The sequence below is a fragment of the Canis lupus genome, chromosome 15 (assembly GCF_011100685.1).
Source record: "Canis lupus familiaris isolate Mischka breed German Shepherd chromosome 15, alternate assembly UU_Cfam_GSD_1.0, whole genome shotgun sequence".
In the NCBI taxonomy this organism is placed as follows: Eukaryota; Metazoa; Chordata; class Mammalia; order Carnivora; family Canidae; genus Canis; species Canis lupus.
The window spans coordinates 5,884,349-6,010,484 of record NC_049236.1 but is presented as its reverse complement, the minus strand read 5'-3'; the positions used below and the strand labels follow the sequence as shown (position 1 = coordinate 6,010,484).

General features: G+C 55.8%; 5 protein-coding genes and 2 long non-coding RNA genes across 15 annotated transcripts; 2 read left to right on the top strand and 5 right to left on the bottom strand.

The window, feature by feature from the left end:
• Positions 1–4,523: 4,523 nt before the first annotated feature.
• Positions 4,524–44,525, bottom strand: STK40 (serine/threonine kinase 40). 5 transcript variants are annotated; one of them, XM_038557903.1, is made up of 11 exons: positions 44,103–44,525; positions 22,444–22,563; positions 20,827–20,912; positions 20,310–20,453; positions 18,065–18,292; positions 17,216–17,268; positions 11,624–11,739; positions 8,140–8,284; positions 7,920–8,039; positions 7,478–7,562; positions 4,524–6,557 (listed from the first exon to the last, which is right to left on the bottom strand). In XM_038557903.1, exons 2-11 carry the CDS (start codon positions 22,553–22,555, stop codon positions 6,339–6,341), a joined length of 1,308 nt encoding a protein of 435 aa, XP_038413831.1. In that variant the 5' UTR covers positions 22,556–22,563; positions 44,103–44,525; the 3' UTR covers positions 4,524–6,338. The 5 variants fall into 5 exon arrangements, with proteins under 5 accessions (XP_038413831.1, XP_038413828.1, XP_038413830.1 ...); XM_038557900.1 differs by lacking the exon at positions 44,103–44,525 and adding an exon at positions 43,555–43,948; XM_038557902.1 differs by lacking the exon at positions 44,103–44,525 and adding an exon at positions 43,123–43,275.
• On the top strand, positions 27,533–29,665 carry LOC119869319. The gene is made up of 2 exons (XR_005370171.1): positions 27,533–29,157; positions 29,504–29,665. It is a non-coding gene; the product is annotated as an uncharacterized LOC119869319 (long non-coding RNA).
• Positions 44,526–49,779: 5,254 nt separating the features above from the next.
• Positions 49,780–52,429, bottom strand: LSM10 (LSM10, U7 small nuclear RNA associated). Its single transcript, XM_038557556.1, has 2 exons — positions 52,249–52,429; positions 49,780–50,715 (listed from the first exon to the last, which is right to left on the bottom strand). Exon 2 carries the CDS (start codon positions 50,689–50,691, stop codon positions 50,320–50,322), a length of 372 nt encoding a protein of 123 aa, XP_038413484.1. The 5' UTR covers positions 50,692–50,715; positions 52,249–52,429; the 3' UTR covers positions 49,780–50,319.
• Positions 52,430–61,994: 9,565 nt separating this feature from the next.
• On the bottom strand, positions 61,995–92,579 carry OSCP1 (organic solute carrier partner 1). 2 transcript variants are annotated; one of them, XM_038557882.1, is made up of 11 exons: positions 92,365–92,579; positions 81,122–81,276; positions 76,209–76,376; positions 75,708–75,807; positions 69,889–70,055; positions 66,968–67,071; positions 66,378–66,506; positions 65,310–65,379; positions 63,578–63,717; positions 62,552–62,615; positions 61,995–62,331 (listed from the first exon to the last, which is right to left on the bottom strand). In XM_038557882.1, exons 1-11 carry the CDS (start codon positions 92,474–92,476, stop codon positions 62,215–62,217), a joined length of 1,326 nt encoding a protein of 441 aa, XP_038413810.1. In that variant the 5' UTR covers positions 92,477–92,579; the 3' UTR covers positions 61,995–62,214. The 2 variants fall into 2 exon arrangements, with proteins under 2 accessions (XP_038413810.1, XP_038413811.1); XM_038557883.1 differs by lacking the exon at positions 69,889–70,055 and having other exon boundaries at positions 75,708–75,788; positions 92,365–92,575.
• A 5,362-nt stretch (positions 92,580–97,941) lies between these two features.
• Positions 97,942–104,690, bottom strand: MRPS15 (mitochondrial ribosomal protein S15). The gene is made up of 8 exons (XM_038557881.1): positions 104,528–104,690; positions 104,348–104,392; positions 102,421–102,493; positions 101,594–101,642; positions 101,029–101,113; positions 99,812–99,870; positions 98,345–98,536; positions 97,942–98,094 (listed from the first exon to the last, which is right to left on the bottom strand). Exons 1-8 carry the CDS (start codon positions 104,655–104,657, stop codon positions 97,960–97,962), a joined length of 768 nt encoding a protein of 255 aa, XP_038413809.1. The 5' UTR covers positions 104,658–104,690; the 3' UTR covers positions 97,942–97,959.
• A 1,646-nt stretch (positions 104,691–106,336) lies between these two features.
• CSF3R (colony stimulating factor 3 receptor) lies at positions 106,337–119,833 on the bottom strand. 4 transcript variants are annotated; one of them, XM_038557878.1, is made up of 17 exons: positions 119,571–119,833; positions 118,470–118,524; positions 116,548–116,754; positions 114,226–114,522; positions 113,194–113,317; positions 112,844–113,031; positions 112,009–112,178; positions 111,743–111,896; positions 111,572–111,651; positions 110,958–111,165; positions 110,069–110,257; positions 109,569–109,709; positions 108,833–108,982; positions 108,578–108,718; positions 108,248–108,341; positions 107,900–107,981; positions 106,337–107,478 (listed from the first exon to the last, which is right to left on the bottom strand). In XM_038557878.1, the coding sequence occupies exons 3-17, from the start codon at positions 116,609–116,611 to the stop codon at positions 106,999–107,001; spliced, it is 2,562 nt and encodes an 853-aa protein (XP_038413806.1). In that variant the 5' UTR covers positions 116,612–116,754; positions 118,470–118,524; positions 119,571–119,833; the 3' UTR covers positions 106,337–106,998. The 4 variants fall into 4 exon arrangements, with proteins under 4 accessions (XP_038413806.1, XP_038413804.1, XP_038413807.1 ...); XM_038557876.1 differs by having other exon boundaries at positions 116,548–116,631; positions 119,571–119,832; XM_038557879.1 differs by having other exon boundaries at positions 109,569–109,670; positions 116,548–116,631; positions 119,571–119,830.
• Positions 107,009–120,349, top strand: LOC111098957. Its single transcript, XR_005370169.1, has 3 exons — positions 107,009–107,663; positions 108,057–108,188; positions 116,880–120,349. It is a non-coding gene; the product is annotated as an uncharacterized LOC111098957 (long non-coding RNA).
• The last annotated feature ends 5,787 nt before the right edge of the window (positions 120,350–126,136 follow it).

The following is a 126,136-nucleotide window of genomic DNA, read 5'->3' as shown; positions in this document are numbered from 1 at the left end:
GGGTGTGCGTGCGGGTGAGGGTGCGGGTGAGGGTGCGGGTGAGGGTGCGGGTGTGGGTGAGGGTGCGCGTGAGGGTGCGGGTGCCGGTGAGGGTGCGCGTGCGAGTGAGGGTGCGGGTGCGCATGCGGGGGAGGGTGCGGGTGCCGGTGAGGGTGCGCGTGTGGGTGCGGGTGCGAGTGCGTGCCCTTTGAATATTCTTTCCTTTAACTCTAACACCCCTGCGACGCGGGCACTGTTGTTGCCACTTGGCAGAGAAGTAAACTGAGTCAGGGAGAGGAGGAGGGGCCCAAGGTGGGCGACACGCTTGACCAAAGGGTCAAGATTTGAACCCACTGCCCTCTGCCCCTAGAGCCCGTCTACACCTTGCTTTCCTCCCAGGGGCGCCTCCCTTGGACCCTCAATTCACAAGGGAGGGAACTCCCCTCCCGGGGCATCCAGCTGGCAGAGCTCTGTCACACGGGGTGACTGAATGTTAGAGCCCTGCAGGCCTCCCCCCCCAGCTGCCCCCAGCTTCTGCGGCCCCTGTGCACCCCACACCGCCCTGCACCCGCACCCCAGCCACGGCAGACGTGCACTTTGCTCCAGGCTAAACGTGCCCAGCCCTTGCATCCACCTCCCCCCAGGCTCAGGGCTCACGTGTGCAGTGTGTCACAGGGTCCACGCGTCTTCCTGCCCGACTCTCAGCCCCCACCCCTCCCGGGCCCCCCTTCCTGCGGGGGCCCTGGGTGAGGGGGAGGCCCTCTTGGCGGGAGCCTCAGAGAGGAGGAGGGAAGGAAGGGGGAGAGGAAATTGCAGGCATAGCTGAAGGCGCGGCCTGAGGCCTGTGGGCCCGTGACCCCCCCTGTGTCCACGCCGGAGACCCCCACTCCCAGGGCTGAGCCTGGGTTCAAGCAGAGGGCAGATCTGGAAGGAGAAAGGCAGACTGGCCCGGGGACAAGCAGGGACTCCCAGTGTCTTGGGGATTGTTGGGTCTGTTTTGTGCATGCGTGTGCAGGCGTCCCTGCCCCTCCGGGTACTCGTGTGTCCACTTCCATGTCGCATGGGCCGCAGCAGGGGTGTGGCGGGTGCACCAGGACAAGCCGCTGCGCATCGGGTGCTACCCCAGGGCCTGGCCTGGGCCCCCGGGCATGGGCGCCCCTGGTCCGAGCGGGCCGAGCGACAACCCTGCAGGGGGAAGGGCCGGGTGCTAAGCGGGGTGTACGCAGCGGGCTTGATCCGTGTGTCCCGGGCTGTCGGCTCGTGTATGCAGCACACTTGTGTCTGCCGGACTGTGTCCCGGGACCCATGTGCCCCGGCTGTGGGCCTCCCCCCGCAGCACGCCCGTGTGCCCTGGGACCCGCGAGCCCTCCGTCCTTCTGAGGGCGGGCAGGAGTTTGGATGTTTGGCTTCTGGTACCGCCGCCTGCTGACACGGGTGTCCGTCTACGTTGCTGTGTCACGCGTGCTTGGAGAGGGCCAGGTGTGACTCGGCCCCGGTGAAGCTGGTGGCCGCGCTGAGCCACGTGGGGGTCGACGTGCTTACGTCCCTTCAGAGAGGGGGACACATGGTGGCCGGCGCGTTGCCTTCCCCTAGGGGCTGCGTGTGGCCAAGCCCTGGACGGTTGCAGAGAGGCGGGGGGCGACTCCTGGAGGCCCTGGGTGTGTCCCTCTGGCCCACCAGGGCGGCCGCCACGGGCCTCGTGACCGCCTGGCCACCTGTTGCCTGTGGATGTCCCCGCTGCCGGCCAGCAACGGGCCTGCTGCCCGTCCAGCTCCCTGCCCCCTGGCTGGCCGCCTCTCCGCTCTCCTGGCCTGTGAGACTAGACATCTGTCATCTGGGAGGCACAGAGAGCGACGCTAAGACAGGAAAGACGGGTCTTTGTTCATGAGAGAAGTTAGGACACGTCTCGCTGGGAGGTCGGGGCGAGGGGCCCAGCGCCCCTGGGAGGCTCGGGGGGTTAGGCTCCGGGCCCAACGCGGAGCCAGCTGTGCTCCCCATGGGGGCTTCGGTGCCGCCTAGGTCTCCGATGGAGGGAAGAAGGCGACACTCGTGGCCTCCGTGGACCTGCCGCCACGTCGTCTGAACGCTCCCAGCCCGGGCCGGCCGGCGACACTCCTGGACGTGGAGGGCCTGCTGGCGCTGGTGCCAAGCGTGCTTCCCCCGCAGCCCCTGCCCGTAACCACGGCGTTTGTAGCGGGACTCCCACCTCACGGGGGAAACTGAGGCTCAGGCTGGGCATGTGCGCGCTGTCTCGTGGAGGTCAGGGGCGCGGCCCGGATGTGACCTGAGACCGGAGTCCCCAGCTGTCTCCCGGCGGCGCCAGGCCCGGGGCTCCTGCCGCTGGGCCCAGAGCTGCCCGGCGGGACACTGTCGTCTCCTCGGGGACTGACGCCGGCAGCGCCCTCCGCAGCTGAGAGTGGGGGCGCCTCCAGCCCAGCCGTGACCCCGGTCCCCGCAGGGAGCCGCCTCTCCTGCCGCTGTCTCCGCCTCCCTCTGTGTCTCATGAATAAATAAACACAATCTTGACAAACACGTATATAAAGGCAGGAAGGGCCAGGGCGCCGCTGCAGGCGGCAGGCGGTGGCGGCTCCGAGGGTCCTGGATGCCCGGGGTCTGCGTTGATGCCCAGGTCGGAGCTGGATCCCGGCTCCGAGGCCACAGGCTCCTCGGACAGCGCCCCCGTTCTGATGGGCTCCCCCCCCCCGCTCCCCCCCCCCCCCCCATCCCCGCCCGGCGCCCGGGTCCTGCCCCGCGGACTCGTGGGAGGGGGGGTGCGCCCAGGCCAGAGGAGCGCAGAGCTGGCGGGAGGCGAGGCCAAGGGTTCAGGGCCGGCCGGGAGGTCACAGAGGTCACGGAGGTCACAGAGCCCCAACACCAAGGAGCCTTCCAGAAGGCCTGGAGGCAGGCGGCCCGCGGGACTTCCTCTGGTGAGCAAGGTCCCCCGCGGCGGGGCTGGGGCGCCTGCGTGTGGACATCGGAGGGGCACCAGCAGGGGACGCACGGGGCCCATCCTGCTGCCCTGTGGCTGTTTGTGGGGGGGGGCCCACAGGCAGGGGAGCAGGGGGGTGAGAGGGGGCAGCGGGGGCTCAGGCAGGGTGGGAGTGGGGAGGGGGGCTCAGGCGGGGTGGGGGCGGGGAGACGGTGGGGGACTTGGGGGGGTGGGGAGGGGGTGCTCAGGTGGGGGGGAGACGGTGGAGGGGGGCTTAGGCGGGGTGGGAGTGGGAGCTGCCGGGTTTGCACGTGAGGTGGCAAGAAGTCAGGCCCCGAGACTCGGTCCCCCGACCCCCACCCCTCCCGCCCCCACACCCCCCGCCGAGAGCCGGGCAACTCCAGGGTGCTTCTCTCCCTGAGGCTGCGGGGCTGGTGGAACCGTCTCAGTTCATGTTTGACTGCTCAGGAGCGGAGGACAGAGGACACTGTTGATCATCCCCTCCCCCCACCTTTCTGAAATGTTCCCCTTCCGTGGCTCATAATAGAAACTAAAGAGCAGGGATGCCTGGGTGGCTCCGTGGCTGAGCGCCTGCCTTTGGCCCAGGTCGTGACCCGGGGTCCCGGGGCCGTCCCCCATTGGCTCCCTGATGCTTCTCCCTCTCCTGGGTCCCTGCCTCTCTCTCTCTCTGTCTCATGAATAAAATAAAATCTTTAAAACCAAAGCTGAAGAGCCGTCTAGTAAGTTGAGCTCAATAACCCCCGTTCGGTGGGCGAGCTGCGTGCCCCGCAGGCCCAGGGGTGGAGACGCGCCAGCCAAGCGGGTGGCCGGGCAGGGAACAGAGGGAGCAGAGGCTGCTGGGCGGTGGGGGTACCATGGGGGGTACAGTGGGGGTAGGGAAGGAGGTGCCGCCACTGGCAGGTGGCAGTGCCGGGGCCCAGTGGTGGTGCCCTGGGGGTGAGGGCGCCTTCTGGCTGGGGATCCGGGGGGCTCCCATATCAGGGGTGGGTCAGTGAGGTGTGACACGCGAGTGTAGACTTGGGGGGGCAGGGAGGCAGGGCCCACCCGGCTGCTGGGTCGTGAGGAGGTGGGACCGGGCAGCTCTAGGGCCCGTGCAGCCTGGGCTCCCTGTGATCCGCGCGTGGGTCCCCGCACAGGGGCGGGGTCCGCGGGGCTCCGTGCTGCACCCAGGGGTGCCCGCCCACCTGCAGCGCCGCCAGCGTCTATATTTAGGCGAAGGAAGGAAGGGAAGGCAGGCGGCTGGCAGGCTTCCCAGGGGGCGCGGGCGCGTGGGCACGGGGGCAGTCGGGGGGAGCCCAGGGCCCCGACCCCAGGTTCGGCTTGCAGGGAGAGGGGGGCGACACGCTGGCGGCTCCGGTGCCTCCCATGGGCAGGGCTGGCTCAGCGGCCACGTGGGAGGCCCCCTGGGGGTGCGGGGTGTGGGGAGGGAGGTGCGCTAACGGGTTAGGGGCCTGCTGGGTAGGTGTGGTCCCTCCCCCGGGTGGGGGGCTGGGGGGCTCCCAGGGGGCAGAGGCTGAGCTGCAGGAAGCCTGTCCTGCGGGCAGGGGCAGGACGGGGACACACAGAGAGAAGGGCAGGAAGAGGCCACACGGGCTCCAGGTCAGGAGTTTTATTGCTGACATGCAGGAAGAGTCCCCATGTAGTACAAAAATAGGTCTTTATACAAACTTTTTTGTGACTTTTTGTTTCGTTTTGTTTCTTTACAACAGGACCTCTCAGTGTGACACCCGGTGAGGACAGGCCCGACCTCCTTTTTTGCTTTGCCGCAGGCGTAGGGTCAGAGCGGGCCGATGTGGGGCGCAGTGCCTGAGCCCACAGACCCCCCGCGCGGACCCCCGAGGGTATTGCTCTGAGAAGGAGGGGGAAGGCCGCCCATGGCCGCGGGGCGGGCACAGCTGAGACCTCAGGGAGGACAGCGGGCTGAGCCCCGGCCACACTGTGCTTTACTCCCTCGGGAGACTTCTTTTTGAAATAAATATAGAAAAGAGGACACCCCGGCCCCCGCGGCCCGGCACCCCGGCTCCCCGCGGCCGCCACTGCTGCCAGGCCGCGTGTGGTGCTCCGGACAGTGAGCGCTGGGCTCAGGCGGGCTCCCGCGGCCCCACTGAGGCAGAGGCATGAGGCGCCCACGTGCTGGGATGGGGGCACGGGGAGGAAGGGGCATGGGCGGCCCTGCTACTGCTGGCAAGAGGTGGCCCCATTTTTTCAGATGGGGAAACTGAGGCACAAGGAGGTTTGGGAACTTGCCCAAGTCACTCACAGTGAGTCAGCTTTTGGGGAGGGGGCAGCTCGCACTCTGGGAAACTAGGTCACACAGGCCTCGGTCGCCTCCCCACCGGGGAGCAAGGACAGACGGGAAGGGGCTGAGGGCCCAGGGCTGCCTGGAGGGGAACACAGCCTCTCCAGGGGGGCCGGGGGGTCTGCTCGGCACCGGGTAAGGCCAAGTCCAGTGAGGGAGGGGGGCGGGGAGCGCATTCTGGTGAGAACAGTGTTTCTGGCAAGACCGGCATCCACTTCAAAATCTCGGCTCGAAAAGGGCAGCGGGGCTGTTCTCAAGCCAGGAGTCCTCCCCGCCAGCCCCGCGGCCCCGAGGAAGGGCCCTGGCCGGGCTCTGGCGGTGGGGACCCCACATCCACGAGGCGGCAAGAATGGGGGGGGTGGCCCAGCCTTCGGTGAAACCGGGGCGCCCCGCAGCCTCCACCCCCGCCGCCCCTCAGGCACCCCTTTCACATCTTTGTCAACATCACCTCGGTACCGCGGCGTGGGGTGCAGAAAGAAACCAGGGTTAATGCGAGGGGACAGCACCTCAGAGAAGCCCCTGAGATGGGAGAAGGAGAGCCAGGTCTAGGAGGGCCTCCCCATCACCAGAGGCAGGGGGGCCTGGTGCTCTGGAGCTGGGGGGCCCGATGTGGGCGCTGGGGGCAGGGGGTGGCCGCGGGCCCAGCCACCTGGAGATGGGGAGAAGTTGGCTTCAGTACAAAAATAAATATATTTGAATTCTGCTTAAGATGAGGTGAAGTCTTCCAAAGCTCAGACTGCGGGGGGCGCGAGGAGGCCCCTGGGGCTGGGGGCGGGGCAGGGTCCTTCGGGGCCAGCAGGCGGCCGGTCAGCTTATCGGTGAGCGCCCCAGCGGCCGGGCCCTCCTCCCGCTTGGGCCAGAGACCGCGGGGTAAAGCCGGAGGTAGATTAAAACGTCATGATTAAAAGCAGATTAGTTATCTAGGCTTCTCAGATTAAAAAACCAAACAATCAAGCAATCATTACCCAAGTAGCTTCGTGGTACGTCCGCTGACCCCGCGTGTGACCTGCGCTGTCCCTGCGCTGTCCCTGCCCCGGCCGTCGGGGGTGAGGGGGGTGGGGGCCGCTACCTGGGGGCTGGAGGAGGTGGCGGGCGGCCCGGGCGATGGGGCTACTTGCGCAGGTAGCGCTGCGCCAGGATGGCCGCATCCAAGGGGTTCATGGGCTGCGCGTCATGGCCGAGCCGCCGCACGGGGGGCACGCTGCCCAACTGCCGCTTGGGCCCCCAGCTCCGGGCCTCGTGCACTGAGCTCTTCTCCTCGGCCAGCAGCAGCTGCTGCCGCATGTAGTTCTCAAACTCGTACTGGGAGCACTCCTCCGTCACCTTCGCCTGGGGGGGAGGGGGGAGGACACAGAGGGGGAGGGGAGGAGGGAGAGAAGAGGGGAAGGGGGAAGGGAAGGAGAGGAGAAGGAAAGGAGGGAGGGGGAGGGGAAGGAGGAGAGGAAGGAGGGTGGGGGAAGGAGAGACAAGAGGGGGAGGGGAGGGAAGAGCAGGGAACCAGTGTTAGGTGATAGGTGGGTGGGCGGGCTCTAGAGGCCAGTGGCCCAGAGCGAGGACCCCAGCCCCCCAGCCCCCCAGCCAGCAGGGACCTAGTGCGGGCTGCTCTGCTGACCACAGGCCTGGGATGGCGCGCACCCCCCTCCTGAGCACTGGCTCCGAGGGTGTTCGCAGGACCTGGAAGCCTTGGCTCCCTGGGCAGGGAGGGGGGGCAGTCATCTCCCCTGGGCCGGGGCAGGGTGGAGGCTGTGGCAAGCAGACCAGGGAGCTGGCGCAGGCGTGCTCACCGTGGGGCAGCAGGCCTGGGTGCTGACCTGGGAACGTGGGGGCACCTCCCTGAACCTGTCTCCTAGCGAATGGAGGCTGCGAGCTGTGGGGTGGTGGGGGCCCCCCCGGGGGCCTCCTGCTCCCACCTGCCCCGGGCTGGGGAGGCGGTCCCTCCAGCCTCCTCCCAGTCGCAGAAGCCCTGCCCTCCAGGGGGCGCCCTGAGATCACCTGCCAGCGGCTGCCCCCACCCTAGGCCGGCACTTTCTCCCGGGCAGGGAGCAAGAAACGAGAGAAAACTGGGAGAAAATGAATCATCTGGAAAAGGACGAGCAGAAAGGCTGAAAGCGCCCCAGTGAGTCAGAGGCAGGGCGAGGTGGCTGTTAAGAGGCCAGGCCAAGGCAGGAAGCGGCAGCTGGGAGGGGGCCCCCCAGCACCCCCAGGCCCCCTCAGCACCCCAAGCCCCCAGTCCAGCCGCCCCTACTCACCTCCTGGGAGCTGTCGGCGCTGCTCATCTGGTCGTCGATGTCGGGAACCACCTGCAGAGGCCCGCTCAGTGACGACAAGGACTGCCTGCGGGGAGGCGGAGAGTCAGGCCACCCCAGGCCCCGGACAGGAGCCCCAGGACAGGAGCCCCGCGCCGCCCTGGGGTCCAGCAAGCCCCCTCCTGACAGGAATGACTTAGTTTTCTCATCTGATGATGGGGACGTTTCTACCTCGCGGGCTATGGTGAGAGAATGCCAGCCCCACCGTGGGCATTGACTGGCATGCGCGGTGCGCGACCCTGAGTTCTCACCATCTCGCCCGTGGAGAAACCTGGGAATTGGAGTCTGTCTGGCAAAGGAAGAGCCGAACCCCAGACCGCTTCCTGGGTGGGATGGGCGCGGGCGGGACCCAGCCTTCCACCCAGCCCGGCACCCGCCCACTCACCACGACGCGATGATGGCGCTGAGGGCCTCCAGGACGTCGGCGGCGGCCAGGCGCTGCTGGGGGTCGAGGACCAGCAGTTTCCGGATGAGACACACGGTGTTCTCGGAAACCCGGCCGTCCCTGAGGCGGGAGAGGCACGGGCTCAGGGGCTGCGGGCTCTCCCTGGCCCCCCTGCCCGCCCCCCTCTGCTGCGTCCGTCCCTGCGGGGAGCGGGACTCACTCGGGGATGGTGTACTCGGCCGCCTTGATCTTGCGGAAGAGCTCCTGCGGGATGCTGTCGTAGAAAGGGAACTGGCCGTAGAGCATGGTGAAGAGCACCACGCCCAGGGCCCACATGTCGCTTGGCTTGCCCCGGTACGGCCGGCCTGTGGGGCGCATGGACACACACACTCAGCGGGCCGGGAAGAGCGAGGCCCCGGGGTCCCCTCGGCTGCCTGCCCACGGGACCCCGTGCCTTGTCCCCCTGCCCCACTTCCGCCCAGGATGACGCCCCACCACGGAGGGACCTTGGCCCCTGGAGGACCCATGGAGGATCCATGAAGGAGAAGGGTCCTTGGCCTCGTGCAGGTCGGCCACCCGCACACCAGCCCTGCTCCGCCACACGTGAGCCCTGCGCACTGGGCCTATGCTTGTGGCCCCAGCGGCTGGCAGGCAGCTCGTGGAGCCGGTGCCAGGAGCGTGTACGGAACTGAAGAGCTAACCGGCTCTGGAACACTCAGCCACCCCTGCCCCTGTCACTGTCCCCTTGCCCCCAGGGCCTCAGCCCAGTCTCTGCTGCCTCGCGTCTCCCCTACTGGAGGGAAGTTCTCAGAAGCAGGTGCCTCTCTGCTGGGCACCCTGCCGGGCTGGGGCGGCCTGGCCTCAGTATTTGCAGCAGGAAGGACCACCCATGGCCGACACCCTGCGCTAGTTTCCTCCCCTGCAGATCGGAGGGCAGCGTGCATGTAGCCAGGCGGCCGCGCTGGGACAGCACCCATGTCGTTACGTGCCCACCCAACTCCAATTAGATCCTTTCTGTTTTTCTGAAATGAGGCACAGGGATGGGAGTTGTCCAGGGCCGCATGGCTGAGTGGGGCAGCCCCGCTCCTCCCACCCCCAGGGCACCGTCCCTCTATCCATTTGTACTAGGGCTCCTCGGGCACGCCAGCCCCTGCCCAACCCATTCCCACAAGCAAAGTGGAGCAGCTCAGCCCCTTCGAAGTTGCCCGCCCGGCCGGCCCCCGAGCCACAGGTGTCTGGCCTGGCAGCAGACGCAGCAGCGGCCAGGTCCCAGGATGTGACCCATGCGTGTGGGGCAGATGCTGCTGGGCACCAGGCAGGGCCTGGACACCAGGATCCCTCCTGTGGGCCCCAAAGCCGCCTGGGTGACCCCAAAGCCCTTGGGGTGGGGGTGCCTGTTCTAAAGGGCTCTCCAGGCCCACTGGAGGTCAAGCTGCTTGACCAGTGGGTGTGCACAGCACACGGGCGTGGACGTTTTGCTACAGGCCTTAGCCGGTGCTTCCAAAAGGTGTCTCGGGCCGCCTTCACCTAGCCTACGACGTCCTCTGTGACATGGGGCCGGGACGTTGACCTCACAGGGCTGCTTGGGGCGAGAGCTGCCTTTTGCCCCGGCTGGTACAACAGGCCATGTTGTGCAGCTGACCCCACGGGCAGCCCTGCTCTCCTGGACCCTGCTCTACCACGTGGGGTCATCAACAGAGCCCAGGGGGTTCCTGCCGAGATGCCCGGGACAGACCAGGGGCCACGTCCTGCAGCCTGAGCCCCAGGACGCCTGCCCCGACCTGGATGGGGGATGAACAGCCCCCTCTAGCAGATAAGCCCCCCGGGACCTCAGCCTGCGCAGGCCATCCCGCCTGAGTGCTTCGAGCCTTCCTTTCCGCACCAGTAATGCCAGCTAGCTAATTAGCCAGACAGCAGGTCAAAGGCCTTTCCAACCCACAGGACCTCATGAAGCGGAGGCTGTTACCATCCCTGTTTTATAGATGTGAAACTGCAGGCCCAGAGAAGTCACTAACTTTTTCGAGGACACGGTTATTAAGCAGACTATAAACTCTATGCGGGCAAGGTCCTGTTTGCCTTTCACGGCTCCACCCCGACACCTGAGGCTGTGCTTGGCGCATAGGATGACCAAAGTGGCAGACCTTGGCTCAGAGCCCACACAGCGGGACTTGTCATTAATCATCCCGCTGCAACCTCGTAACCATGTGGGGAGGCAGCCACGCGTCTGCTGTTAACCCGTGAGGCAGTGGGTTCCTCTGTTTCAGCCTCTAAGACTGGCCTGAGTCTGGAGGAGCCAGAGACAGGCCACAGGCAGCAGCAGGAAGAGCACAGGGAGGCTCCCCGAGCCTGGCGTCCCGAGGCGCCTGACCAGAGCCAGCCTGGGCAACCCCAGCTCGCACAGTCATGGGCCCCACCCACAGGCCTGGGCTGGGGGAGGAGCCTCTGTCACCCACAGGGATGCTTTGGGGAGTATGTGGAGGGGTTCCTGGCTGGGCTGGTCCCTGGGGAGCTGGGGTGCAGCCCTGGCACCTGGATCCCTCTCGCAGAGGCCACAGTGACTCCAGTCCTGGGGAGTGGCCCCACCTCAAGGGGTGGCAAAGGCGCTGGTGAGTGACCGCAGCCTGCTCCCCCCGGGGCTGTGCTGCCTCTGTGCGCAGGGGTGCAGAAGTACATGCTGGGGATGGTGGCAGATGTAAAGCCCTCGGCCCCCTAAGGATCAGGACAGAAATACCCAATTTGGCAAAAGACACAGGGAGAGGAAAAAGCATCCTGGGGAACTGCCGGAACATGGGCTTGGGCGGGAGGCGGCCTGGGCTGAGCCTTTGTTCTCAGGTTTACTATCAGTTAGGACTTTGGGGTTTTGTTGTTATTTTATAAAAGATTTTATTTATTTATTTGAGAGAGAGTGAGCAAGTGTGGGGAGGGGGTCGGGAGAGAGGGAGAGGGAGAAGCAGGCCTATGCGGGACTCGATCCCAGGACCCTGGGATCATGACCTGGGCCGAAGGCAGATGCTTAACCACTGAGCCACCCCGGTGTCCTCACCTATGGTGAGAGATTTGATCTGTCCCAGCCTTGCTTTGCTCACTTGCACCCAAGGGACTTCAGGTCTACCTCAAGGGTGTCCCGCGCTCTGTCCAGAGCGGGGACTCGGCATGAGCATCCCTGGGTGAGCTGTACAGCTGCTCCCCCCACCTCACCGTCAGCCCGCCGCCTGTGGAGGTGGCTACGTCTGTCTGCCTGTTCACTGCTGTATTCGAAGCGCCTAGAACAGGGCCTTCTACACGGTAGCCCTTGATAAATCCAGGCAGGAGGGAGGGAAGAGACGTTCTCAACGGCGCTTCCCTGGGCCTTGCTGGCCTGGCCGCTGCCCACCCTGTGGCTCCCCTGCACCAGGCTCCCTCCTCCAGCGCCCAGCCTGGCCACACCCTTGTCCAGGCCTTATCTGTCCTGCCAATCACAGCTCAAATGTCACTTCCTCAGGAAAGTCCTTCAAGTGCCCATTGTTCACACTCACAGAAATACTGTCAGAGAGGCCCAGCCCGCACCGGTGTGAGGAGGACCTCCGTTCCCCAAAAGACCCCAGATTCTGCACACAGAGGGACGGCGCTGGTCTGGACCAGCCCTGCAGCCCCGTACCCAGGCCAGGCCTGCCCCGGACACGCTCCGCCCAGCAAGTGAACTGCTGGGGGCCCGCCGCACCTACCGCTCAGCACGTCTGGGCTGATGTAGGCGGGGCTCCCCCTCTGGTCCTTCAGAAGGTCCCCCTCGCTCACGAGATGCTTCCCGAGGCAGAAGTTGGTGATGGTTATCCGATGCGTCCTGGGGGGGGGTTGGGGAGAGAATGAACAAACCGCGCGTCTGCACCCGCGGGCGCCCAGCTGCCCCCCATCTTGCCCAGGGAGCAAAGGGATCACCCCCACTTCCCTTTCTGCTCCCCGGCTCCCGTTGCCTGCCCCGTGGCTGATGCTGGCCACCCTCGGCTGCCACCACCCTTGGTTGCTGCCTGCTGAGCTGTCCCCTCAGCACCTGGGGTCGGAGGAACCTCAGTCACTCAAGAGGGGCTCCCGGAACCTGCCGTCCTGGCTGAGCCTCGGGGCCACGGCTTAGAACGCAGAACAACGTGCAGAGATTTCCCAAAACCACCTCGCAGAACACCTATGTTTGGAATGACCAGAGACCTAGCTCGGCCCCTCCCTGACCTACAAGGAAAGTCAGCCCAGCAGGGCTCCAGGGCCCACACGTGGGAGTCGCTTTTGTCCCCCTCGGCCGATGGCTTTGGCCATCACCCTCGTTGCTGGTAGGCAGCGCCCTGGACTAGAAACGAACGCTTAGGGCACCTAGCGGGTGCGGACCCTGCCCTCCGTGTCTGATGCAGGCTGTCCGCATTCGAGGGCGGCTTTCTGACGGCCCTGTTTTCACAGTGATGGGTTCAGGGACAGAGAAATGGAGGGACTCGCTCAGGGCCCCACAGCCAGTGAGCAGGATCTAGGCTCGGTCAGTGCCCAGCCCCTGAAGGTCCCTTCGGCTCCAGCGAGGCCAACTCCACCCTGCGCTTCAGACTCTCCTGGCCCAGGAGGCCAGAGACTCCCCCATCTGAGAGTCACAGTGCACGTGGCTTAGGGATCCGATCCTTTCATGCAGCTCACAACGTGCACAAGAGGAAGCAGCCCAGGGTGGATGCCTTACTCCACACCGGACGGGGTGGGCGGCAGGGGGCAAGGCCCCCTGGGGAGGGCGGGGGCCACCCACCAGGCTGTGTGTCATGTCGGCTGGTGTCAGCTGGCCAGGCAGAGAAGCAGGAGGATGGCGGGAAGGCAGCCCCTCGAAGAGCCTCCCACCGCCTCCCCTGGCTGAGGCGCAGGGTGAAGAGGGGGTCGGCTCGGCGGCGTGGGCTGCGGGGCCAAGCGTGGAATTCCCCAGGAGCCGTGACCAACGGGCTCCGCGAGCCCGTCAGCTATGTCGGGGAATTCTGCTGGCAGAGGGCTTGGTGCGAAACAAAGGTTAGTCTGTCCTGTGCACTCCGAACGGAAACTCGACTGGCTCTGCACACAGGCCTGCCCTGTCAGATGCCAGTCTGCCCGGTGGCCCCAGGGCAGTGGGGGCCTGAGCGGGCAGGCAAGGGGCCTGGCCGAGGACAGCATGGCGAGAAGCCACGCTCCGGCTCCGAGCCGCCCGGATCACCACCCTGAGTGTGGGACTGCGCATCTGCAAGGCCCCACCGGGTGGAGGCACGGCACCCTCGGCGCCCTCCCCATCTCCCCACCTCGGACGGCTGCCACAGCTGGCAGGGTGTCCCGCGGCACTTCCCGGGGCGCAGGACGCTGGCAGGGGACGGTCACGGCGGGGTCCCGTGGGCTGGGGACTTGGATCCAGCCCACGGGATCCAAGTTCCAGACCCAGCTTGGCCATCCCTTGGCCTGTGACCGCGGGCACCTTTTTAAATCTCTTATTAAACCTGTTTCCCCATCTGTCAGACAGAGAATATCAGCACTCAACTCCTGGGACTGTGTGAGGACGTGACAGGAAGATGACCCCAGGGAAGGCAGGGCCGGGTCCTGGCGACTGGTGACTGATGGCTAACCCCACACCAGGGGGCGGGGAGTGGGAGTCCCCAGGAAACCCCATTGAGGGTGGTGGCCACAGGCCCCAGAGCATGCAGCGTGGGCTCTGCTTCCCTCCCGTCAGCTGTACTGCCGGCCTTGTGGTCCAGGGCACTGTGTGTGGCCAGGCGGTGGGGCCTGGGTGGTGGGGCCTGGATGGTGGGGCTTGGGCGGCAGGGCCTGGGCGGCAGGGCCTGGGCGGCAGGGCCTGGGTGGCAGGGCCAGGGCAGTGGGGCCTGGGTGGCGGGGCCGGGGGAGCAGGGCTGGGGCAGTAGGGCCTGGGCAGTAGGGTCTGGGCGGCAGGGCCTAGGCAGTGGGGCCTGGACAGTGGGGCCTGGGCGGCGGGGCCGGGGGAGCGGGACTGGGGCAGTAGGGCCTGGGTGGCGGGGCCGGGGCAGTGGGGCCTGGGTGGCAGGGCCTGGGCGCCGGGGCCAAGGACCCTGGATGCTGTCCCACAGGAAACCCACACGGTCAGCTCCAACACCTCCCAAAGCTTGGCTCCACTCCCCTGCCCAGCCACTACCCCCCAAGTCGGTGGTGGCGCCCAGAGCCCCGGGAGCCCCAGACCCCCCGGGCTGGTCCTGGCGGCAGGGGGCAAGGGCAGCGGGGGTGAAGGGAGGTGGCTCTGTGTCAGCACGATCCGCTCCGCATGAGTCACTGGTTAGTTATGGCCCTTTGGGCGACCAGCATTTTTCTCCTTTTCTAGGAACTTGGTATGCAACTTGCTTACCCAAAAAGAAAGAAGGAAGGAGAAAGAACCCACAGGAGACCTCACATAACCCCAACAGGGTATTTCACATTTTAACCCTTGCCATTTCTCCCCAGCAGGGCGAACTCCAGGAGAGCGGCCTTGCAGACACACCTCCGTGTGTCCTCCCGGGCCGCTCCGTTCCCCAAGGGGCAGAGGCAGCCCTGCAGCTGGACTCGGGCCGGCCCGGTGGGCAGGCGGGGGCTGGAGTGCCGCCAGGCAGGCCTCCACCTCTGCAGGGGTGCAAGCGCGGAGGGAGGGGGTGTGACGCGGTGTGACGTGGGCAGCGGGGCCTGTGCCCCCACCTGGAGCACCTGGGAGTCATGCGAAAGGAGTCAGAACCTCCGTCTATCCCAAGACCCAAGAGAGGGGATCATCCAATGAGAGGCCATGCAGCGAGACACGGGGGTTGAGTGGGGTTCTGGTGTTCCTCAATCCGAGAAACACCTCCGTGGGCACACCCGCAGACACACGGAAATGCACAGGCAGACCCCGGAGCTGCGGGAGAGACACTGTCGTTATTCAAGAGCCGTCTGACTTCCCGACTCTACTACCAGAGCAGGGTGGCCTGCAGGAGTGAGGGGAGCAGCCCCGCCACGGGCACCCGGAGGCCTGGGGTCCTTCTGGGGTCAGCGGCGCACAGGTGCGCTCCCACAGCCACCGTCAGGCTGCTCCGCGCGGAAGGCTGGAGAGGACCTGGGCTCCGCAGCCAGATGAGCTGAGGTGGTCCAAAAATAGGCCCTGCCGACCAGAGCAGGATGGTCCCGGGCCAACGTCCCACAGGAGGCCAGGGAAGACGGCAGGCTCTCAGAGCAGGCAGGGGCACAGAGCTGTAGCTCGGAGCTGCAGCCGAGGCCCTCTGCACCCCTGGGTGCACCCCTGGGGCCCTCACCTGCCACCCAACCCCCACAGGCCTCGTCTCCCAGGAAGCGGGCCACGGGCCTAGCAGCACGGGGCACACGTGGGTGGGCCCAGCCTCGGGGGCGGTTCCACATCTCAGGCCACTGTCTGCAGGGAGGCTTAATCGCCTCCACTGCCCCGAGGAGACGCAATCTCGGGGAAGCCCTGGCTTCTGCAGCAGTCCCTCAATATGCTGCAGCCCCTCGATTCGCAGCAGCCCCTCAATACGCGGCAGCCCCTCAATACGCGGAGGAGCCAGCCAACCAGCACACGCTCTAGTCAATTCCCCCAGCCTCCAGGGAAATGAGGGTGCTGGGCTCTGAGCCGGGTCTAACCCCAACTCCTGCTCCTGCCCGGCCTCCCCAGCTCCCTCCCTTGGCCTCAAGGGTTGACAGCCCTGAACTCTGGCTTCCTTCCCTCCTCCCCGTGGAGCAGGACAGGGTCAGGTTTTCAGGGCTTCACTTTCTCCAGCTGGCAAATCTTGACTCACCCTTCAGGGAACTGACTCAGACGGCCAGTCTCTGCCCTCACCCGCGGGCCCCCAGCCAGGGCTTTCTGGTCGGCACCCCGTCGCACAGGGGCTCTGGGAGACTGTGTCCACGGCACGGGTGCCAGGTGGTGTTGGCAGGAGGGCGGGGATGGGCTGAGCTGCTGGGTGGGGTGGCACCCTCCCCCTGGCATCTCAGGCTGGCCCCCCACACCCTCCCCAGGGCCTAGCTCCCTGCAGCTGCTTCTCCTCCCAGGCCCCTCTTGAGCTGGTGCCACATCATGGAGCAAGTCACTACCATGCCACTTCTACCGTGAGATGGGGGCCTGCCCTCCGCGAGGCCTCGGAGCCACTTCTACACCTGGAGGCGAGGGGCTGGCAAGGGTGAGCTGGCCAGGGACGGGGGTTGGCGGCGAGCCCGTCCCAGCTCTGTATCCTAGGGTCGTGGGGGTGCCTGCTGGCTGTCCTGGGCCCTCTCCCCTGAGGGGGGTGACCTGACTGTCCGAGGGTGCTAGGGTGAGCCGCCCAGAGCCCCTCCAAGATCGATGCACTGTCTCCCTCGTGTCACACTAATGGCTTCTGACCCCTCGTAGCTGCACCCTTTTCCAGGAAGCCCCCTTAGCCACAGGAAGCTGCCCTGGCCAAGACTACCCCACCCTGGCCCGGGCACAGCCTGCAGTCTGAGGCTGGTTGCAGTGGGGGGCCAGGGCCATGCACCCCGTTTGCCTCAATCTGGGACATGTGAAGGGCCCTCTGGCTCTCAGGTTTCCAGACCGAGGCCCCACTGTGGCTGCCCCACAGCCGCACTTCTCCCTTGGCCCGATCCCACCCTTCTCCCTGACAGCATTTCCTGGTCAACCTTTTCTTTCTTTTTTTCTTTTTTTAAAGATTTTATGTATTTATTTATGAGAGACAGAGAGAGAGAGAGAGAGGCAGAGACACAGGCAGAGGGAGAAGGAGGCTCCATGCAGGGAGCCCGACGTGGGACTTGATCCCAGGACCCTGGGGTCACGCCCTGAGCCCAAGGCAGACGCTCAACCACGGAGCCACCCAGGTGCCCGCCTTGGTCAACCTTCTGCACACACACCTCAGAGTCTGGTTCCTGGAACCCGACCTCTGACGAGGCCTCATTTTGCTCACCCATCATTCCTTCACTCACTGAGCCCCCACCAGACACATCAAATGAGTGGCCCAAGGAGGGTCTCTGGAATCCTTCCCAGAGCTCCCTTTCTGCGGCCTGCGACCTTTAGGAATCCCCTTCTCCTTCTTCTTTTTCTAAGTAGGCTCCTCACCCAGCATGGCACCCGACGTGGAGCATGAACTCATGGCCCTGAGATCACACGCAAGCCGAGCTCAAGAGTCAGACACTCAACTGACAGAGCCACTCAGAAGGCCCTAAGATGCCCCTTGTAAGCAAGCACCTTATTCCCATGCGGCAAAGGGCAGAGGCAGGCATCCCATCCCCCACCCCTGGGATTTCCGGGGGACCTGGGGGCGCTGGGTAGTTGTGGCAGGTAGCCTGTGCCAGCTCCGAGGTTACATCGTTGAAGAGACTCTTACCTTTTATTGAGCACCATGTTTCCAAGCTTCAGGTCCCTGTGCACGATGTTTTTCTGGAAGAGCAACAGGCACATGGTTCGGACCGGGGACGACAGAGCCCGGGTGGGGCCCAACCTGTCACACGTGGGCTCTCCGGGTGTTTGGGAAGGCAGGGAAGACTCTGTCTCGTCGGCTCAGGCCTGGACTGCTCAGCCACCCGAGGCCTCCCCAACCACGGCTAGGGATGGGGCAATAGGTGAGCCCAGGCGGTCTCCGCCCCTCTCGGGGTGGCTTCCCCAGCTTTCTCCCCTCAGGGCAGCAGCTGGTGGGGAAAACCAGTCCTCACTCCCCCTCCAGCAAACATCCTGACAAAGCCACTAGCATCTGCCTGGATCTGCTGTCAGAGAGGAACCGTCACAGCTCTGGTGCTCGAAGAGTACAGGTTCTGCCCAAGGAGTTGCGTGCCCAGAAGAGGCCCTGGCTCTCCTCCCCTGTACCTCGGGGTGCCTGACACCCCAACCCTAGGAGGAGCTCAGAGACAGGCGGGGGCTGCCCCGAGGCCTCACTGTCATCCCCTCTGCTGGGAGGCTACGGGGCAGCCTCTAGACAGCCGGGCAGCTGCCTCCTGGGCCCTGCTGGGCCGCCCGGGCAGCCCTGTGCCTCTGTGGGTGCTCAGGTCACCCAGCCACTTTCCTGCAGGCTGCTGTGGCTGTGCAGCACACCAGGGGAGGTTGCGGGGCCGGAGCTGCTTGCACTGAGCAGCAGCACGAGGGTGGCCTTCCACGGCTGCAGGGCCTGGAGGCCCCTCCGTCACCGGGAGCCAGGATAGGCCAGCCAGCGGCGGAGGACGTGCAGAAGGGCAGACGTCACCTGGTGCAGGGCCTCCACGACGCGCACCACGTCGTAAAAGATGACCACGGTCTCCCGCTCACTGAGCCGCTTCTCCTTGATGACGTAGTGCTGTAGGTTGATCAGGTCGGCAGTCTTGTCGCTGAAGTCGTGGGCACAGAGGCAGTCGAGGACAAGGCAGATGCGCTTCTTCATCTTCTTAACCATCCGGCTGGATTCCGTGTCCTCAACGATTTCACAGGTGCGGTCCTGCGAGGCAGGGGCAGACCAAGGCTTGGCTGGGGCCAGCGGCGCTGGGGGCTCGGGACGCCCCCCCCCACCCAGAGTTGGAGGCCTGGGGCCTGGACCTGGGGTCCACTGCGGAACACCCGGCTTCCTCCGTGCCAGGGCCCAGCCCAGCTGAGGCCTCAGATTAAATGCCTCGTGATCTGGTCCTGATGCACGGGGTTTGGATCGGGGCTGAGCATGAAATGCCAAAGGGACGCCTGAGCCCAGGGTGCGGGTGGCAAGCCCAGGGCTTCCAGTCGTGACCCAGGTCCCGAGATAATAGAAGTCAGGTGTCCCATGGGCCCAAGACAAGTGCTTTCACACAGATGCAGGACCCCTGGGCAGCCGCGAACCGTGGGTCTGTTGGGGTTCAGGCTCCGGCTTGTTCCAGCTGTGGGACAGGGGGCAGTTCACCTCACTTCTCTAAGTCTTTGGTCCCTTGTCCGTCAAAGGGAGCTAGCACCCTCCCTCACAGGCTGTCCAGAGCAGACAGCAACCCGTGCCTGTGCTCAGGATGTGGGTCCTGCCACCAGCATGTGTTGGGCCCATTTTCCTTGCCAAAAAGATATTTCTTTTTCTTTTCTTTCTTTCATTCTTTTTTTTTTCTTTCTTTCTTTCTTTTTTAAGATTTTATTTATTTATTCATGAGAGACACAGAGAGAGAGAGGCAGAGACACAGGCAGAGGGAGGAATAGGCTCAATGCAGGGAGCCTGATGTGGGACTTGATCCCCGGGACTCCAGGATCACGCCCTGGGCCGAAGGCAGGCACTAAACCACTGAGCCACCCAGGGATCCCCATCTTTTTTTTTTTTTTTTTTTTAAGATTTTTAAGAAAGTAATCTCTACACCAAATGTAGGGCCTAAACCTACAACCCCTACTGATGAGCCAGCTCAGGGAGACGCTCAGTGTCATCCCCAGCAGACCGATGCTTGGCTCTGGGGGACTGCGGGGGGCTCTAATCACCCACGTTCTGTTATCCAAGATGATACGGGGGGCGGGGGGCAAGCTCTGGCAGGCATCAGAGATCATGCACTGTGGACTCCCCATCACCCTCGGTGTGGTTTCACGTGGAAGGGAAACACTGATTCTCAGAGTTGGCTCTAATCGCACACCTAACAATAAAGCCCTCGGTAGGGCGTGTGGGGTCGGGGTGGGTTGGGTTGCATTTTGCCTCGATTTTACCCAAGAACTCAAGCTGATGGGCAAGTAAGTGCAATGAGCACGTAGGGACAGCTCGGGCCGCGCACAGGCATGCTCACCCTCCCGAGCCCCCTGCGAGCGAGCAAGGCAGGCATCCGTCACTGCCTCCATTCTACGGATGAGGAACCTAGGGACTGGACGTGACTTGCCCCAGGTCACACAGCCTGAATCTGGGGCCGCCGGCGCTGAACCTCTGTGCCTCCTGAGTGCGGGTCCATCTGGCGAGAGTGGCCCTGGCCAGCGAGTCTAGCTGGGGGCCCCGCGGAAGCTCTGCTGGGGGCCTGAGCGGGAGGCCTCCCGGGCGCCCTGATGCGGGCCTTCCTCATTTCTGGAGACACCAAGTCGGTTCAGCCCCGAGGAGGGCTCTTCGGGCTGGGAGTTATTCACTAGTGCCTTCCCTATGGGACCTGGGAATCCGGGCACACTGGGCAGGAGGCTCGGGGATACTTCTCAACAGCTGGTATACCTGGGCAGGCCGGAGGATGGCTGGCACCCAAACCAGGGATCCACGGGTGGCCCTCAGGGCACGTCCCTCCTCGTCGCCCCTCCCACCCTGGCCTGGCCCACTCCTGACACGGCAGGAAAGGGCCCGGGATTGACATAACGTCATGCTTTCCCCCTTTCTGAGGAAAGTGACCCTGCCAAGAAAGGGGCACTCCCAGCAGGCCGCGAGTGCTACCGCAGGAGAGGCCAGGCCTGACCTCCAGCCCCCCACCCAGGAGGTCCTGGTGCACCCGGCGTGCCGGGCGGGCTGCTGGAGGGACCCACCCCCCGGGGATGGCCCCTCTGCCACTCACCTGGAAGAGCCCGTGGTGGTGAACCACGCCGTCCTGCGTGTGGAGGAGGGAGAGCAGAGAGTACTCGGTGTGTAACAGCATCTTGCCTTGCCTCTCCTCCTGGCTCTCTATTCCTTGGTCCCCCCTCTCCTCAAGGGTGAGGATCTTTAGGGAGGCACACACGCAAAAAGGCCAAAAATCCAAAAAAAAAAAAAAAAAATCCTGACTTTACAAAGCTGACTAGAACAGGATGAGCCGGGGCGGCGGGGGTGGGGTTGGGGGGGTGCTCAGGTCTGGTACATGACACCTGCACGCACACTCGCACGGGCACGCACAATGTGCAGGGCTTTTCTCAACGTGACAGCAGTGTGACTCTCGCTCATCGAGCTCTCGAAATCAGGCGTGTTCGCAGCGAGACTGCGTGAGCCCGAGTGAGCACTTCCCGGGAAGAAATGCTGCTACTTTGGTTTGCAGGTGGTGTGGGTGTGAAGCTGGGGAGGGGAGAGCAGCCAGCGGCCACCCAGGGCGCCTCACTCACCTTCAGCTGATAGAAGTCATCCGTGCCGTCCTTCCTCGCCAAACACTGCACGATGCTGGGCACCGGGGAGTTGCCCAGGCGAGGGCCTACGGCACACAGAGCTGGGCTCACTTCTACCCCCCCGCGTCTCGTGGACCACGTGGTCTTTCTGCACCCCCCACAGCAGCTCACGGCCACCAAGCTGCCCCCGCCCCCAGGTCTCCCGGGAGATCCCCACAGTCTCCCCTCCAAACATGGAGGAGTGTGTGCGACCCCCCGAGGTCCACCTGGCTTCTACGGGCATGTTTCTCAAACATGGGGGTCTCCGACAGGGGTGTGCACCAGCACCTGAGGAGCACGTGTTCACAGAAGGGGGCCCAGCGGCCACCTGGAGCCTGAGTCGGCACCTCCAGGGCGGGGCGGGGGGGCGGGGCGGGGGCGCTACAGCTTTGGTGAGACCCCTCGCAGCGTGGGGTGGCCGCCGGGCCCCCCTTGGACAGGCCGGGGAGCTTCTGTACTTCAGAGATGTCCATGCTCCTTTTCCCTTGCCAGCGTCCCACCCAGGGCTCAGAGCAGAAGTCACGTGAGGTCACTGTGTCACTTCACCGTGCGTCACTGCTCTTAACATACAGCCAAGGGCCGGTAGGACTTGGTTCCTGCCCACCTCCCTGGTTACGTGTCGTGTCCCCCCCCCCCCCCCCCGCCCCGTGGCCATGCTCCAGCCACACAGGGCACCTGCGTACTAACTTGGGAAGCGCTTTCCTGCCTCTGGGCCTTCGCCTTTGCACTTCCTTCTGTGTGGAATGCTTTTCCCCTGCATTCCCCACGGCTGGCTGCTCTGCAGCTGTCAGCCCAAACCTCCGTCCTCGGACAGGCCTTCCTGGTCTCACATGGTCTTGTTTACCTCCTTCAAGGCCCTTACGGCCCTGTTGGTGACCGTGTGCGTTGTTTACCCTGTTCCTTTCCCCCAATAGCCTCTTAAGTTCTCTGCGGGCAGTTCTGGTCTTTCTTGTCCACGGCTGCGCCCCTAGCGAACAGCCTAGGCCCGGCGCATGGCCGATGCCACCCTGTGTCCCTGAGTCTGAGACGCCGCCTCAGGGCGAAATTCACACTGGGTCTCCGGCTGATGGAAGGGTCAGGGTCCTCAGAGCCCACTTCACCCCTGCACCCTGAGCACAGCAACCCTGGTTCCTGGGGCCTCCAAGGCCTACGGCTCTTGTGGACCACAGGGCACACCCAACTCCACAGGACTTCTGTGCCTTATATAAGAAGTCTGGAGGGCCGCACCAGATGCCGGGTGGAATGAACTGTGCCCTCCAAGGATGGCCAGAGGAGTGCCTTGGATGATGGGCCGTGGGTTCTGATGCAGCTCGTGTGCCTCCCCTGTGCGCCATGGGGGGCGGGTGCAAACGGGGTGCTCTGGGGGAAGAAACAGCCTAGCTCTTGGCTGGAGCTGGTCGGGACTGGGGAGGCTACAGCAACAACGGCAACTCGGGCGCAGCAGGACCTTGAGGCTCCAGGTCCCCCACGGGCACAGCGGGACCACACTCAGAGCAGCAGGGCTCGGGCCGCCCCACGCTGGGGGCTGTGGCACTCCCCCTGCACCTGCCCCCCGCGCCCCAGCCCCCCGAGGCTTACCCAGGATGAACGGTCCAGCTCTCTTTGCATTATTTCCGGAAATGCCACCTCCTAGAGCCTTGGCCCTGGCCGACGTTTCCCCAGCTCCTCTGTCCGATGCTCTCCGCTTCATTCTCAGCTCTAGACAAGAAGAGGAGGCCTCCTCACTAAGCAAGGCAGCGAGTTTCCCCACGCGAACCCAGCCTGCGAGCCTCTGACTTGGGGATGCGTCACACAGCTGCGGCTGCTGTTCTCCGCCTGCCCCCCTCCCAGAGGAGCATCAAAGGTTCCCAGTGACAAAGAGCCACAGCTCCTTTCCTGGCATTAATCAGGGGCTCGGGGTGGGGGGGGCGTCCTTCCAGGCAGCATATACTGGCTACCGAGGTGGGCAGCCAGCCTGCGTTAATGGGGCCAGTCAAAGGCAGAGGGGACGACGCTGCTTTGTGCAGAAGCAAACTGGGGTCCCCAACGGACCACCCCAGAGACAGAGGAGACATGGCCCGGAAGCTGTTCCCAACACGAGGCCTTCCCCCGAAGTACCTGCAGCTGCGTGGCCTGAAGTAGTGAATCCTGGGCCCTGTATGCCCCCACTGATCCCTGGGGCGCTGCGGGGAGGGGGCCGGGGACTTGCCTGCCCCCCGAGTGGGAGCGGATGGCTGCCTGAGGGTCTTCTCCCTCAAACTCCCCTAATGAACACCCATAAAGTGTCAGTGGGGTGGCGGATTTACTTTCTCTTCCCTTTCTCCTATTTTCAACTTTTTCTTTAATTACTTTGAAAGAAGACACATTGTACATTTAAGAGCCGGTGAAAGGATGCTGATGGAGGTCACTGAGTGCCTGGGTCTCCCCGGAAATCCCTGTCCCCTCCAGGGTTAAGATAAAAGATGGACACAGAAGCCAGATTCTAGAACATAACCTCTGGATGTGGAGTAAATACGACAAGAGAGTTGCTCCTTTCAGCTGCCTACAATTCAGGGCTCGCGGAGGCTGTGTCCTGGATGTGGGGCAGGGACACGGAGGGACACAGAGGAGATCCACACAGGGAAGGCAGAGGGCCACGGGCTGCCAGGGGAAGGCCAGCTGCCCAGCCCTGAGGAGGGCCCTTGGGCTTCAGGCAGCTCAAGGAAAACTTCCCCGAGGAGGGGATGGTGGTGTGGGCCGGGGGAGGGGCAGGCCACTCCAGGCAGGAGGACCTGCTGAGCGAACCCGTCACAGGGAAGCAAAGGCACGTCACAGGGAAGCAAAGGCACGTAAGCAACAATCTCCAAGGACTTTGTGTTGCTGGTGGGAACAGCACGAAGCAGGGAGGGGTGGCAAGACGTGACCCAGAGGGAGGGACAAGGGTGGGATCTAGGGGACCTGATGGCCAAGTTAGGAGTGTAGCTTGGGGACACTGAACCATAAACTTCTATAATTCTTTTTCTTTGTACAGAAGTAACTAGCATTCCCTGCAGTAACATTAGAAAATGCAGATAAGCAAAAATAAGAACACAAGGTACCCATAATCTCAGCATCCAGATGTAGTCACTGTTAACATTCGGGCAGGCTTTCCTGTATGTTTACGTGTGCACGCTTCTAGTGTTCATTATTACAAACATTTGGACCACACTGTGATACCATTTTGTAAGCTTCCTTTTCTCCCACCTAAAATACATGATGAGGGTGAATTTTACGGTAGGGGAAATATATCTCAGTAAGGCTGTAAAAAAAAAAAATCATTAACATCCCATCCCTACATAACAGTATCCTGCAACATCACCTGAAATACCTACGCAGTCTCCCTGGTAAGAACAGATCATGATTTAATGGTCCACACACCTATCAGGGACACCCGGATTTTTTCTTTTTTTCATCCATCCATCCATTCTTTTTTTTTTTTTTAAGTAGGTTCCATGCCCAGTGTGGGGCCCAATATGGGGCTTGAACTCACAGCCCTGAGATCAAGGCCTGAGCTGAGATCAAGAGTTGGATGTTTAACTGACTGAGCCCCCAGGCACCCCTTTTCTATTCTTTATTAACTGTTACTCACAGACATCTTGACATACTTGTCTCCCTTCCTCAGGACAGATTCCAAGAAGGGAACCACCAGGTCAAACAGAACCCACACTTCCAAAGGTATCTGACATACACTGTGAAGCTGCGCTCAGAGAAGCTGTGCCCATTTATAACCCCTCTTCCTCATTTCTAGAAACTGCCAATTGATGGGTAATAAAAAGAATTATTGTGGTTTAAATACTCAATTCCTTCACTATTCATGATGCTGAACTTGTTTCACAGACTTACTGGTTGTATATATTATTTCTCTATGAATTTCCAGTTTATTTATTATTTAAAAAAGATTTTATATATTCATGACACAGAGAGAGGCAGAGACACAGGCAGAGGGAGAAGCAGGCTCCATGCAGGGAGCCCGACGTGGGACTCGATCCCGGATCTCCAGGATCACGCCCTGGGCTGCAGGCGGCGCCAAACCACTGCGCCACCAGGGCTGCCCTCTTTTTCCATTTCTTTACTGCTTTGTATTAGGTCTTACTGATTTTTAGGAACTCTTTACATACTAAAGTTACATAGATAACATAGGATGAAGATTTTCTTAATGTTTTAATATTTTGCTAATTTATTATTATTATTAAATATATTATTATTATTTGGGGGGGGATGGAGGGGCATAGGGAGAGAGAGAGAATTTTAAGCAGGTTCCACACCCAGGATGGAGCCTAACACAGGGCTCCATACAACCCTGAGATCATGACCTGAGCCAGAATCAAGAGTTGGATGCTGAGCAGCCCGGGTGGCTCAGTGGTTTAGTGCTGCCTTCAGCCCAGGGCCTGAGCCTGGAGACCTGGGATCGAGTCCCACATCAGGATCCCTGCATGGACCCTGCTTCTCCCTCTGCCTGTGTCTCTGCCTCTCTCTCTCTCTGTGTCTCTCATGAATAAATGAATAAAATCTTTAAAAAAATAAAATAAAAAAATTAAGAGTTGGATGCTCAACCGACTGAGCCACTGAGATATCCCCCTAATTTTTATTTTTATTTATTTTTTTAAAAATTTTTATTTATTTATTTATGATAGTCACACAGAGAGAGAGAGAGGCAGAGACACATAGGCAGAGGGAGAAGCAGGCTCCATGCACCGGGAGCCTGACGTGGGATTCGATCCCGGATCTCCAGGATCGCGCCCTGGGCCAAAGGCAGGAGCCAAACCGCTGCGCCACCCAGGGATCCCTCCCCCTAATTTTTAAAAAAAATTATTTTTAAAAATAATGTCTACCCCCAAAGTGAGGCTTGAACCCATGACCCCGAGATCAAGAGTCACATGCTCTACTGACTGAGCCAGCCAGACACCCCAACATTTTGCTAATTAAAAAAAGGCTTAAGTGTTTACGTCGTCAAATAGTTCTCTTTTCCTTTAGTTTTGCTGTTATTCCTGGAAGGTCTCCCCTTCCTACTCTGAGACAGGTGCATATTCGCTAGTTAGCTGAAGTCCCCACGGGCTGCCATCCTGGTGCTCATCCTCAGGCCAGGAGATGGGCTCCGGCGGTGACACGGCAAGCAGGAGAGCCGGCCTGGCACACCTCCGTCCCATCTCCCAGGCTCGCCTCTTGTCGAGACCCCATGCGTTCTCAGAGTCGTGGCCCCAAGTTCACCTGAGAGTAACGAGGACCTAGTCCCTCAGTCGGCGTGACAGGCCCCATGACTTCTGCCAAAGGGGCTTACGGCGGAAGCAGTTCAAAGTCATTCATATAAAAGCAGGGAAGAATGAAACTGCTTCTAGACAAATCTTAAGAAGCTGGGCAGCAATGTGTCCAGAACAGCGTTCCCTCCCTTTGCCTGCTTAGCTTCTACTCATCCTTCTCGATTTAAACATCCCCTCCTCAGAGCAGCCTGCCTTGATACCTCTCCCAGCGCTGGGTCCCAGTTACCCTCACTATCATGGAATTTCCACTCATAGCCCTTTCCGTGTTTTGTGACCATGTATTTGTGTGTTCACACGCTTAATGTCTTTCCCCACCACTAGACTAGAAGTCTCACGAGGAAAAAATATCATGTGTCTGAAGCCCCTGCACCCCCAGCTCCTGGCCCAGCAGGTGCTCCAGGAGCGGCTGGACGCCCCCACTCCGGATGGCGGTGTTTCTCACTGGATCGGCAGGCCTGGGCCCCTCCCGACACAGAAGCCAGTTTCTGACCCTGCTCGCCATCTTCCCTGGAGCACTACGCCCCCCTCGTGCTGGTTCCCTGGAGAGCACCACGGAGCCTCCTGCGTGTCTGTGTAGACGCTGCCTGGACGCCTCCGCACAGGCATGGTCTAGACAACAGTTTGTCGGGAGCAGCTGCAGCACAGACAATGAGTGGGCTCGGCCTGACCCCACCCACCCCACTCAGGATTCAGCTCAAGCAAATGGCTCGGGAACTGCTCCAAAATGTAGGCTGACAGAAGGATGGGAGCAGACGGGCAGGGAGAGGGAGAGATGCTGGCAGGGGAAGCGGTAGCGAGGCTGTCTCCCTTCCTGAACACGCAGGGCTGGGGGAGAAAAGGAAGCAGAATGAAGAGGCAGGCCTGGCAAGTGGAAGCTGCTACAGGCTCGCCAGAGGTGTGAGCAGAGACAAATCCCCAGGGGACAGGCCCTCCTGCCCCCCACCCCCTGCTGACGCACACGGAGGGGATGACCCACCCTCAAACCATCCTGGTGGGTCCTCTTCCAGAGACACACCTGCAAGTGGTCCTCTAGTGCTCCCACAGGGGAGGCTGCTTGGAGGGATCCCGGCCTCATGGTGAGACCTGCCAAGGAGAAGGTCTAGGCTACCCTGGTCTAGGAGGCCTTGGGGCCAGGCCCCTCCAGAGACACTGGTCCTCAGGCTGAGGTGGAGGGCCCTGGCCCAGTCTGGCTACAGGGCAGCCGTGTGCCTGGGTGTTTCCTGGGCCTCCGGCTCAGCTCTGCAGGAACTCAGCCATCCTGGCTTGGAAGTCTCTGGAGCTTTAGTCTGTCAACTACTCCGTGTGCTACCCTCCTAAGTCAGCACCAGCTCCCTTAGAACCTGCACTCAAAAAAAAAAAAAAGAACCTGCACTCACCAGGAAGCTCAGTGAGGCAACAATAGGGGTGAAGGGAGGAGGCTAGAACCAGCCTGGCACCCCCCTCCTGCCCCCCCCATCTGCCAGCTGTGGGCCTCCATCCTCAAAGCTGAGGGTTCACTTGCTGGACCCAGCTGGGGAGTGAGTCGGCCTGGGTGCTGGAGGGCCGAAGCTCTGTGACAGCCACCGTGCCTGCCCAGAGGAGGGGGATGCCTACTGTACTGTCAATTTGGGGTTAAGGTCACTTCAACCCAAAGCTGCTGGGCGATAGGAGCCCAGCTTTGCCAGAAGGCAATGAAGGCTGGGCTGTTAGCAACACATAAGTTTCCAAGGCCTGTGATGCCTAATCGCAGGGGTGCAGCGTGGCACGTACAGCACAGCTGGGCAGGAGAGGGCCAGGCAGGACATGGTTCAACATGGTGGACGTACGTCAACCACGGAAGGAGGTGGGCAGCAAAGAGAGATGGTGCTGGGCCCCCAGCCCCACCCCGCCCAGCTCGGCCTTCCCTCCGATCCACCCCCTACAAAGCAGCTGGACCCTGGCCGGACCAAGGAGAGGCTCATAGCTGGCACCCAGGAGTATATCCTCCACAGAGGTACCCGACGCCCCGGGCAAGGACACACATGCGGAGCCAGAGCGAGCCTCCCACCTCCACAGGCACGAGGGGCCGCGATGGAACCAGCCCTCTGTGCAGAAAGTTCTGTACTCAACCCCATCTGGGCTTCCTGCTGCAACCTCCGGGGTCCTGGAGAGGTGGGTGACCCTGCACACGGAACCAGGGAAGGCAGGGGGCAAGGTCAGTCTGCGCAAGGAGCCAGCAGCAGACCCCAGCTCGGTGCGCTGCTTGCTGTGTGTGTCTGCATGCGTACGATGACAGTGGCAGCTGGTAGCCACAACGCGTCAGCAGCTTCCAATGGAGCCAAAGGACTGTGTCTACACTGCAGGGTCAGGCTGAGCCGATAGGGTCAAGATTCAAGCTGGCCCTGTCAGCAGCCCCTGCGCCCACCCCCATGTTTCCTGGCTCTGTCAAGACAAAATAAAACCAACCAACCAACCAACAAAAAGTCCCCAAGTGGTGCAGACTCTGTCTTGTGGACTTTACCTCTGGCCGGGCCTACTGAAGGCAGGGACCCTGCACCTCTGCTCAGCTCACATGCACCTGGAAGTGAGCACGGAGCTCCCCCCATCTCTGGCCTCGACATGAGGGGCCACACGAGTGTTAAGGGTCTGTGTGCCCAGACCCACACCAGACCCCAGGAGGGAGCAAAGAGTCTCGGCTGAGAGGACACTAAGGGAGCACAATGATATGGTTAGAAGAACCGGCCTCGGGCTTCTTCACAGCGCAACACAGACACAACCGTTTGTACGACACTTGGGAGTACAGGAGCAGGGGCCCCCGGCCATCCTGCGCTGGCCCTGTCACCTTCAACCTGAAGGGATCACCATCTTGATCCACATAACCCACGGAAACCTCTGAGTCAGAGCAAGCGTTCTGGAGCAAGCCAGTCCCCGGTTCCAAGGCCAGCACCGTCACTTGGTGGTGATAAGATCTCGGGCAAGTTCCTTGTTCAGCATCTACAGAATACAGAGCACAACACCTACCTTCCGAGGCTGGGCCAAGGATGAAGTAATGACCCACGCAGAGCACCTACCGGCACACGTAAGCACTTGGTAGCTCATGCTACTACCAGCTTAAACACAGCAGCTATTTCTCCTGCCCACAGGGAAGGGGACTGTTACTCACTAGGCACTAACGGGGGGGGGGGGGGGGGGCAGACCAAAGAGGGCACCTGAACTTGCCACTGGGCTCTGGGCCTGGAGGCCAGGGGTCTCTGATGGCCAGCTTCAGCGACAAGCTCGACAAGCTCGGCTCAGTGTGGGGAGGGGAGGCGGCCCAGAGGGCTAGCCAGCCGAGCTGGGGAGGAGGGGAGGAAGGGAGGAGGGGGTGCGGGGCGGCAGGAGAGGGCAGACGCACCCAGCATCTCACGCTCTTGCTCTGCTCACAGGTCTGGGGGAAAGCAGAGGCTGGAGCACCAGCTGGCAGCTACTGACCTGGGCCACAGCGAGGGACTGCCCGGGAGCCCAAGATAAAGACCTGGTGCCTCTAGGCCGGGATGTGCACTTGACAAAATGACTGAATTGTCTAATTAAAGGATCTGTGGAACTCACCGTATCGATAGCTCAATTTTTTTTTTTTTTTAAAAAGCACATTTGGCCTTAACCAAATGGTCCAAGTTACTATCACCAATAACAGAACTGACATCATATTACGCCGGATAGAACACTGACTTACGTTATTTGGCCCCAAGTACAGCCCGACTGTGGTCCTGAGACGAACACAAACTGAGGAACACAAAACAGGCCTGTACCCTTCAAACCAATAGTGACGGATGAAGACTGAGGAGCCAGTCCAGATTAATAGAGATCAAAGACATAAGACAAGCAAATGCCACGTGTGATCGTGGGGTGGGGGAGGCATAACGGATATGGCTGGGCAGCTGACAAAATCTAGATACGGACCATACGGATGTTACACTTCCTGGGTTTGAAAACTGCACTGTGGCTACGTGGGGAGCAGCTGCTTGCTCTTAGGTGACAGGTGCCGAAGGGTTTGGGGGTGAAGGGTCACGATACCTGCAATGGACTCTGAGGTCAGACGGGAGAAAGTGTAAGCTGCTGGGGAGAGCAGCTCCAAGGCCCTGGAGGAGTCACGGATTCAAAGGGACTCCTTGCGGGCGTCAGTGCACAGTGGCAGGATGGGGGGGGCTCATCCTTGTTGGGCGGAGCCAGGCCCGCAGGAACAGCAGTTGGGTCCTGAATGCCACCCCCCACCCCACAGGCGGGCTGAAGAGCATCCATGCCAATGACCAGGTCTGCCACCTGGTGGCGTCTTTCTGCAGCTCCCGTTCCAAGGGTTCTCCCTGCCCCAGGTGTGTGGGGGCGACCTAGCTCTCCCTGGTTGATGGGGAAGGATGCAGGGCCACAGGGCCACTCCGTAGAAGCCCCCAGCTCAGCTACCTTGGTAACTGGGGCCTGGACCTTGCACTTTCTCCTCTGTTCCGGGACCTGGGCCTGCAGTGGCTCTGTCTGTCTCCGCGGTGGGGGTGCCTTTCTGGTCTGCAGGGGGAAGCCCTAACCCCTCCGGGAGCCAGGCCAGACCCAGGCTACCTGTCCAGCCTCACCAAGTGACTCACACAGTTCCCGGAGTGTGCCGGGAACACGCTTGCCCTGCCCCCGCTCCTGGCTGGCTCATCCTCTTCCTCAGTCCTCACTCCAGCAGCCAGGGCACCTGCGTGTACCTCTGTCCCCTCCCGTTGTCCCTGTCCGGGAACCACTGCTTTATCTGACTTCCCCAACACCGAGGGAGCAACTCCAATTCACAGCTGCTTCCCTGCACCCTGCCCAGGGCCTGGCACACTGCTGAAGGGAAGACCGAGTGTAGAACTGTTTGTTAGGCACCCAGAATGCATTAAAGCCATACCGCGGGGTGCCTGGATGGCTCAGTAAGTGTCTGCCTTCAGCTCGGGCGCTTGGGTCATGATGTCACAGTCCTGGGAACCAGCCTGCTTCTCCCTCTCCCTCTGCGCACCCCACCCCCTCGGATGCACAGTCTCTCTCCCCTTGTCAACTAAATAAAATCTTAAAAAAAAAAAAAGCCATATTGGGGCAGGGGACGGAGATCACCCAAGTAGAGGCCAGGGTTGGAGTGGGGTCCAGAAGGAAGGAGGGATGGACCACCACCAGCTCATGGCAGGAGACACAGTCCGGGATCAAAGAGACAGGGGATCACAGCTATAGGTCACTGGGCTGCAAGAACGCTGGGAATCATATGTCCAGGCAAAGTCCCATGTCAGAAATGCTGGGATGCCTGGGGCAGGGAGGGTTCCAGGCTGGCTGATCGCCAGGTGTTGTGCTTAGACAGTGTCTGCTGCCAGAGAGCAGCCTCCACCGAGGAGTGACTCTCATTCACAGCGCGCCTGAGGCTTGGGCCCAACCTCTCACTGGCAAAGGGGCAGGCTGGCCCCCTTTTGGCTGAATCCGGCAAAAAGATCTGCTTTCCTGCAGCAAGATGTGGGCACATGTGAATGATGGCGTGGCCTGCCCCCTCACGCCAGCGACGGGTCCTCTGGGTCACTCCAGGCTCATAGTGGGAAGGTCCTTCTACTGGTCAGATATAGTCCCAGCACTCCTGCTGCCCCCAGAGAAGAGCGGCTCTGGCTCAACTCCGAACGCTGACTACCCCTGGAAAGAAGCGCCAAGGCCTGAAGTGAGCAGTGTGAAATCTGAACACATGACCCAACTGAGATCCGCTTTGTAGACCAGACCCCTCCACACTAGAGGTCTGCCAATTCCCCCGAAGATTCCCCAGGCTCATTCCTGGACGGTGAATTTTGGACTCAGAGCCCTCAGAGGAGGCCCACACCCTCACCGGAACTCCCACAACAACTAACTTTTGCACACAGCTCTCTCGCTTACAAGGCACTTTCCAGGGGCACCTGGGTGGCTCAGTCGGCTGGGCGTCTGCCTTTGGCTCAGGTCATGATCTCGGGGTCCTGGGATGGAGCCTCAGCATCAGGCTCCTGGCTCAGCACGGAGTCTCCTTCTCCCTCCCCCTCTGCCATTCCCCCTGCTTGAGCTCATCGGCTTGATCTCTCTGTCAAATAAACAAATAAAATCTTAAAACAAAGCACTTTCCAAGACATAATTGTAACTGATCCCCCTACCCTCACCCCGCCGCTACCACTACCAAACATAGCATTTTCTAGAAAAAGAAACTGAGACTCAGAGATACTGAGAACTGCCTAAAGTTACCTGACCAGTTGCACAAAGAGGGGGGATGTGGACACAGGTTTCCCTTATTTTTTCTACTTGACCACACTGCTTCCTCGACTGATCCTTCCCCACCTGATGATGGCTACGGTCCTAGGAAAGTCAACCGCAGAGAGGACCCTCTGAATTTCCTTATAAGCAATCATTCTCCTGGAACCGAGGAGCTGCTTCAGCCCCCAAGCAGGTCTCTTTGGAGAGAGGGGCCGACTTGAGGCGGGGTCACTGACATATCCTGCCACCACCCAAGTTAGTGACCCAGTGACTCACATGCAGGTGTTTCTGACAGTGCTCCCACCTTCTCTATAGACCTGCTCTCCAACCACAAAGTCAAGTCAGGGAGCCAAGAGGGATTAGCAGCCCAGGGAACCAAGTGTTTCAGACCACAGACCAGTGACCCAGATGCCAGTTGGAAGAGCAGGATGGATTTGGAGGTCGAGGAGGTCTGGGTTCAAAGTCCAGCTTCTATCACTCACTTGCTCTGCTTCCCTGAACGAGTCACCTACCCTCTGTGAGAGCGAAGCCTAGGCACCCCGGCCAGTTTACCAGGCCCAGAGGAGGCTGCCTGAGGCCCATTCTCTTCTACTCCTGCCAGCTGGAGGGAAGGGGGCTGTTTGTCAGCTTTTCCTTTGAGTTTTCATGACAGCCACCCCCAAAGTAGGCCTGAACCCTGTCCCTGGGAGCCTGAAGGCTATAAGGAGCCTCTCCAGGAGCCCACTGGAAGCCATTTGCTTCTGAGCTCAGGATGGAGCTGGGGGATGGGGAGGCGGATTAGTAATCCCTTGGCTTCAGCCAGGACTCCCTGATGACAAAGATTCATGCATGCGCTGTCATCTTCACTGTTCCAAAACAGTGTGATGATTTTGCTCATTTTTAAAATGCAGGATATGTATAGCTCCAATTTGTCAAGAATACATAACATCACATCATTCCCTAAACGTCGTGCTTTACTGCCTCGAGGGTACCGAGTGAAGCGGCTTCTAACCGAGCCAGCGTTGCCCAGGGTGAACCCCACCCCCTGGAGCCGTTCTGCGCTCAGGCATGTGGGAGAGTACCTGCAGCAGCCAGAGAGGAAGTGACTCAGCCCAGTGGGAAGTGGGAGGGGCGGTCAGAGAGAGGGCCCTGGGCCCAGCCTGCTCCCCCTCAGCACATCCGCCCCAGACCCGTCCTCCGTCCTCGTCTCTCCCCAGTAGGCCTACAGTGTGGCCAGCACAGCAGTCCTGGGGGCCCCAGGGGCTCCGTGACCCCATGGCTCGTGGGAAGCCCAGGGCGTCTGCAGTTCGGAGGTCTAGCTCTGGTCTCCTTTAGGAGGCAAGATTCACATACAAGGAGATTACGTAATCAGTGATGTCCTTCTTCACCCAGCTGCCCTGAGGAAGTCCCCACCAGGCTCCTCTGTGGCCTCCATGTGGCCTGTGGGGGAGGGGTAGGGGAGGGGGGGAGAGCCTGGAGGCCAGAGGCCCCTGGCCAGAACCATGTGTTCCCCAGTGGCTCTGGGAGAGAGGGCTCTAGGGCTGTGCACAGAGGTGGGCCCGGGGCCCCTCTGGGGAAAAGACAAGTGGAAGAGAAACCAGTCCCTGCAGATGGGACGAAGGGCTTCACCAGCAGCTCCTCTGAAAGCCACCAGAGCAGAATCCAGGGCAGCAGCGCCAGCCCCGCCACCAGCTCACCCCTCCCAAGGGCCTCCGGAAGCAGCTGATGTGACAACAAATAATCCGTCACTGTGTGTGGGTGTCAGAGGAGGAAGGGACAGACTTAATAGCTCTTTCTTGGGCCATGCTGCTCTGGTATCTCCTATCCAGAGAAGGAGCCTGGGGACGCAGCCAAGCACCCTGGCCTGGGAGAGATTCCTGGTGGCTCCGCAGCTCTGTGGGGGTGGGGGGGTGGGGGGCCTCTGCCTTGTGCAGTGAGCCCAGACCAAGTCACCAACAGCCCTCCCCGGTCATGCCAGCCTGCCCTGCTCTAAGGGGACCCCCCCCCCAATCAAACCATCAGTGACTGCCTCGCACAGTGACTCAGCCAGGGAACCAGGCCTGCTGCAGAGTCCCACATGGGGATTGGGTTCTTGCCGCCCACGATGGCCCAAATCACGCAAGGAGAAAAGAGCAAGTGACTGAAGAAAGACTGGCTGAGTGTGAGAGCCGCGTTTGTGTCCACCGTGCAACCTGAACACATGTTTCTCCGGCCGCTCACCTAGCGGGGAGGGACTGCGCGGCCCCACGTGGGGTTCCTTGAGGACTGCTGGGAGCCTGCGAGGGGGAGGCGCTAGACAAATGCTGGGTTTCCTTCCTTCCACCCCAGATTTCCAGAGCGACAGACAGGAAAGCCTGGGCCAGGCCCAGGTACATGTGATTCCTCTCGCTTTATACTGTTGTTGTTGTCGTTGTTGCTTTGCAGGGGGCGGGTGTGCAGAGGGAGATGGAGAATCTTAAGCAGGCCCCATGCCCAGCCCGGACCTCAATTTCATGACCCTTGAGACCACGACCTGAGCCGAAGTCAAGAGTTGGATGCTTAACCAAGTGAGCCACCCAGGCACCCCTCTCTTTTTATACTGTTTTTAACAGCAAAAATCACTATACCACCATCCCGTAAGAAAGGTACTTTTTTAAAAATATTTTATTAAAAAAAAAAGATTTTATTTATACACGAGAGACACAGAGAGATAGAGGCAGAGACACAGGCAGAGGGAGAAGCAGGCTCCATGCAGGGAGCCTGACGTGGGACTCGATCCCGGGTCTCCAGGACCATGCCCTGGGCTGAAGGCAGGGGCTCAACCGTGGAGCCACCCAGGAATCCCAAGAAAGGTAATTTGGACTGGGGTCAGCAAACTGCCTTTCCTTAACTGCCTCTATAAGAAATTAAATTCAATTAAATTTCACAATTTTGACAATGAACAATACAGTTTACAAAGGCTGCTGGCTGGGGCTGCTCGGAGAGGCAGGACTGCAGACGCTGATGGCAGGCACAGCCAGCACAGAGCCCCTCAGGGAGCCATTCAGAGGGTAGGCCTACACCAGGATCTCACCTGTTCTGAGCCTCTGAGAGGCCAGTCAGGGCCAATCCTGAGGTCCATGAGCCACCAACGACAGACACTCGGGGCACGCATGGGCAAGAGCATGCTCATCACATGCCTGTGTCTCTTGAGAGGGTTAGCTCCTAGGAGCAAGGCCTGGGCCTGGGCCATTTCAGAATTCCCTGCACAGGCCCGGCAGGTATACGGAAAGTATCTGTTGAGAGCTACCAAAAGCCAATAAAGTAAAAGAAAATGCAGGCCTCGAGCCCAGCCCTTCATTTCTAGGGACTTACCCGACACATATACCCACACAAGTTCACAAAGATAAATGTGCTCAACAAGGGTCCCCGTAGAACCATGTGTAGCCAAAAAAAGAAACACAAAAGATAAAACCTCAAAAATCAAAACTCTCTCTCTCTCTCTCACACACACACACACACACACACACACACACACACACACACAGATATCCAGACAGGAAACATTCTAAATGTCCACCAAGAAAGGACTGGTTCACTACATCATGTTCCATCCCATGGAATACTGTGCAGCCTAGAATTTGAGGTCAACACCTGTGACAAAGATGCCTAGGATATATTACGGTTAAAAAAAAAAAAAAAGCAAACCAGTACTATTTGTATAATATGATCCCATTTGGGTAAAGGAAAAAAGACAGGGGATCCCTGGGTGGCGCAGCGGTTTGGCGCCTGCCTTTGGCCCAGGGCACGATCCTGGAGACCCGGGATCGAATCCCACATCAGGCTCCCGGTGCATGGAGCCTGCTTCTCCCTCTGCCTGTGTCTCTGCCTCTCTCTCTCTCTCTCTGTGACTATCATAAATAAATAAAAAAATTAAAAAAAAAAAAAAAGGAAAAAAGACAATACACACCCTCAAATAGGCAAAGGAAATTTCTAGAAGAAACTCAACGGTGGATACCTCCAGGCAGGATGCGGGGCCCAAGGAGGGGAGGGAGAGTTTTATTTTATATTCTTCTATATGCTTAACTATCTTACCATACACTACTATAACAATACACTTTTTTTTTTATCTAAATTTTTTTTTTAACCCACTAGAATCGTTAAGAGTAGTAACGGGCTCAAGGGAAGACTCAGGTGAGGGAGCACGACACGAGACACGTGTGGAAGTGGAGGTGTCCCGAGCGTCCCAGCCTGGCCACCTCTGCGAGGCTGCGTCAGCAGAGTCTGGCGAAGGGACAAGACCACCACTCCTGGTCCTCCTAGGCTGTCTCAGGGAGCTCGCAGACATTCCTATAAGGAACCTCCTGCTTGCCAGCAGGTACCCACATAGGCTGGGGGGACCACCAAAACGTTCGCCCTGGAGACCTGGAAGCTGGCTCTGGATGCCTCTTTCAGAACACGCACAGACCTGCTAGCAAAGAGGTTACAGGACCTGGGTCCTGACAGTACACCAGGCACTAGGCTGGACCTGCCACAGACAATAGCACCTGCTGTCTCACCCCCATTACTATCTGAGGGGCAAGGAGCATTGTGTTCATTTTACAGAGGTGACGAGATGAAGACAGGCAGTGACTTGCTCAAGGTCACTCAGCTAGCGAGCGGCGGACGCGGGTTTTGAAGCCAGGTATGATAGGAGCTTAGGCCCTTCACTTCTAGGTCTTATGGCTGAAGGTCTCCTTCCCCACTACCCACAGGGCAGGAGGGCGGGGGACCTGCCTCCCAGAAGCGGCAGTTCCATTCTTCTGGCAACAAAGGGACTGCTTCAGCTTTGCCAAAGACCCTTCCAGCTCCACAACTCCATGAGTCCAAGATTCCGTGTGGGCTGGACTCCTCGGGGCCAGAGCTGGCCCGGCATGAACGGCATGGCCCGGACTCCAGAGTGACACAAGTGTAGGTTGGAAGTCTGGCTCTGCTCCTGCTTGTTGTGAAGCAGCAGGCAGGTTACGTAGCCCCTCTGGGCCTGGGGGTCCTCCTCTATAAAACAGAGGCAGCCCTGAGAACTCCTTCAATTCTGAGAAATAGTCAGCATGTACTGCGCAGTACTTAGCAAAGGACCTGGAAGGTGGTGGTAATCTGCCTTTTCTGGCTGGTTTCCTTCCTGTTCCTTCAGGAGGGACGTCGGGAGAGCGGTCAGGAGAGAAAGCACCCTGTAGAACTCACTCCCTACACGTAACTCCAGGAGCTCCAAACCTACTGCAAAAAGTAGCTGGACTCTTCCTCTCTGGAGCTGGAAGATGCCAGAAACGGGGTTCCAAAAGCTCCACAGGATTTTGGGCTAGCTGGCCAGTCCTAAGGTCTCCCAAGGACCCAAGCTTTTCCTAGAAGTACCTGCTGTTCCCTCATCACACCCCAAACTAGCTCTGGCCCAAATCCAAAGACAAATGACAGGCCCATCAGTCCTGCTCTTGCCAATCTCCGCTACAATGTCGAGGCCCCCTTTCCTGGATGCCTGGGTCACAGACTCCTCAAAAGCTAAACATCTTCTCTTTTGCCAAGTAGGTGGCAGTCTGTAAACACAGAGGGGATGGCTTCATTCTGAATGACAAGAGCCCTTCTCAGTTTTCTCTGGGGCTTTCCAACAAACAGTTCCTCTGAAATCAGGTTTGTGTATTACTGGGCTGTGTGAGCTCTGGGGAGCCTGAACTCATTCCCAGGGCAGACTGCCATGAAGAGGATGCCCACCACGGGGCTGTGGCCTCTTAAGGGTCAGGGGTCCTCAGTGCCCCCTCAGGAAGGGGCACCTCAACCCAAAAGGATACCTTTGTTTGCTGGAGCAAAATCAGAGTGCTCCAGGTTATTAAAAGGGGACTTATAAATTCTTTAACAAATAAAAATAATAAAAGGTACTCTCTTTGAAGCAGCAGCCTCTCTTCTAGAATCCAGCAGATTCCCAAAGATCCTTAAGGTGGGCAAAATCATATGCACGCAGATGGTCACTACAGCTCTGTTTGGAGAGCAAAAGACAGAATGACCGAAGTTCATCAGTACAGAGCTTGCTGAATAAATCATACACGCTCATAATGAAAAATGACCCAAACATCCACAGGCCAGAATGGAATCACCTCTAGGGCAGTAAGTAAATCAGAGCAAGCAGTACCATCCTCTCCCCTCCCAGATCTTATTACTGATCCTGGGAGGATATGCAGGGTTGCTGTGGGTCCTGGGCCACCCACAAGGCCCCAGTCTCACCTGAGCAGGTGCAGGAGGAAGAAATGCTCTTGTTTCAGGCCACTTTCTCTTCTGCCTTCTTTACCCCACAAACCCAAGGACAAATCCTGTGAAAATCTCCGCAAGTTCTAAAGGGCTTGTTTGGAACCCCGTCCCCCAGCACATCCTCTCCACAGCAAGTCAGATTCCGGTCTAGCTCTGCACTCCCACTGGGCTCGAGGGGACAAGGGCATGGGGGCAGCTCCTTCTCACCTCTCTGGTGGCTCTGAGTCCTAGCTGGCCTCTGGCAGACACCTCTCCTTGAGAAGAGGGATGAAGTGCCAACCCAGCTTAGGAAGTCAGCTCAATCTCAAGTTCTCCTCTCAGATAAGATCTCCAGGGAGCACTGGGACAGCCCTCTCTCCCCTGAGGGTGAGCTGCCCTCCAGGACCCCATCAGCTGCAGCAGCGTGGAGGAGAGCCGCTCTGTAGGGCCATCTGAAGGCTGCAGAAATCATAGGAGCTTTGCAGTTGAGTTTCTGAAGCAGTGCACAAGGTCACCTTCCTGGGCAAATCTGGCCAGAGGACAGGTGAGGGAAGGGAAGCTGCCTTTCCCCCAGATGCTGACTCAGGCATCTGGGAAGGAAGCCTGGCCCGAAGCTGGACAGGGTGCCACAGACTCAGTAACTGATCCTCTCCCGTGAGACGCGCTCAGGTCTTACTGAATGGAGCCGGCAGATGTGACCGGCCACTGTCTTCTAAGCCACCCTACCTCTGCACTGTCATTCGCTGTCACCCAAACCAGGAACTTCCCGGTCACCTGCCATCGCTGCTCCTCCATCAACCATCGCTTCCAAACATTGCCGGAGTCCAGCTGATTCCTCCCCAAGCAGCTCCGATCTCCACCCTTCCTCTCCATCCCAACGGCCTCTGCCCTGACCCAGGCCTGTGCTAGCGTTCACTCTGATTATCGCAACAGCCTCCCACTGGACTCCAGACTCACTCTCCCCAGCCCACCCTTCCCCTGCAGCTAGAGGGCTCTTGGGAAGATGCAGATCTTCTCAAGATGCAGAATGAGAAGTTCAAGCATCTTAGACTGGTGCCTGCCTCCCCAGCACATCCTGCGGCCAGGTCCCTTCACACTCTGTGCTAGAGCCCCTGTGGCTCCTAAAGCTGCACACACACCAGCACGCAAAGGCAAAGGAAATCCCAAGCCTGTGCCAGGCTGCTCCCCTGCCTGGGGTGCCTTGGGGGCGCTCGGAAAACTCTACTCACCCTTTGGGAGCCAGTTAAGCTCTAAGTACCCTCCAAAGTTCTCCCCAATCTGCTCCTCCCGCTGTGGAACTGCTCCTTCCTCTTGGCCCCACTACCTGCTACGCGGACTTCTGCAAGAGACTTGCCAAACTTCACAAGTGTTAAGTGGTTAGGAGGCTGCTTCGTCCCTGCTGGACCACAAGTTCCTCTGGGGCAGGGGCTGCCTCCCCATTCTCCTTCTGCCTCTGGCACCCAGCACACCCCCAGCCACAGATGTGTGTGCTCATGGGTGTGCAACGCGGGGCTCCGGATCTCGAGCTACTACACACATCAGTGTGTGTGACGCTTCTCGATGATACTGATTCAAACACCAGGCAAGGGTCACTAATAGGGGACACACACAGAAGAAACTCAATACCTTCTCTCTTGTGAATACTTTAAAATATGATTTTTTTTTTCCTCAACACTCCTTCTATTTAAAAAAAATAAAAAAGATTCTTTTAAAGAGCTGAGCTGAATCATCCGCATGGCTCCCATACAGACTGGGTAAACTCCCCACAGATTTCCTTTTCAGAAAGAATACAATAAAATGCTGTGATCTTGTGATCCCTCAGGACACTTCTCTGACAGCTCAATGGGATGCAGTTCCAGTTGAGACTAATTGCTTCAGGTCTTTCTTGGAAGTTCTTTCTTACAGTCTGTAATAACACTTAGCAAGTGTTTCTTGCTCAGTGTGTGCTAGATGTTCAACCTGCAGCATCTTGCTCAATCCTCCCCACTGCCCTTCTAGGGAGGGACCTTACTGGTCCCACTTTACAGGGGAGAAAGCTGGGCATGGAGAGAAGTCCCTCTAGTGACCAGCGGAGCTGGGACTGGAACTCAGACGTGTCTTACTGCAGAGCCAGGCAGGCTCTTAATGACAAGTCTGCTGCCTTCCCAGGTTGAATGAAGGACATGGGGGAGCAAGTGCAGCACCCCCGAAGACAAGCCTGCTGAGAGGGTAGTAGCCTTAACTCCCCAGCTGCTCAAGTGACCTGCGACCCCAGGAAGAGAGAGGCATGCACACCAAGCACTTCTGTGTTAGGCTGAGGAGCTCAGAGCCACGCAGGGAGCTTGACACCTGCCACCCTTTGCATATGGTGCTTGCTCAGCAAAGGTCCACCACCTTGGCACCAACTCTCCCCGCTCAGGGGCCCGCAGTGGCCTCTTGAGAGGACTCCAGTCCTTTAGCTACCCCCTCCTCTGCTGGAGTTGACTCCAGATGGAACATTCGAAAATACGGATCCAGTCATATCACTCCTCTGCTTAAAAACCTTTTCACTGCCCTTGGCATAAAGTCCTAACTTGTTAACGCAGCATTTCCTCGTCAGCCTAGATTGCCTTACCTTGCACCAGGCTGACTTGCATACCACCACACGGAACAGTCTGAGGTTTCTGGAATAAACTATGGGTGTACTCAGGGGTACCTGGCCAGCTCTGTCGGTGGAGCCCACGACTCTTGATCTTGGAGTCCTGAGTTTGAGCCCCATACTGGGTGCAGAGATTACTTACATAAAACTAATTAAAACTTTCAATTTAAAAAACAAACTATGCGTGTAGTTGTCTCTAAGCAGAACACCTTACCCCTTCATTCCTATTGGCTAAGCCTTCCCCTCCTTCTAGACACAGCTCCAGTGTCATCGCTCTTGCCAAGCCTTCCCAGGACCCGCCCCCCGCACCCAGGCTGGGCTCCCGCAGCCCTCTGTGCCTGCTGCTTCTAGCTTTTTTAGCTTCCTTACACCTTATTTCCACTACTTGTTTATAGGTCAGTCTCCTTTAAGCAGACCACAGGCTTCTTGAAATAAGAATAGGGATCTCTGGGTGGCTCAGCGGTTTAGCGCCTGCCTTCAGTCCAGGCCCTGATCCTGGAGACCCGGGATCGAGTTCTGCGTCGGGCTCCCTGCAAGGAGCCTGCTTCTCCCTCTGCCTGTGTCTCTGCCCCTCTCTCTCTCTCTCTCTCTCTCTCTATCATGAATAAATAAATAAAATCATTAAAAAAATAATAGCTAACATGTATCATGTGACGGACATGGTTCTGTGTTTCGCATGTATTAACTTTCTTTTTTTAAGATTTTATTTTAAAGTGATCTCTACATCCAGTGTGGGGCTTGAACTCACAACCCTGAGAACAGGAGTCACGAGCTCAGGGTGCCTCGATGAAGCATCTGCCTTCGGCTCAGGTCACGGTCCCAGGGTCCTAGGATGGAGCCCGTTGCATGGGACTCCCTGCTCAGCGTGGCGGCCTGCTTCTCCCTGTCCCTCCACCTGCTGCTCCCCCTACTTGTTCACACACATTCTCTCTTTCAAATAAAATAAAATCTTTAAAAAAAAAAAGAGTTGCAAGCTCCACTGACCAAGCCAGCCAGGCACCCCTACCTGTATTTACCTACTCTGCTGCAAAAACTCTTGTGTTATTACCCCCGTTTGACCCATGAGGACGGAGTGGCACAGAGAGGTCGTACCAGGCGCCTACTGTCACACAGCTAGAAGGCTGCAGCACCAGGATCTGAACTCAGGGAGTCAAGGCTCCAAAATCCACTCTTCACCACCGTAGCAGGGGGTACCTGCCTCTTCAGGCGAGGACACCGTTGCTGTCATGTGTGGGAATGAATGAATAAATGAGGCCTACCTCCGCAAACCACCGGCCTGGCAGGGCGGTCCGGGGCCCTGCAGCGGCTCACAGGCACTGTTTACAAACAAGGGTTCCATGTGGCCTTACAATGGCAGATGCTGCTCCCCCTTCCCTCCTGCACAACCACGCCAGGGGGGAAAGAAATGTGCGCGGCCCGAGCGCCTACCTTCTTCCCCACGGCTCTCGCCGCCGCCCAGCGAAGCCAACCGGGTTCTCCCGTGACTTAGAGCAAAGTCTATCCCGCCGCCAAGGGCAGCTGTCATCTCTCTTCCTTCCGCCAACAAACGGGCATCGAAACTCGGGAGTGGGGGGTTGGCAGCGGCTGCGGCGGCGGCGGCGGCGGCGGGGATGGGAGAGATGGGAGACGCCAAGCTCTCACCTGCCGGCCCCACGCGGTGGCCCAGCCAGCGGCGCGGAGATGGGCGGGCCCGGGCGGGCTCGGCAGGTGAGGCTGCCCCTGAGGCGTGCCCCCTCCCGGCCCCGGCCGCACCTAAGCGCCTCCCCCATGCCGGGTGCCCCCGGCGACCACGGGAAGCCCCGGGAGCCCCGGGGTGTCTTCTGGGGGAAACCCGGCTGAGCCCGAAGGCCGAGCCCTGGCGCACCTGCCGAGCGGCCCCGGGCGAGGCTGGCAGGCGGCACCCGGGTCCCCGCGGCCCGAGACGCGCAGCCCCAGCAGACGGAGCGGCGCTCGGGCTGCCCCGGGGCCCCCGCCCCGCCCCGCGACCCCCGCCCTCACCTTCCCCCGGTGCTCAGCGCTGCTCGCCCATAGTCCGTAGCCCGGAGCCGGGACTGCTCGGCGCTCCGTCCCGGCGGGGGCCGGGGCCGGGCCGGGGGCGTGGGAGCCGCTCACCGCCGCCTCCCAGCGCAGCCGCCGGAGCCGCCGCCGCCGCCGCCGCCGCCTCCCTCCATGGCTGCGGCGCCGCCACCTGACAACGGAAGTGACGCACCGCCCCCTCCTCTCGGGCCGGAGCCGCAGCCCCACCCCTCTCCGCGGGCCCCGCCCCCTCGCCCGGGGCTGCGGCCTCCGGATTGGGGCGCCATCTTGAGGCCGGGCGGAAGCCTTCGGGCGGGAGGCCGGAATCCGGGGCGCCGATTGGCTCGGGGCGGGGCCTGGGCCGAACCCTGGCGAAACGATTGGAGGCCGAGACCCTGGGGGGGCGGTACTTACCGCTCATCTGCGTCCGCCGCGAGGCTGGGACGCGCACACCGCCCCCGCCCAGACTCCGCGGGACCTCGCGCGCCCTACGCCCGCCCCGCCGGCCTAGGAGAAGCCTCCCGCCGTTGGAGGGTCGGCCGGTTGTGGCGTATTTGTTAGAAAAGTGGCTCCTCCTCGATCCCCATTTCTCGGTTTCTGGAGCTCTGGGCGGAGAGCGCTGCAGCTGGGGGTCAATAAAGCGACAGGGATTCCTGTCCCAGCCCCTCACAGTGTATTTTGCGCCGGACCCCTCTCGCGCGTGTAGCGACCCCGCTTCCACCCGAAGATCCCTGCAGCCTTGCCCGAGGAGGTTTACAGTCGGGAGGTCCCATTAACGATTCCAGCCCTGTAACCTCTCAGCCCCTCCTGCTGCAGTTTCGGTCCCTTTCTCCTCCTCCTCCTCCTCCTCCTCCTCCTCCTCCTCCTCCTCCTCCTCCTCCAGCAACCACGCCCTCCATGAATCAGCTTCTTGCACCAGCAGATGAGCCCTTTAAAGGGATTGCATCAGGCGGGTGACTCACTGGGGCCCTCTGAGCCTGGCTTCCCTCCTCTGGCATCCAGAAGCAGCTAGAAGGGCTCGGTGGCAGCGGCGCCGGTGACCGTGGCCCCACTCCTTTGTCTCGGGGTGTGCACCAGTGTGCGGGCCGCGTGCGACTGTAACTCCCGGGTGTCCTTCCAGCTGCCGCCTGCGTCACGCGGTATCCGAGTGTGGGCGCCCGTCCCCGAGCCTCTGTGCGCTGCTGGGTTTTCCTAGGGGCGTGTGGCCCGGTGCTTCCGTGTCTGTGCACTTGTCATCCCCACGCAGGCAGTGCCACGGCAGGAGGATGGGTGTGAGTTGAGTCTGGCTGCCTCCTCCCGTGTCCACCTCTTTGTCTCTCCGAACGCCTGGTGGGTGAGCTGCTAAGTGACAACAGGAATCAGAACGGCTCCCTGCTGTTGTCACATGCTGCGTTCGGCACTCGAGAGGCCTCAGTGTTGGGAGTCTGTTTGCAGAAGCAGCAGCTGCCAGAGCTCTGAGAGGGGAGGTGTCCTCTCCCGAGACACACAGCCAGTGACCCCGTGGCTGTGATCTGAACCAAGTCTGGCAGATGCCAGGAAGGTTAGATCTGAGTCCTTGCTGCGTCTCTCACAAGCCGAGTGGCTCTGAGTAAGTTCCCTGACCTGGCCGTTGGGTCAAAATAGGGATCCCCTTTTTGGGATCACTGTGAGGACCCCGTGGGGATGCAAACAGCTTCTCGAAGGCCGGCCAGACAGAGTGCTCACGCGCACTCTTGTTCAGGGCTTCAGGAAAGCTGGGCGCTGGAAGGCGGGGACAAAGCAACCAGGCCACGCGGCCCCCCAGCTTCTGTCTCTGACAAAGGGAAAAGCCTAGGGATTCCGGAAGCCCCGACGCTGCCAGGAACGGGTTTTGGGTTTTCCAGAGCTCTCTAATTGTCAGCTAGATGAATCACTTGGAGCTGACACCGCCATCCGCGGCCCCCAGACACTTTTAGTTGCTTCACAATATAGGATTTTAACAAAGAAGAGGAGGAGGGAGAAAAAGAGGGGAGAAGAGGTAATGAATAGAAACAAAAGGTGCCAGCCAGAGGAAGTGGAAGACTGTCGTCTGGACACCAACACGAGGAGACTGGCTGCACCACACACACACACACACACACGGTGACACACGTTCCTGCTGCCGGCTGGCTCTCCAACTTCGGGCACCCTGGCAGATGGCACTGCCATAACAAAGTGACGCCTGTCACAACAGCAGGGATGCTTGCTTGACGAGGTCTAGGCAGATCCGCCTGTCACAGAAGGAGAGGGAGAAACCTTCAGCCCTGAGTTGCTTCCTCCGGCGTCTGTAACCAGCACGCGGGCCTTCCTGCTGCCTCCGGCTTCTCCTTGTGCCCAAGCCCCTGGCCCGGCACGGCCAAGTTTTGGGTGCCAGCCCCACACCCGGGGGTACCGCCACCGAGGTACGCCGCCGTGGGGCGTCGGGAGCACTGGGAAGCAGGGCAGTGCAGTCGTAAAGGTTTGAGTCCTGCACACTTGGGTTCAGATCCTTACTGCGCTGTCCCCTCCCTGGCTCCTGGGTCTCGAGGTCTTGAGCAAGTCACTTAGCCTCTCTGGGCCTGGTGGCCCCTGTAACATGAGGCTCCCTTCCCTTTCTCCTTTCCTTCCCCTCCCCTCCTCTCCCTTTCCCCTTCCCTTCCCTTCCCCTCCCTTTCTCCTTCCCCTCCCCTTCCCTCCCATTCCCCTTCCCTTCCCTTTCTCCTTCCCTTCTCTTTCTCCTTCCCTTCCCTTCCCCTCCCCTTCCCCTTCCCCTCCCCTCCCTTCCCCTTCCCCTCCCCTCCCCTTCCCCTTCTGTCTCCTCAGCTGTAGAATGTGGAGTTAGATCAGATCAGTAGTTCCCAATCTTCTCCCTGTCAAAGCTTCTCTTAGTATTTTCCCTCCACACGAGCCTCGTGTTTGGTAAGATTTTGTCTCCCATACAACCTACATCAAGTTATTTCTTCTTTTTTATTGACTATAAGCCTCGTTTTATTGATGCTAGGGCTTGTGATAGGAGCAAGCCAGCGTGACCTCTGACCGCTCTGCTAGTGTAATTCCAGCCCGAGGCAGAGGACACACCGGGCTTGGCCACCCTTCACGTGCGGTGCGGTGTGCGGTTTCTGTGGGTCCTTTCTGCAACATTGACAGGAGCTCAAGGGACCCCAGCTGCCCTTGGGCGGGGGCCCTTCAGCTGGAAATGCCAGACTAGAACTCCGCGGGCTGGATGCTCTTGTCCCTGTCCCCCAGGGAGCTCTGAACTTGGAGCTGTGCGCCCACCCCGGCCGTCCTCTCACCTGAGTGAAAGACACCCCCTGTGCTCTTCGCTCTAGGAGGGCAGGCCAAGATGAGACCCACCGGGGCCACCTGAGCCATCAGAATTTCTGGGGCCTCTCTTATCAACGGGGCCCCCCATGTCAGCATACACTAGTGCTTGAGCAAAGGCCATGGCCACGAGCAGCAAAACCCCATGTCCAGCGGGGCGTTAACATTTGGAAATATGTTTTTGGGCAGCCCGGGTGGCTCAGCGATTTAGCACCACCTTTGGCCCAGTGTGTGATCCTGGGATCGAGTCCCATGTCAGGATCCCTGCATGGAGCCTGCTTCTGCCTGTGTCTGTGCCTCTGTGTGTGTGTATGTGTGTGTGTGTCTCATGAATAAATAAATAATTTTTTTTTAAAGGAAATGTTTTCATCTTTCCCTGGGTGTCCCTCCCTTCCCTTATGCGGACACTCAGGTTACTCTGCCTTCGTGACTTTGACTTTGGGAAATAAACCATAAAGCAGAACGCAGAGCTCATTTTTAGCTTCTGAATTCCAAAAAGCTTAGTCTTCAGGGAGGAATGGAAAGAATTTCTGTGCACCTACAAATTTAGAAAACTGTGCAACAAGGGGGATCCGGGAGACTGAGAATTGGGTTGGGGGAAGGGGGTGGTCCCTGAGAATAGATGGGCTTCTCCTCAGCCTGGGGGCTGGAGGGGGTCAGCCGGGTCTAGGGCCTGGGCAGCACCAGGGCTGGGCTCCTGCCCCAGGGGTGCCAGCAAGTAACAAAACCCTCTGAAGAAACAGCTGCGTGCTGCATTTGGGCGCACACGGTCTAACCAGGCCAGGAGCCGAAGAGTTTCCTGGGCCAAATACGGGCTGGAAAAGTAGGCTAAACATCTGAACGCCGAGAGGGGCGTGGGTTACTCCTGCAGGGGTGTCAGGTCAGGACACCTCAGCGGCAGCCTGGGCGGGCTGACCACAAAAGGCCAGACCACCGGGCGACCACCTTCCCCACGCAGGCCCCCTGGAAGGGATATGCACTAGAATCCAGGGAAGGGGCAAGCTCCGCATGGGCAGCATTGAGTTTCCGCCACTCTGGCTGAATGGGCTGAAGCAGGAGCTCGGTGGAGTTACGACGAATTCAAGTTCTATTTCTCATGCACTGGAAACTGGGACCAGCTACACTCCTCACCCTCAAGGCCTGGTATCGTTTGCCCCAGCCCCATCCCTAGCCTCATCTGCCTCTCTCCCCTCCCATGGTCACAGTGGTCCACCCCCAGGGCTCCCACCCCAGGACCTTTGCACTGGCAGTTTCTTTTTGCCTTCTCTTGGCTCTTTAAACGACAGCCTCCTCCTCGGCTTACATTTTGCTTCTTCAGACCACACTTTCCGGAATAAAACCACCTCTGTGTTCTCTCTCAGGTACCTTGTTTTTTTCCTTCACGACATCTGGAAGAATTATCTTTTTTTTTTTTCCACTTTTTTAAAAAAGATTGTTTCCCCCCGTGAAATGCCAGCTTCCCGAGGGCAGGACTCTGGTCCATCCGGATGTTCTGGGACTAGAGATGCATAGTGGAGTGGACGGTGGGCAGCAGTTGGGGAAATTGGCTCGCCCCGGGCTGGTGGGCGCTGCGCGCCCCCACTCTTCCTGGGCCCCGGCAGCCTGTGCCAGCAATCCAGGACCAGGTGCCAAAAGACCTGATCTCTAGGGCTTGAAGATTTGGCTGCGCTCTATGCCGGGGGTTCACCGTCAGTGTGTCTCAGGTGGCCTGTCTCCCCTCCTCCTGCTCCATCCTTCCGGCGCCTCACGTAGAGAGGACTGTGGGCCTGTGGGGCCTGCCGCGCGGTGCTTATGGAGTCAGGACTTGGTGCTGGGGTCTCAGCCATCCACGCTAGCCTGATGGCTTCCCTCCCCAGCCGGGGGGGTTCCCTCCTGCTCCACTGAGGCTGCAGAAGCCTCTGGCACACCATTGACAGGAGCTGAACCTCTGCTTCAGCTCCAGACCAAACCCCCAGCATAAGCCCTCTGCAAGTTCGGAAACACCTGCAGGCAGTAGGGGGGGGAACGCCTGCAGTGGGTGCCGCTGTGGGACTCACTCCAGACAAGGTGGCCCTCCCCGCCTCTTGCAAGTACGCTGACCTCTCCATGGTGAGGACTTCTTTTCCGTGTCTGCCCTCTGGCCTCTCTGAGCGGCCGTCACCTTGTGGTGTCGCTGCCCTGAACTGTAGCTGTCAGAGGGGCCTGGAAATTCCAGACTTGGTTTTTTTTTTTTTTTTTTTCAGACTTGTTTTCGCCCCGCGAGGACCCACTGTTCTCTCCTGAAGGCAAAGGCCAAGTCTCAGGGACTTCAGGGACCTTTAGGCCAGGACATCAGCAACATACAACAGAATTGTGGGGTGTGGGAGGGTGCGTGGGGGTTAGTGAGGCAGGTTCCTGGGGGTGATTCTGCATCACATCTAGGGAAGGGGGAGCCAGCAAAGAGGCGCTTCCAGACACATCCTGGTTGGTTCTGATGAGGTGGCCCAAGGACAATACTCAGACAAAGACCAGGAGGGAAGGTGACCTTTTGGGCAGCTGGTGCCCAAGTGGACAATCCTCTCAAGTCTCCCCGGAGAGGTGAAAGGCCTGCCTTGCTCGGGACTCTAGGGCGGCAGTGCTCAGGCTGGATTTCAGCTCGTTGGTCCTTGACCACCTCCTCCGCTAGACCGTAAGCCCCCCTCTGAAGGGACCAATCTAACTCGACAGCGTGTGCTCCGCAGGCCTGGCACACGGCCACCAGGCCACTGCTCTGTGGATGTTCGAAGAGGGCACAGCCGCTTTCGTTGAGATTGTTGTTGCCCAAGGCAGGACTGGTATGGCAGCAAGGCAGCGATGACAGGGACTTGGGTCCTACCCCCGAGAGCCCCTTCTTCTCTGAGGACCCCCAAACTCCTCAGAACCGGAGCCGGGTTTCTGGCTGTTGGGTGGCCTCCTGGAGGGCCCAGGATCAGCTCAAGCTCTCTGGTTCCGGGAAGAGCAGGGAAGCGAGCAGCCTCTTCACCAGGGAATCTGAACAGAAGAGCCACTTCCCATCCGGCCAGACTGAAGCACTCACCTACAATTCTCAAACTTTTGCTGCCTATTAGTATCACCTGAGACTTACGAGAATCCCAGTGCCCAGGCGACACCCCATACCGATGAAATCTGAACGGCTGATGGCAGGGCAGGCGGACTGCAACGTGCGGCCAAGTCTGTGCATCACTGCGCTTCTGCGGAGGACCCACATGGAGCCTGGCACGCATCAGGGAAAGCATGAGGCATGGACTTGTTTGCATCCAAGTTTTATCAGAAAGCAAACACAATTGTGAGACAGCACGACACTCCAGGGTGGCTTCAGTGGAGCACACTTCAAAAAAAATTTTTTTTAAAGATTTTATTTATTTATTTGAGACGGAGAGAGAGACAGAGAGACAGAGAGAAAGGGTACACCGAGGGAGAGGGAGCAGACTCCCTGCTGAGCAGGGAGCCCCAATGTGAGGCTTGATCCCAGGACCCCGGGGATCATGACCTGAGCTGAAGGCAGACGCTCAACCAACTGAGCCACCCAGGCGCCCCACGCTGGGTACACTTGATAATCCTCACTGGGAGAGGGCTGAAGACTATTTGGCAGAGTCCCTAAATCAGTAAATCAGATTCTATTTGGCAGAGTCCCTAAATCAGTAAATCAGATTCCGACATAAACGATCAAGGCCACGGACAGGTAAGTAGGATCCCAGAGACAGTCTAGGAGATGGCACCCGGTGAAAGGCAGCTGTGACAGGGGGTGTCTGTGGGAGACACTGGTTTCTGGGCTGGCCCCGCTCACTCTCTCTCCGGGCTCAGGGCAGGGAGGGTAGCAGGCAGTTGACTCAGTAGAACTCTGGGGAAACCTATGCGGGGACAGGGGCTCGCTGGGGAAGAGGCTCATTTATACTTTTTGGACGGAAATTCACGCCGGCCTTGGCCCTTGCTGCCGAAGTTGCGCACCCGGTGGATGACCTGCAGCTGTTGCTCAATTGTCGCCGTGATGTTCACATCATCGGGGATGTGGACATAACGGACATTACGGCCCGTCACGAAGAGGTCGTCCAGCTCAACCTGGTGGCCCCAGCGGTCTGTGTAGGTGACGTTGGCCAGGCGGATGTTCATGAAGGCATCGACATTGTCTATGCGGCCGCGGGCCACGCTCTCGTCCCGCAAGTCCACGGTGGTCACCTGGCCCTGGAGGCCCTGCAGCAGGATAATGAGGCTGTTCTCGGAGATGGTCCGCTCCTTCACGGAGTGGCTCACTGCCATTCTTCCACACCGAAGGGCAGGCGGCTGTGGGAGGAGCACACAGACGGGGGCTGGAGCAGGTCGGGGCGAGGGCCAAGTCACCTCCTCCAGGCTCTAGCACAGACTTCTCCAAGTCAGCCTACCTCCCCAGTTTCTGCGTCTGTGGAACACCCTTTGGTGCCAGCTGATGGCACAGAATCCTTACGCTACACGGCAAGGCAAGAATTATAGTCATTCTATAAATGAGGAAAACATGACCAAGAGATGTTAAGGGACTTGCCCACGGTCACACAGTTGACAAGTGGAGCTGCCGGACTTCAAACCTACCGCTGCTACCCAACCCTCACTGCACGTCAGAGTCACCTGGTGAGTTTCTACCCGCTGCCACCGCCACCGCCACCCCCACCCCGCCCCAGAGATTCTGATTCATTTGGTCAGGGGTGGGGCCCGGCTGCCTGACTTTCACAAGTTCCCCCAAGTAATTCTGATGTGTGTCCAAGTTTGAGAACTGCCGCTCTACAGGGCGTAGCTTACACCCTGGCGACTCAAAGTCCGGTCCGAGGGGCAGCGCCTTCACCGGGGCACCTGTCGGGAATGCAGAATCTCGGCTCTCACCCTGCATGGGCCGCAGAATCTTGCACTTTATCGCGACCCCTGCATCAATCACCAGTTGCCCTCAGACCTTAGTGGGCCTCGGAATCACCGGAGCACCTGTCAAAGTGCAGGATGCTGGGCCTCCGACCCAGATGCAAACTTGGTAAGGGTGCCGTGGAGCCCAATCATGCTCGTCTCTAACGTGTTCTCCGTTAACACGGATACTGCTGGCCTAGGGCCCATGCTCCCAGGATGACTGGTCTACACCAGGCGGCTGTCATCCATGTAAGTGCAAATTCTGGTGAATTGGGAGAAACCCCCGTCACCACCCACCAGGACAGCGTATCCAGCACACAGGTTTTGAGGGGAGAGAGAAATCGGTTGGACTCCTCACTCCACCCACAAAGTCGGCCAACTACAGGACAGTTAGTTAACATCTCTGAACCGGTTTGCACGCTCACGGAGATCAAGAGAGTCTCCCCACACGTGATGCCCTCGCTTTCACTACCTCCCGGGGCTGCATCAACACGACTGGTCCCCGAAGAGCTCGCCCAGTCGCTGCGCGGGCCGGCAGGGCGGCGTGAAGCCTGGGGCACCGCAGGGACCCCACCCCCGCTTCACCCGAAGGCGCCCCGGCCAGGGTCCGGGTCCGGGTCAGGGTTGCCCGGCGGCTGCACAGGGGCCCACCCGGCTCGAGGCCAGGCTGTGCCCCACTCCCCAGGAGGGTGGCCTGGGCGAGCGGCTCAGCTCCCCCAAGCCACGGGGAGGGGGAGGACCTCATGCTCCCAGGGCGGTGGGGGTGGACGCGGGGAGACGAGGAGGGGGAGGCCCCCGTGCTCCCGGAGGTGGGGTGGGGCGGGGAGGGGGAGGCCCCCGTGCTCCGGGGGGGGGGGTGTGGGCGCGGGGAGACGGGCTTCCCCCCCACACACCCGGCGCCCCGCGCGCGCCCCGCCGCTCTCCCGGACTCGGGGCTCCAGGACCCACCGGCACCGCAGTCCCTCCGCTTCCCGGGCCGCCTCGCCGCCCGAGCTAGCAGCCGCCTGGCGAGACCGCCCACCTCCGGCCGCGGGCTCCGGAAGCCATGGCAACAGCTGCGCCGCGCAGGCCTCTCGGAGCACAGGGAGCGTGGCCGCCCCAGGCCCGCGGCCGCCGCGGCGCATCCGGAACTACAATCCCCAGAATGCCTCGCGGGCGGCGTGCTCGCGCTCGGGCGACCGCGCGCCGTGCGCCGTGCGCCGTGCGCCGGTGGGGGGGAGGGGGCGGGCCTCCCGGGCGGGAGTGGTCCATCCTCCCGGAGCCTCCGCCGCCCTGCGCGGCCCCGCGGGCTCCAGACTCCCAGCGGCGGCCCAGGACGCTGGCTTCCCGATCTGGAGACCCGTACGTCTACTTGGGGGCGGGCGTCCGTGAGAAAACCAGCAGGAAAGTGAAGATACGTGAACAGTCCTTCGGAGCATTAAAATAGGGAGGTTAGGGGGCGTGACCCCTGAGGCCCGGGTCGAGTCCCGCGTCGGGCTCCCTGCATGGAGCCTGCTTCTCCCTCTGCCTGGGTCTCTGTATCTCTCATGAATAAATAAATAAAATCTTTTAAAAAATAAAATAGGGAGATGAGGGTGATGGGATGGGTGGCTTTTTATGGGATGACCAGGAGTGTCCTGAGAAGGTGACAGCTGAGCTGAGGTCGATGGCATGGAGACAACCTTGTGCAAACCAGGGGAGGAGCAGGTGATCAGAGGGGACGGGGTGTGCAAAGGCCCGGGTTGCACGTGCGCTCGCCCATCTGGGAAAGCGGAGAAGCCGGTAAGCACGCTGGCAAGCCGGGAGGTGGGCGGGCAGGCGAGAGCCCGAGCACCTGCGGCCCCGCCAGCCCGGCTGCAGGCTTTGGATCTCCCGGTTAGGGACGCCGGGCCCGGCTGCGGATCTCTCTGCCAACGGACTTTCCACGGGTGACTCGACTATTACTAGAAAAGTGCAAAGATGGGTTATTAAGGGGTGGGGGTGGGGAGAGAGTTGATGTCACCTGATTTACCTTTTTTTTTTTTTTTAAAGATTTTAATTATTTATTCATCGGACATACACACAGAGAGGCAGAGACACAGGCAGAGGGAGAAGCAGGCTCCGTGCAGGGAGCCCAACGCAGGCCTCGATCCCGGGTCTCCGGGGTCAGGACCTGAACCCAAGGCAGGCGCTTAACCACTGAGCCACCCCGGCATCCCCGATTTCCATTTTTCAAAGGTCACTCTACAGCCTTGGTAAAAGCCTCAATTTCCTGTTTTCGTTTTCGTTTTCTTTTTTTTTTTTTTTTTAAGGTAACGTCTGTCTCAGAGAATTGACCTTCATTCCTATGTGAAAGCACCTGGCTCCACAAAGAGGAAGGCTTGTTTCATTCCTTCACTCTCTCCTTCATTGATTTCCAGTTCCGCCAGGAGCCTTTCTTTCCCTTTTCCAGAGGATCATAGTTGGTCTCTTCGCATCCTACAAATAGAAACTGCCTCTGTTCTCCCTGCAAGCTGCCCTTGTAGCTTCTCCAGGAGGCCACTACCCTTGTGGTTCTCCTTTTTCCGACTTCATATCTGTGCGAGGCTGGGTTTTCTTTTACTTCAACCAAAACAGCAGGTCACAAGGGCTGAATGCAGAAGCAGATATGAGAATCTGGCTGATTTCCATTATGACAGGCATTACAGAGATTTGCAAAAACATAAAACAGTGTCACTCTTCTCATCAAATTTTTTCTTTTGGAAAAAAAGTATTTTTAAAAGATTTTATTAAAAAAATAAAAGATTTTATTTATTTATTCATGAGAGACAGAGAGAGGCAGAGACACAGGCAGAGGGGAAAGCAGGCTCCATGCAGGGAGCCTGATGCGGGACTCTATCCTGGGTCTCCAGGACCATGCTCTGGGCTGAAGGCGGCGCTAAACTGCTGAGCTACCCAGGCTGCCCTGGAAAAAATATTTTTATATAAAAATATGTTAATGGGTCTATTATTGTTATTTTATTTTATTTTATTTTATTTTATTTTATTTTATTTTATTTTATTTTATTTTATTTTTTCAGGATTTTGGGAGAGCCTGTGGGGGTAGAAGGACACAGGGAGAAGGAGACTCCCCACTGAGCAGGGAGCCCAATGTGGGGCTGGATCCCAGGACCCTGAGATCATGACTTGAGCCGAAGGCAGATACTTAACTGATTAAGCCATCCAGGGGCCCCTATTGTTATCTTTTAAAAATGAATTAATATTAAAATTTTATTTCAACTTCATATATGTGTGAGATATATATCATAACAAATGCTTTTTGGGTTTTTCTGTAATTTTCAAGAGTATAAAGGATTTCTGAGATCAGAAAGTTTGAGAACTGTTAGTCTATCCTGAGAGCTCTCATCTACTCACCTCACTATAATCTGGCTTCTGCTCCCAACACCCCACTAACTTCTCTGGCAGGGGTAACTGATGGTCCTTGCTCATAAGGAGAACCTCTCTCTCCCCTCAGTCCTTCATTATCCTTCTTAGTGCTTGACTATATTGACCATTTTCCTCCTTGGTAGTTTTTTTTTTCCCCTGGGGCATTGTATTATTTGGCTTCACAGATTTCTGATTTTGTCTTCATCTCCCTCCCTCTTTCTCTCTCTCAGTCCCATTTCATTCTCCTGCTCCCTAACATGCGTGCCTTCTCTGGGGCTCTGTTCCCGGCCTCGACTCTACTTGGTCAAATCTCCGCTGCCTGCTACTACATACTGAGCTCCGTGTCTAACTTACCAGCCCAGGCTGATCTATGGAACTCTGTTTTCCAACTCTCTGTTGCTTATTCCCACACGTCTTAGTGGTGCTTGAAAGTCAGCATGTCTATGAGGCAGATTAGGTCCTTCCCAAATTTGTCGTTGCTCTAAATTTTCCCATTCTGTAGTTGCTACCATTTTTCAGCTACTCAAATAGGGCATCTTGAATAAACATAACTCTGATTGTTTCTTGATTCCCTACACCCGTCAGTCACGGAGCCCTGCAAATTCTTGGAAGAAGGGTCTCCCACCCTTCACTTGCCTTTTCTTTCTGACTGCCGCCAACCCAGTTGAGACCTTCTTTCTCTCAGTTGATTCATTATAAAAACCATATTACTGGTCTTTGTGTCTCACGATCCTTTGCCAACAGATTCAAAGTATAGTTATGATATTATTTACCTGCTAAGAAAACTTTTGATTCACTAGTAGAATAAAGGTTCCAGTGCTGACATTGATCTGATTCCAACTCACGTTCCAGCTGGATCTCTTTCAGGTTCTCTACTCTTCCAACCAGCGTTTCTTAAATCATGGCATGGGAACAAGTTGCTTTAACAAAAGGCTTTGTTTCACGGAATCAAAAGTGGAGCTCGGAAATCTGCACATCCAATCATGAACGCTCAATTTTGAAATCCAGTGCCCTCCTCTCTAGTTAGACCTACCTGCTCAAAAACTCAGACAAGTCCCGCACTCTTGCCTCTGCCTTTGCTGTCTTGCTGCAAAGGCTTGGATCCTCTCTTGTTTATCTTTGGATGTTAAGTCCAATCTCTCTGTCAAAGCCTGCCTCAATTGCCATACCTTTCTGAAGTCTTCACTGATTATCCCATTTGGGAGGGATGTCTCTCCCTTAACCCCATAACATACTGCTCGCTGTATTTTTGCTTGTCCTCTGCAGATTCAGCATCCGGTGACAGGGATCTGAATGAAGATGGTGGCAGTAGGAAGGGAAAGAAGGGCTGAATATTAAAAGAAGGAAACAAGCTAATCAGACTCCCTGAAGACTGATTAGATCTCGAGTTGGAATGGGAGGAGGAGGAATCAATGACTAACATTTTTTTTTTTAAGGTTTATTTACTGGGGCAGCTGGGTGACTCAGTCGGTTGAGTGTCTGCCTTCCGCTCAGGTCATGATCCTGGGGTCCAGGCTCCCTGCTCAGTAGGGAGTCTGCTTCTCCCTTTTCCCTCTGTTGCTCCCCCTGCTTGTGCTCTCTCTCTCTCTCTAATAAATGGATAGATTGATTTATTTATTCGAGAGAAAGAGTGTACACGCTCGAGGGCAGGGGCAGATGGAGAGGAAGAGAGAAAAACCTCAAGCAGATTCCCCACTGAGATCATGACCTGAGATGAAATCAAGAGTTAGATGCTTAACTGACTGAGCCACTCAGACATACCTAAAATAGTTTTTTAAAAAAGATTTTACTTAGAGAGAGAGAGAGAAAGAGAGGGCAGAGAGAGGGAGAAGCAGGTGCCTGGCTGAGCAGAAAGCCCCTCGATCCCAGCCACTCAGATGCCCCAAGAATTTTTTTTAAGTTCATTTTTTTAGTAACATCTATACCCAGCGTGGGGCTCGAACTCACAACCCCCAGATCAAGAGTTGCATGCTCTTCTGACTGAGCCAGCCAGGAGCCCCTCAGTGATTTAAATTTTTTTAACTCTGGGTATCTAGAGAGATAGTGGAATGACCCTGTGGGGGATATCTCATTTTTTTGGCTACTCAGCCACATTTGGGGGAAGTCTGACATTCTATGCATTTCGGTGGGAAGTGGGGGTTCTGCTTTGGATGATTTAAGGGCCAGATATGATCTCTGATCCATGTCAGCTATGGCTGTGGGCTTGTGACCTAAACTCAGGCATTATCGGGCCCTAAATCTGGAGCAAGTGACACAAACCAGCAGGGACTGTTTAGGCTCCATCCTGGTGTCTGCACCGCCGAGGCCTCATGGCTGGGGCTGCTGCTGGGGCTGGAGTCCTCTGCGGTTCTGTCAGCCTCCCTTGGCTCCTGGCTCTTCTCCCACATTTCCTGTCTTCCTGACAACTGTGAATTGCCTGAAGCCCTTTTAAGTAGTTTTTCTCTAGTTAAGTAGCCAGAATTGGTTTCTTTCTTTTTTTTTTTTTCAACAAAAACCTCACCTTAGTACTGGGCCCACTTGAACTGTGTTGATTTCAGGAGCCTGGCATTTTCCTGGTCGCTTTAGATGAGCGGTTATGGCTCAGTTCTCAATCGTCAGAGGATCACAGAATCCCGAGAGGGTAATTCCCAGGTCACTTGCTCCAACTCAGCACCCAGGGCCCAAGCCCCGCTCCAGTCACTTGCTCCCAGGCGTTTGACTCCATCGTTAGCATGTTTTTGGTGACTCTTACCCATTGCTTCTAGTTCCTTTCTATGGAAAACTGTCCCAGTCTGCATTATATTTAAAGATTTCTTTATGTTAGAGAGACAGGGAGAGAGAGCATGCTAGAGCTGGGTGGGGGGCAGAGGGAGAGGGGAGGCAGCCTCCTTGCTGAGCACGGAGCCCCACTCAGGGCTCCATGTCATGACCCTGAGATCCCGACCGGAGCCGAAACCAGAAGTCAGATGTTAATTGACTGAGCCACCAAGGTGCCCCTGTGTTATATTTAATTTTAGAAGTTTAGGGCAGCTCGGGTGGCTCGGTGGTTTAGTGCCGCCTTCGGCCCAGGGCGTGATCCTGGAGACCCGGGATCGAGTCCCACATCGGGCTCCCTGCATGGAGCCTGCTTCTCCCTCTGCCTGTGTCTCTGCCTCTCTGTGTCTCTCATGAATAAATAAAATCTTAGAAAAAAAAAAAAAAGTTTAGCCTTTTGAAAGCGAAGAAAATGTACCAAATAAGTAAAAATGTTGTGGGTGTTGGACATGGAGTAATGAGGTGATGCGGGCGATCGCAAGGAAACTGAGCCTGCAGTCCCGGTGAGGAGGGGCCATAGTAATAGTTGAAAAGAACAGTCTGTTGGGAAGAAAGTGATGCCAACACTTCTGGGTGCTGCAGGGCGCATGAGGGCCTGTGGTCTGTGGGGAGAGAAGCCAGGGGCAAAATAGGGACCAGCTGGCAACTGACTGGCCATTTTTAAAAAGATTTTATTTACTTGAGAGAGATTGAGAGAGAGTGAGCATGGGATGGGGGTGAAGGGAGAGGGGGCGCAGACTCCCTGCTGAGCGTGGAGCCTGCCCTGGGGCTCCAACCCAGGGCCCTGGGGTCGTGACCCGAGCTGCAGGTAGACGCCCAACCGACTGAGCCACCCAGGCCACCCCTTGACAAGACTTCTAAAACTGGCTACAGCACCATCTGCACCACGCAGGGCACTCCGCAGTCAGGAGCCACTGAGGCAGGGAGGGGAGGCGTGGTCAGAAGGGAGGAGGGGAGCCACCGTGGTGACGGGGGAGAGAGTTTTAGGCAGAAAATGGACTTAGGCCAGGCCAGGAGCCTTCCAAAGGCCCAGGGGCCTGGGGAAGAGAGCAGGCCTTTGCGTGGGGCCGAGTCGCACAACCCGCACAGCCCACAGAGAAGGCAGCAGGGGCCTGCGTAGTGACTCTAGTGACCGGAGCTGCGTAGACCACTCTAGTGCATGGCTGGGGGCAGGCGGCCAGGGAGCCGATGGAGAGAAGCAAGGACGGCCTGCAGAAGTGGAGGCCCCAGCTGTGGCGGGAGTGGGTGGGCTGGGAGTTCGTCCTCCGCAGGTTGGGATTCAAGTCTCAGGTGCAGAAGGAAGGTGTGATGGAGGGGAGGAAGGGTACAGGTAAGAGGTGTGCTGAAGTGGGCAGGGGATGAGGGCAAGCACACGAAGAAGCTGTACCTGAAGCTGAGAGGTAGGTCTTCAGGACAGGACATCTAGGGGCAGCCCAGGTGGCTCAGCGGTTTGGTGCCGCCTTTGGCCCAGGGCGTGATCCTGGGAGACCCGGGATCGAGTCCTACATCAGGCTCCCTGCATGGAGCCTGTTTCTCCCTCTGCCTGTGTCTCTCTGTGTCTCGCGTGAATAAATAAATAAAATCTTTAAAAAAAGAAAAAAAAAAGGACAGGACATCTAGGATGACCACCTGCTGCAGGTCGGGGGGTCCTGGGCTGACACCATGGCTCCCCCTTGAAGACCCGAGAAAACAATGGCCCCAACGCTTCAAAAGGAAGTTAGAGAGCTTTATAAAGACAACCGAGGGCAGAGTGATCAGAGGCTAATGTGGGCCTCTAGGATTTAGGAGTCCTGGGTCTGTGCTGGCGGTGTGGCTTCCTCGTGACTGATGCAGTTGGGGTTTCGTGGAATTTGGGGAATTGACAAAGGAGGTAATGCTGTTTGTGTCAGCAGAGGCACCGCTGGTAGTGCATGTGTGCGTGTGCGCGAGTACTGGATGGGGTTGTTGATCAAATCATCCAGAGTAATTTCCGTTGGCGCTGGATTCCAAGGATTTTGACATTCACATTTGAAAAGGGGGAGTTCGGATCTGAGAACTCGCTTCACACTCAGTCACAAAGCTATGAGGGGAGGATCCAACTGTGATGGGGTTTCCTTAATGCAACCCCCCCCCAACACCTCCTCTAACCCCCTCTACCGCCAGCTGTCCAGGAACCCGGCCTGAAGAGCCAAGGCCTTGTTACCCAAGGCTCAACACAAAGGGAGTGAAGGTGAAGTAGAGAGTGTAGGAGTTTTCAGATCTTAACTCGGGTCTTTAGGATGAGGTACTATGGCAAATCAGTATGTTTTCTGAAGTTTGCGCTTCTCTTTCTGTGGTTTCCCGTGGCTTCAGTTGGCCTCTGTCCTGGATAAGCCGGGGATAACCCAGTACAAGTGGATGAGGGAGTGTGACCCTGTTTAGACCTGGGGATCTCCAGGACCTGGTTACCGCACTGGGGCGGGGGCGGAAAGTGAGTTTACCTTTAAGAATCGCTAGATACCTATGTGGACGAGGGTGGGGTGGCTTTCCTCTTAAAACTGAGGGCTAAATACACTTTCCCCCCCTTTTCTTTTTCTCCTCCACTCTCACTTTTTATACCTTTCGTCTGGGAGCCACTAAAGAACTTCCATCCAGAAGACTTTTCTAGAACTTTGCCTCCTATAATCTGTAGGGCACGCCAACACTTTATGAACACAGTGGAACGTTTTGAAACTCAGTGGAGAAGACGTTAGTCAGTCCCAGGAGAGCTGGAAGACAGCCAATGTACCCCCAAAGCATGGAGTGGGGTAGTGGTGGCATGGGTATAAATCCCAGTTCTCAGCCCCCGCTGGGGTAGGGCCTGCAAACTCAGCGTCGTATCCGGGTAAGCCGGCTCTGAGCCCGTGAGCTAGTTGTCGTTCTTCCAGACGAGGGAACTGAGGCTTGGGGAGAGTGACTGCCCTCGAGGCTGTGGGGCCCGGGCCCAGGGGCCTGACTCTGACACTGACGCAGCCTTCGTCCCCAGCCCACGTTCTTGCCAGAGCCACCCCCGTCTTCTGTTTTCCTCGCCTCCTCCTGCCTCCCCTGCTCTCTCTGCGTGCCCTCAACCACTGGGCAGGTACACTTGTTTTTCTCAATATGTGTGCAAGTCTAGAGACATGAAAGTCAAAGGTTGCTTCATCACAAGGCGGCCCTAAGGGAGATCTGTATCTTGTTTGTTTACAGAGGGAACCGAGACATGTTTGAAATCATCCGCAGGGCTCTGGGATAGGCGAAGGGAGGAGGCTGCTTCTCAGCAGCTGGAGGCCCACGTCCAGGGCCCTAGGACAGGCTCGGAGCAGGCCGTGAGGTCTGGGTTTGCAGCGGTGCGGTGGGAGCTGACTTAGCACAGGACTGAGCCTTTCCCTTTATCTGTCACCCTTTCAGACCACCCCAGCTGGTGGCCAGATTGCTCACAGGAGACCAAGACAGAGGGCCCTTTGTAAGCTGTGAGAGGAGCATACCGCGCCACGGGCCTCTCCTCTGGGGGGTTCTGCAGGTGAGGAAATGACAATTGACTTTCCTTGGTAGGAAGCAACATAAGTTCATCTGCTCATTTCTCTTTCCGCATCCAAATGCCCTGACTCGGGCAGGCTAAGGACGGCTTCCTTGACCCTCGCCTTCCAGAACCATGTCTGCCACCACTCTTGCTGCCGTGTGAGGAGCCACAGTGGTCGCTGGGGTTGGCTCAATCTCGGGCAATGGCCAGCTCAGCTCCGTTTCTCTCGTGCCTTCTGCCACTCGGGATATTCCTTCCGTGGGACTCGGTGGACCTTGGCCTCTAGACGTTGGCCGGCTCTGAGCCTGCCAGTTACTCAGTCCATGGTGAGCACGTGGTGGGGGGCTAATGCTCCTTCCTGAAGTAATTAGGACAGCCCTGGCCTGAGATATTTTACGTGGATCTTAATTAGACGTGGCACCCTGCCAAGGGAAGTACCTCCTCTGGTTCGTGGAAGGGAAAGTGGCACACCACGCATGCCACCTACGTATCCCCCTCGCTTAAGGCTCTGCCCGCCACTGAGGATGAAGTATAGATGGAGGAGGGTCTCTAGAGGCAGGAACTCTAAGTGGCAGAGGAAGACTCTGGGGGTGAGGAGTCCGTATCAAGCAAACTATATCCTCGGTACAGGTTTCCATGTGGGATAAGCCCACACCACATATGGGACCAGCCAGAGGTGCAGAGGACGCCAGACCCCTGCTTGCTCTGCGTGGAGCCCAGCTGCATGTTCCCTGTCATGGCCTTGCTTGCTCCACCCCTGCGGTTACAATTTCCAGGGTGCCAGGCTGAGGAGGACTGTCTGAACTGGGCCCCGACCACCTTTCCCACCTGTTTCAAACTCACTCACAGGGCCGCGTACATCCCAGGAAGCTCTGAAGTATCGTGATGATTCACAGACGGGCATCTGTGGGCTACATGTGTCCACGGGAAAGCTACAGGTGAAAGCAGCAATGAGGGCACCCCCTTAGTGACTCTGGGGCTTGAACCTGCGGCCTGGGAGGCCTTGGATGGTTGCCGTAAAGCCAGAAGAAAACGGAGAAGGTCCAATTGAAAAGCTGAAAACATGTATATGTGTGCGCCTTCCAGACTGGAAGGAGCCTCGCATGGTTCTTTACAACACAAACAGGAATGGGAGGTAACCACTCACTCAGTAGAAAACTAGCAGCAGCCTCGCTCGGTTTGCTGCCTGGGGCATCCCCGGGGTCCTTATGGGGCGGCCCACCCCACAGGGACCGCGGGGTGGGGGTGCTCGGCCGGCACAGCTATAACTCATCCATCATGGCCAGCAAGTCATCCCCCTTGCTGGTGCTTGGCCTCGGCTGCTCGGTGACCTCAAACTCCCCCATGATGCGAGCCAGCTCCTCGTGCCTTTGCTGGTCCTGGTGGAGAAACAAGAGGGCAAGGCAGTGAAGGGGACGGGTGGGCACAGCTGCTTCTCCGCGCAGGGGGTGTAGAAGGTTTGTCCCCCGTGGTGCCGTGTGTCAGAGCAGGGGCTCTGGGTACAGGCTGATTAGAGAGAAGGGGGGCCTGGGGAGTTCAAAGTTAGCAGATGAGGAGGGGACCGACACGTGGCTTGTGGGGTCACCCACTCACACCCACCTGAGTAGCCTGTATGTTGATCACCTCGTACGATAGCTCCTCTGGCCTGGTGAGCGCCGCTTGTCTGCAGGAGGCGGTAGAGAAACGGGTCGAAGGTCAGGGCTGTCTCCTTGCCAGCGTGGCAAGCTGGCACATCCAACAACTTGGCAGCCTATTTTTTATGCCTCGCCTCCTGCCCCTTCCCTTCAGCTTTCTGTTCTCTCCCCAAGCAGCGCACCCTATGCTCCAGAAAGTCAAGTCCTTTTACGTCTCTGCACCTTTGCATGTAGCTGCACTTGGCCAAGACTGTTTTTCCCCCTTCCTCTCCTTGGCAGCCTCCGAGACCAAGCCCGGATGCCAGCTGCCTCCATCTGCTGGTGCAGAGTCAATCCCCGCGTCCTCCGTCAGAGCGTTTAGGACCCGGCACTGAAGGGACTTGTGTCCGTGTGCATTCCCTGCCTCCTACCCTACGAGCTCCTGGGCACAGGCTCTAGGTCTTACCCTCCATCTCTGTGTCCCCAGCACTTACCATGGCACCTGTCGCACAGAAGTGCACAAAAGGTTAGGTCCATGGATACGGAAGCAGAAGGCGGCCCTCGCTGCAAATATTTGGTTGCAAGGAGGATCACAGGAGACCATGGTGTAAAAGTGCTATACGAACCATCAGGCTCTGGACAAATCGGGATGGATTACTCTCCCCGTTGGTTTTGGGGGAAACTGGTTTATCCCAAAGTCATCATGCTCTGGCTTCCCTCTGGTTTCTTAACAGACTTTTCTCACTATGATTATCTTGACTTCTAATACTTCTTTGTTCAGCTCTGCTTTGCTAAAGTAAAACCCTAGAACTATCTCTTGAATGAATCCAGAAGGTTCAGGCCATTTAATACTGGTGGATTCCTCTTTAACTAGGTTATTGAATTTGCTGGGTTTTCCTCTGTGACCTTTACATCTATATAAGTGTTACTGGCTTATCATGGCCATTTTTGGGTTCTTTTCACGGTTAGGATTTTTTACATATGCCTTGTAAGAAACAGGTTTAAAACGTACTCCTCCTCTTCATCGGTGGTGAAGAGATTCAACCGGAATCCTGGCTCGGGGCCACTGGCTTTCTTAATCTCCATCCCTCCCATCAGCCTGGCCAAGAGATTCAGCTCTTCTTTAGCAAGAGGGTTTGGAACAATGCTTTCCTGCAGAAACAATTTCAGGATTTTTAGCCAGGTGCAGGTGATCACATTTCCTGCTGAGACCCCAGAGCCCCAGGGTGGCATTACAGAACAAGGCAAAAACAACAACCGTTTAAGTTATCCTGGGCAGGACTGTGTCCAGATAAAGTATTAGAAAACATGCTTAACTCAAACAGAAACCATCCACAATCAGAAGCAGAAGGGCTCTTAGCAAACCCGAGATTCTCACACTTTCAGGATGAGTGGAGGGCCCCAGGCATCCCCGTTCTCAGGAGAGCTTCCTCCTTGGAGGGGAACACTGCTTCCTCTTCCAGGAGTCTAGGTCCTCAGGCCACTGCAAGTAGCCTCAGCAAATGCCCCAGGGCCAGGGGCACAGCTTCCACAGGAGCTACCACACTGCCCTCAGGTGGTGCCTGTGGCGAACACACCGGGGAAACTGCCTCCCAGGGGTCTGGCTCCACTCAGCCTCCACTCCTCCCCTGTACCCCACCTCCAACCCAGCCGCCCCCTGCCCTCCCCTCCTGCCGTCTTGGTCGGTCACTCTGCCACCAGTTATCTAAAGTAGAGTCCTTCTCTCCCTCCTTCCTCGCTTGGGATAAAAGCCCTCTGACACTTGCCTAAATGGCGAAGTCTAAATTGCTTAAGCTTCTTTGGAATCAGTCCCCAGGGTCCTGGTGTGGGCAAATCTGGCCACCAGGCCTCAGTGACTACGGTCTAGTGGTGTGGAGAGAAGCTGCCTCCCTGCTTCCCCCAAATGCCGCCACGCTCTTCCATCCCTTGGTGCCTTTTGCTTCTACTGACACTTGGGTCTGCGTGCCCACCTCTCCTTGTAAGCCAAGCTTTGTGTCCCTGGGTTCCCAGCCCATAGAAGTAGTTCGATCAACGTGTGCCAAATCACTGAATATTTCCTGGTCTGTCCTATAGCTAGCTGCCGCTAATTCTGTGCAAATTTAAAAGATGGAATTCAAAAAATAGGGATCCCCGGGTGGCTCAGCGGTTTAGTGCCTGCCTTTGGTCCAGGGCGTGATCCTGGAGTCTCGGGATCGAGTCCCACGTTGGGCTCCCTGCATGGAGCCTGCTTCTCCCTCTCCCTCTGCCTGTGTCTCTGCCTCTCTTTCTCTCTCTATGTCTATCATAAATAAATAAATAAATCTTAAAAAAAATAAAAATAATAAATAAAAGATGGAATTCAGAGAATCTAAACCCCCCTTGTGACCTTAGCTAGCGCGTCGTTGTTCGGGTAGCAGTGTAAAGGGATGCTGTAAGCATCACGATGCACAGGAGTCCTAGACTCAGCAACCGCAGGCCTAAGTGGCGCTGGCGCAGCACTGTTTCACGTGTCCTGGTGTGAGGTTCCAGCTTAATTATGGTGGTTGAGCCAAGCCTAAAATTACCTAATTAGTCAGATCACTGCAAGTCTTCATGAGAAACTACAATTAAAAACCTTTGTACTTGTAAGGCCGAACCGAGAAAATTGCAAACAATGAGGGAAGCGCTGGCTGGCTTTGAAGTCTAGAGTTTCCACCCTCCTCTCCATCTAGATTTCTGTGTCTAGAAATAAGCTCTGAAGATGCAGAAGGGTGGCAGAGGCTCACCTGTGTACGTGAAGCCAAGTTTTTTGATGCTCCAGACATATGCGTTTCCACGGGCCGGTTAATGCTGTACCTGGTATCAATGGAAAACTGTGAAAACACCATCTAGGGGATCCCTGGGTGGCTCAGCGGTTTAGTGCCTGCCTTTGGCCCAGGGCGTGATCCTGGGGTCCTGGGATCGAGTCTGGAGTCAGGCTCCCTGCATGGGGCCTGTTTCTCCCTCTGTCGTGTCTCTGTCTCTCTTTCTCTCTCTCATGAATAAATAAATAAAATCTTTAAAAATAAAATAAAATCCCATAAAAGAAAAAATCAGTAGTAGAAACATTAAAAAGAAAAGAAAACACTGTCTAGCCTTTTTACACACAGACTTCCTCTAACTCACAACTACAGCACCTAACTTTTATCTTGAGATGTTAAAAAGCATCCAGAAATGTCCTGGGAGTACAAAATTTAACTAAGTGAGTGTCAGCATTCAGATTTCACGTTTTCCCAAAGAAAAATACCTGTGAAGCTGTGTGGCAAAGGCTCTTCTCGCAAAGTAGTTACTGAAGAAACTGTGAGCGATGCGTGAAGGCCACACCTTCCTGTGTCTCCACCGTGACAGAGCTTTTGGCTAGTTCTCGTCCATGGTTAGTTAAAATGATTTATCTTTTCAGCCTGGTGAGTTGCCTTATGTTTGGAAATCTTGGGGGCCCTTTGAAAATGTCAGGGCTCACTAGAAGCCCAGGTGGCTCAGCGGTTTAGTGCCACCTTCAGCCCAAGGCCTGATCCTGGGGACCGGGGATCGAGTCCTGTGTTGGGCTCCATGCATGGAGCCTGCTTCTCCCTCTGCCTGTGTCTCCTTCTCTCTCTCTCTCTCTCTCTCTCTGTGTCTCATGAATAAATAAATAAAATCTTAAAAAAAAAAGAAAAGAAAAGAAAAAATGTCAGGGCTCTGCATGCCTTCTACCTGAGGGGAAGTGATTCCCCTTGTCTGTAGAGGTTTCCGTAGAGGAGGACATCAAGCTGGTTTTTTAAATGAAGTGACCGCCCTTGGACTTGAATTCATTCAGAGAGGGAGGATTTGCTTACATATTGGTTCCCAGTTTCAGGACTCGGTCTCCACAAAGCTCAAAAGAACCTTCTTTGGGGGCAGTGACATAGTGTCCACCGTGCTTGAATTCCACCTTCTTCACTTCTTTGCCTTTGTTGTTGAACATCCTAGAATACAAATATAACATGATGGGATGTTCTCCAAGCTCGGGGGAGTCCCGGAGGCTTCTTTATTCTTTGTACTAGGGGACAAAAAGGAATCCGTGCACTCCTTCAAGGTAAAGATGCTGGTTGAGGCAATAATAATAATAATAATAATAATATTAATATTTACTAACTACATGTTATGTGCCAGGCGCTGAATGAGCACTTCAGAGCATTAGTATCTTATTCATCCTCACAGCAGTCATTTAATAGATGAGGAAGTGAATCCTGAAGAACTGGGTGGTTGGCCTCAAGTGTCTGCTAAGCGGCACAGCTGGGATGAGAACCTGGCCTTCTAACTGCTGTGCTTTACCGAAGGAATTGCGGGGGGGGAACCCAGCAGTGCCATATTCTCTCTGGTGGCCCACATGGTGGTTTCCTGGCACCCCCGAATGCTGGTCTGACAATTACAGTTGAGAATTCACCTGATGAGTCCAGGAACTTCAGTTCCCCAGGGAACAGGCCCGGACACCGGCAACACAAAGCGACCATTAGAATTCTGAACTCTGTCCTTTAGAAATATGGATACCTGGAAAAAATATATATACTTATTGTTATTTTTGGGGGGTATATTTTCCTAGACACAAGCACTCTGAGGATGGAAAATGTGTAATGGCTTCGGGATACTACCTAGTAAGTCTATCATAATGAGAGAGAAAGGGACGCCTGGGTGGCTCAACGGTTGAGCATCTGCCTTTGGATCAGGGCATGACCCTGGGGTCCTGGGATCAAGTCCCCACATCGGGCTCCCTGCATGGAGCCTGCTTCTCCCTCTGCCTGTGTCTCTGCCTCTCTGTGTGTCTCTCATAAATAAATAAATAAATAAATAAATAAATAAATAAATAAATAAATAAATAAATAAAATCTTTAAAAAAAAATGAGAGAAAGACTCAGCATAACTAGCCCAGCAGAGCTACAATGTTTTCACAAACATACCTTCTTTTGAAGAAGCAAGTCTTCCAGGTGAACTGTATTACCCCCATTTACTTCTATCTATCTATCTATCTCTATCTATCCATCTATTTATTTAAATTAAAACAATTTCTAACATTTAAGTTCAATTTGCCAACATAGAGAATAACACCCAGTGCTTTTCCCACCAAGTGCCCTCCTCAGTGCCCATCACCCAGTGACCCCATCCCCCCGCCCACCTCCCTTTCTGCACCCCTTATTGTGTTTCCCAGGGTCAGGAGTCTCTCATGGTTTGTCTCCCTCTCTAATTCTTCCCCACTCAGTTTCCCCTCCTTCCCTTATGGTCCCTTTCACTATTTCTTATATTCCATATACAAGTGAAACCATATGATGATTGTCTTTCTCCAATTGACTTATTGCACTCAACATAACATCCTCCAGTTCTATCCACGTCAATGTGAATTATTACTCCTATTTTAAAGATGAGGAAGCCAAGGCTCCCACAGTGAGGTGACTTGCCCAGAGAGAACAGTAAGAGATGGGGCCTGGATTCAAAACCAAGGCTGACTCCAAATTCCACACCATTCCTAGGTTCCCTGCTGATTTCCCATACAGCTGTGAGGCCTATCAGAACCTCCATTTTACAGATGAAGAATTGGTAGCTCAGAGGTTGAGATACTTTCTTAAGGGCAGCTAGTTCGTAAGGGGCAGAGCTGAAGGTTCAACCCTTGTGTTTCTGGCTCTGCAGCCCAAGCTGCAGGCCATGTGCTGGACAGGTTGGTGGGAAGGGGCCACAGCAGGTAGATCTGGTTGGCACTAGAGTTTGAAAGTCTTTTTTTTTTTACTTTTTTTTTATTTATGATAGTCATACAGAGAGAGAGAGAGGCAGAGACATAGGCAGAGGGAGAAGCAGGCTCCATGCACCGGGAGCCTGACGTGGGATTCGATCCTGGGTCTCCAGGATCGCGCCCTGGGCCAAAGGCAGGCGCCAAACCGCTGCGCCACCCAGGGATCCCGAGTTTGAAAGTCTTCTAGGTGACTGCAAACACCACATTATGCTTATTTCTACTCCCTGGTTTACGTACTTTTTTTTTTTTTTTTTTTTTTAAGTAATCTCTATATCTATACCGAACTTGGGCCTCAAGTTCAAAACCCGGAGATCAAGAGTCACATGCTTTACCAGCTGAGCTAGACGGGTACCACTGGTCTGTATACTTTGTGTGGAGATCAGGGTCTGATTAAATCTCCTACAGGTTGTAGCAGTTAATCAGTTTGATTAGCTCTTAGCTTCCTCATCTGTAAAATGAGATAAATTTGAAGATCCCTTCAAACTCAAAAATTCTACAAGATTATATTCGTAATATCCTCAAAAAGAAGCATCTGTTGGGCAGCCCGGGTGGCGCAGGGGTTTAGCGCCGCCTGCAGCCCAGGGCGTGATCTGGAGACCCTGGATTGAGTCCCACGTCAGGCTCTCTGCATGGAGCCTGCTTCTCCCTCTGCCTGTGTCTCTGCCTCTCTCTCTCTCTCTCTCTCTCTCTGCATCTCTATGAATAAATAAATAAAATCTTAAGAAAAAACCCTCAAACTTAAAAAAAAAAAGAAGCATCTGTTGTGTGCAAACAAGTGACAATGCAAACCAGTAGGAATCCATAAGCTGACAGCTTGGCATGCTGATGTGAGACTGTCTCAGCTCATGCTTCAGCTGGGCCACTTCTTGGCTCTGGGTTTAGGGGCAAGTTACACAACCATTCTGTGCAATTAGTTTTCTCTTTGGTAAACTAGGGGTAATAATTGCATCTATTCAATGGATGAGCGTTACCTGTTAAATCAGATAATGAAAAAGTAGTTATCACAGAGTCTGACACATAGTAAGGGCTCAGTACCCGGCAGCTAATACTCTCAGGATTTACGTTCTAATTGGACACAGGAACCAAGCATGAGACGGGGAAAAGGAATAGGATAAAGCAGGAGATGCTGGTAGCAGACGCATTGTTGAGTAACCTACTGAAGAGAATGACCAAGGCATGGGGGTAGGTAGGTAGGGGTCTGGAGCTGGGCCTAGAGGGAGGTGGGTATGGAGACACTTTAGAAGCAGAGACGGAAGGGCACAAGGCATGTTTTGGGGGTAATGTGTAACCTGAAGCGTAAACGGATTTGATTGGACGGTTTGGCAGGACAACCCTTAAGGAATTCTTAACCTTGAGATTCTGTGACCAAGGGATGTGAATGCAAGCACGGAGAAAGAAATCCGAAGTGGGAATATGTATATGTGTGCCGGACCCTCTGTGAGCGTACTTCTAACAAGGCTGACTATGTCACAGCTGGTCTGAAATGTCCACACTTCAGTTAAGTGTGTGGTTGTGTTTCGCTCAACAACCTGCCCTCGGCTGGACAGGACTGTGGGTCTGTCTGCTTGCCCGGCCCCTCTGCTCACCTTCTGCTGTAAGCGTGACTCTCCCCTTCCTTCTCCTCTGATTCCCCACTCTTTTCTCCCAGGTGATCTCGTCTGTTCCCAGTGTTCACCTCTGTGCTGATGGCTCTCAGATCTCGAGTTGCCACTTAGCCTTCTTCCCCGGGCATCCGATGCATCTATTCCATTGCCTATTAGACAGGTTCCAATGGATGCACCTCAAGTTCACCCTGCTCAGAACAGGGGGTCATCATTTGTCTTCCCAAACCTGATCCTCCTCTAGTGTTCCCGATTGATGGTAGTGGAGGACACCACCAGGGCACCAAGCCAGTGATCAGAGTTTCCCTGACCCCCACTTTCCCATGCAGTTGCCCAGCACCACCTCGCCAGTGATCACTTCTTGTATCTGGCCCCTCGTCTCCACCCTGGTCCCTAGTGCAGACCTTTGTCATCTCTAACTTGGCCACTGCAGGTGCCTCCTAACTGGCCTGCCTGCCTCCCCTCTCATCGGCTGTGATGCATCCTCCAATCTGCTGCTGAAGAGACTCTTCTCAACTTATATCTGATCCTGTCCCTCTCCTGCTTCAAGGACCTGCCAGATAATGTCCAGTGGGCCCTTGTTCTTCTCTGCAGCCATGTTCCTCCTTAAGTCCTATGTTCCAGCCATACCCAAACGCTTGCAGCCTTCCGCACCCCCTGCACCACAAAATACACTAGGTGGTTATGTACCTCATGTCTTTATTGAGATGGTGTCCTCCACCCAGGTGTCCAGGTAACCCTTCCCTTTATTTCCCTTGGGCCTGGTAAAACCCATTTAAAAAAAAAAAAATATCAGGCCCTCTATGAAGACTTTTTTTCTTTTTTAAAAATTTTATTTAAATAATCTCTACACCCAGTGTGGGGCTTGAACTCATGACTTGTAGATCAAGAGTCACACGCTCCACTGACTGAACCCGCCAGGCACCCTGACTTTTCTAATTCTCTTAGGGTAGAACTGACCGCCCTCCCGTTTTGTGTCCTCTCTCTTTATACTCTTCTGTTTTTAAAATCAAACATCTGGGGGCACCTGGGTGGCGAGCGGTTGAGCATCTGCCTTTGGCTCAGGTCATGACCATGTCGTTTTCCCACAACCCCCCAAGCCTGCTCCTCCCTCCGCCTGCATCTCTGCCTCTCTTTGTGAGTCTCTCATGAATAAATAAATAACATCTTTGAAAAAAATCTGTAAGGCACTTAGTGCATTCTCTCCTCCTCTAATGAGTTCCTGAGGGTAGGAATCATGTTTCCTATGGAAAGAGGAAATGAAGGTCATAGAGCTGTGTGGGGTCGGAGTGCTGGATGAGGCGGGGGGGGGGGGGGGGGGGGTCCTAGAGCATTCACGTTCCCCAGGGTGGTGGCAGTTCTCTGGTGGCCAGGAGGAGAGTGAGCCCAGGATATAAATGCTCCGGGAATACGGGCGAGTGGCTTGGCAGTCAGTTTTAGCAGTGAGTGATGAGCGCAGGGCTTTGCGTGGTGCTTGGTTGCTGGTCTGGGCTCACTAGAAGAGGGCCACGTTGACGAGGGCAGGAGAATAATGATCTGAAAGTGAGGGGGGAGGTGGCAAAATGCTGATGGTGCCTCAAACACCCCACCTGGGGATGAGGGAGAGTGCCCAGCCTCCACCAAGAGGCCAGAAGACCTCAAATGCCATCTCTATCATGTGTGCAGATAACCGCTCCCCTGGACTCTCGGTTTGCATATTCAGTTGCTTATTTGACATCGCTACTCGGACGTCTAATAGTCAAATCAATGAATTTTTCTACCCAAATATATTTCCCTTGGTCCTTCCCCTCTCGGCCAATGGCACTGGGCACCAGCAGCTGCTCAGGCCAGAAGCATAGGAGCCCTTCTCCATTCTTCTTTTCCTTCCTCCCCATGTTCAGTGTCTCAGTAAGTCTTCTGCTCTTGCCCTGAAGGGATTCCCCAGACGTGGCGACTTCTCACTCTCTACTGGCAGCACCAAAAACTTTCATTTTCTACCTAGATTTCTGCAGTCATGTCCTGACTGCTGTCCTACCTCCACCCTTGCCCCATACTGTTCATCTTCCAGATACACATCAGATCATGTTACCGCTCACCTTAGGATGCTTGAGATGTTTTCTTTACTCTTAGAACCAACTGCTCACTAGGTATGGAGCTAAGTCAGCGGGTAGGTTATGACTGGCACCTGTTCTGGTTGGTTAGTGCCCGTGCTGCACTGCTTGTCAACCGCATCATTCCTGCCTAGGCAGGCTTCACCCACACCGGTTTCCTCTCTGTCCAAGGAACGCATCGTGCTTTTTCCATCTCAGGGCCTTTGAACTTGCTCTCCCTTCTGTTTAGATGCGCTTCCCCGAGATCTTCTTTAGTCACATTCTCAATAAAAGGTCTATCCTCAGAAAGGCTGCCCCATGGGGCAGAAAGAAAGAAAGAAAGAAAGAAAGAAAGACTGCCCCTGACCCTCTCATCTAATTCCATCCAGTAGCTACTAGTCAAGGGTGGAGATTAAAATTAAATTACAAATTCAGTTTCTCAGTCACGCTAGCCATATTTTGAGTGCTGCATAGCCACATGTGGCTAGTGGCTATCATATTGGACAGCACAGATATAGAAGATTTCCATAGACAGAAAGTGCTATTGGACAGCGCTGGTCTAATGCAACATCCCCTCCCTGTTGCCCTTTATAACTTTACCTAATCTTGCCATCTTCCTAGAGTTAACAGAACAAGAACATGACTTACTTATCCTCCCTGTCTCTTCCTCCTAGTGTAGAAGAACCTCCTTAAGGCAGGGCCTCGGTCTTGTTCACTTACGCATCTCAAGTGCTGAAAACAGTGCCTGGAATGTTTTCATGGCACACAATAAACATGTGTTAGACTGACCGGGTCTTACGGGTTGAAATATTTCCAGGCGGAGCAGATGATGGAGGGGAGGTATAGGGAACATTCCATGGAGAGGTGAAGATGGAATGATGTTTTCCAACAATGGAAACAATGGGAAGGACACGAGGGCAGTCCACGAGGGAAGGTGGGAGAGTGAGTACAGGAGAGGGTGGGGGACCAATTGGAAGAGCTCGGGAGGGCTGAAGGGGCTGTAAAGAGCACTCAGGATCCCAAGGGGAATGGGTTTTCAGGCAGTCTCTGGCCAGGCCTGAGGGCAGGTCAGGGCCTTGAGCCCATTAAAACCATGTCAGGTTGTTTCTTGATACCACAGAAAGCTCTGGATATCCAGATGAGGCGTTTTGTATTTGCTTTGTCTAAACAATAAGCAAGGGAGTGTTAGATCAGACCTATGCTTTCTTGATTGAATTAGTTGGTTTTACTAACTAATCTAAAAACTGTTAAGGCTCTTTTGAACACAGAGAAAATCCGCATAGGCAATCACAAACTGCGGAATTACCATTAAAGACCAGACTCGAAGCCCAGCCAAGCGTGACGGAACAGTGGCTGAGTATCGTCAGGATATGTGATTCCTATTTTTCTTCATGAACATCCTGATGTTTCACTGCTGACCTATGTAGCAATTAAAGCTTAATATATTTTGTAGTTTAATATATTTTAATGATTTTGTTATGAACTTATTATTGAGAGTGTCTTTTCATTATAATGAATTTTATCTGGTCAGAACTGGGAAATCAATATAGCTGCTCCTATCACTACAACCCATAAAACAATGTCCAGATAATCATCGTCTTGATAAGAATCTGATGCCGAGTTTTCAATATTTTAAAGCAATACAGAACTTGATGTCATTTGTACTTCATATATTTTATTTAATCAATGTCTATTAGAGATCCTAATTTATACTGGTGTTATTATTACTCGATCCATAGCAAATCAAATTATTCATGAGGGTTAAAAATTAAATTGGCTTCCGAGTTGAAATCTATTTGTCTTCCCTGGCCCGTAAAAGGGAAATAATAATCAGGTACTAAGCGCATCCTACTGCTTCCTTTTTTTTGAATTTTATTTTACTTTATTTTTTAAGATTTTATTTATTTAATCATGAGAAACAGAGAGAGAGAGAGAGAGAGGCAGAGACACAGGCAGAGGGAGAAGCAGGCTCCCTACGGGGAGCCCGAAGTGGGACTCGATCCCAGGACCTCGGGGTCATGCCCTGAGCCGAAGGCAGATGCTCAACCACTGAGCCTCCCAGGTGTCGCTGTTTTGAATTTTATTGTGTGAATACGTTACACCTGCACAAGTACAAGATTTAAAAGGTTCAGAGGGTATACAATGGAACACAAGTCTCTGTCCTATTCCCATCCTCCTTGCAGTTGTCTACAGCCAGGAGGTAATCACTGGGACCAACTGCTGGAAGGAAGCACTCTCGCCTGTACACATACAAGCAAATACACACGTATTACACATGCATCGGCTATTACTCGGCTATACTCATGGCATTATCATGTCCAGTTTTCAGATGAAGAAGTAAGGTTCAAGAGCGGTAATCTGCCCCAGGTCACAGAGCTGTGCTGGAGCTGGGATTCAAATGCCAGGATGTCTGACTCCAGAGCCTGGGCTCATTTTGCCCTATCACCCATCCTTCCCATAGCAGGGAGTTAAGTTATGCAGAGGAACAAAGTGCTGCCCAAGAGAGACGGGCCCCACATTCAGAAGCTCAGCAGTTAGGTGGAGAATTGTCCCGAGCAGGCCTGAAGGGAGGAGGCAGGGTCAGTTGGGAGCAAGAGCCGATAAGCAGAGGAGGGCCCGAGCCAGGCTGGGACCAGCAAGCAGGGAAAGGAGGACGTGGGCCCTGGCAAGGCAGGCTCGGTAAGGCCGTCAGATGAAGATCAGAGAAGGAGAATCAAACTGAGTGAATGAAGACGGCGCCTTCAAAAGCAATCGGGAAGTCAGCAGCGGGGCAGGACTGGAATTTTGGAGATGATTTTCACTGCAGACCTGGCGCCTCCTCAAGGAGAGTTCAGCAAGCAGGTGGAGCTGTGGGTCTTGGTGGCAGGGCTGGGGCAAGGGGAGGGTGTAGGTTAGACTCCAAAGTCCCAGGTGGAGGTGAAGGGGGGAAGGACTGAGGGGGCGCAGAGCCAGGAGGCTGTAGGGCAAGGCCAGGAAGGTCTGGGGCCACAAAAGGCCAAGAGAGGGGCTTTGTGGGGCGGGAGGGCAGCCTCCCGACATTGTCTGCTACTGGAGAGGTCAAGGATGCTAAGGTTTGAGAGAAGGCCTTATAACTGAGATCAGGTTGGGACCCTTGGGACCCCATTTCCTCCAGAGAAGAGAATAAATCATATTTTAAAGAAACATGGGACTCCTAGGTGGCTCAGAGGTTTAGCACCGCCTTCAGCTCAAGGCGTGATCCTGGGGTCCCGGGATCGAGTCCCACATCGAGCTCCCCGCATGGACCCTGCTTCTCCCTCTGCTGGTATCTCTGCCTCTCTCTGTGTCTCTCGTGAATGAATAAAATCTTTTAAAATGGGTCAGCCCGGGTGGCTCAGCGGTTTAGCGCTGCCTTCAGCCCAGGCCATGATCCTGGAGACCCGGGATCAAGTCCCACGTCAAGGTCCCTGCGTGGAGCCTGCTTCTCCCTCTGCCTGGTCTCTGCCTCTCTCTCTCTGTCTCTCATGAATAAATGAATAAAATCTTTAAAAAAAAAAGTAGAGAAACATAACGTAACCGGGAAGGAATGGTGGCATTGTTTTCTTCCTTGGTCCATTTACCAACTGCTGAGATTTGTTATTGGGAAATTTATGGTCATGGAGCCAAACTCGGGGGAGTCACTCCCTGGGCACCCTCAGTCCTCTTCTGCTGGCCGCTTGGCCCCCCCTTGCCCCAGGACAGTGGTGCAGGGTGCTCCTGGGCCGCCCACTCACTCACCCGGATGTGCAGGTCCTGAAAAAAGCTGAGGAGCGTCTGGCGGATCAGCTGGAACTCCCCCGCCGAGAGGCCCCCGTATGTCTGCCGAGACAGGGAGAGGCTTCAGCGAGACAGGGAGAGGCTTCAGCGACAGGCAGGGCCAGGCGGGCACCCGGGGGACAGGGCAGCAGGACAGCCAGCGCGGCTCCCTCCCCAGGGGACAAAGCCCCAGCGTGGCCCACAGGAGCAGGGGACACATCCACTACCAAGTCCCTTTCAGAAAAGTCAGGAAGAAATGGCTGGGCTCCGTGTCTATGCTTTCCTGACGCCAAGGTCGACAGTAGGAGGGTAGATCCATTACGTGGCCAAAAGGGATACTTGGAGATTTCTAGAATTTTGGGGGAGAGTGGCAGGCTTTGTCATCCCTCGTCCTGTTCTATCTGTCATGAAATCTGGCTGCTGTCAGCAGGGGAATGAGAATAAGAATGGGGCTGGGATCTCATGGGCTGGTGACCCTCTTACTTCAGTCAGCTGCCGGAAGGTCTCCTCCACCTGATGCAGGATGGTTGGGGAGTCTTGGATGAAACCCTTGATGGTGTCTAAATGATTGAAGGTGACCAGTAACACATCCTTGGGGCGGGGACACAGCAAGACTTGGTACTTGAAAGCCATAGTCATCAGGTCATAGAGCTGAACAAAATAAACAGAAGCAGACATCAGCACTTCCATAGGATCGATCGGCCAAGCGTTTCCAGAAGACCAGTTCGGGGCATCTCCTACAGCTCGCGTGACCATGTCAGTTATCCCTCAACCCAAGAGTGTAAAAGGGGATGATATGAATAAATAAGCCAGGACAGCAAGAATAAACCAGGGTATTCCTGGGAAAACCAGGATTTCCGGTCAGCTTACATGTGTTGCTAACGGAACATGTTTGGAATGGTGTCAGCAACCGTGGGGTCCTGGACTGGGTGCTGGTCTCACAGAGCAGAAATTCAAAAACCAGCCCTCCGCTGCTGCGGCTCTCGTGTTGTGGATGGCCCTGGCCATGTCCCTTTGCCTCTCTGAGCCTGAGTCTTCTCATCTGTAAAAAACTCTCCCTGGGGCGGCTGGTAGCTCAGTTGGTTGAGTGTCCGACTCTTGATTTTGGCTCAGGTCATGATCTCAGGGTCATGGAATCGAGCCCCATGTCGGGCTCGGTGCCCTAGCAGTGTGGAGTCTGCTAGAGGTTCTTCTCTCTTCTCCGTCCCCCTGTTTGAGCTCTCTCTCTTTCTCTCTCTCTCAAATAAGTAAGCAAATAAATATAATCTAAAAAAAAAAAAAAACCAAAAACAAAACCTCCCTAGCTTCCGGTCATTGCTTAACTGCTAAGAGGAGTCAAGGAGAGAGTATGCGTGTGAGTGGCAAGTGTGAAGTCCTACAACTGTGTAAGAGCAATTTTAAATGCTGAACCATACTTAATGAGCTATCAGCAAGCCCCATGTGTGGTCTGACTGTCCACGAATGATCAGAGATAAGACACTGGTGAGGACTGAAGTGGTCAGGATAGGTTTTGTGGGAGCAGAAGGCTGCAGTCATGGGCTCACACTGACTGAAGGAGGGGAAAGGCGTTCTAGTTGAGGGGAACAGCATGCAGAGGCCTTCAGGCAGCAGTGAGCAGGCTATTTTCCTGGGACAATGAGGAGAACAGCCTTATTAGAGAGGGTGGCTCGTGTTGGGGTCTGTGGGAAACATGGTTGGATACGTATGGCACAGTTAGAATATTAAAGGTTTTAGAAAGACAGGCAAGGGCAGCCCAGGTGGCTCAGTGGTTTAGCACCGCCTTCAGCCCAGGGTGTGATCCTGGAGACCCGGGATGGAGTCCCACGTCCGGCTCCCTGCATGGAGCCTGCTTCTCCCTCTGCCTGTGTCTCTGCCTCTCTCTCTCTCCCTGTGTGTCTCATGAATAAATAAATAAAACCTTTAAAAAAAAAAAAAGAAAGACAGGCAAAATAATTTAGACTAGATGGTGGGGTTTGGAGGGGCTACTAAAGTTTTCTGAGCTGCCGTGATGAAGTGGTGGTTAAGCCAGATTAGTGAGTCTGGCAATGATGAGCTGGGATGGAAGGGAGACTGGAGGTGGCGAGATTAGCTGGTACCTGGTTCCTGACAGGTGTGTAATGACATCTAGTGACTACAAGATTGAGAGAAACTCTGCTGGAGTAATCCAGAAGTAAGGCCAGGAATGAAGACGGAGGGCAGGGAAAAGGCAGGGAAAAGAAGAGCATGTGATTCTTTGAATGAACAACTGTCACATATGGCATCTGCCAGACTAGGTTTGGGGCCGAGGATGAGAGCTGTCCAAAACGATCAGTGTTTTCCACCTAGGGCGTGGGAGAAGGCTGACACTCTCAGTGGCAGGCCAGCCTGGGGGTGGGGGGACATGAGGAATCAGTCTGGCACAGAAGCTGTGGGCACGTCCGAGGCAGGATGGAGACTATGGCCACGGATGTAGTGCTGAGCACCACTCTCGTAGATCACCTGGTCTGGTCCCATGTAATGTTGACGGGGACTCTATGATGAAGATGCTAGCCTCAGTTTAAGAATGAAGAGACTTGCCTAATTCCACATAGCTTGTAGTAAGTGGCAGGGTGAACTCTGACCTCAGGATGGTCAGATCCTGGCATTTGCTAGAACCTTCTACATGATCCTACTTCTCCAACATGCAGCTAAACATTCCATTTAGAAAGCGGCATACCCAGGACCTGGGGTGTGTGTGTGTGTGTGTGTATGTGTGTGAACATATAATGCTAAAAATTTAGATCTGGGACTCTCTGCCACCTTTATCAGATGCTAGGCACTTGATGTGGATAGGACACCGTGAGAGGAGTAAAGGATAAAACCAGGTAAAAGATAAAGACAGGAAAGTTCAGAATTAGTAAATTGAGTCTGCAGCTAATAACTGGTAGAGCTAAGACCTGAATCTGTTTTATTTTTTATTCTAAATTCTGTGTCCTTTCTCCGTGGAAACCTAAGCCTTCTTAAAGGTAGAGGGAGGAGAGAGCAGAGATGATTAATGTTGACTGAACATCTACTATGGATCAGGCCCTGGTGTACTATGTTATCTCACTTAATTCTCCCAGAACTGATGAAAAACTGTTATTATCCTCATTTTATAGATGAGAACATGGAGGCTCAGAGAAATAAAGTAACTTTCCAGAAGTCAGTGAGAGGAGGTAAGGGCAGAGTTAAAGGCAGCCCATCTCCCTGAGGTTGTCGGGCACCAGCTGGAAGGGAGTATGGATTTTGAGCGCCTCCGTTTGGCTCAGGGCGTGATCCCGGGGTCCTGAGATGAGTCCACATCGGGCTCCTGCATGGACCCTGCATCTTCCTCTGCCTATGTCTCTGCCTCTCTCTGTGCGTCTCTCATGAATAAATAAATAAAACCTTAAAAATATTTATTTTAAATTCCTTTAAAATTATTATTATTATTAAAAGTAACTGAAGTCTATATTTTATTCAGAGTTCATTAATTTTCCCCTAATGTCCTATTTCTAACCCAGGACCCCACGTTACACGTGGTCATCAGGTTTCCTTAGGCCTCTCTTGGCTATGACGATTTCCCTGTTCTCCTTTTTGGTGGCCTTGGGAGTTTTGAGTCCTGGTCAGATACCAGGAATATGACCTCCAACTGTTATCTGTCTGATGTTTTTCTCACTGGGGTTATGGGTTTCAGGGAGGAAGACCACAGAGGTAGAGTGCTATCCTCATCCCACTGTATCGGGGTACATACGATTGACATGACCGTTGATGTTGACCCTGTAGTGTTTATCATTTCTCCACTCTAAGTTAGCTGTTCTCTCCCCTTCCATACTGTCCCTTTGGAAGGAAGTCACTGACTGCCGCCCCACACAGGGAGGGGGGAAGTAACTATATTCTGAACAGGAGAGTCTTCTGAACAGGAGATTTGTCTATTCTCCATAATGATTATTATTTTTAAAAGATTTTATTTATTTATTCATGAGAGACACAGAGAGGAGAGAGAGAGAGGCAGAGACACAGGCAGAGGGAGAAGCAGGGTCCCTGCAGGGAGCCTGACGTGGGACTCCATCCTGAGTCTCCAGGATCACGTCCTGGGCTGAAGGTGGCGCCAAACAGCTGAGCCACCCGGGCTTCCCATAATACTTTTTTTTTTAAAGATTTTATTTATTTATTCATGAGAGATACTGAGAGAAAGAGACGGTCAGAAAGACAGGCAGAGGGAGAAGCAGGCTCCATGCAGGGAGCCCGACGTGGGACTCGATCCCGGGTCTCTAGGATCATACCCCGGGCCGAAGGCGGCGCCAAACCGCTGAGCCACCCAGGCTGCCCCATAATTATTTTTTTAAAAAGATTTTTATTTATTTATTCATGAGAGACACACACGGAGAGAGGCAGAGACACAGGCAGAGGGAGAAGCAGGCTCCCTGCGGGGAGCCCAATGTGGGACTCGATCCCAGGACCCTGGGGATCACGCCTAGAGCCGAAGGCAGATGTTCAACTGCTGAGCTACCCAGGAGTCCCTATTCTCCACCATTATTTATTTGGATTCGTTATTTTAAAAATCAGAGTGGCCCAATCATTTGTTTCCCAAAGAAATAGGTATGTTCATGTTCTAAGTAAAGACTGAGCAGTTTTGAGTTTGCTTTCAAAATTCATCACACAGGCAGCCTGGGTGGCTCAGTGGTTTAGTGCCGCCTTCAGCCCAGGGCCTGATCCTGGAGACCTGGGATTGAGTCCCATGTTGGGCTCCCTGCAGGGAGCCTGCTTCTCCCTCTGCCTGTGTCTCTGCCTCTCCCTCCCTCTCTCTCTCTCTCTCTGTGTGTGTGTGTCTCATGAATAAATAAATAAAATCTTAAAAAAAAAAAATTCATCACAGGAGGGCAGCCCAAGTGGCTCAGCAGTTTAGTGCTGCCTTCGGCCCAGGGTGTGATCCTGGAGACCCGGGATCAAGTCCCATGTCGGGCTCCCTGCATGGAGCCTGCTTCTCCCTCTGCCTGTGTCTCTGCCTCTCCCTCCCTCTGTGTGTGTGTGTGTCTCTCATGAATAAATAAATAAATAATCTTCAAAAAATAAAAATAAAAATAAAATTCATGACACAGTTGTGTTTAAGAATGAAGTATAATTAAAAGTTTTTAAGGGTTTGGCACTTGTATTGGTTTGAGGTGTGTGTTCCTACATGTGGGCACCAACGCCAGCTGCCCATATGGGCAGGTGGAATGACACAAACATCAGAGGGGCTGGGATGCACGACTTGAGGTCCCTTCCAACTCCGAAACTCAGTACCAAGAACTGCTACCTACAAGCGCCTTTTTCTGGGAAGGCACCAGTGCATTCGTCATCTCATTTGACCCAGTCTGTGCTCATGTGCCAAAGGGACAAGAAATGCAACCGAGGGGAGGAGGCAGCTGTCTACTCACCTTATCCATGCTGGCCTGGTTCAGTCTCATAATGGAGGCATGAGCCAGGCGGTCGTAGACCGTCCGCAGGGCCTTCTTGGAGTAGAGCTCTTGGGGTTTGAACAATTCCTCCATAAACTTTCGATTGAACATGGTGGAGATGATGTCATTCAGAACTGTAGGGACAAGAGAGAACAGAGCTGAGCAAGGGACCGAAGGAAGCTTGGATCAGGAGATGCGGGCTATGAATGGAATGGAGGAGCTGGGTCCACGCGCAGTGGGGATGCTGACGTGCCGGTGAGATCTGCTCCCTCGGGAGAACCCACACAGGTGTCCCCAGAGAAGGCAGGGTCCAGGGTGCTTTATGAGGCTGTCTCAGAGCAGACATAAATGTGACAATGTATGAATGTGTTGTGCTCCAGAGGTTATTTTTATTTTTTATTTATTTATTTATTTATTTATTTATTTATTTATTTATTTATTTATTTTTATTTTTTTTTCTCCAGAGGTTATAAACCACTTTTATACATATGTTATCTCACTTGATGATAGGGGAAATGTATCTTTAAAAAAGATTTCTATGAACATTCTAGATTAGATCTCCTCTTTAAAATGAGAAACAGCAAAATAATAATAATAATAATAATAATAAAAATTTAAAAAATGAGAAACAGCACTGCTCTTTTTGTGGTCTTTTTAGCTAATCTATAACGTTTTTACACACAATTTCATAAAAATGGGACCATTAATGGTGACTGATTCTTTTTAAAGAAAAAAAATTTTTTTAAAGATTTTATTTATTTGAGAGAGGGAGAGAGAAAGAGTGAGAGCATGAGCTGGGGGGAAGGACAGAGGGAGAAGAAGCAGGCTCTTCACTGAACAGGGAGCCCAATCCCAGGACTCATGACCTGAGCCAAAGGCAGACGCTTAACTGACTGAGCCGCCCAGGCGCCCCAAGAAAAAAACATTTTATGAAAATAGACAAGTTTACCCACTGATTAGAGATGAAAACATTTCTAATGTTTCTACAAGACATGTACTTCAGATTAGCACCATTTTAGAATGCCTTAATTTCTATACTTGACCTATAATATTGATGATGTTACTCTGTGGTGATATGTCTCATATTGTTGTTCGATTGGAAAATTTCCATCTGGTGAGAATAAAAATCCTAAGGCGTGTGTAAACCAAAGTGTCTGTAATTCTAGTTCTCCATTCACTCACTCATTCAGACATTTTGTGCTACTGAAATAACATTAGTTGAAGGCTAGGAAAGCTCTTTGGTACAAGAGATAGGAAGAGGTATGTATGAACACAGATTATGCTTTTTTTAAAAAAATATTTTATTTATTCATTTGAGAGAGAGGGAGGGAGAGGATGAGTTGAAGGAGGGGCAGAGGGAGAGGGAGAAGCAGGCTTCCCACTGAGCAGGACCCTGGGATCATGACCTGAGCCGAAAGGCAGACGCTTAACTGGCTGAGCCACCCAGGCGCCCCAAACACAGATTATTCTTAATTAAGCCAGATATATCCTGGCCTAAGGGTGACAGTATATGGACGCGGAGAATATACATTCATAGTTAATTAAAACTTGAAAGAAAACTGATGACTTACAATAATTATACAAAATCAATCATTGTTTAATGAGTGACTCATGTTTATGAGTGGCTATCACCGAAGGATTCAAATGCCCCTTTCTCTTGCCAAAGGTTGCTGGCACCAGGTGATTGGTTGTGATGGTGTATTTTAGAGATGGAAGACAAGGTAGCTCATTCAGGTCATGGTTTCAGGCACCCTCTCCAGCTTTAAATAATTGACAGAAGTAGAAGTACCCTGGGGTGAGGCCAGCATCAGGGTGCCTGGCTGGCTCAGTTTGTAGAGCATGCGGCTCTTGATATTGGGGTTATAAGTTTGAGCCCTACTTTGGGTGTAGAGATTACTTAAAAAAATAAAATCTTGGGATGCCTGGGTGGCTCAGTCAGTTAAGCATCTGACTCTTGATCTCAATTCAGGTCTCATGAGTTCAAGCCCCAAGTTGGGCTCCATGCTGGGTGCAGAGCCTACTTAAAACAAACAAACAAACAAATAAAATCTTAAAAAAAAAAGGCATCTCAAAGAGCATTTTGGGAGAGAAGGGTGAGCTGAGGGCTCGTTGTATTTAAATCTTACATGGGGGACACCTGGGTGGCTCGGCGGTTGAGCGTCCGTCTTCGGGTCAGGGCAGGATCCTGGAGACCCAGGATCAAGTCCCACATTGGGCTCCCTGCATGGAGCCTGCCTCCCCCTCTGCCTATGCCTCTGTGTCTCTCATGAATACATAAATAAATGAAATCTTAAAAAAAAAGAAGTCTATCTTATAAACAAATAAAAAATAAATCTTAGGGATCCCTGGGTGGCTTAGCGGTTTAGCGTCTGCCTTTGGCCCAGGGCATGATCCTGGAGTCCCGGGATAGAGACCCACCTCGGGCTCCCTGCATGGAGCCTGCTTCTCCCTCTGCCTGTGTCTCTGCCTCTCTCTCTCTGTGTGTCTTTCATGAATAAATAAATAAAAATCTTAAAAAAATAAAAATAAAAATAAATCTTACATGGAAAGGCTATGGAGCGAGGGGAGGGGATCCCCCACATTTAGACACAAAAGAACTAAATGACTGACTCCTTATAGAAGTGTTGAACTCATACTTGCCCTTTCAACTTTACCTGAGGCTCCATCCTCTTTGTGAGCAAGAACCAAATCCATTACCAACCCAGGGTACCTCTCACATCTGACAATTTGAACCCATTGCAGCTTGCCATTAATGTTCACTAACATTTCCCCAGTGTGGACAGCTTGGAGACATATGAGCTTCTCTGGGTTTGTTTCATGAATAGTCTTTTGTCTCTGAACTAAGCAAGCAGGTGGGTTTTCTCCCTTTGTCTTAGGATAGCCTGTATCAAATGCAGAACTTGCAAGGAAGTAGGTACAAACGAAAAGCCACACATAAGGCCTTGAGAGAAAGAATTTGAAGAATTTTCCATGGATTTATATTGGGCAAGGAGGAGTGCCAAAGAGGAAGGGCTCTAGTGGAAGGATCACATCAGCTCCCATTATGTCAATGCTTAAGGAAGCTGCCATTTGCCTGGGTGCTGAGCCATTTCTCCAGGGTCTTTGAGTCCCTAGCAGTATCAAGGAAAATAGCTTAGACCCAAATACATCAATTCTAAGAGAAAGAAAATTGCAGGGTGATTGTTAGTCACTCTGGCAAAGTTAAAAAGGAAAACGAAGCCTTTCCCCCTGGGAAGTGAACAGGCTATATCACCACGGCTCCCTGCCCCCTGACAACCAGGAAGCTTACCTGTTGTTAAGAGTACAGCACGCCCTGTCCCTGTGGGCAGAGCAGTGACACAAGTGACCCCAAAGAGAAAAGTGGTGGTTTTATGATTGGACCCTGGTACCCAGAGCTCCCATCTCTCAAATGTGAGTCTGTGGAAGGAACATGGGGGCAAATGCTGACAAGGTGTATGTCTCACATCGTGCTTTACTTAGCACTTGGTTGAGGTGGCCTAAGTCTCTACTAGACGGGAGATAGACACCAGGGCACAAAGAGGACGTGACAGCTGTCCCTGCCCTGCAGAAAGCATCCCACTTCGTATTTCAGTTCAACCTGAGAAATGATTTTAAGCAGACCTGCTGGTCAGCCTTGGGGTTAGTTTTTGGCACTCATGGGAGCTTTGCATGATTTCATGAGGCAGGGATGCGCTGGGAGCCAGGTTTCTGCGGGCAGAGACTAAGGGCAGGGAAGGATGTAGTTTTTCACGGGTGCATCAGAGGCGTTAGTAACTGAGTTCTTAACATACCACGTTGCTCGTCCTGGTCCTGACTACCAAGTCGGTTTCTGCTCATTATTTTGTAGTGTCTAAGTTCAAATAAATTCCAATGATTCAATTATGTCTGCGAACAGCCTTCATAATCCACACTTCTTGCCTGAAATTCCACCCTGCGTCAGGAGGTGGGCCAGACGTTGCTCACAAGAGGTGATAAAATATAGTTAAGGGTGTATCAGGCACTTCGGTTGGGTTTTCCTTTGAGCCTGGCCTGATGAAAGGATTCTCTTGATGCAGGCAACTGAGTTTTTACCAACTACCTCTGCTATACGTTTGTTTCTTGGGAACATACAACTTGGAACCAAGGGTAAAAGGGAGAAGCTACTACTTCTGGATGGTTACTACTTTTGAATTCTTACTATGTTCCAGGCACAAGGCTTAGAACTTTCCACGCATTCTCTCATTTAAATCCCTCGACAACTTTGATTTACTCTCCTTATCCTGTCAAGGAGGAACACTGGGTTTTAGAGAGGTTAAAGTCCAGGGTCACACGGCAGGTGGTGGAACTGAAATTAGGATGGGGTATTGGATTTTAATGCCCATGCTCTTAAATATTACATACGTCATCTCCCCAGCATACTTGGTATACCGAGAGCATGGAAAATATTGAGGACGATGGCTGGTGACATGTGTAAACAGTACCCAAATGTCAAGTGATGGAAGGAACTTGTGGCATTGAAGGGTAAGAAAGGCTAAGGTTTTATTCTGAGGAACTGGCCAAATTTTCAGGTTTGCTGCTAATTGTGGGTAAAGGGGAAACTGAAGATTTGGCACAATAAGGCCACAGTACATGCATGCTTCGGCCCACAGGTCTGGCAGCCAGGCAGCCACAGGCTTCTAGTTTTCTCCACTGCTCAATAGAGATCTCTGTGTGCTAAGGAGAATGGCTCAGGGAGGAGCACTGGTGTCGGAGCACAATTCTTTGGCTGCATGGTACTGTCTCAGAATTGTTTGGACTACCAAAGAGGACGGCCACCCAGAAGTGTAGCCGTTAACCCCGGCGGTCCCTGCAAAACTTGGAACTGATGAAGAGACAGATACCTCAGGTGCCATATGATCCTTTGGCCAAAGTTGGCTTGGTTTTCATCCTATATGCTGCATTTATTTAAGTAAGAGATTCCAATGTATAACCAGTCTCTTGGCTAAAGAGAAACTCAATGCCTAGGTTTTTCCTTGGAAATAACTTAGAGAGGTCCCCCAGTAAGCCCAATGATGAAGGACCGAGTGAGCCTGTGGATGCAGACTGAACGCATGCAGCCCAAAGATAGCATACCTCGTTTTCTGTCCACCTCTGTCCATTCATCTACATGAAGCATATAAAAAGAAAACACCAGTTCATGAAGCAAGAACATTCTTTTCAAGAAGGCTTTAAAAAACACCAATTCCAATGACCTGGGCTATGGTACTCCACTTTGCATGTTTGCATTAATGTCTAATGCAAATCCTCTGCCTTCCACCTGAACCTTTGAAGAGGATGATGCGTAAATAACAATTTCCAAAAAAGCCCTGGAGAGGCTATACCTTCCAGAGAGGGGCCTTGTGGGAGGGAAATGCAGGACTAGCTCCCCTGGGGTTTATCCTGAAAGTCCCGAGAAGCTATGAGAACACACATCATTCAAAATAAGGCTTTACAAGGGGACCCCGGGGGGCAGGGTCAGTTGAGCATCTGACTCTTGGTTTCAGCTCAGGTCATGATCTCAGAGTCTTGAGGTTGAGTCCTGCATCGGGCTCCACGCTCAGTGTAGAGTCTGCCTGAGTTTCTCCTGCCTTCTCTCTCTGCCCCTCCTGCTCCTGCTCTCTCTCTAAAATAAATGAATAAATCTTAAAAAAAAAAAAAAAAAAAAGACTTTACAAACACTGACTTCCTTGAGGAAGACTCCCAAGAGCAGGGAGAGAGAGGATTTTCTTTTTGTACCACCTGGATTTTTATTAATGTTAGGATTTCCCTTTCTAGAGTACAGATTGAACTGCTCCAGTTAGAAAACCTGAATTTTTTTTAAAGATTTTATTTATTTACAGGAGAGAGAGAGTGAGAAAGCAGGTGAGAGAGAGCAGGAGCAGGGGGGAAGGGCAGAGGGATAAACACAGTCCCGGTGGAGCAGGTACAAGGGAGCCTGATGCGGGGGCTTGATCCCCAGGACTCCAGGATGGAAACCCGAGCGGAAGGCAGGCGCTTAGCTGACTGAGCACCTATTGCCCAGAAAACTTGAAACTTGAAATAAAAGGAAAAAAAAAAGTTCATTTGTTTCTGACTTACTTTTCTGATATACTGATCACTGTAAAGAAAGCCCTTGAGGACAGAGGCAGCGAAGAGGAGAGCAAATGAAGGAAAATGTGCTTGGCTGGAGGAATCTGTGAGAACCAAGACCCTTTGTGGTTTGGGACCTGGCTCTAGCCTTTTCCTAGCTATGTAACTTCCAGCAACTTGTTGGACCTCAATTTCTTCATCTGTAAAATGGGGATCATCACTGCATCTCTCTCATGGGGTTGCTGTGGGGGAGGAAATGGATGACACACACTGAGCACTTACTTAGCTGGCCTCACTTAGCTGGCTCTGCTTTCTCTACATCACAGCTTTGGACCCCCTCCATAAAGGTTGAAATATGGTCTTTCTTTCTTTTTTCTTTCTTTCTTTCTTTCTTTCTTTCTTTCTTTCTTTCTTTCTTTCTTTCTTTCTTTCTTTCTTTTTCTTTTTTTTTTTTGGGGGGGGGGGAGAGATTTCAACCTAGAACACCAACCCAACCCCATAAATAGGGTTCTAAACACAGCTACATTTTAAAAACATTTTGGGGCAGGGCAGCCCGGGTGGCTCAGCGGTTTAGCACCTGCCTTCAGCCCAGGGCGTGATCCTGGAGACCCAGGATTGAGTCCCACATCAGGCTCCCTGCATGGAGCCTGCTTCTCCCTCTGTCTGTGTCTCTGCCTCTCTCTCTCTCTCTCTCTCTCTCTCTGAGTCTCCCATGAATAAATAAATAAAATCTTAAAAAAAAAACAACAAACATTTTGGGGCAGCCCAGGTGGCTCAGCGGTTTAGCACCACCTTTGGCCCAGGTCAGGATCCTAGAGACCCGGGATCGAGTCCCACATCGGGCTCCCTGCGTGGAACCTGCTTGTGTCTCTGCCCCACCCCCCATGTGTGTGTGTGTGTGTCTCTGTCATGGATAAATAAATAAAAATCTTAAAAAAAAATAAAAACATTTTGTGGCTAACAGTCCCTGGAAGCAACTGCCCTGGATTGTTTCGGAGGGGGGTTTCTGAGGTTGTAACCAGGTCAGGCATCCGGGCGCCTTCAGTACACCTGAGACACCTGTCTGAAAGCCCTGCCCTGCCCTAGCTGGCGGCAAAGGCTTCCCATTGCCAGGTCAGGGGCTTTTGGAGAGGGAGCCCTGGGGAAGCTGCAGCAAGGGCCAGGCCTTCTTAGAGCAGGTGCTGGATTCTTTGGCATAAAATCCACAGCTTCTGATTCGGGTGGCGTTTATTTTACAGGCGGGTCCGTGGGAATTCAGAGGGGTGCTGCCACAAGGGGCTGCCGGCGTGGGGTGCGGGGACAGGGGCTCCCCGCCAACGACCGAGGTCCCCCAACGCGCTCCTGCGGGCAGTGACGCTCAGCTCCGGCAGAGGGCGCCGCAGCGCCGCGCGGGCCTCCCGGGGCTCCGGGGCTCCGGGGCAGGGAACCACGTCCCGCCCTTCTGTGCTGGTGCCCCGGGGGACTTGCCTAGGCCCGCGTCGCTTTAGTTATATTCCGAGTGGGAGGAAGGCCCAAGGCTGCCCAGAGCTGCCTGTGAAGCTGGAACTAGAAAAATAAAAACTGAACCTCACCACCGTGTTTGGGGGCGTTCAGGGCTTCACTGTGATGTGCTCGTCCTGGGGTGGGGGTGGGGGGGGATATAAATCACTTACCGGCTGGGTGTCTCAGGTTCCCCTTCTGTAAAATGAGGAATGTAAATGGAATGTAATAGGGTCTTATTTAGGAGGATTTCTGAGAGGCCACAAGTGAGGCCTGAGTGAGGCAAAGGCCGCTCTTATTATTCTTGCTATTGCTTAAAAAAAGGTGGGGGGGGGGGGGGTACGACATTCCTATGCAACACTCAAAAGTTGCCCCACGCGGAGAGAACTTCCTTTCTGTTGAATGCTAAACTAGAGGCTGCACTGTGGTGGAAACGGCAGGATCCTCACTGGCCTTGTGGGACAGGCCTGGCCTCCGGGAGACCAATTAGTCCTGTAAGATAATGAAAACACCTAGAAAAAAAAAAGAAAAGAAAAAAGAAAAAAAAAAAAAAAAAAGAAAAGAAAACACCTAGAAAAGATATGATTTCCATTCACAGTATCGACAAGGACTTGCTTACCCTGTTTGGTGTTTTATAGGCCTCTGGGCACACTAGCAATTGTCACAGTGACTCCTGCAACTACGCCAGCTCTCAGGGGTGGGATAGACGGGGGTTTCTCAGCTTTCTGAAGCCTACACCCTCGACCCTGTTTTCTGTCTTCTGCAAGTCCCCATGAGCCGCTTACTTTCTGTCATTTCTTTCCTGAAATCAGTGGGTCCACTGGACGATGTTTTTTCAGAGCTCTCCCTCTCTTTCTGACCTCCCATCCCCCTCGCCCTCAAAGATTCTGATACAGTCCCCCCAAATATGGAAGTAGGGTCCAGTGGTGAAGGACATATCTGCTAAGAGGATGAGCTCTGGAGCCTGATGACCTGGGTTCAAATCCTTTACTCTTCCTCTCTCTCTGGCTATGTAACCCCAGGCAAATTAACTTCAGTATCCCCATCTGTAAATTGGGGATAGTATGACCCACATGATAGTATAGTTGTGGGGATTAAGGTCGTCAGAGGAGTCCTTGGTACACATTAAGTGCTTAATATGTTTGTTGTTGTTGTTAGGAAGGTATGTCCCCCACCTTGAGAATCATTACTAGATGACATGGATCCAGAGCCCTACTTCCAGTGAATGCACAGAAGGGCTGCAGCAGGCTCCACCCAGCATCTCACATCATGTCTCACACTCACCTACACTACAGAAGGGAGGAATGAGTGTGTGAATGTGAATTTCTAAAAATGGTCGAAACTCCCTAAAGTGGCATTTAGCAAACCCAGAAGGACTATAGCTCCTGAAGACAAGGGAAGCCAGTCCTTTCGTATTCACAGGGTCTTGCTCAGATCCCCTCTTGAAAGCCAACACCTCCTCATCGTGTTAAACATGGTGAATACATTATCTCATTCAATTCTTACAACTTTGCTGTCTGTATGATGCCCATGTTATGGAAAAAGAAGCAGGCTTATCGAGGGTTTACACTCCAAGGTCCCACAACTAGTAAAATGGCAAAGCTGTAATTGGGACCCAATGGTACGACTGCAGAGTATGCTCTTAATGGCTAACTTAACGCCGCTTTCCAAGATGCAGACCGCTGGTGCAAGGACTACCTGCCGGCTCACTGGTGCCGGCCGTTAGCCTGAATGAAATCACAGAACATATGTACCAAGGAAAGCAGAACCCTCTTGAGGACGAAACGGCAACATCATATAAGACAGCCAGTTTGGATCATCAGTTGAACAGACATTGACTGGACATCAATTTATTCTGGTCTAGGCACTGTGCTAGGTACAGGAGGACGAAGCCGAGTAAGAGAATCATGGGCGGGGGAGACACCCACAGACCAGTGAAAGGTAGGGAGAGGCAAGCATGGGGTGCTATGGGAGTATTCTCAGACCCTTTCCTGGTGTGGGGAGGCTTCCTTGAAGGAGCTGATTCTCAAGCTGAATAATGCAGGATGGAACGGGAACTATTAGCACCGAAATGGGACGTTTGGGGTAGAATGGGGATTATTAGCACGGAAACGTGAATGAACATGTTTACATGTAGACCTACAAGCCGTTTGGTGTTATTTTTTTTTTTTTAATTTTTATTTATTTACTTATGATAGTCACAGAGAGAGAGAGAGAGGCAGAGACACAGGCAGAGGGAGAAGCAGGCTCCATGCATCGGGAGCCTGACGTGGGATTCGATCCCGGGTCTCCAGGATCGCGCCCTGGGCCAAAGGCAGGCGCCAAACCGCTGCGCCACCCAGGGATCCCCGTTTGGTGTTATTATGATACAGAGCAGGAGGCAGGCAGTGGTGGGAGGTGGGACTGCAGAGGTGGGGAGAGATCAGGTCAGCAGGGGCCCTTAAACGTCCTGCCAAAGACTTGGTCTCCATCCAAACAGCAGTGAGAGCTGACAAAGGGTTTTGAGTAGCAGGGAGTATGGACAGATTTGCATTTTAGAAAGCTCGTGGGCAGCGCTGTGCAGAATGGGGATGGTGGGGGCATTCTACAGGGAGTGCTTTTCATCTCTTTGTGCGTGGACTTGGGCTCCACCACACAGACACAGCAGTGATTATCTGAATATGTATGCTTAACATCTGAATGCGTTCGTTTAACATCAGTTGAGCGTGCGGACTGCTGGAGAGGATTAAAAGTTTAATGTGGGGTTGTATTAGTTTCCTTTATACCAAGTTCTCTTTCTCTACCTTGGAATACATAGTTCTGGGGAGCCTGGCGGGGGGGGCTCAGAGGTTGGGTGTCCGCCTGCAGCTCAGGTCCTGATCCTGGGGTCCTGGGATCGAGTCTTGCATGGGGCTCTCTGCAGGGAACCCAGTTCTCCCTCTGCCTCTCTCTTTCTGTGTCTCTCATGAATAAATAAATAAAATCTTAAAGAAAGAAAGAGAGAAAGAAATGTAAGTAGTTCTTTCCTACTTCATTCATCCCAGGAGGCTTGGAGGAGGAAAAGGCGGCAGAGTTCTGGGTGGTCATTTGAACCGAGGGTTAGGTGCGGGGGTAGAGGGGGCGACGCATCTTGCGTTTTGGAAACTCTCAGAGAATTATCTCCAGAACTGCCTTCTCTTCCAACCACTATGAAGGGAATAATGTGACTTTCGTATGTTTTCTTATTAATCTGTTATTTCAGAGCCCCACCTTTCTAGAAATGGCTTCTGAGATCAGCAAGCCTGGCCTCCAGCTCGGGAGGAGGGTGGAGAGGGGAGGAGGACGGGGGGCTCGGCACCTGCTGGGGGGTGTGGGCGGCGGAGGCTGCTTGCACTAGCAGCGCGGGCCGCCCGGGGGTGGGTAGCTCGGTCTCCTACACCGGGGGGGGGGGGGGGGGGGGGGATCGGTGGTCGAGGTGGGGGGTCATCCCTCCAATGCGAGGCGATGGGGAAATAGACGGGGTGGTGGTCAGGTCCCCTAATGACACACCGCAGAGCGGGCATTAAATCCTTCTGCTGTGAAAAAACAACCTTTTGGGGCATTTGAGCCCCGAGGGGCCCGCGGCTTTGTGAGAGGTCCCCGGCTGCGGGCGCGCGGGCGCAGGGGTGCCGGCCGGTCCGCGGGGCCAGGGGCGGGGGCGGGGGCCGGGCGCCTCTCACCTTTGTGGGCCTTGTCTCCCGGGATGTTCTGGGCCCGCAGCCGCTGGTCCAGGATGTAAAGCATCTCCCCGCCCAAGTTCAGGAAGAGCAGCGGTAGTGTCCGCACCGACATGGTGCCAGACGCCGGCGGAGCCCGGGACGCGGGGCGAGGCGGGGGAGCCGGGGGCCTGGTTGCCCCGCGGTCCCGCCGTCGCGTCCGATTGTCTGGTTGCCGGGGCGACGCGGCCGGGCGGCAGAAGCAGCCAATCAGCGGGCCGTTTGTTGGGAGGCGCTCGGGGGCGGACGCTGATTGGGCGGGCGGGAGGGGGCGTGGCCTCCGCCGGGGGTGGGGCCGCTGGTGGGAGCGCTGCTTGTGCCTCCTGCGCTGGCTGCAGGGCCAGGTCCCGGCCCCGGCTCCGGCCCCCGGCCCCCGGCCCCCCGCCCCCCCCAGGCCCCGGCCCTCCAGGCCCCGGCCCCGGCCCCCCGCCCCACCAGTCCCCGATCCCCCGGCCCAGGCCCTCCAGTCCCCGGCCCCGGTCCCTCGCTCCCCCAGGCCCCGGCCCCGGTCCCCGGCCCTCCGGCCCAGGCCCCCCAGGCCCCCCCAGGCCCCCCGACCGGCCGCCCGTTTCTCCGCTCCCCCTAGGTCCTGGCCGCCCAGACCCCACGGTCCTCCCAGTCCCCCGGCCCCCCAGTCCCCGGCCCCCCAGTCCCCCCATCCCCGGCCCCCCAGACCCCCCAGTCCTCTGGCCCCCCAGACCCCCAGTCCCCCGGCCCCCAGACCCCCCATCCCCGGCCCCCCAGTTTCCCGGCCCCCCAGACCCCCCCGGTCCTCCGGGCCCCCGAGTCCCCGGCCCCCCAGGCCCCCCATCCCCGGCCCCCCAGACCCCCGAGTCCCCCGGCTCCCCAGACCCCCCAGTTCCCCGGCCCCCCAGACCCCCGGCCCCCAGACCCCCCAGTCCCCCGGCCCCCCAGTCCCCCGGCCGAGAACGGGGAAGCTGGAGCAGGACTCCGCCCGTCCCTAGCGGCGCGGCCCTGGGGCCCTGGGCAGGTGGTGGAGGCCGGTCCTCCCACGCACTTAGGTGGAGGGAGCCCCCCCCGCCCCCCCCCCCCCCGGACTGCACGAAATGCCCCGAAATGCTCCATAAATTGGTAACGGACGTTTCTTTGGAACCGGGAAAGGGCCCGAAGCCCTTGACCTTGCGTTTCTGCCCCAAGAGCTGCTTGGGGTGAAGCAAAGCCGGCGGGGGGCTGCCGGCGCCCCGTTACTGCCCTGCTCGTTACTGCCCTGCTCGAGGGCGGCGGCCCCTCCCTCGCCGCCCGGAGCCCCGCGTCCCCTCCCGGGCGCCGGCTGTGCGGTTCTTCTTGGACGAGCAACCATTTCTGCGGATTTCAGTACTTCTGAAACCTGCGAATCCTCCCCCTCCGGGCATCGGGGCGACACCTGGGCCTTGGCTCCCAACTCTGTTTCCCCGGGCGCTGTTACCAGTCACCCCTTCTGCTCCCCCAAATCGTTCTCACATCCATCTCTTCTGCCCGCGTTAGGATGCTCCTCCCTGCTCCTGCCCTTTCCCTCCAGCACTGGCTGCTCGGATGAATTTTAGCAGTTGCCGTGGTCGATGGGAAGCATCCCTTGGGTGGCTCCCAACTGTCTGCGGGGTCACAGTCTAAATGCCTCAGTGTGGCATTCGACGCGCTCTACTCGGCCTCCAACTCCCCTTCTATTTACTTTTTCTTTCCTTTTTTTTGTTATTTATTTATGATAGTCACACACACACAGAGAGAGAGAGAGAGGCAGAGACACAGAGGGAGAAGCAGGCTCCATGCTGGGAGCCCAACGTGGGACTCCATCCCGGGACTCCAGGATGGCGCCCTGGGCCAAAGGCAGGCGCTAAACTGCTGCACCACCCAGGGATCCCTATTTACTTTTTCTTTAACGTTGCTTCCGCAGCTATTGTGGAGCCCAACGTGGGGCCTGAACTCACAACCCTGAGATCAAGACCTGAGCTGAAAGTTGGATCGCTTAACCAGCTGAGCCACGCGGGTGCCCCTCCAACTACCTTTCTGGAGATCATTGCCCCTAATCCAGCGAAACTCCTCTGCCTCGTGGGCTCTGCCTCCTCAGTGGCACATCACCTCTTCCCACCTTGCCTACCTCGGCAGTTTTGCCCTGACGTTGCCCAAGCTCAAGTCCTAGCACACCTTCTCTGGTCCCCTCTCCTTCCCAGCCAAGTTTTTAAGGGCAGTCTACAGTCACCACCTGCGTTTCCTTAACACCTTCACTTCCTACCTCACTGCAACTAGGAGTCAGCGCGCTCCATCCCACCGAAACTGCTTTACCACGAAGACCTTTTGGTCCTTAACCATCTCAGCGTTAGATGCTATACAGTAGTTGAAGGCCGGCAGTCCAGGGCTTTAACTTGATTTTGCCTGGTCCATGCGGTTTTGAAAGGGACAATAACGGGGATCCCTGCGTGGCTCAGCGGTTTGGCACGTACCATCGGCCCAGGGCGTGATTCTGGAGTTCCGGGATCAAGTCCCACATTGGACTCCTGCATGGAGCCTGCTTCTCCCTCTGCCTCTGTCTCTCATGAATGAATAAATAAAATCTTAAAAAAAGAAAAGAAAGGGACAATAACTAGGATAGGAATGTATCGAGCAGCCCGGGTTCACACTTTAGGTTAAGCTGCCGATAGCTCGTTGCTATGCTATAGTACAACTCCTCCCATAGCGGCTCAGGCCGCTTGTTGCCCCCAGGCAGTGTGGTAGGATGAGCAGAATGCAGGCTTGGAGTAAAGACAGGTGCGGCCCAGATTCCTAGGTCTGTCTCTAACCAGCTGTGTGAACTTGGACAAGTTACCTAACCTGTGAGCCTCAGTTCTCACACGGTAAACTGAGAATAACCATGCCAAGAGGGGGTGGATGGGGGAGGAAGGTGGCCTTAAGGATTAGAGATGCTGTGCCTAAGGCAGCCCTTACGATGCCTTTCCTGTAGGGCCTGCTCCATGGGATCCCTTTTCTCACCTTCCCTAGCACCCACCCCCCCACGCCATGATGGCACCTGGCCCTCCAGTGTGGGATCTCCACATAGCTGCGTCCACTCAAAGGCCTGCCCCATAGGCCTTCCCTAGTGTTCCTGGAGGTGACATCCGAACAGCGAGGCTGGTTTTGAGCCGTTCATCTCACTTCTGATTCCACAGGACCCCAGGCTCTGTTCTCGTCACATCACCTCCCCCCGCCCCCAGCTGCTCCAGAGGCAGAATATGCCTGGAGATCATCCTACCCATTCTGACATGGCCCTTTCTTCCTTTACATGCTCTCCCTGGGCAACTTCACTCAACACCCGTGGCTTCAATCACCATGTAAACCCAAGCCCTGAGCCTGTCTCCAGCTTAGGCCTTGCTGCAGTCCTGGATGTTTCCAACTGCTCTTTGTTTTTTTTTTTTTTTTTTTTTTTTTTTTTTTTTTTAAAGATTTTATTTATTTATTCATGATAGTCACACAGAGAGAGACAGAGAGGCAGAGACACAGGCAGAGGGAGAAGCAGGCTCCACGCACCGGAAGCCCGACGTGGGATTCGATCCCGGGTCCCCAGGATCGTGCCCCGGGCCAAAGGCAGGCGCCAAACCGCTGCGCCACCCAGGGATCCCCCAACTGCTCTTTGGATGCCACTTTATTTATTATTTTTTTTCTTTTTTCTTTTTTTTTTTTTTTTTAAATATTTTTTTTCAATTTTTATTTATTTATGATAGTCACAGAGAGAGAGAGAGAGAGAGAGAGAGAGAGAGAGAGAGGCAGAGACACAGGCCGAGGGAGAAGCAGGCTCCATGCACCGGGAGCCCGACGTGGGATTCGATCCCGGGTCTCCAGGATCGCGCCCTGGGCCAAAGGCAGGCGCCAAACCGCTGCGCCACCCAGGGATCCCCTGGATGCCACTTTAACACATCTTCCCCTTATTTGGGCTTTCCTTTAAGAATGAAGTCCAAAGTCTTTCCCCCACTGTTGTGACTGTTTGTGTACATCCTCAAATTCATGAATGGAAGCTCTACACCCCAACATGATGGTATTTAGAGGCCTTTAGAAGGTATTAGGAATTAGGGGAGGTCATGAGGGTAGGATCCTCATGATGGGATTAGTGCCCTTATAAAGGGAAGAGATCTTGTCTCCCCTTGCATGTTGAGGACATAGAAAGCAGCCACCTGCAAACCAGAAGATTCCTCACCAGAAACCGAATTGACAAGCACCTAGACCTCGGACTTCCTAGCCTCCTTAAGCCAGTTTTTTTTTTTTTAAGGTTCTGGAACAGACTGCACATGTGTGAATTGTCTTTTTTTTTTTTTTTTTTAAGATTTTATTTATTCATGAGACAGAGAGAGACAAAGACACAGGCAGAGGGAGAAGCAGGCTCCCTGCATGGAGCCTGATGGGCTCAATGGATCATGCCCTGAGCTGAACAGGGTGCTAAACCGCTGAACCACCCAGGGATTCCCCACCCCCCTTAAAATATTTTATTTATTCATGAGACACACAGAAAGGCAGAAACATAGGTAGAGGGAGAAGCAGGCTCCCCACAGGGAGCCCCATGCAGGACTCGATCCCAGGACCCTGGGATCACGACCTGAGCCAAAGGTAGACACTCAACCATTGAGCCACCCAGGTTCCTCGCCAGTTTATGGTTTCTAACGGCAGCCTGAAGAGTCTAATACCTCCAGAAAACTCTATATTCCGGTGTCTGCTTTCCCCTCTGACTTCATCTCTTCCTAACTCTTCTCTTGTTCACTCAACTTTAGACACACTGTCTTCTTTGGGTTCTTCAAACACGCCAAGCATACTCAGACACCAAGGCTTGGACACTTGGTGTGAACGGGTGAGCTTTGCAAGAAAAGAGGCATCCGGAACTCCCCAGAATTTATAAGGAATGTTTTATGTGTGTGCAGTTTCTTGTGGGTAGGACTTGTAGCTTTTTATCAGATTCTCAACCTGAACATCAGTACCCCTGAACCCAAAACAATGTCTGCTCCTCCCATCTACCCTACACTGCTGCTGCTTAACCATCTAAAACAGAGACTTGGTGCAGTCATCACTCCTTCTGGAAGGTCTCCCCACTCCCTAGAGGGCAGCCAGCATATCGAGCCTCTTGCACCCAGCTTCGGCTTACCCATCAAGCTTTATTTCCTCTTCCCTCTGCCCCTTGGATGTGCACCTGTTGACGTCTTTGCCTTTGCACTCGCAATGCCCTCTGCCCAGGTTGCTTTCCCATCCCATTTCTGCCTGCTGAACTTCTACTTGTTCTTCAGGGCCCAGTCCAGAAGGCAACTCTTCCAGCTGGCCTTGTCACCCGGCAGCCAGGCCACAAGCCGGCCATCTTCCTCCGTGCTGCTAGGCGCTCAATCTTACTTCTGCAGGAATGTCACTTGGACGACAGTGTGTTTATGCGTGTGTAAGGTGTGTTGTGAGAGTGTGTCCTCTGGTGTGAGAGGGCAGAGGCTCTGCCTCCCACAGCCTGGGACCCCAGAGCTGAGTGAAAGAACGAGTTCCTCTTCCTCCTCCTCAGGCCACACAGAGCCCCACCTGCTCTCCTATTATCTTTCAATGCCGGAAGACAGGACTCTAATCAATTTATTGGTTTTCTTTGACTGCTTCTGGTTCAGCTTTGGAAGGGCTCTCTGGGTTCTTCTGGCCTTGTTTCTGGGCTGCTGCTTTAGCTTTTAAGGCCCTTTTTTGCTTCTTGAGCTTCTGTGCCTCCTGGAAAACCTGGAGATGAAAAGGGAGCAGGAAGAGACTATAATCTTGTGCAAAAACCTCAGGTTTGGAGCAGGTGGGGTGAGACGAGACCTCCCTGGATGGTCAGGCCAGCCTGTCTCTGTGAGGGTGATGGCCTGTGAGCCTCCTCAAGGCCTTGGGGCTAGATCCTTGCCTAGGCAGGAACAGACAACCCTCCCTTTCCCTCTCCCTACCACAGTCCCAGAGCGGAGCCAATCAAAGCAGCAATTCTGACTCGTACCCGAATGCACAGGGCCTTCTTGGTCACCCAGCGTTGGTGGCCTTTCCGGTGGTACAGAGGGGGGAAGGTGTACTCAATCCCTAGCTCCTTGCATGTCTTCTCGAAGACGCTGTAGTTGGTCTTACGGAGGTTTTTGAGCAACTTTTTCCTTTGGTCGATGCTCATCAGCAGATAGCGCTTGTGCACTTTGTCCTGCGAGAGAGTTGGTGTTACTTTCAGTGTTATACACAAATAAGCGGTGTGCCACTTTACAGCAAAGGATGGTCGCTTTATCATCTCACCGAAACCTTCCAACAATCTTATACAAATATTAGTGCAATTCTGAGGTGGGTATTGTCTTTGTTATCCCATTTTATAGATGGTGGGGGGAAAGGCTCAAAGATGTCACTGAATTCATAGAAGGCTCTAGAACTGTATAGGGTAGGACCTTGTGTGAGGTCAGGTCTTGAATCTGTATCTATGGGTCTCCCTCCAAATCTCATGCTCTTTCCCCTACACGTTCAGCCTCCCCAGAGCTCAGCACACTGTCAGCTGAGGTGGAGAGAAGGGAAGGCCTTGGGCTTCTCTGGGAGGATTCTCTGCAGTGGGACTGCTGTTCCACAGGCCGAATGAGCGAAAATCTCATCTCCGAAGAACAGGCTCAACTGGCTCCAGGAACTCTGGGGTGCCACCCCTGCATAGTGCTGGACTAGTCTGTATTTACCATGATGTGTTTATATTAAGAATACCCGCAGTTGCCTAATTACGGCAGCTCTGTGCCCAGTGCTGTGCTGGGATATGGCATCATGGTTGAGAGTATGGGCCCTGGAGCAAGACCACCTCATTTCAAGTCCTAGCACATCATTTCCTAGTGCTGTGCTCTGAGGAATAACTTAATTACCCCCTGCCTGGATCATTCATCTGCACAACGGAACAGAAAGATGGCTAGAAGGGCTAAATGAGCTGATGTATGTGAAGAATTCAGCACAAGGCCTAGTACTTCACATGACCGTGCTATGCTGGTGCTTTCATATTTTAGGTAGTCCTTGCTATCCTGCCAGCGAGTCCTGCTACAATCCCCACTTTATAGACAGGAGAACTGAGGCGTGGGCACGTAAAGCAACTTCCCCAAAGTCACACATCTGTCGGTGGAAATGGCAAAGCTGAGGTTTGAACCGAGGCCAACGTGACCCCATTTGTGCATTCAAGAGATACCTACTGAGCACCCGCTATGTGTCAGACACTGGGGGCACGCCTGAGGTTTGTGTTCGTGCCCCCTGGTGACCACTCAGCGCAGCCCTGTAAGGCTCCCATTTTTCTATTGGAGGCAGGAGGGAAAGGTTTTTCCCACTGCAGCTGAGGGGTGGACACCCTGGTGTTGTAGCCACTTGGCTTCTCCAGCTGCTCCTCTGGACCCAGAGCCCTTCACCCCTCAGATTCCTGTCCCCTCCGCTGCTGTAGTAGCTGTGAGCGATGCCCAGGGTTTACCTTTCGGTGTTTCTGCATGTGTTCTTCAAAATTGCGGATCTTGACAGTCAAGGCAACAACTGAAACCACAAACCACAGAGGATGAGAGCTGGCACAGAGGAAGGAAGGGCCTGGGGCCTGGGTTATGTTTTAAGACCTCAAGGAATAACAATCATCAATGCTGTGGTGCAGCTCTCTACAATTCCCAGAGCACTTGGAGTCCAAGATCTTAAAAGACTTTGGATTATCTTTCCTTTGGAAGGCAAAACCTAAGGAAGGCACGTTCCTGAATCTTCTAAAGGAATCCTGTCCAAACCATAGCAAGTAGCCTTCTTTTTTGTTGTTGTTGTTTAATAAAAGCTTTTACAGTGTTATTTATTAAAAACAAATACCTGATTATTGAAATTTTATAAAATATACATCATCATGATAGAGAAAAGATACACCAAATATCACCTTTGAGGAAAAAAATAACTAAATTCTTCCTAATGCGCGTTTTCATGTATTTGTGCTTTCACAAGAATAGAGTTCATACTACAGCAAACGGCATTCTTAATGGCAAAACTTCAGAACGTTCCTATTAAATTCAAGGATTAGTCTAGATACACACCGTCATTGTTAATGATTCAACACGGCGCTGGCAGTCCTAGCCAATGCAGGAAGATTAGATTCTAGAACTGTGAAGGGTCTACCCCTTCCTCTCCCTTCTCAGCTGCCACCCTTAACTCTGTGTTTTCCCTAATAAGTTTTCAGAATATCAGCTCCCGCTCATCTCCCAAAGCCCTGCAACATCCTTCCTGGGGAAGCCTCTTGTTTGATTCCTGCCTGTGTTGCAGACATGGGGGCAAAGAAGAGGCCGGTGGCCCCAGAGAGACGCTCACCCCACTGCAGGCCCTTCCTGCACACACAGTTGAGTTCTGGCAGCATTGCAGAGAGCGAGGTGGAACCTTGGCCCTGACCTCCTGGCCCCTTCATACCACCTTAGCTGCAGAGTAGAGACATGGAGACAAGCTTTGGTTCCTGAGGACACTTGCCTGGGCTCACCACAGAGATATGAGGTGGGACCTGGATGCTGACTCCAGCCTCACAGAGTCCAGTTTTTATTGTCCTGGGTCCTTTTTGCCTCTTGCTTCATCAAACCACATCTAATACCCGGTACCCTTGTAGACAAGGCACCTGGGCCAAATACCAGCTAGTTGACTCCCTCGCACTCCCACTCCCCAAGGGCCCCGACCAACTTCGAGCCTCTAGGGAGCTGGTGTCCTCAGGGTTTGCCACAATCTTGCTCATCAGCTGCTGGTGCTTGATTTTTAGCTTCTCCTTCTGTTGAAGATAGAGACAGAGAATCCGTGAGGTCTGCTGCTCCCTAAGAACTAGCTTTATACCTTGAAGGCCCTGGCTGCAGCCATAGAAATGAAGCCATAAAGCTCCGCACCTGGCTTCACTCTGTTCACCAGGCCTTGGCCATTGGTCAGCATATGGCCATTCACGTCTAGGTGAGCCTAAGGCCAATGACAGGTGACACAGCTTGTTAGATGAGTGTCTCCAAACGGTGCTCATTCATTCAGGCATTAGATCATTATTGAGTACCTACTGTTTGTTGGGTGCTAGGGATACAGTGAGAGAGCAAGACCGTCCCTGCCCTAGAGATAGATGCTCGGTCTGGGGGATGGACAAATGGACACAGAATGACAGCGGGATAAATATTGTGACTTGAGAAGCACAGGATAAAGTGTTACCATAGTAGGAGGGCATCCCAGAGGAGAGGACTGGGAGAGGCTGAGGTTTGGCACAGGTACTCACCTGGCTGGCCATTTCTAAAGACAAGAGTCTTCTCACGACATCGTCAACCCTGTGGGAAAACCAGAGCAATGAGACTGGTGTGGGGGAGAGGGAAAGGGGAATCAGCGCTGTTTCCATTTCAGTTTGAAAAGCAAGGATGACTGAAAATTTCTGTTGTAACACAAGAGTCTCTGTGGAAGTGGGAGCCCCTTCCCAGGGCTTAGAAGTCAGCACGAATTGGATTTGCTGTGCCAAGAACATGGGAGTGATGGGACAACTGCACAGAATTGGGGCTGTCAGCCTGACTGTTCCAGGCTCCTCACAGGGAGGGCAGGGGGAGGATTTTCATTTCGGCTAGAATATGGTTCAGTCTGTCTTGAGACATTTCAATTCTAGAATCATTGTTTTTTTTTTTCTCTCCTGACACTGTACAGTGGAAGGGACTGCCCAGTTCCCGCTGTACAGGGCAGGGGCTGAGCAGAAGGATCCTGGTTTTGGTGTCTTTCAGCCCTGGCCCCTAGAAGCCGTATGACATTGTGCAGACATTAGTCATCTATAAAATGGGGACACTGTTTCTTCTCTCACAGGCCTTTTGTGAAGATCAAAAGATGAGACATCTTCAAAGACCCGTGAGGCACGTTCCCTCCGTATAAAAACAAAACAAAACAAAAAAAGGCAAGCCGTTGAGCTCCACAAACTCTAATCTGCCCCTGCTGCCCCGCACCAAGCCTGGGCTTGGGCAGCTCTCGGCCCGATTCTATCACCAAGCTCCAGATACAGTGCGCCAGGCCTCGGAAGCTGCTATCTTCCCTCTCTCCTTCCCAATCCTCCTAGGGCCCCCTGCTTACTTCTCAATATCAGGAACATTCTGGTAGTCTTTGAGCAGCGTCGAAGGAGGTGGGTCATCTTGGGTGGGCTGGACTGTCAAGCGTAGGGAAGGAAAACACCCAGAGTCAACTCTCACTGCCCATCCTCCCTGTCCTGGCTCTTGTCACTAACTGTCACAGACACCCAGAGCCTCAAGCAAGGCACTAGAGATCTCCGCGCTCTGCCTCTCCTCTGCAAATCCTGCAGGCAACGTCTTGATAGTTCACGTTGGGAGTAGATGACTCTCCTAAGATCCTGTAATTTGTCTTTAAACTTCTCACACCTCTTAAGATCCCCCATTGTGATGGGTGCTCTTGTGGATGGCCTGAATTTTCCCCTCCCCCCTCCCCCCCAATCTGGTCCATGGCCTCTCATAAAACACTCAACAAACACTTGCTGGCTGACAGCATGAATGAAATAAGGGGTTGAGGAGGAAACCCTAGTTTTAGGACATGGTAAGCACCGAGCAGAGACCCCATATAGGAAACCCTCAGCCTTGGGACGCCCCGGTGGCTCAGCGTGTGAGCGTCTGCCTTCGGCTCAGGTCGTGATCCTGGAGTCCTGGGATCGAGTCCCACATCGGGCTCCCTGCTTTTCCCTCTGCCTCTCTCTGTGTCTCTCATGAATAAATAAAATCTTAAAAAAAAAAAAGGAAAACCCTCAGCCTTTGTGTGCGTCATACTCCCTTGGAGGTGAGAAGAGGCACGAGGAGGGATCAACTGGTCCTCTCCACTCTGACCCTGCTTTGCCTTTAGGGAAATCACAGCAATACCCGCTGATAGACACACGTGTGGCACCCGGTGCTGAGTGTGCTCCCTTCTCGGGTTATCACTGATTCCTAACCCCCAGGCTCTCTAGGAGACACTCCTAGGAGTGTTTAGAAGAGACTCAAAAAAAAAAAAAAAAAAAAAAAAAGAGACTCTAAGGTAATCTAAGGTAAGGTAAGTAACCTGCCCCCCATCATTACTCAGAAGCCGGGCTTCCACCACGCAGGAGGCCCTGGAAAGGAAACCAGCCCCCCAGCTCGGAGCAAGTGTCCCCCTGAACCCCGGGTCGGCCTGCGCATCACACCCAGTGCGCAGGCTCTAGCGCCCCCCCTCAAGCTCCAGCACACTCCCCCCTGCAGGCTCCAGCTCCCGGCCTCCCGCAGGCTCACGCTCCCCCCCAGGCTCCCGTCCCACACCCACCACAGGCTTCAGCTCCCGCCACCTCCACCGCCCCCCCTCCGCAGGCTCCAGCCCCCCCCCCCCCCCCCCCCCCCGTAGGCTCCAGCTCCGCCCCCACGCAGGCTCCAGCTCCTCCCCCCCCGTAGGCTTCAGCTCCCCCCCCCCACCGCAGGCTCCAGCTCCCCCCCCCCCCCCCCGCAGGCTCCAGCTCCTCCCCCCGTAGGCTCCAGCTCCCCCCCCCCGCAGGCTCCAGCTCCTCCCCCCCCCCCCGTAGGCTCCAGCTCCCCCCCCCCGCAGGCTCCAGCTCCTCCCCCCCGTAGGCTCCAGCTCCCCCCCCCCAGTAGGCTCCAGCTCCTCCCCCCGTAGGCTCCAGCTCCCCCCCCAGTAGGCTCCAGCTCCCCCCGCCCCGCAGGCTCCAGCTCCTCCCCCCCCGTAGGCTCCAGCTCCCCCCCCCGCAGGCTCCAGCTCCTCCCCCCCCCGTAGGCTCCAGCTCCCCCCCCCGCAGGCTCCAGCTCCCCCCCCCGTAGGCTCCAGCTCCTCTCCCCCCCGTAGGCTCCAGCTTCTCCCCACCCCGTAGGCTCCAGCTCCCCCACCCGCAGGCTCCAGCTTCCCCCCCCCGTAGGCTCCAGCTCCTCTCCCCCCCGTAGGCTCCAGCTTCTCCCTCCCCCGCAGGCTCCCGCTCCCCCCTCCCCCCCCCCCAGGCAGGCCTTCTCCGCCGTCCGTCCCCCACGAGGGCTCCTACCTGCCTTCTGGGTGGCATATCCGTGCCCGGCCGGGACGATGACACCTGCGCAGAAGAGCGAGGGCCGAGCCCCGAGTCCTTAGAGCCCCGGCTCGCGCCCCTTCCTCCTCCCCCCGCCCGCCCCCCATCATCTGCCGCCGGATCCCCCGCGTCCGCCCGCCCCGCCTCCCGACGCCCCACCTCGAGGACAGGGAAGGCCCCAGCGGCGGGAGGGAGGCCTGGGCGCTCCGCCCGGCAGCCCGGGGACTGAGGCCCGGGCCACTGCCGGGGCCGCGAGCGACCGCAGGGCCCTCCACGCCGTCCTCAGCATGGCGACTCGCGCCCCGCGGCCCGGGCCCGGCTCCCAAGGGCGCCGCCATGCTGCCCCAGGCTCGACCAATGGAGCGCGGCGGCGAGGCCGGAGCAGCCGATGGCCGAGAGAATGGATCGGGAGCGCGAGCCGCGGCGTGGGGGCGGCTCGGGCTGCTCCGGCTGCGCGGGGCGGGGGGCTGCGCCCGGGTTCGCGGCGTGCGGGGCTGCATACCTTCTCAGAGGTCGTTATTTTCGTGGGCCTGCGCCCCCCCCCCCCCCCCATTACTCCCGCTCTGTGCTCCTGGCCTGGAGCCCTGGCCTTTTGGAGGCTTTTTGCAGGGCCTGCAGTAGCCTTCCCCCCCTACCTCCTCTTCCTCCATCCTCCTGGATGAGGCTCCCCTGAGAGCTGCTGGGTGTCAGCCCCGTAAGCCTCGAGCTGAAGGTCGCGGATCTTGGAGTGGGACAGCCCTGGGCTGGGATGGAAGCTCAGCCATTCATTTACTCACTGTGACCGTGGGCAAAGCCAGTCCCACCTTTCTGGGCCGCGTGTACTCGTTCATCAAATGGGGGTGGTAATAGCAGTATGTGCTTTTTTTGTTTTTTGTTTTAATATTTTGTGTATTTATTCATGAGAGACAGAGAAAGAGGCAGAGACACAGGCCTAGAGAGAAGCAGGCTCCATGCAGGGAGCCTGATGCAGGACTTGATCCTGGGACCCCAGGGTCACCACCTGGGCCAAAGGCAGACGCTCAACCACTGAGCCACCGAGGTGTCCCCAGTATCTGCCTTTTAGGTTGTTGGAGGATGAACCGAGGTGAAGGATGTGCTATATGGTACACACTCAACAAATATTTGCTGTGATGATTTTTGCAAAATGGGGGGATGTAAGGACAAGGACAAATGCAAAGCAGGAAAAGTACATTTTTAATGAAATAAAAATAAAATTTTAATTTTCCCTTGGTGCAAAAAGGGAAAAAAGCTCTCCTCCCCCTCACTCTTCTTAAAGCATATACTTTTGGAAAGTTGTCATTGTGAATTCTTTCTCTGCCCTTTTGAGACAGATGTAAATCTTTTCAAAAAGCTAAATATGCCTCTTGCCAGTTTTGCAGCACGCGATATTCTCAAGGATCTAGGATCTAGGAGCCATCTCTTGAAATGCAGTGATTAAGGAAGACAGTTTCTGCCTCACTCTAAGATGCGAACCTACCTCTTCTCATAAAGAGAAATTTAGTTTTCTTTGGGATAAAGACAATTAGCAAACAGGTGTCTACCCCGTTTACCAGGTGAATTTAGGATGAACTCTGTGTGACGGATGGTGCCGTGATGTCCTTTTGCTTGAGGACTAGGTATCATTTATCTTGCGAAAATGTGTGCAGTAACCTGTATCTGCTTGGCGGTAAACAAGGGTAAAGTTTCTTTCTGTCTTTTCAAGGTTTTAGGAAGGTTGGTGATGATGCCCATCACATTTTGGTTAATGTTCATTCAGTAATAAAACTGATTTCATCCTCTTCCACCCTGGTGGAGAGGTTTTCTAGGTTGGCAGGAGATTTTGTTTTTTAATGTTTTATTTATTTATTTAAATTTTATTTAAAAATTTTTTTAATGTTTTATTTTTAAGTAATCTTTACAACCAGTGTGGGGCTCAAACTCACAACCCCAAGATCAAGATTTGCATGCTCCACACACTGAGCCAGCCAGGCGCCCCAGTAGATGGTTTTATTTGTTTTTCTCCAACACAGCAAGGATAGTCTTTTCTGAGGTCTCTTCTCCTGTCCCACAGCACTTTGTGATCCCTGCCTCAGTCCTGGCCACTCTGCCCTAATGGGCAGTCTTCGAGTCTCTACCACTAGAATGCGAACTCTTTGAGGGCGGACTGAGCCAAGTCATTTTTGAATCCCCGCTGCCAGCACAGGGCCTACATGCTGGGTGAGGGCTGGGGGGATTAATGAGCAAAGGAAGGAATATGCAAATGAACACTTCTGATAAGTACCCCCATCACTGCTAGGACCCTAAAAAGGAAAAGGACAGAGGTGCGGGCGTACTCAAGAGTTTCTCAAAATCAAACCAAACCAAACCATGAACCAGTTTAAGAGACTGAGATTACAGGAAATAAGCACAAGAGGCTAGTGGGCAGGGTTGGACGAAGCATTCCGTGGCCACTAAATTAAGGGCCCAGCCTGTGGGGACTGGAGAGAGAGACGAAGGATGCTGGGGGCCAGAGATGGGGAGGAGACCCTGTAGCCTTACTGCCCTTCTGGGACTAGGTGGTTTTTTGCATGATGGGCTTACTAATACTCTCCTCTCCTCTGGATGGCCCAGACCTCTCAAGAGACAGGCCCAAGTGGGGGTCCCAGGGGATGCTAGATGCCCCCCAGCCCCTCCACCCCATGGACCTGGAGCCCTTGCAGGAGGGGGAAGTCAAGCAGTGGCCCAAAGACACAGTCATCCTCCTGGTTTGGGACGAGGGGCTCTGGGGTGCCCAGGGGGCTGGTCTGGAACCAGAGGTTCTCATAAAACTTGGGACTGGGAGTAAGGCCCCCTAAGAGGGGCTGAGTAGAGTCACAACGGAGGTAGTGCCCTGGACCTGGGCTGGTGGGGCTGCCCAACACCTTCCCGTAGAGGACCTGGTCACTGGTGCCGGACTGGGGCTGGGTCTGGGTGGAACATGCTCTTGGGTCCCCCTGGAGCACGTAGGCCTGGACCAGGGTGGGGAGGCCACAGGTCCCTGAGCTGTCATTTGACTCCCAGGGCCCTGGCTTCTTCTCCTCTTCCTCCAGCACTGTGATCTTGGTGATGGGTGGCATGCCAGTGTCCCGAAGGCTGGGCAGCTGGAAGGTCTCCTGGACACAAGGACGGGGGGTGAGGACGTGATTCATCTGAGACATTCGTCCCAACCAGTGTCCCTTCCTGAGTTGGGGACAGTTGAGATATTCCTGCTGCGCTCTGCTGGAACCCCTGAGGATGATGCTTGTGAAGCACCTCATGCTTTTCTGACACCTGCTCTGCACTTCAGACTTAGCTTAAGGTGCTTGTCCCCAAGGATTGTGTGGGAGATATGTCCCATTTCACAGTGAGATGGCCGAGGCTTTGAAATGGGTAGAGTTGGGATCCAAAGTGAGATTTGCTTTACTCCGGAGGGAGGGGACCTTGCTAGGAAGTGATGGGAAGGCCTGAGTCCTCATCCTTGGAGGGGTTTCCTTTCACTTGGATCCTGGACCAGCACCCCCCGGCCCCATTTCCCTCTCCCTCTGGGGTTCTCACCTCCACCATGATGCTCGGCACCCAGGAGCCCAGGCTGCTGTGGGCTGGGTCTGGGACACTTGGCCAGAGAGGATTCTTTCTGCTGCAAAAGAGGACAGGAGAGGGCCAGGTCAGGCTTGCCCTCCATCTTTCCATCCTTTCTCTCACCCACTCCCAGCAGCGGAAGGCCCCTTGGGCAGAGAGGAGATGGTGCAGTGCCTGATCCAGACGTGGGCCCTGAGGCCTGTGAGGGCGAGGAGGGACTTGGATTGGCCCACCCCAGCCTGCAGTTCCCTGTGGGCAGGGGCAGGTAGGTATTAATTCTCTTAAAAGGACTCACCTGAAAAAAAAAAAAAAAAAAGGACTTACCTGGGTCTGCAGCAGAGCCGGGCAGCCCCGCAGAGACAGATGAACAAGAGCAGGAATCCAAAGAGGCCCAGGAGGACATGCAGCTCAGACTCCTCTGGGGTGAAGGGAAAGCCAGAAGGGGTTAGAGTGCACGCAAGGAAGGCTGGGCCTCTTCCGTCACACTGGGCTCTGAGGGCAGGATTGGGCCTCCTCCCTCAGGCTGAGCTTCATGGGCAGGTCTGGGTCTCCTCCCTCAGACCAGCGGATCCAGGCAAGGCCTCAAAATGAGAGATCCGTTGGCCGAGGAACCTTCCCAACAACCTTGTCTGGCCGGCCCCCTTCTCGCCTTACCTAGGGCCAAGGTCATCAGGGTAAGGCTTGTGCTGTTGGTGGCGCCGGCCTTACTGGTAGCCCTGAGGAGGACGTGGTACAAGCTGGCGGGCTCCAAGCCGTGGAGGACCAAGCCGTGGGAGGAGGCATTGAGCACAGTGGCTGGGAGTAGAAGAGAATGGTCAGCCTGGGCCCAGATGCCGAGGCTCCCTCTGCGGCTGCTGAGCGCTCCCCCCGAGGCCTTCTGGGGCTGTGGGGTACTGAGGATAGACTCACAGAAGGACTGGCCCCGAGCAGAAGACGTCCAGAAGACGGTGTAGTGGGTAAGGGGGCTCTTCCCTAGCTCAGAGGGCAGGGGCACCCACTCCAGCCGGGCCCAGGTCTTGCCAATGTGCTTTAGATGCAGCTCTGGGGCGCGGGAGGGGGCTGCCGGGAGAGAGAGAGGTACAGGGGCTGCCGGGGAGCTGGGCAGAGTGGGGAGCCCAGCTGGACACCTCGCGACTCCCCAGACCCCAGAACTGAGACACACTGTGCTGAGGAGTAAGGAAACGGCCCCCCTGGTGTTGCCGGGACCTTCAGCTGCATTCCATAGACTGCTAATAAGTGGCCAGGTCGGGACTGGAACCCGCTTCTCTTTGCTTCCGAAGCCTCACCACCCCACGTCCACCGGCTTGGTTTAGTTGGGCTCGCTGTCTGATTTCTGCCCCTCGCCCTCTGACTTTATGCCAGGCCCTCCGTCTAATTTCTGCCGCAGCTGACACTTGATTTCTTTCAAGGGTGATTGATGGACTTTTGCCAGACCTGCTGCCAAACTCACTCCCTAGTTTCTGTCACCCGGCCGCCTGACCTGTCCGGCTGCAGAGGTCTGGGGCTAGCCTGGGGTAATGTTGGGGTTGGGAGAGAGCTTCTTTGGGGCCAGGGGTGGGGGGATGTTCCCTCATAGTCCCAATGGCCGGGGCCCCAGCAGGCACTGAGAGGAGAGGGTTCTGGGGAGGCCTGGTGGCTGACGCACCCATCTCTTGGGAGTAGGCATAGATGTGTCGGGAGGGCCCCACGCTGTCCTGGTATAGGGGGGTCACAGTGATCTCGTAGAGCTGAAAGGGCCTGATGTTCTCTGTGGAGAGAAAATGGGGTAGGGCGCCCCGGTGAGGGCCTAACCCCCCCGTGGATGATCAGGAGCTGACCCCAGATCCCCCAGGCCTCAGGCTGCAGAGCTAGCTGCTTCTATCTCTTCTGCGGATCATTTGATGGGAGGGAGGGCAGAAAAGTGGGGAGAGCTAGAAGGGTGGGAGGGTCAGGGCTGTGAAAAGAGAAGATCTGGTTACGGGTTACGGTGAAAGAAGAACTTCCTGATTCTGGGGATGGGAGAGGACAGTAAAGGATCAAGAAAGAGTGAGGAGTCTGCTTCTCTAGGGTGGTTCGGGTGGCCCCTCGCTTCCCGTCAGACAAGTGTTGCCTCCCTGCTTCCCAGGCCCTGCTCACCGCCCGCTCCATCCCCCCGGCCTGCCTCACCCTGCAGTAGGGTCCCAGAAATGCTTCCGTTATGCTCCATCTTCCAGGTCTTATTGCTGCCGCTGGGGCTGGGGGGACCCAGGCCCCACTCAATCACATAGCCCTGAGGTCGAGGGCTGGGGGGCTCCCAGCCCACCCAGAGCCTGTGGGGATCTTGAGCCATGGTGTGGAGTCCGGCCAGGGGCGGACCTGGAGACCGAGTGGGAGGCGAAAGAACAAAGCGAGAGGAATGCAGGTGCCAGAGCCTGGAGCCTGGGTTCAAATCCTGACTTTGTTACTTACAAGCTGGGTGGCCTTGAGTGAGTCAACCTCGGGACCTCAGTTTGCTCATCTGGATGGGTTCTCTGGTGCAGATCAAATGAGATGACGTACAGGATAAGCCTAGCACAGTGCCTGGGCGGAGGAGTGCCTGACAGTGATAGAACGAGTGCCTCTCTCGGGCCTCTTGGTGGACCCAGTAAGGTAACACGTACCAAGGACCACGACGGCACATGCCACAAACCACATGATGTTAGCATTGATCGCCATCAGGCTTTCTTCCTGTCTTTCCGGCAGAATGGGCTCTGTGTGTGTGTGTGTGTGTGTGTGTGTGTGTGTGTGGTTCCTCCACCAGCTTAACTTGGTTCTGGCTCAGATGATAATAGGAGCTGATATTCCGTCTGTTGAGCAGGAACTTGGTGCCAGGCCGTGTCTGAACGCACATACAAACCTCATAACAATGCCTCGAGCTCAGCAGCGTATTGTTCCCCTTTGCTAGGCCAGGGAGGTTCGGTCACTGGCCCTGGTCGTGCCGTCAGCAAGTGACAGAACTAGATGTGAACCCGGGCAGTCTAGCTTCTGAATTTACATGCTTACCCACTGTGCTCTGCTAGCCACCGGCCCCCCTTACCTCTGCTCTCTAGGAAGACCACTGGGGTGGGATGGGAGGTCCCGGCTGTGTTATAGGCCACAAGGACCACCTCCCGGGCTTCTGAGGGCAAGCGGAAGGTGCAGCTCAGCTCTGTGGTGTTGCAGAGGGGTGGGCTTGCCCCTGCCGGGCCTGCTGGTCTGACCAGGTATCCCTGGATCTGCCCGCTGTATCTGTCCAAGGGCGTTGGCTGCAGCGGGCACGGGAAGAAGGTGGTCAGAGGGATGGACAGCTCGTCCTAAGTGGGGGAGGGCTTCTAGATGGCGGATGGGTCACACGAGCTGAGCCCCACAGCCTGGGGGCCAGCCTTCCTCCCTCTCTCCCTTCTTTCCCTATGCCAGGTCCTAGGAGGGAGGAAAGGAAGAATCCAGTTGGCACTTAACTATTCCCTGAACCGACCCTTTGCCTTAGGCGAGGCCTCCCTGTCGTCTCTCCTGAAGGGCACTACTCAGCGGCCTGCACATGCAAGGTGCATGCAAATCACCTACAAATGCATCCACACCTTCCAGACCCCTCGGAGTCCTGAGCCCCAGACCACAGGCATGTGTCTGGGTTGGAAGAAGTGTCAGGGGTGGAGGGAGGTCAGGATGGGTCACCTTCCAGAAGAGCTGCATGTCCGCCGTCCTGGGGTCCAGCTGCCTCTGCTGCCACCACGTGTCCAGTCTGACGATGGGGGCTGTGGAGGGAGGGAGAAGAGGGTCAGGGGGAGCCCCAGATGCTGGGCTTTGTCCTGATCGCTGCTCCCGGCCCCTCGCCCCCCTGCTTACCCCGTTGCGCGGTGGTCAGCGTCAGGCTAGGGCTCCAGTCGCTCCACTGGCCAGGCAGGGGCCAGCGGGTGCAGCGCATCTGCAGGGCGTAGGCCGTGGATGGGAGGAGCCCGCAGAGCTCGTACTGGAGGGTCTGGGAGAGCAGGGGGCCCACCTGGTGGGGCGGCCGTGGCTCTGAGCCTGTACCCCGTGGCCTTGAGGCCGGCCCAGCCGCCCTCCCCTCAGCCACCCCCACCCCAGGCTCTTGGGCTTGACCTCCGCCTTACCAGATCCCAGCTGGCTTCCCCCAGCCGTGGCTGGTGGCGCAGCTCGCACTTCTGCTCTATGTACAGGCTTGGCTTCCATGGCTCCCAGCGCAGCAGCAGGCAGCCAGGCTGGGGTGGGGCTGCCTCAGGACTGGGGGGCAGGGCCCACAGCGTGGGGGGCTCCAGCTTCACTGCAAGGAGAGGGGCTCTCAGAAACCTGCCCTGCCCCGTCCCGGAGGGGCCTGCCTTACTCCTGCTTTTTTCCCAGTTTCTGCCCTGGGTCGCCATCCCTGTGGGTCTCTGTCAGTCTGTCTCTCTCTGTCTCTGTCTCTCTGTCTCTTCATCTTCACGTCATCACGTCATGTTTCTGCAGGCCTGTCTCTAGGTCTGGGTCTCTGTTTCATCCTCTTGCCCCAGGGCCTTTGCACTTGCAGTTCCCTCTGCCTGGCGCTCTCACTCTGCAGGTACCCAGGTAACCTGCCTCCCCTTTGCTCGCCCATCACCCTTCCCGTCGCCTGACATCCTATTTTATCTTTTCTGCCGGCTGGAACGTAAAGCTCCAGGGGCAGGACTTTTGCTCGTGCGTTTAGTGCCGCATCTCTGGCACCTGGAGCAGTGCCTGGTGGTTAGCGGGAGCTGCAGGAAGCTTGCCGGAAGAATGAATGAGTGAATGTGCCTCCTTGGCTCTGTGTCTCTATCCCCACCTGCAGTCCATCTTGTCCCTGTTGCTCTTGTCTGCCTGGGTCTTCCAGTGTCTCTTTGTCTGACCCTGGGTGTGTGATTTCCTCTCTGTGACTCTCTGAGTTTGCCCCTTGTGGGGGGGCCTGTCCTGTCCCCCAGGCCTGGCATCACGCACCGACATCCATGGGAACGAGGCACAGCTGTGGGGACTTTGTGGTCCCTAGCGCGTTCTCCGCCTGCACCCAGATGCCCATGTTCTGGTACAACTGCAGGTGTCTACGTGGGATGGAGCAGTGGTTCTGGCCGTCGCTAGGCACGCAGTCGAGGATAGAGTCCTCCTGGGTCTGGCAGTTGCCACGGCTCCTGCCAGGCAATACCAGGCTTGGGTGTCTAGCATCAGTGGAAGAGAGCGAGGCTCCCTTCTCCCTCCTGTGCTTGCCTCTGGCTCCCCCACCCCCACAGTCCTGCCCCCGCCCCCACCCCGGGACCCAAAAGAACGGGGCTAGCACACAGACCCTTACTTACTTGAAGCTCTTTAGGGTGAAGTTGGTGGGCAGGTGGCTGTTGGGTCCCGGCTCCCACTGACAGATGAGGCTGTTGGTTGTGAGGTTCATGAGGCAGGACAGGTTGTGGGGTGCGGCAGGAGGGTCTGCACATCGGGTGGGGAGAGTGTGGGCTTTGAGTAGGACCTCTCTGGAAGCTCTGATTGGAACCAGTTAGCTTCATTTCCTTGCTCTGGGTTGTTCCTCCCCGGAGCTACCCTATTTGCTCGTCTCCATATATATGTAGGGTGACCCTGTGGGGGCAGCCCTGGAGAAAGTCAAATGCAGGCCTGCACGGGGGGGGGGGGGGCAGCATCACAGAGTCTCTGACACTGATGGTGTAGACCTGGCTTTCCAACCTGGTTCTGACAGGGATTCACCGTTGTGATCTTGAAGTCACTGAACTGCCCTGTGCCTCAGTCTCTTCATCTGTGAAATGGTGTGATGGCCACATGCTTACTCCCCGGGGTTGAGAGGGCCAAGTGACTTACTGTGCACACAGTGCTCAGAGCAATGCCCGGCACCTACTAAGTGCATTAGCTCTACTGGCGACTCTTAGACTCTTAACAAAGAAACCTTGTCTTAAGGGTTTTTCTTAGGCGTTGGCTTGGCATAAAACCTGGCCCCTCGGTTTGAAAGAAGGCTGAGACTGGGGTGGAGAGAAGCTAGGAGCAGGCCCAGGGGGTGAAGGGTCCTCCCCGGGGACACCCCCCAGTGGCCGGGTAGTTGGGCTTGACTCGGCAGCCCTATGGAGTGATGGTTACGACGCTGCCTGATATAAACCTTGGCTACACCCTCAGTTTGTGACCTTCACCGTATCATGTAGTCTCTTGAGCCTCAGTTTCCTCGTCTGCAACATGGGGCTAAGTAGCATGATCCACTGGTAGGGCGGATGGTCTGATAACCAACCATGCCCAAGACGAGCTTACGGAGCACGAGCTCAGTAAATAACAACAGGTCTTATCGGTGTTGGCAGGAGGGCAAGGACAGCGGGTGGCTGGCGGCCGGGACTTACAGCCTGCCTGCACCTCGGCCTGGTCCAGCATCTGCAGGCTGTGGCCCCAGCGCAGGTAGCAGGAGAGCAGGACCCGCGGGCTGCTGAGGCGGGGTATGGTGACCGTGAATTCCTGGCTTCCGTCTTCCAGCCGCTGTTGCCTCTTTCCGGGTTGAGACTCTCTTCCTACTTTCCAGACAATCTGTGTCTCGGGGCCCAGGTGGCTGCAGTTGGGGCTGATGATGCAGGAGGCTGTGAGGGGATCCCCCAGGTGGACGGTGGGGGTTGGGAGGTTGATGCGTCCGCACTCCTCCCGGCCTGGGGTGGAAGAGAAGGGGCGGCGGAGCTGAGCTCTGCACCTCGGCCTTTGTGCTCCTAGCTTGAGCTCGAGGCCCTTACCTTCCCACCAAGACTGGTTTTCAAGCTACACCAGTGGGACGTGAACGTGACCTTGGGAGGACAGGTGTGCACCGAGGTCTCGCGAGCCAGCCCCAGCACCCCACCAGACAGAGCCCAGTCCCCGCCGCGGCGCCCTCCCCTGGGGTGGCGAAAGCAATGGTTGGCATGATAAGAACCCTGTGGCCACAGCCCTCAGAGTTCAAATCTGATTGCGTTACCCCATCTGTACCACAGCCCTCCAGCACGTCGGCCGTGTGGTGCATAAGGCTCGGATGTTGGAACAGACGGCTTGGGTTTACAGCCTGGTTCTATTGCTTATTATTTTACTTTTATTATTCTATGAGTTTGAGAGAGAGAGAGAGAGAAATAGAGAGGGAGAAGCAGACTCCGTGCTGAGCAGGGAGCCCGACATGGGACTCGATCCCAGAACCCCGGGATCATGACCTGAGCCGAAGGCAGACAGTCACCCGACTGGGCTACCCCGGCGCCCCGGCACCCTGGTTCTATTGCTTATTAATCACGTGACCCTGGTATGTTAGTGAGGCTTCCTGTGCCTCGATTTTCTCATCTGTACGTGGAGGAGGGACGAGAACTAGTCCCCTCCTTCCTGTGGCGGGAGGGATTAGATGGGCTAGTGCGGGTAAGGCACTTAGCACAATGCCCGGCATGTTAAGTATCTGCTGCCCTAAGATAAAGACCCGGGTCCGGAGCCCTGTGACCTTGCCCACGCTGCCCCTCCCAGTTCTAGCTCAGACCATCCTTTCCCAGCTGCGTTGCTCTGGCCCTCTTGCCAGTCCTTGAAAATGCTTTGATCTCTCCAGCCTCCAGGTCCTTGGACCTGCTGCTGTCCCTTTTCCAGGGGCTCCTTTTCCCGGGGTGCCTGGTTAACATTTAGCATCTTGGGGGAACCAGACCGGACCCTGATCAACCAGACCCAAGCCAAGTGCCCCGAACTTTCCCAAAGCTTTTATTATCCCTCATCATTACAGGCTCATGTGACCAGGTGCTTGTCCGCCTCCCCAGCGAGACCAGAGGTTCCGTGGGGCTGGAGAGCTCGGCTGTGTGCCTCCTACTGTCTTCCCCAGAGCCTAGCGTGGACTAGGCCCTTGGCGTGTGTTTAGTGTGTAAACATTTAAGTAAGCAGTGAACTTTGCCCCCCGCGCCTCCTTTCCTCTGTCTCCTGTGTTCTGAGGCCTGTTTTGCTGAGGCCGAGGCCCCAAGAGGAGAAGGAATTTGCCCAGGATCACAGGGCGGGGTTCACAGCTTTTAATGTGGGGCTCCTGTCGCTTCCCAGACTCAGAACTTCCGACTGGAGGGAACCTCGCAAAACTGTTTACTTCAAGACTCCCCTCTAATCCTGCATCCTCTTTAGCCGGGCCCGGGATGGCCCGTTTTTCGTACGGCCTGCCGGCTAAGAATGGGTTTTAGATTTTTAAAGGGTGACTGCGGAACAGAAAATAGGTAAGAACACGCAGCAGAAACCGCAGGTGGCCCGCAGAGCCTAAATGTGACTCTATCAGGCCGTGTTTGCTGACCCCGGCTATGCAGCATCCCTGTCCGCCCCGGCCTCAGCTTGCATACTCCCAAAAATGGGACGCTCGGCTCGAGCTTCCTTATTCCGGGATGAAGCCTGCCTCCCCGGGGCTCCCACCCTGATCCCTCTGTTGCCCGTGAAGGCTGTACAGGGGACCCAGAGCTTCCTTCTGATAACCTGACGGGGACCTGCGGACAAGACCTGGGTCCCCCGGCCTTTCCCAGGCTGAGCAGCCCAGGCCCTTCCGCATTCCTCCCGGGTGGTGCTGTGCCCACAGAGGTGTGTGGGCAGGGGCCCAGCGACCCAGCCACCCCTCATCTGTGGCCCAGGAGCAGTGAGGCAGGGCAAATGGTTCCCTCCTCCCCCCCCCTCTCTCCCTCTCCCCCCAGCACCCCTATGGCCATACTCACTTCCGGGGAGCAGCAGGGCGATCAGGGCAGCTACGCTCAGACTCCAGGATCCTAGCCCTGCCATTGTGCCTGTTTGGTGTTCACCTGGAGGCAGAGGGGGATGGTGAAGGTCATGGGCTTTGGAACCAGAACTGAGCTTAGCCCTTGCTCTGCCTCAGCGTGGCTTTGGCCAGGTTACTTGATCTTGCTGAGCCTCAGTTTCTTTGTCTGCAAAACGGAGGCAACGAGAGTTGATACTGCACAGGACTTTGGGAAGAAGACACAAAATGATGCAAGGCACACAGGAAATGACTCTGTAAGTGACGGCCACTGTTGTTATGTTTGCCTTCCAGGAGAGAGCAGCAGGAGCATCAAGGAACGGCCTTCTTCCCCCTTCCCTTCTATCCTAGCCGGGCTAGCATGCAGATGGCTTATTTTGGAAAGATCCCAGGAACAGACTGAAGGGGTTGGGCGGAATGGACAGGTGAGGGAGGAGGGAAAGCCAACAAGTGTGCGTCACGGAGTTGGTCATCTCTATGGACAGCTTGGGCTCCCTCCTTCTGGAACCTTCCAAGGAGCTGTGAGAAACATGCCTCAGGACACTTGATCCCTTGAACAGGAGGGAGGATGGCAACGTTTATCTACCGACTTCCGTTCCCCATGGGTCAAGGGATGTTCTTTGGGGGTACTAGCTTCCTGACACATCCAGGTTACACACGCATGCCTGTGAGGCAAGTTCTCTGGGGTGAGCAGGGCCTGAAGGGTCAGAGACGCTCCCTGGCAGAAAGGGATAGCTCCATGGGGTAGCTGGGCCAAGGGGCTCGGGCAGCTGGCCTCCATGGTGATGGCGGGAACGGGAGGGCGCAAGGGGTCCGACACCCCATCCCCGCCCCCTGTTCAGGGCTCGGGCCTCCAGAGGTTTTTCTGGGGTCAGGTGTCCTGTAGTCACGGTGACAGCATCTGGATGTGGAGAGCGGTAGTTCCTGCCTCAACACCCATGCAAAATTGTCCCACTGGGGTGGGCTCTGGCCTAACCCTGCCTCCTGCTCCCACCGGGATCTTGGGGACCAGGCACCAGGGTCTCTGGCACTGATTGGCAGTCTTGGCAGCTGATAAGTGTACACAGGAGCATGACGTGTACTGGTGCCCTGTCCTTGGATGGGGAAGGCTGCTCTCCCTTTTCTCCCCGGGCTATGCACAGGTGTGAACAAGAACTGCCTGACATACAACCACTGTTCCCTCTCACGGGGGCCGGACCCCAAGCCCTGGGCGATGATCCATCTACATTTCCGGATCAAGATGCCAGGGGACTGCTCGCCTGTGAGTCACATTTTGGCAAATCAGGAAAAAAGTGCCCCTTCCTCTGGGCAGTTGCAGCCCCACACCAAGACCTGGCAGCTGAAGAATAGGTTGGTTTCAGCCTCCACTTGCTCCTCAGCTGGGCAGCTTTGTGCAGTGAGAAACCCACACAACTGTTCAGGGCATCCCCGTCTACCAATCAGTGGTTGGCAACTGTCTTACTGCTGCGTACCAGTTTGATCGTCCCCCATGCACACTGGGTGGGGAAGATGTGGCCTCCTAGGCTCAGGCTTTGAGGCACTGGTTTCTATTCCCATGTGCTTTGGATCATACCCCAGCCCTGCTGCCCCAGCGAGGGTCAGCATGGGGCCCAGCCTGTGCCCTGCAAGGTACTGCTTCATCCCTCTCCTCCGGCTCCTGTCCGGAATAGGCAACCAGACCCCCCCCACTCGAGAGGCCCCTGCGTTCTCCCCCTGGGATGCTGAGCGATGGCATGTTTGGCACCAGTTCCTGGTCGCCCACAGCAGCCCGGGGCGCCCCCCACCCCAGCTGGGTGTGCTCGGGGGGACGTGTGGGAGCAGGGCCTCGCTGCGGGCTGGCTCTAAGCCAGACCACCTGCTCTGAAGCCCGGCTCCACAACTCACCAGCTTCGTGACCTTGGATGAGTTACTTCATCGTTCTGAACCTCGGTTTCCCCATCTGTGAAAGGGAGAGGACGTGAGCACCCAGTTCCCGGGGTCGTAGTGAGGAGGCACCCAGGTGGGCTGGGACGGAGGTGCTCAGCACGGAGCCTGCACGGCAGGAGCTCTCAGTGACCATGAGTGCTTTCCACGCATGACGATGTGGGTCGCCGTGTCATGGGATCCAGCATGTGGCCTCGTCCCCTGCTCCTGGCCTCCTGGGACAGCCACCTTGCTTCTGTCTGTGTCACGCTTCATGGCTTCAAAGTCCTGTTCTGGGGTCCCCTGCTTGCAGCTCCTTGCCCCCCACCCCGGGTCCCCTTGGCTCTGGCCATCTCCTCGGTTCTCCCGCTCGGTCCAGTGGAACCTGCTGCCTCCCGGAGGCCATCGCAGGCCTCTTCCTCTCTCCTCTCCTCTCCCTGCACTCTCCCCTGCTCTCCCTGCCCCAGCTCGCACCCTCTCTGCCCTGTCGGGTCTCCTCTCCCATGGCGGGGGGACGCCCACCCCACCGATGTTGGGCCGTGAAAGGGGGCGCACAGCCGCACAATGAGGGAGAAAGTGAAATAGGTGTGCGGGCGGAGAAGGCTGGGCAGGACAGGTGCACAGGGAAGAGCCCAGGGGGAGACACAGGTGCTCGAGGCCAAGAAGCCAGAGGTCCCCAGGAGAGTTTAGGATTCAAGAGAAGGAAACGTGAGAGACGTGGAAAGGCACAGAAAGATTCAGATGCAGGAGAGGGAGACCCAGAGTCTGGACTGGCCAGGGAGAAACGGGTGTGGGGGTGGGGGACGCAGAGAGGGTTGGTGATTATGCCCGTCCCAGAGCCCAGCTCCATGTCCCCAAGGAGATGGCTGGCTGTTTGTGACCTCCTCGGTGAGTACCCCCCAAAGTGGGGGCAGCCCTGCAAAGGAGCCTCCGTGTCCCGGGCTCCTGGTTCCCAGGGACCAAGGCTAAAGGCAGGAGCCCTGGTCCCGGGCCTGCACACGGGCACTCGGCAGAGCTGGGGCAGTGGACGTGGGGTCGAGGCCCTGGTGCAGCACCCCCCCCCGCCACGGATCCTCTACTCACGCTGGAGGCTGGAGCCCGTGGGGCCCCTGCCCGGCCTCCCCGGCCTCTTCTCTCCTCTCTGGGCCAGTTCCTGAAAACAGCCACCGTCGGGCTTCTCTCCCCAGCCCTGTCGTTGATGGCTCTGGCTCGGCCTGTGACAGGCCCAGGGGCTGCGGATTGCAACACCTGCCCAGCCTCCTTCCCTCCCTCGGGCTGTCACTCAGGCGCCAGGCACAGGGCAGCCCCTTCCTCCCAGGAAGGAGCCTCAGAGGGAAGCCGGTGAGGGGTGAGGCCGGGCAGCCTTCCTGCCTCGGGGGTCTCATCGGGGCTGGGGGATGTGGCAACGGTGTCCCTCTCGCCCGCCTCCGGATTTCCTGACCTCAGAGCTTTTGAGTCTGGCCAGGGCCCAGGCCTCAGGGCACTGGGGTGCCATTCCGTGCCCCTACCCCTGGGACAGCATGGGTGGGACACAGACCCTGGCTCGAGTAGCCTCGGGGCCCTGACCTCACGGGTCTCAGGGGGCAGCCTCCAGGTCAGGGAAAGGTTTGTAACACGTACCTACTCGCCGGGCCCCTCATCACCGCATGTCTTCCACCATTGACAGGCGATGGAGAAATGGGGACTCTGGGAACAAGCCCCGGGGATGACCTGGGAGGCTCGGGGTCTTCGAAAGCAGCCTTGAAGTTACTTAACTCACAGCGCTTCTGCTACCCTGACCATGTTCTGACTGAGTGCACTAGGCTACATTGTGTCTCTCCTTGTCTGTATCCATGAGTCCCCTGGAACGGTTTATAAATAATTTTCTGTGCATTTTTTTCTTTTTCTGAAGATTTTATTTATTTATTCACAACAAACACGCACACACAGAGGCAGAGACATAGGCAGAGGGAGAAGCAGGCTCCATGCAGGGAGCCCAATGCGGGACTCGATCCCAGGACCCCGGGGTCACACCCTGGGCCGAAGGCAGACGCTCAACCACTGAGCCACCCGGGTGCCTCTGTGCATTTTTTTCTGAAGAAGGTTCAGACTGTCCATAGTCTGTTGGATTAATGACCTACTAAGGTTAGGTACCAACCAACTAGCAGAGTGTCCATAACATATGATCCTTTTTAGTGAGAGATGGCTTCCGAGTCTGGTGTGAGGGGCAGACCTGGGTTGCCCTTGAGGGTCCAGATGCAGATATCTACCTGTTTGTGACGACCTCCCCAAGGTGTCCCATAGGCCCTGCATGCTCAGCAAATCCTGTTTCAAAATATAACCAGAATCTTGGGTAGGCAGGTATTCCCCTTATAGTTCAACTTGGTTGGCTCTGGGTTTCAATGTTTTCATGATAAAAAGTTAAGAAAATAGAAATATCACTTAAATCAATACCAGTCGGGGCTACACCACCATTATCTCGTACATAGATGGTTGCAGTCGTCTGCTTCCTGGTCTCCTACTTCATTCATCCCGGTCCCCCCGCCCATCTGTCTATTGTACCTTCAGCGGCCAGTGTGATGCTGACCAAAAAAAGTGAGTTCATGTCAAGTCAGTTCATGTCATCCTCTGTCCCAAACCCCCAATGGTTCCCATTTCACTCAGAGTCAAAGTCAAGGCTCTTTGGGATGCCTGGGTGGCTCAGTGGTTGAGCGTCTGCCTTTGGCTCAGGGCGTGACCCTGGGGTCCTGGGATTGAGTCCCCACCGGGCTCCTTGCAGGGAGCCTGCTTCTCCCTCTGCCTGGGTCTCTGCCTCTGTATGTCTCTCATGAATAAATAAAATCTTTAAAAAAACCCCCCAAAAAACAAAGTCAAGGCTCTTTGGATGATCTATAAGTCCCCACTCAACACCAGGGCCCCATTTCCCCCCCACCCCTCTCCTATTGTTCTCCCCCTGGCTGCTCTGCTCCAGCTACTCTTTTTTGTTGTTATTGTTGTTCCTCAAATTTGTTAGGCTCCCTCCTGCCTCAGGGCCTTTGCACTTGCTGTTTCTTTTGCCTGGATACTCCCCCTGCCCCCCAGCCCCAAATAATAACACGGGTCCCTCCCTCTCCTTCTCTAGGTCTTTGCTCAACTATCCACTTCTCATTGAAGCTTTCTCTGCTCACCCTTTACAAAAATTGCTCCCCCTAACCCCATCTCGCTTTTTCCCCCATATCCCTTTTCACCATCTGTCACTGCTTTCCCCACCCCCCTACCTCCCACCAGAATGGAAGCTCCAGGAGGGCGAGGGTTTTAGTCTGTTCTGTTCAAAACTATCTCCGCTGCCTACAGCACTGCCTGCCACGGAATGAGCCCTTGGCACCTACCGAATGAAGGATCGAATGGATGAGTCTTCCCCCCACTTTGCCAGACTTGTCCCCGATCCTCACAGGCCTCATCTGGTAAAGGGTATCACCATCCACATTCCCCCCCGAGCTCCCCCATCGCAGGGGCCCAGGAGTCCTTCCTCACACCCCCTTCTCCACTCCCACATCCAACCAGTCCACGATGAAGGAGAATGGGCCTTGGGTTCATCCTGCAGAGAACATGTTCCCAGAGCAGGTATGAGGGTGCCATGGTAACCAAAAGCAGTTTTCTTTTTCTTTTTCTTTCTAAAGGTTTTATTTATTCATTCATGAGACAGAGGCAGAGACACAGGAGGAGGGAGAAGCAGGTTCTGTGCAGGGAGCCCGATGCGGGACTCGATCCCGGGACCCCAGGATCATGCCCTGAGCCGAAGGCAGATGCTCCACCGCTGAGCCACCCGGGCTGCCCCCCAAAAGCAGCTTTCATTCCTGTCTTTGTGGAGCTCTCCGTCTTGTCCACAGCTCTCAGATTCATCTGCTCTTTGTCAGGTCTCCCCTCTGTCGCGTGCTCCCCGTGGGCTCCCCGCCCCAGGCTCTCTCCCTCCAGCCTCTGTCACCACCCAGCAGCGTGAGCTTCCCTACACACAGGCGTGGCTGACCACGCCAGTCCCCTTTCTTCAGCAGCCCTAGGACGCACCCCAATCCCTTAACATCACAATCAAGGTACCCCACCAGCTCCCCTGCCTCCCTGTCCTGCCTTGTCTGCCTCTACTTCCCCAGACACACTTCTTCAGGCTGCAGTCACGCAGGCGGCTTACGTGTGCCCACCCGCCCCAGCCTCTGAACACTGACCCCAGTGCCTCCGGCTGGCCGGTTCTGCCTCGGGCCCGGCTCAGACTTCCAGCCTGCCCTGAGCATCTTTCCAGGGGGGCCAGGTGCCCCCCACCCTTGCGATCCTGGACTCCCATAGCGGGCTGTTGGCTGCCTGCCTCCTCTGTTGGCCTGTGGACTCCTCGAGGGCAGAAACCACGTTCTCCTCGCTGCCTCCAGCCTCTGCGTGGAGGACCTCCGGGGCCACCGAATCTCCCTCGCAGGCCTCCGTCCAGTGCCCTGTGGGCCACAGGGCTAGTCACCCCTCCCAGGGCTCGTGGGGACCCTGTGAACTCTGGGAGGTATGAAACCCAGCATGGTAGGTGCTCCATAAAATTCCTTTCCTTCCCCCGACGCCTCCCAGTGAGTAGTTCAGCATTTCTTTTTTTTTTTTTTTTTTTTAAGATTTTATTTATTTATTCATCACAGACAGAGGGAGAGAGAGAGAGGCAGAGACACAGGCAGAGGGAGAAGCAGGCCCCATGCAGGGCCTGATGGGGGACTCGATCCCGGGTCTCTAGGATCACACCCTGGGCCGAAGGCAGTGCTAAACCGCTGAGCCATCCCGGCTGCCCAAGTTCAGCATTTCAGAGCGAGATTTTACTGATCTCCATTCTCCACCGAGGACCTGCTGCAGGAAGCCAACCTGCAGCGGCTGACATGACAGATTTAAGAAAGGACTCTCTTTGTGTGTGTGGAGAGACGTTAGAGACCTTATATAGAGACCTTATATTGGTGTTGAGAGGTTAAGAGTGGGGCTGAGCGGTCAGGCTGCTTGGGTTCGCTGTTTACTCGCCGTGGGCTGCTGGGCAAGTTGCTGGGCCTCCCTGAGCCTTGGTGTCGTCATCTTTCAAATGGTGATAGTAGTGTTCGCCTTATGAGGTTTTTGGAGAAATCGGTGAAATAATGCGTGTGGGGCGTGTGGCACTGAGCCAGGCACAGAGTAGATGCTCACTAAGTGTTTACTCCGGTGAGCTGGGAAGCACGAGGCAGATGTGGTCACCCCCTCCATCACAGCCGGTGTCTGCCCCACGGGGACTTCCTCCTGCAGCTCTTCTGCCCCTGGCCCCCTGCTCTAGCCCACGGAGTGCCCTCTGTGGCCTGGAGGGCCGGGTCAGGGAGCCCGGGTTGGGGGGACCCCCTTGCTGAGGGCCGGGCCGTGTGAGCCTCTGTTGCGGCCTGTGGGGCTCCCGCGGGGCTCAGGGCCTGCCGACTCCCGGGGGTGGGGGGCGGGGGTGGGTGGGCCAGCCGGGCCGGTGTCCGGAAGCCCAGGCTGTGCTCATCTGCCGCGGGCTGGTTTGGCTGGAATATAGCAGTCGGCTGAGATTGTGCAAACGGGTCATTGTGCAAACACGTCCCTGTGTGTGACCTCGATTGTGCAAATAGGTGTTTACTGGAGGCTGTCCGGCTTGGACGGCCGCTTACAAAAAGTGCCTGAGCTGTTGACTCAGAAAGAAACCAGAATCTGGACACTCCTTCTTCCTTGAACACACCCTGAACTGCGTGCCTCCCGGCCTTTGCGGGGTCCTTCCTGCTGCCCATTCCCGCTGCCTGTTCCCGCTGCCCGGACGGCCCCCTCCGGCCTTGGCTCCATGGGCTCGGGCTGTCCCCAGTCTTCAGGGCTCAGAGGAAAGACCCTATGCCTTTCCCCATAAGCTTGGTCCTGGTCTGCGTGCTCAGGGGCTTCGATACACCTCGAGATCAATGGTCCTGTTTTACCTTGTGGCCGTTTCTAGACCTTGAGCTCCCTGGGGACTTGTTCACCTCAGACAGGTTAGGAAACTGGCACCCAGAGAGGGAAAGTGACCTGCCCCGTGTCACACAGCCACCGGGTGGCAGAGCTGGGCTCTGAGTCTGCTCTCTGCACTTTTTGTCAATCCCCATCGGTCCCTTTTTTAAATATTTTATTTATTTATTTATGAGAGACAAGGCAGAGGGAGAAGCAGCCTCCCTGCGGGGAGCCTGATGTGGGACTCCATCCCAGGACCCCGGGGTCACGCCCTGAGCCCAAGGCAGGTTGAGCATCTGCTCAACCACTGGGCTGAGCCACCCGGGCGCCCCACCATTGCTCTTTTGAACTGCACTCACCTCTGAGGAAGGGGTGCTTGGGGCAGGGGAATGGCAGGACCAGAGGCACGGAGGCTGGAACAGGAGGAGGGTGCATGGAGGCCATCAGCGAGCAGCGGGAGGCAGCGGTGGCCCAGGGACAGTGGCAGGGCAAGCTCTCACTCTGGACACCGAGGGGGATCGTCTCTGTCCACCCCGGGGCAGCCCCTGATGGACCAGTCCCCTTGGCACTGCCCCCCGCGCAGCGCCTCCACTTTCCCCTGACCACCTGCTTCCCTGTCCTGGTGAACGGCGTGCAGACACCTGGCCCTGGCCGGGAGCCCTCGCTGTCCCTTTGGCCCCACATGCAGCCCGGCAGTGGGGTTGCCTAGTGCGGGTTGGCCCCTTCCCTCCGGCCCCCCCACCACTGCGGGGTCAGGACCCCCACCTCCAGAGTGTGGCTGTCCGCCTGTGCATCCCCGTTCCCGTCCTGCCCTGCTGCCCTTGCCATCCTCGGCTGGAGGGCTGCTTCCAAAACACAGCCCCGGCTGGCCACTGTCCAAGTGAAAACCTGCCACTGGGGCCTCCTTGCCCATGGGATAAAGTCCCAAGCCCTCCTCGTGATCCCTGAGGCCCTGCAAAACCTGCCTCTAACCCTTCCTGGTGCTGGAGCCTCATGTCTTCACGCTCCCTTCCTTTTCTTTTCTTTTTCTAAATATTTTATTTATTTATTTTAAAGATTTTATTTATTCATGAGAGACAGAGAGAGAGAGAGAGGCAGAGACACGGGCAGAGGGAGAAGCAGGCTCCATGCAGGGAGCCCGATGCGGGACTCGATCCCGGGTCTCCGGGATCATGCCCTGGACTGAAGGCAGGTGCTAAACCGCTGAGCCCCCCAGGCTGCCCTAATTTATTTATTTTAGAGACTGAGAATGTGTGAGCGAGGGCAGGAGTAGAGGGAGAAGGAGAGAATCTCAAGCGGACTCTATGCTGAGCCCAGAGAGCCTGACGCGGGTCTCGATCTCACACCCTGAGATCATGACCTGAGCTGAAATGGAGAGCTGGACGCTTAGCTGACTGAGCCACCCAGGCGCCTCCTTCATGTCTCCACCCCACCCATCTTATTTTTAAAAAGATTTCATTTATTTGTTTGAGGAAGAAAGTGAGTGAATGAGAGCGCAAGAGTGTGGGGGGGAGGCAGAGGGAGAGACAGCCCCCCCACCCAGCAGGGAGCTGGTCACGGGGCTCGGGCCCAGGACCCCAGGATCATGACCTGAGCCGAAGGCAGCCACTTAACCAACCAAACCACCCAGGAGCCCCTCATGCTCCCCTTCTAAACCTCCTTTTCCCCTTCACGGACCTGACCCCCCACCCCCTGCCGCCTCAGTTATCAGCACTGTCCACTCT

Coding starts and splice junctions, on each gene's coding strand:
- CSF3R (XM_038557878.1), bottom strand. CDS start 116,611: ATGGCAGGGCTAGGATCCTGGAGTCTGAGCGTAGCTGCCCTGATCGCC. Junction 108,983..109,568: donor TGCCTACTCCCAAGAGATGG/GTGCGTCAGCCA, acceptor CTCTCCCGGCAG/CCCCCTCCCGCGCCCCAGAG. Junction 107,982..108,247: donor CGGCTCTGCTGCAGACCCAG/GTAAGTCCTTTT, acceptor CCTCTTTTGCAG/CAGAAAGAATCCTCTCTGGC.
- LSM10 (XM_038557556.1), bottom strand. CDS start 50,691: ATGGCAGTGAGCCACTCCGTGAAGGAGCGGACCATCTCCGAGAACAGC.
- STK40 (XM_038557899.1), bottom strand. CDS start 42,649: ATGACAGCTGCCCTTGGCGGCGGGATAGACTTTGCTCTAAGTCACGGG. Junction 11,740..17,215: donor AACATGGTGCTCAATAAAAG/GTAAGAGTCTCT, acceptor ACCCCCCCCCAG/GACGCATCGGATAACCATCA. Junction 7,563..7,919: donor AGCGCCATCATCGCGTCGTG/GTGAGTGGGCGG, acceptor GCCTCCCCGCAG/GCAGTCCTTGTCGTCACTGA.
- MRPS15 (XM_038557881.1), bottom strand. CDS start 104,657: ATGCTGAGGACGGCGTGGAGGGCCCTGCGGTCGCTCGCGGCCCCGGCA. Junction 104,393..104,527: donor GGGCCTTCCCTGTCCTCGAG/GTGGGGCGTCGG, acceptor TCTTCTGCGCAG/GTGTCATCGTCCCGGCCGGG. Junction 99,871..101,028: donor CAGCTCCCTAGAGGCTCGAA/GTTGGTCGGGGC, acceptor TTGTGGTTTCAG/TTGTTGCCTTGACTGTCAAG.
- OSCP1 (XM_038557882.1), bottom strand. CDS start 92,476: ATGTCGGTGCGGACACTACCGCTGCTCTTCCTGAACTTGGGCGGGGAG. Junction 67,072..69,888: donor AGTCACGCTTACAGCAGAAG/GTGAGCAGAGGG, acceptor TATTTTTTCCAG/GTATCCATATTTCTAAAGGA. Junction 63,718..65,309: donor ACTTGGCTTCACGTACACAG/GTGAGCCTCTGC, acceptor TTGTTTCTGCAG/GAAAGCATTGTTCCAAACCC.